Consider the following 144,179-nt stretch of genomic DNA (forward strand, 5'->3'; position numbering starts at 1 on the left):
TTAGTAATTGGGGTGCTTTTTAAATTTGCATAACTAGAATGACTTTTTTTGAGTCTTTGACCCCTAGAAGGGTAGGAAGGGCATATGAGCCCTTAAAGCCAAATGCAATTGGGTCATAATTCTTTCTTTCCTGATTTTTCCTTCCTCTTCCTTGTTATATCATCTTTATAGCAGAAAACTGTTCCTCCTCTTTCAATTTGCCTGTTATACAGAGCAAATAATTTTAAATCATTTTTTCATTCCATTATGTAAATGAAATTAAAAATATAGCAAATTGAATTGGAATTTGAACAGTGATGCTAGAGGAACTTCTATCCAAATCAAGAGAATCAGAATTATTTTTATTTAAGAATAATTTTTACCTTTCAGATCCTTACCTTGTGTAATTTATACAGTACTGGCCTCTATATCTTTGTAAAGGTTTAATTGCTCTTCAGGGGAGCAGTGTAGAGCAATTATACAAATGATACCAGATATCAACGATTTAAGTTATAAGGAAAGACTGGGAAAGTTGAGCATATTCTCAGTGGAAAAGAAGAGACTTCATGTAACCCAATTGAAGTTTTAAAAATTATGAAGAAGACTGATACAATTGATTTGAGCAGGCTCTTTACACATGCAAGACCACAGAAGTTAGACGACATGATCTAAAAATTAGAAAGTTAGGAACAAGAAAAGAAATGCTAAGGCATAACTATTTTACACAGAAGGATTAGAAGTGTATGGAATAAATTACTATAAAGGGCCCCTGAAGCAAGAAGCATCCTGGAATTCAAGAGGGAATGAGATGAATTTCTAAACAAAAGGAGCAGATAGAGGGGTGCCAGAGAAAGTATTCAAATGACAATAAGGGAGACAATAAGAAAGAAGCAAGGAGAGCATAAGACCCTTTTCCTCTTATTTCTCTGATTCTTATTGCTGATTTGGAAGTTAATTTATTATTATCTAAAATAATGCAGGACCCCTGTAGTACAAGTCAGTCAGTCATTTTTCAGAGATTATTTGAAATATTTTTATGTAATTAGGCGGTCCCTGGAATTTGGACCCTGTCATCTTTGATCATAACTTGAAAATGAACCAGTTACTGACCATAGCCTACTTAGTCATGTTGGACAATTGCATATCAAGGAACCACCTGTCAATGAGACATGGGCCTACAAACTGATCAGAAGATCTTTTCCCTACCAGAATTCCAGCTACCGCTGGCAAGTGCAAGTCATTGAAATACCCATCATTTTCCTGGGATATTGGTCTGCTTAGGAGCTGGAGTTGTCAGAGATGTCTTTTACTAATATACACAGTGAAAGCAGCAACATGAAGATTTTTCTTTCTAGTGAAAAGGCCAATTTATGAAATTCCAGTTTCCACCCACAGTTACACATTTGAGACCCCATGTGATAATTTACTGTATTCCCAGGAAGCAGCAGCAGAAATTTGAGGTTATTTTACAGATTCTGATTATATATGTTGTTTTAATTTTCCTGTCACTGTGCAAACCTATAAGAAATAGCAAAAAACTCTGAATCTGTACATACTCAGGAAGACATGATTCCATTGATTTACTTTTAGACAGGTGTATTCAGAATGACAGCTTTAATTACAGAGGAATGAATGGCTGGAAAGCACACATGCACCTAAGAAAACTTCTTGAGTTCATTGTTGACTGATACCTACGTCTACTTTTGAATCCTAATTATTTCTCAACAATATTAAATATTTAAAACCTAATTATTGCTCAGTTGCTCCATTCACTTCTAGTGTCCTCTATCAGTTCATAATTTTTATATATCATGCACATTATCATGTCAAAAAAAACCCAGCATGTGAACAATAACACACTGAAATCCTAGAGTTTGCCTAATTAATTGCCTTATAGCTTTCAGAATGCACCAAAAATGACAAAAAGCTTAGTATATATGGTAAATAGTAAGAATATCACCTTTTTTGTTTTCTTGGGATGTGGGGGATGTTTGAAAGGATTAGGTACTTTCAACTTACAGCTTGAATTTTTTTTTCTTGAAGAAAATGTACAGGTTTTTTTTCCTTTGCATTTTAAACATTAATTTCCAAGGTATCAACGGCTAATTATTCAGCAGTTTCTTTAATGTTTCAGATAGGGAATAAGTAGCCTTGGGGAGAACAGATCCTGCTTTTAAAGTCTAGCTATAGTGAAGGATTATTACTAGAAGATATCCACTGCATATAGTCATTACTATTTCTTTCTCTGTTCAAAGATGGAAAGCAGAGTGGTAAAATCAAATTTCATTAGAAAAAATAAAAACAAATCAACCAAATCTAGATGCTGCTTAATAGCCCTATGACCATAGGTTCTGGAGTAGGGAAGGATTTACTACCACCGTCGACCCCACCTCATGCTGGGCAAAGTGGAAAGGCAAATTCATTTGCTCTTTCCTACCTGTGTCACACTTCAGAGTCTTTCTTGACCCAGGTTCTCTGGTCTTGGGTGAAGTCATGAACTATCAGCTGGACAGCTGGCAGCAGCAGAGCCTAGTGTCCTCAGGGAAGGCCTTGGAACATCATCAGTCACAGCCCAATGGCAAGTACCAGAGTGATTGTAAGTAAATAATAGAACTGAAATGATATTTCAAAGAAAAAAATAACACTTTCATGTGCTTATATCATTGATTGTAACCTCCCACAAAAGTAAGCGATCCAGGTGGTCCTTTGTAACATGTGCGTGTTACAAAACTGTTAAATGAGAAATAACACACATCTAAATTCTGTCCAACAGCAATCCTATTGGATTGTTGCCATATGGGAAGAGGAATGTCAGATGACAGTGACAGCAGCCCTCCCTAGGAAATGGAATATTTTTTCACAATCCTTGTAATGGACAGCTCATGTCTTGTCCTCTCTATTGCTCGGTCAGACAGAGAAAACAGCAAGGACCATGTCCCAGCTGCAGATCCTTGGTGGAGCTGTGCCCTCTGACTCCATTTCCAAAACATAGCTTCTGGATCTCCTCTGGGGGCCACTGAATGCCATAGTCATAAGACATACTGATTACCTGGGGAGTGCCTTCCTCATTTCAAAGTTCATGAAACAATAGGAATGCTTCTCTGCAGCCTGTCTGACTGGCAGGTTTTTAGCCCACAACAGGCTACTTATTTTCACACCTTCCCATGTGAGATTAGAACAAGAGCTTTGGGTTGTGTTGGAGGACTCTAGCATAAAGAAGTTATTCATGTTGTAAAGTTTTTCATACTCCATTTTGGATGAAGTCTCTGAGCTGTGCTAGTCCTAAGGAAGTGTCTGGAGATGCTTGGAAAAGTGCTAGGTAGCAAAAGTCAAAAGTGTACAATGCCATGAGTGACATCAAAGCACAATTTAAGTCTCTGAACTGGACATACTACAGCAGGAGCTACCATAAAACCAAGTTTACTTAATTTTTTTCCTAGAATACTTCTGTGTATTCCATTTTCATATATGGTTTCCAATTTATGTCAGCATTCATTATCGTGTCACCACAAACTTGTTTGTGGTACTTTGGTTAAATATCTGTAAAGCAAGCATTATAAGTTTTACTAATCAAATATATTGGTAAAATCATATCTATATCTGGTTCATAGCAACTGTGTTCCTTACATTTGGTTTACTAATACAGACATATCCTCTGAGTTTGGGATGAGAGTTACAACAGAGCAAAAATCTCTGTCCAGAAATCTTTCCAAATTTGGACAAGGATTTGCAGGTTAGGAATTTTCAGGATTTTTATTTTCATGTTGTTCAGCTTGGACAAGACCTTTAAGACCAATAAGTCCAGCCATAAACTATTTTGCCAAGTTCACCACTAAACTAGGTCCCTAAATGACACATCTACATGACGTTTAAATACCCCTGGGGATGATGACTCTACCACTTCCTGGGCAGCCTGTCCCAATGCTTGACAACTCTTTCTGTGAAGAATTTTTTCCTAATATCCAGTCTAAATCTCCCTAGAGCAACTTGAGGCACTTTTCTCTTGACCTTTCACTATTACTTGGGAGAAGAGAGCTGGCCCTCACTCAGGCAGTTATAGAGAGAGGCAAGATCTCCTCCTATTATTCAGGCTAAACAATATATTTCTTGTAGTGAGGTGCCCAAAAGTGAATAAAAAATTCAAGGTGCAGCCTACCTAGTGCTGAATACAGAGCAACAACCATTTCACTAGTCCTGCTGTCCCCACAATTTCTAACACAATCTACAATGCCATTGATCTTCTTGGCCACCTTGGCACGCTCTGGCTCATGTTCAACTGGCTGTTGACCAGCACCCCCAGGTCCTTTCCAACAGGCAGATTTCCAGCTACTCATCACCCAGCTAGCAGCACTGCATGTGGCTGCTGTGATCCAAGTGCAGGACCTGACACTTAGCCTCACTGAACTTCCTCTGGAGAGCATTCCTACCCTTCAGCAGGGCAACACACCAACCAGCTTGGTGTCATCTACAAACTGACAGTGTCCATTTGATCCTCGTGTCCAGGTCATTAATAAAGGTCTTAAACAGGACTAGCCCAGTGTAGAGTCCTGGAGAACAGCACTGGTAACCAGCCATCAGCTGTAATTAACTCCATTCTTACCATTCTCTGCACTTTTCAATAGATGTGTGCAATTAGCTTATCTCAGGTTTCACCTTGTGGGGCTAGTGAAGACTCTTTGTTGGAGCAGATGTTGCAGAGGAATGCAGGAGGGTAGCTGGATGTCTGCAACCCTCCTGTGATCCCTGCATAGTGGAAGCAGACTGCAAGGGGTCACCAAAGGACAAACAAAAGAGGTAGGAAGGATCTTACATGGGATGCCAGGAAACAGGGCATGACTGCTCCCCTTGCTGCTCCTCAGGCCACAGTTAGGTAGATACATAGATCTAAACCTTGAATAGAAATTTTATTTTGCATTTTCCTGTGTTTTCACATTAATTCCCTCTCCCATTATAACCACTTATTAAATTGTGTAACTGTCAAAATTGCCATAATTTAACCAGCAGAGTACCTTTCTAGTCTGAGAATTAGCACATTGATACATGTTGGTCTGTTTCTCTTCAATTACCTGAGAAAGAGGAAAGTAATGACACTATAAATGTAGAAGTTGAATTTTTAGGAGTACTGGTTCACCAATCTATTGTTAAGCAGCACATGCAAGTGTTTAGTGTATGCTGAGACTAATTTTCCAAATGCAGTTTCCCTTGGGATATTTATATTCTTCCAATAAGCATAGAACTGTCCATCAAAAGTAACTTTATATACCCGCACAGCACATGCACACACACCAAATCATCGCTGCAAACTTTCCAGGGTTTCTTCTCTAAAGAGCTGCAAATATGAGTAACATTTTCTCGGCACAATGTCCTGTTAAAGTAGGTGGGTGCTCATTTCAACAGACAATTGTAACAGAAGTATTCATTTTTTTATTTCCTTTTTTTTCCTGCCTTGCGCTTTTGCAAACAGTTAAGTTAAAAATCTCTTTTCTGAGAGGTAGAAACTATTAATGCAAAGGGGAAAAAATCATTTCATAAGAGAAGCTTTAGAGTCCAGCCTATTTTGGTTTTCTTACTCAAATCATTTACTTCTAATTAGATAAGAGAACAAAAAAAAATTCCAAAGGGGAAAATACATTTTTTTCCCCCACAAATTGCTTCCATCATTTCTGAACTCTGCTAAGCATTTTTAATAGATATGTGCCCTTAGCTCATCTTTTGCATGCTAACAATTTAATCTGAATACCAATATAGACACAAAATAAACGATTGTTTCCTGCCAGAGGTATCTGCAGAAGAAATCTTGGAGTAAAACATTGTCTTTGCAGCTCATTGTGTCTCTAATTAGACTGGAAGGAGGCAGAAGCTTGCTGGTGTCAGTCTGTGTTTAGCATGCCCTGGAGCTTCAAGCTCCTGTGGGTATCAAAGTGCACTAATTAAATGAGGGGTCCACAATACCGCACTAAACATCAGAGTGAGAGAAAGAGTCCAGTGTCCTCAGTGCCTTTGAGAATCCATGGCCCACGCTAATTACCCATTGTTGAATTGACTTCCCATTCTACAAGGAATGAATGGTGCCTCTCTCCCCCCTTCCCTGTCCTCCCCCTGCCTCCCCCCGCCCTCAGATTTTACCATCTTTGCTTTGGCCGCCTAATTAATCTTATGGAAATCTCCCGAAGCCAGATTCCAGCAAGGTTGCCCCGATGTTTATAATTTGATTTGTGATGATAAAAGTGAAGACACCCGGTGATGGAACAGTGTCATTTCCAACACTCTTGAGAATCGAAGAGGCTATCAATCTTTCCCACGTGCATGGCAAACTGATATCCTAGAAAATTAACTTCAATTAATAACAGAAATCCCCAGACACTCAGGGAAGTACAGACGCTTTGAAAGAAAACCTTCAAAGATGTCTCTGGATTGTCTTTTATATGCAGACTCCTCTTTTTATATAGAAGAGATTCTCAATAAGGGAACGTGTGGTGAAGGGGGGAGTTCCCCCTCTCCCCTTTTAATCTGAGCAAGATGAGGTAACATTTTATATTTAGTTTAGGAAGAAGTTAACCAAAGGTCTGTAGGTTAAATCTGTTTTTATTTCCTCTCTGTAGGTTGAATTGGATAGAATGGGTTATGCTACACATATCACTGAAAAAAAGAAATATAAAATAAAAATGCTTTTACCATTATGCTCCACCCATTCCTCTCCCTGCCCCCCCCCAAAAAAAAAAAAAAAAAAAAAAAAAAGGAAAGTTAGGCGTTGGACTGCTTGTCATTGCCAGTTGTCTTTGCCTTGAAAGGTTTTGTGATCTAATGTTGAATGTTCTATCAAGAAAAAAAGACTTGTTAAGATTTTACATGTTCTAATAACTGCAATGACACTGATAGTAAAGACTGCTATAAAAGCCAGTCTAATTTCTGTGAAACTGTGCAATACATGAATTTAACTCTACAAATAATCTGTCATGTCTACATTTGTGAGTGGCATTTCTATATTACTATTATTTGGAATAGTTGATTAGACAACACAAATAGAAATAGAAAAATAAAAAAATAGAAATGTATGTAACACTTTTCCACCTGCAACACCAAGAAACTCCTTGCTAAACAAGCAAACTAACTTTAAAATATTATCCAATAATTTCTGGTTTGGTTTGGAGCTTTTTGTGCATATGCCATAGATACCAAATTAAAAATTCTGATTAACATTTACTTTGAGGTGATGCATAAGCAAAAATTACTACCCAGTATCTTACCTAAAGTTTCTCATCCAAGTAATTTTCAAGGTAACTTAAAATAAAGCTAAGGTACAGTCTTAGCTTAGCAGCAAGAATGGGTTAAGTTTATTGCATTTCAGGTTCTTATTATAAACGCAGTCACGTGAACGAATTCATGTTGTGCCATTTCTTGCTCTCATTACAACCTTTGTTACGAGAATGAGGTATTAGGGTTTTAATGCCTCATATATTCTGTGAATTATGTTAGTGTGCTGTACTACTTTGACCTTTTAAGTATTCTGTAATTTGATTGGCTGGTAATTCTAGTCCTTTTCCTGTTGACAGCCTCAATAACCTTTCAGACAAAAGTAATGGCAATCTGATCAAAATACAGAATATTTGAGAGTACAAAATATGTGGTATAAAGGATAGTTATAATTCTTCAGAAGAAGACAAAAATTTAATTCTTCTGGTGTTTAAAGATTGGCAAATAAATAGACAACAGAACCTGTAATGCACTCCAAGGAAAAATCTTAGGATAACACATGAAAGTGATAAGATGGGTTTTTAAGCTTACCTGGTGATAACTTTTGGTATTTTCATGGTAAGTCTACTTGATATATACATGATAAAATTTTTTAGCATATTTTTAATATTTCCATAGCAAAACAAAATTAATAAATTAAAGGTCTTCAGAATTTAGATCTATTTTTAAGTATTTTTATCACATTCACATTCGATGATTGGAGAAGTTTATTTGTCAGAAACTGTCATTTGAGTCTGGAAGTTTTTTTGAATAATACATTGTGTGCCAAAATAGCCCTCAATGAAAAACAATACTAATTAGAATGAATACACACTTACTACATTTTCCACTGTATAAAATAGAGAAAGCAAACTAATTTCACAGAACCTAGTAGACTTTAAACCACAAAAACCCAATTCTTTTCTCCAAATGAGTTATTACTCTGAATCCCAAATTTATTTTTCCCTGAAATCCTTGTTTATATAATGAATTAGGGTGTTTTGGGGTTTGTTTTTTAACCATCTGTAATAATTTCCTTTTTTTTTTAACCTGGGTTTTTTGGGTGTTTTAGTTTTCTGGGAATTTTTTGGTTGCATTTTTTTTGTTTGGTTCTTTGCTTTGTTTAGAGGATTTTTTTGTTGTTGGTTGGTTTATTTTGGGGGGTTTTTGGAGATTTTTTTTTTGTTTTTTAGCCTTTCATGGAATTTTTATGGAGAACCCACACAAACAGTAAAAAACCTTCAGGAAGGTTCCAGATTTAAAATCTTTTTAAATCTGTCTAGATGCTATGCCAAACCCAACTTGATATAATTTGAGATTGACTTGATGTAACTTTACCTGTAGGTAGGTATATTTTGCTTGTTTTGTTTTGTTTTGTTTTACCATTTCAAGTACAGGGTTGTTGTTTTGTTTTCTTTTTTTTTCATTAACAGTTGTAGCTAGTTTTTACTTTTGAACTCTGTATGAGGGTTGAAGTGGCATACAGTTTTAATGCCACTTCATGGAATTCTTTCTTTTTCAATAAAGGAAGTAAAAGAATGGATTCTTCTCTTTTCCATGAGGCCTCTTATGAGGTATGTGTAGAGAAGGAAGGATCCTTTCAGGATTTGTACATGAATGAGTTAGAAATTTCCAGCCTGCTGAATTTTTTTATTCTTCTACTCAGCAAAGAAGAACTTAGGTCAGCTCCAGGGACCACAGGTTAAAAATTTTAGGAGCATTAAAGAGTATGCCATTGATTTCTAGAGTGCACTTCTATGAAAAGAAAGACTTAGATGTAGACCACTTCCAGCATGTACCCTTAGTATGATGTGGCAGATTTCACAGAGCATAATATGAAGCCAATCATCATACAGAACAAGACACATGCATAAGTTGTTCAGTAAACTTTCAGTCTTAGTTTTGTGGAGTTGTTGGGAAGACTCTGAATAATAAGCAGAAATGCCAGTAATAGAAAATATTACACCATAGATTGAGCCTGAAAACCATCTGTAAACAACCAGGTGAAAACTGTTGTATGATTTTCAATTGAAGCTGAATTTACACAAGTTTAATTTTTTTCTGTATAATTCTGTAAATCTCTCCCACTGATGCAGGTGTTTTCTTGGAAAGAATTAGCACAGTTGTCATCATGCAGGTATCTTATGCTCTTGAAACATCCTGGATTATTTGGGGCATTCAGGACTGGCAAAAGTCACACTAGAGGTGTTCTCTGAATTTTAACAGTAGGGTGGGATTCCTTGCCTCGATGAAGAAACTGAATTGTGGTGTTCACAGAAAGATGACCTTGTGGGAGCTTGATAGCTGTCTGCTATTGCAGTCAATGGATTCAAGAGAGCAGTTCAGCTCCCCAGAGCAGGTTGCAGGGTGAGTAGAGTGTCTAATAGGCTCTACTGACTGTTTTGGCTGGGAACTCAACTCAGGTTCCAACACACAGATGTCACAAACTATTTCAGATACTTAATTTGGGACTGACATTGACAATAGTTTCATATTTCACCTAAGACCAGTTTTACAAGAATGGAAGGAGTAACTGAGCTTCGATCAGTTTTTCTTATAATCATTGCTTTCCCATAGTGATTACACTTTGACTTTCTTTCATTGATGAATTAAGTTGTTGTTTATCAGTATACAAATCTTCATATGGAGACCATTTATTCTAATCTGAAGATGTTCATGATATTACATAATTTATCAAGAAATTTTAAAAAGGATTCTAAGAATCAAAAAGTATAAGACATGATTCCTTTAAAGTTACAAACATATTCAATGACTATATTTTTTGCATTGATGGAACTGTTTCTTTCTTCTAGTCTGAAACATGAATTTTCATGTCCAAATGCAATGGTTTCCCCATTTTGTCAGCAGGAGGTCACCTCCACTGGAATTAGTCCATTTAATAAACTGAAGATTAAATAAAAAGGAATAATGTGTTGTAGTAAAAAAGCTTTATATTCAGTAAGATAACCACAGTACTGCATGTACTTCTTAAATTGCTTGTTCACGTCCTCCAGAGGTCACCTGTAAATAGTCTAGCAATAATATTCTAAACTTCAAGCTTTGTTCCCTTAATAACTACCAATTTATGTATTTTTCTGTGCTGGTATATGATAATGCAAATCAATTCCATGTAGTGGGAACTTGGCAAGAAAGTCTGGATCAATCTTTCTTCTCAAAACTGATTGTTGAAAGAACTTAGAGTCAAGTCAAGAGCTTTAGAAGTTAGTGAAGGCAGAAGAGTCAGAATAGAAAAAGTGACCAGCAAAACCAGATGATTCAAACTTATTTCCTCTGACAGAACTGCTTGCTTCATTCCTTTCTCATTTAAATTAGGAACCAATTGACTAGTGTCAAGTTGTACCAATTTAATAAAAAACCACAACAACTAATTTGACCTTTCAATTAGCTTCAAATTGGACCCTAAATTACGTAATTTATTGGTTGAGAGAAGTGATTACTTGCCTTTTCATGGACCCATCTGAAGGAAAGTTCAAGGAAAGAGGACAGAAAACAAAAATAAAAATATTCTGCATCTAATAGAAATTGAGACCTCAGCTCTGATCTTAGTTTCAAATAATAATATGGATATCAGAGACTTTATACTCAATTAGTTCAGATAAAAAATGAAGTTCCTAGACATATAAACAAGTTCTCTAAGGGTATTATTTTTCTGTGTACCCACTTGGTAACTACAAAAGTTCATACCACTGGTCCATTTGTGCATCATTAGTCCCTTTGACTCGCTTTCTGAAGGTCTGATATGTTAAAGTGCATCATTCATAGCCATGCTGAGGAACACAAGTGGGTTCCACCACACAGGAACAGGTCAGGAAGACCTAATTTTGTGAGTCTGTTGCTTTTCAAGGTGTTTGTTTCCATGTACAGAGAGCACCTTTGAATTTAAACCCATCATTTATCTATGCAGAGAAGTTACCCAGCAACTCCATACATGACACCTCCTTCATTGCCTTTCAGCAGTGAGAGAAAAACCTGAGCCTGTAGGATTAGAAACCCTTGCCCCAGCCTCTGCCACCACTCTCCTCCTAAAAATACCTGTGCACATAGGAACTGCTCCACTAGGACCAGCTCTGATCCTTTATGTTGTGGGACTAGGGACAACTAAAAACCGGTCAATATTTCTCATCTGTCCCTGCATTTACAATGCAAGAGGAAAGAAAAAAGTCTCATCAAAAGTTAGCAGATAAAACTCAGTAAAGATGGATAAATTTCTTTCCATCTACCCACACATAGCAGCACAGAAATGCCATAATGTCAGAAGTCACACACCATTTAAAAAATAAAGGAGTACATGAGTCATGACAGCTGTGACAGACATTTTCACTTGTACTGATGAAGTATTAAAAGGTTGAAAATGTGGGTGTTTGAGTGTTTAATTCATATCATTTTTTGGGGGTTTTTTAAGAGAGTTTTTTTTTTTCAAACTATTTAATACTCTAGAAATTATATTTCTCAGAGAGTGTTCAAACTGGAGTAAACAGCATCCACAGACATCTCACAAATAAGTGCATTCTTGACAGGACACATAAGGATATAATCAGAAGTAAGGCCTATAGGAGGAGAAATAAGCTACATTTTGTTAAAGAAACAAACATTTTGGTTAGAACTTCTGCTGCCAATCCTTGAAGTATCACTTTCAGGGAAAGTATTCCAAAATCAAAGATCACAAGAGCTGTAAGTTTGGGTGCTTATCATGGTCTCCAGGCATACTCATTCCTGCTTGCATCTTAATATTTATGATCCCTAAGCTCTAGTTCATGCAAATACAATTATTTTCAAAATCAGATAGTTCAGTGACCTTATTTTGATAGTTACTTTCATAGACTTCTGTATTTGAAAAAGCTTGACATTCTTTAATGCTTACCCAATTTCTGCTTCTCCATTGCAGTCCCAAAAGCATGACATTGAAAGGAAGTATTTACTTTGTCTTCTGTCAGGAAAAAAAACCTCATCTGATTGCAGCTGTAAATGAGATCAGATCTGGCAAAATAAAATCAGTTGGCAAGGCCATTTTACCTGTTAAAAATCTTTGATAAAACCTTTATTATATAAGCAAACAAAGCAGTTAAAACTTCTCAAAAGAACATTAGCCATACAAGCTGGCAGGAAGAACAATTAAACATTTTACTCCTTTTCTTATGTAGGGTACAAAAAGTTCCTCTTTTGTAGAAACTCTGAGGTTCTAACTGGGATAGAATAAAACAGTTAAAAGAGACAGTGACTTTTTCTTAAGATATTCTAGAGGTGCAAAAAGGCAAAAAGAATTTTTTGCAATCAAAATAAGTTTCACTGAAACAACTAGTCTCTGGATTTTTTTGTTCCATTGAACCATATTGTAAGTTCAACAAATATACTGTAGTATCTCAGAATAGGTCCTTGTGACCCATTTGGTTTTCAAGTATTATACTCCTGGTGAATACCCCTATTTCATATTCTCTGCATCTCATAATGGGCTACTTGGTGATTTTCTGCTTTGTCTCTCACCTATGTGAACTTATTCTTACTGCATTTTACCAAATTTTGTAGATTTTATTTTTCTGTCCTTACATTTATAATCCTTACTTGTCCTTATTAGCAACATCTTTTAATTTTGCATAATTTTCAAATATTAAGTCTTACTGTTGTTTAGAAGAATAAAAGTATTACACAGAATTAAATAACCTCTGTTTATAAAGTAAAGCTCCATGTTCTATCAAATGACTCCATTATAGTGCTCATTGTAGTGTATCAAACCTCCTGCATCTCAATTCCAAAATGAAGGCATTGACACGTCCAGAAAAAGCCAAGCAAATTCAGAACCAGGAGAGTAAACAATGAACTTACAATATCCACTATTACTATTATTATTACTATTGTCACTATAACTATTGGTTCTTCAATGCATCTTGGTGAAATACAGTCATTCCCTGCTCAAGCACCAACCACAGATTTTTACCTCCAGGCCAGTTAAGAAGAAAGAGCCATGAGGCTGCCAAGGACAAGGGGGCAGTGTCAGAGGGCTGGTTGTGCAAAGATGCAGCAGTCAGCCCCCATCCACATTCCAGACAAAGCAGCTCACAACAGAAGAAGTAATTAAACATGTGCCTGGTTTTGAGTTTAGTTACATTAATAATACATTATCACAGTACCAATTGTTGGCATATGCTTTTCAGAAAACAAGGTTATTACACATGGCTTTACAAAGAACTGAAAAGAGAAAAAAGTTTCCTTCTGAGTCTGTCAATTGATTGCAAAATATTCAGCCAATAATCTGCCTTTATATACTATGGCTGTTTTACTTAACATACTGAGATAATAAATATCTTCAGCTCAACTTGATACAAACATGACTTTACCTTTGGAAACAAAAATTAACAAAGTAAATGAAAACTATCCCACAGAAGCACAGTAGTGTTTGAACACCAATTTGACAGGTACTGTAATTTCCCTGTTTAGGGGTTCTGAGTATCATACAGGAGTATACTGCTGCAACATTGTAAGAATTCTCATAAAAGTCACCTGAAAAAGAAAAGTTTTAGTACAAAGCAAAGATGGTATTGGAAGATGGACACAGTATGATGAATGACGCTCCAAAACCATGACCTTGACTTACTTCTATTATTACTAAACCAGTAACAAACAGGAAAGAAAAGTCTGTAACAGATTCACTCTAAGCAGTCCCACGTCATCAAGACACATTTGTATGCAAGTGACTAGAATCAAAACTTGTTTAGTTCTAATCTATGCCTTCCTTACTATTTTATGTCTAGGGAAAAGATGACAGAAGTGTTCACTACAGTCTTTGCAGATCCCTCTATAATAGAAGCCATGAATGCAAAAGATGACACACATTTTATTAATCTTCTCTCAACACCTTCTTTTATAATGTATTCAGAGTTTTGCTTTTCCATATTTAAATAGTAAAAAATGATTTGGGCAGTGAAGAAGGGTTGGGGAGGGAGGGCTGCAAGCTTTTTATTCTTTCCACAGAGATTTTTCCTTCTCATTCTGCTTGATAGTGTGCCAAGAGAGAAACTCATATAAAGACACGAACATTTGCTTCTTCTGCAGCATATTTCACAACTGAGGGAATATGCCTTTGAGTAAATTAATCTTCCGAATACTCACCACTGATGGCTATCTAAATTTTTAGAGTCTAGAATATACATATATATATATATATATATATGCATCCCATTTATTATTTCCAGAAATTTGTGCCTCGTGTTAAAACTCATGTCTGAACTTGCCATGGAGAGCACAGTAACTCCACAGGCTTTGAGATTCCATAAGAGCCAGGGAAAAGATGACAGCTTCTCTCCACCAAGTCTCCTGTGGCAGAAGGCAGCAGTTTAAAAACAGCTCCCTGTGAACACAATTGGTGATCTACTTTGCAAGCTTGCATTCTCCATCCTAACACAAAATTCAAATATAAAAGTCCATCCTGATACTTACAGTCTCTTCCAGAAATCTGAAAAGTTGTCTGAGAGATTCTACTTTCCCCTTCAGAAACAAGCATCTCATTCTACAAGCAAAAGTTTGCAAGCCCTTGAAAATGAGGTCTGAAGGATCATGAGAGATCCTGTGAATTCATTCACAACAATCATGTAAACAAAAGGGGGTTTTAAAAATGAGGTATGCATTCTTTTTCAATTCAGCTGTCCTTAAAGAACCCATTATTTTACACAAGTATACATCCACAGCTTACTAATGTACACAGGAATACACAAACTCATCAACCGCTTCAAGACTCAGAAAAAAAAACAGAAATTTAGGATTTTATCTCTTTTAAAAGCTAAAAATGAATCCTTGAAGACATATGAGCAATATGCACCTAGATAGACCAATAGACTTGTTGTCTAGTTAGATAATATTCCTATTGCTTTCTTTTTTTCTTTCAGGACTGGGACAAAGGCACTGCTTAAAACAACACCAAACTTTATTGAAATGCAGAATATGGTGGCAGTTGCAACTGATCATGCTTCTATGTTTTTAAAATCTTAGATATTAAAAAATGTTGGCTCAGATTTAAAGTAACAGTTTGGGATCTTCCCATGTAAATTGTCTTTATGAAATTGGCTAAACATTGTTAAGGATTGAAAGCTTTTAAAAATTTAATTTTTTTAATGACTTGTGGGAATAAATTATGATTCCCTATGACATTTCCATATAAAGTAGTCATATGATAAAATTAATATGGTGCAAATAAGACTTGGAAAGATTTAGATTAAATTCAAAGGGAAACAAAAAGTGAATTAACATAGAAATCAGCTTCTAGCATTTCAATCCCTTGTAAATTAAGAAAGAAACAGACATTTGGGTTATTTAGGAAGCATACTCTTCTGTCTGAACTTCACTTAAAATCAGCACTTAGAGCACCTTCCAAAGTCCTTAACCATGGACATGAAAGGACTATCCTTTAAGAGACTGCAATACCGTTCAAAGAGAAAATAATGCAATTCTTTTATGAAATTATTATATCTCTGAATTGAGCACTTGGCCATTAATAATAATATGAATTTTTTGACCGACAATACCCGAAGAGAATCTGCTGGATCTGTTCAATCTTTCCCAAGTAGCTCAAAGAGCAAAAGTATTCTGAAATGCTCTTTTTTTCCCTCTCCTTTCCTCTTTCTCTTCACTCTCCCTGCCTCTTTTCATATCCCTTTTCTATTCCTTCCTTCCTTCCTTCCTTCCTTCCTTCCTTCCTTCCTTCCTTCCTTCCTTCCTTCCTTCCTTCCTTCCTTCCTTCCTTCCTTCCTTCCTTCCTCCTTCCTTCCTTCCTTCCTTCCTTCCTTCCTTCCTTCCTTCCTTCCTTCCTTCCTTCCTTCCTTCCTTCCTTCCTTCCTTCCTTCCTTCCTTCCTTCCTTCCTTCCTTCCTTCCTTCCTTCCTTCCTTCCTTCCTTCCTTCCTTCCTTCCTTCCTTCCTTCCTTCCTTCCTTCCTTCCTTCCTTCCTTCCTTCCTTCCTTCCTTCCTTCCTTCCTTCCTTCCTTCCTTCCTTCCTTCCTTCCTTCCTTCCTTCCTTCCTTCCTTCCTTCCCTCCCTTCTTCACTTTGAATGCAAAGAAAGATGCTGTGATCTTTAAATGAAATATGGTAGGAAGGATTCTGGCTGCATTTTAAAAGGCACATTTACATCAATCTAGTGCACTTTGCTCCAACACTACTTGAAGTCCTGAACAAGAGAAGAGTTGACTTTGAAATGTGGTTTAGAAATATTTTTTTACATTTTCAAGAATCAGGAAGGACTAGAACCCAAGGCTGATCACATATCCTTTAGATATATGAAGAATATATTTATACTCTTCTTTTTCCTACTGTAATTTTACTTTAGGACACTAAATTCAGAAAATAACTTCCCTGGAGCATTGAGGTGTTGGGACAACTTATGTGCACACTATGGCCACAATGTTTTCCCCAGAAGAAACATCATGCCAGCTTTCTTGCAGACACTCTCCAGATTCTTGGATTGGTCAGAGAGAAAAACTAGGCTTTAAGGTCCTGTCATATCAGCAACAGGTTTGTAAGACTTTTCCTAAAGTAATAATTTCTCTGGAATAAGGACAAGCCATTACACAGACATATCCAAAAAGATTAATGGAGATTTTGGGGCCACAAATCAGAAGACTTGCAACATATCAGGTTCATCTAATAACTCACTATTTAGAAGCAGAACAGAGCAAGACTAATTGCCTTATAATATTTAACAGTTAATACAAATAATATTCTACTACATCAAAGGTGAATTCATACAGCAGTTAAGTATACAAATGACTTCTAATAAAGTGGTAATTTTTCTGTACTGTATAAATGCAATCATATTAAACTCAAATCAGTGAAATGCTAATTCACTTTTTAATGAGTTCCTTTCCTATTTCATATTTTTAAGCAACTTTCAACTGGTTTGGTTAAGCACAGTTAATATGATGAAAAGAGTGGTTTTTAATTAACTCAGACAAAATATTCCATTGTATATATGCGAGTTTTTAAAGTAATGTAAAGTATGATTAGAATTCAGGTTTTATTCTATTTCATCTTCTTGTGAGCTTTGGAATTTGAATACAGCTATCTGAGGCTGTGGAGGAGAGGTATCTTATTCCCTCTGAAATTTGTGTTTCTGAGGAAAGCTCTTAGTTTTCCTTTTGGACATGACTGCATTATTATTGGCCAGGACCTATTCTCCATTCTAATCCATGAGAAAGCAAAATGACTGCAACTCTTAAGCCTGGTTATATCACAAAACCTAAATGGGTCATTATGAACTTCTGCAGTGACTTTCACTTTCTAAAAAGGGACCAAAGATAATTTTTGAGGCACCTTTAAGGTGCATGTCCTAATTCATAGATACTCTGAACAAAAATTGATTTCCCCAAAGCTTAGGAAAAATAACTTACACCCTTATGTACCTCCACCTGTTTGCTGTCTGCAGCCCTGACTGAAAACTGACCAGAATCAGCTAAAATCTTGCAGCTGATTTCAGTGGAATGCATGATTATATTACCATTTTCAATCTAGGAATGAGAAAAAACATTATCATTAATTCCCATTCCATAAACACAAGAATGCCTTTTTTCATATGCCATTCAGATCAGGTATCACAAGAATATCTCCTCCTGATTTGCTCTGAACTCTGGTCCTGGTCCTCTACAGGAATTGCATTGTGCAAGAGAGCAGTAGCTCACTCTTTTTTGTTAGCAGGTTACTGTTTGTTGCTAATTATCAGAAGACTCTCTACAGAGAATAAAGTTGGGGCATCAGAGAGACCTGACAGTGTGCAGACTCTTCCTGTGTTTTCTCCAGCACAGTTGAGTTTAAGAATTAGTCAAAATAAAATGTAATACTTCAGAGTGAAAACTTTTTTTTCCACATTCCTGATTTTTTTCATGCCGTTTGTGTATTAAGGTTCAGAATCACTGATTCAATTAAACTATAGATCTTATTCATATTTTGCTGCTGTTGGACCTGAATCTGAAGTCCTCCCTGGTCACCAGTAAAAGAGTTTTAATGATTTGGAGTTTAAATGAAGGTCATTATATCATATCTCACATTACATGCAGGTAATAAAATTCCTTTCCTGCTTTGATTTTAGTTGAATACAATTTTTTAAGTGAAAGTTGGTATCAGAAAGCCTTGCTTTGTCTAAATAGTAAACATGACCTGTTATTTGTCAATTTTATTGTCATTAAATGATTCTTTGTTGCCTAAACTAGACGTTGTTTCATTTTCATGCACTCAAGCAGCTGATCAAAATATTTGGAATATCTTCAAAACTTGGAATATTTTTTCTGCAAGATGAGAGTCAAGATTCCTGGTTTCTTTACACAGCAACTTAACTTTGCAAGCCAGGAAACCTCAGTATTTTCCCTGATTTTCAGCTTCCCTCCCTCCTTCAATCATCATAAAACAGTTTAAAAAACGCTTTAAAATATTAGTATTTATTTGTTTCAGATTCTCATCTAATTCTGAAAAGACAGAACTGCAGCACTACTGGCATCATGGCACCATCATTTGTATAATCCCTAAAAATCATGGTAAGAAGCTCTTTAGAAGTGGCTCTCCCTCCTCCCACAGCCAAGCATCTGTCTCCCAGGAGCACCCTGGGAGTGTTTGGGTGGCACTCTGGAGTCAGCAGGCAGGTGAGATAACGTGCTCCAGAGCATCTGCAAAGTATTTGTCAATCAGATCTTCTGTTACCTAATACTTTTAGCTAAACCTCAAGGATTGACAGCTGTGAACCTGAGCCTGCAACTTATGTTATTCCACATCCACTAGATGAATAATGATGCAGAGCTCCTTGTTTATTTGCTTATTCTGAAATCAGATCTTGTTTATTCTGTGCCCCTTTCTAGTCCTGATATATAACTAATTGTTGGCAGATGTGGCAAGTATCTAGGGCCAAGATATATTTGTTTGCACAGTCTGATTTTTGAGTCTCAACCAGTATCAGGCCATTGCAGCTGGTTTTTATCAAGGCTCTGAGCACTGTAGACAGTCCACCTGGCAAAACATGATTTGCCCATATGACCTTCACATGAAAGCTTTAAATACAGGACTTCTGCTCAAACAGCATTTAAAATATCTGGAAAAAAAACTAATTAAATTAACAAATTGAAGTGAAATGCTAATCAGTGTTTGTACATGTAAAAATTGCCCTGTGGTTCATATACAATAGGGTATGAGTTTTATTTCTAATTTTGATTTAAAATCTGAACCATATAAAAAGGCTGCTAATTGTCTGTGACAATCTTTCCTTTAGCAAGCTAGCTAGTGTCTACATTTAATCATCTCACTTGAAACAAAACAGAAAACTACCATTTGTCTAATCCTTGGAAGCAAAGGAAAAACAACAGCAGCAGAAAAATAAATCAACATGAATCCAGTTTAGCTGGCTAATATCAACACTTCTTTCTTTCCTGATGAGAATCTCACTCCTTCACTTTGCCCAGATGCTGAATTCCTCATTGTGAGCTTTTCATGTCTTTCTTCAATTTTTAAAAACAAATAAAAGATTAACATTGGAGTTAGATTGTTTACTTTTAGCTAGAAGTTCTCTGAGCCACAGTAGTATTCAAGTTTTCAACTTCTCATGTTTTTTTATCAGTGGGTAAATGTAGTTGACTTGTTAAATCCATCCAAAATATTTTAGGAAGTAACACTGTGGCAGATTGTTTATTTAAAGTGGTAGTGAAACTCTGTGTCTACATTATTGTCTTCATTAATAAAATAGAGAACCTGTATTTATTTTTCTTCTGTATTTCTTTTGTTACTCTCAAAAGCAAATCTGAGAAGAGGCATAGGCTATTTAGGATTATTTCAGCTTGCAAAGTGGAAATACTTCACACTATATGACTGAAAACTATTAAATTTATTCTGATTTTAATAGCACCTATAATTTCACTTATCATTGCCAAATTTAAAAATTAATTAAAAGATCACAAGTGAGGTTGCAAAATCATAGGAGAAAATAATAATATGGAATCAATAAAATATTTTCTCTTTTGTCTTGTACCTTAAGGTAAGACAACAGTCAGTATTTCTAAATTCACTCTGGAAAGTTTTCCCTTCCCTTCCCTTCCCTTCCCTTCCCTTCCCTTCCCTTCCCTTCCCTTCCCTTCCCTTCCCTTCCCTTCCCTTCCCTTCCCTTCCCTTCCCTTCCCTTCCCTTCCCTTCCCTTCCCTTCCCTTCCCTTCCCTTCCCTTCCCTTCCCTTCCCTTCCCTTCCCTTCCCTTCCCTTCCCTTCCCTTCCCTTCCCTTCCCTTCCCTTCCCTTCCCTTCCCTTCCCTTCCCTTCCCTTCCCTGTTTGGAAGGGAAAAATAATTGATTACTCAGGCAAAAGTAAGAAAGCAGAACTCTTGACACTGTATTCCATTCATTTCACAACACAATGTGAAAGAAATGCTGCAGAAATTCATAGGATCAGATAGAAACATAATTAGAAACAGGTTAAGAATTTAGACTCTCACTTCATTACTTCTTCACCGTTTATAATACCTGCGTTGGTTTCCTCAAGATTAGAGCACCACAAAAAAAATTTTGTTACTTTAGACTTGAGTAACTTCCTAAAGATCCCAGCAGGTAATCTGGAGTTCATCCAGGAATTATGGTTATCAGGGATGAGCCAAACCCCTGTAGATTATCACCTTGATTAGTGTCACAAAAGAAGGACAAATTACCATCTCCTGGTCTGGTAACAGCCTAACCTGTGGGAGTTGGCCACTTGTGTACCAGAAAGGACAACTAAGACAGCCAAAAAGTCATAGCTCCAAAACACTATGGAATTTGGCTTTGGAAGTTTCCATCAGACCACTCTCCAGGTGGTCTGAGATCACTCCTTCATTCTCTCCCTTCTCCACAGGGCAAGCAGAGGGCTTTGCCTGTGACTGCCCAGAGCCAGCTGGCAGCACAGACCTGTCTGCAGAGACTCAGGGTCCTGCACTGTGCCTGTGGGACATCTGCAGCTCCTCTGCTTGGCAAACTCATTGCTCCTGCCCCTGGGCTGCTCTGCACTTTAGCAGAGCAGCTCTGCACAGCATGTACTTCATCCTTCACATCCATTTACCTTGTAGGATATCTCATCCTTCCTTAAACTGAGAAAGTGCTACTGACATGGACACTTTTTAAATTAGGTGTACTTTTAAAATACAAATACTTTACTTCTAACTTCATATGTCTGAGGAAAATGGAAGAAGTGAGCTTCTAGAAGCCCAGACACACCTGGGATGTCTATGTGCATAAGCTGCCCATCCCTGGCTGGTTTAGCATGTCTGCCTAGGAGTAACATGATAGACCAGTCTCTGTTCCTAAACCACAGCATGCATCTTCACTTTTAATGGATATGCCCTTATATATTCCAGCATGGCTTAGAGAAGTTCCTCCTTCTCTGTGACTGAAAAAGATGAACTTAATTCACTCTTATGCCAGAAGAAAATAATACAAGACCTCAGTAATTAAGTGTGCGACCCACAGAATTCCTTTTTCTTTCATGTTTTTTCCACAGTCCATGAAAAATTGATGCTCTCTCAGGTAACATTCTTCTTTTTATCTACATGCAACACATTGATCTCCTTTCAGTTTGGAGTTAGCTTGTTCCTTCTACTATCATTCCTGAAGTAACAAATTATATTTTCATAAGCATGGTTAGTAATCAATATACACAAGTAACTGTCATTGATCTGAGTACAACCCTTGATCTAGAAAATCACCAATTTAAATCACAAATTTATAGCTATTTAAAAGAGATTCAGTTGGATTAGGTGGAACACCGAGAAAAATATTGCCCGGGCAATTTACCTAATCATGTTAAAACAAAGGCAAAATCATTTAATTAGAAAGAGTTTATAGAAGGAAATTTAGGCTTTTGACTACTTTGAAAAAGAGTTTTCTAAAAAGTTTATATCTTGAATTTTACATATAAATGTATAAGTACTGTTGCCAGATTTATAAACCTATAAAGAATGAGGGCTAGATTACTTATTAACATTTTTTAAATTTGTACTTAATGCTTAAAATTCCATGTATTTATGGATATAAATTTAGTATATTGCAAACTTCTATACTGAGAAGTTTGAGATTTTGTTTTAAGCTTTAGCCCCCACCACATCATGCCTCATTCTGTGTGTTCCAGCTGCAGCTATCCTGCAAATACATGAGTTCCTTAGACCTGCACAACTCAGGAAAACAGGACTTGAATATATATATTTCATAACCCTATACAGCAATACACGCTACGATAAATCACCTGCAAGTATTTAACCATATAATTCACACTCACTTTAAAGCCCCTTTGCCCTGCCAAAGATCTTTAAAGGGGCTTTAATACAGCAATGAATCAAGCCCGGTGACCAGCTGTAGTTTGGTATTTCCAAGCTTTTATCAGTTTTCACCACAGCTTTCATGTTATTTTTAGAAACTGGCTGGAATCAGGACCCAAGTCTGAAGTTTTCTGTGTTTGCAGTGACTGATTTTGGCTACATTTTCATTATGACTGCAACTAAATAAATGCCACTGATTTTTCTCAGTCATCCTTTCTGTCTTTCTCATCTCCATCAGGCTGCACACATTCTGTAGCCTGGGCTTGGTTCCAGTAGGTTAATAGTCTCCATTTCATTCACCATTTATTGGAGCCATTTTCTCCTGTTTAGCCAATAAATGGCTGCAGGTTTGGATGACACCTCTGTGATCTGTATAGAGTTACAGAGCTGAAACATCCACACACAGTATCCCTTACATGTCCTCCTGTACAAAAGAAAGATGATTTCATATTTCAGGGACCACACAAAATAAACAGCACATCTCAAGACAAAGAAGGATCTTTCTGCAAAGAGACAGAGGGAAGTTCAAGGGAACAAGCAAGTAGTTTTGCAGACTTACCACAGGAAAGGAAATGTTTTCCTTTCTCAGCATTGCAAAAAGAAAAATTCCTACATGAAGCCCAGCAACAGGGGCGTTTTGCCAGCTGGGGAATTTACAGATTCTCTCTTGAGTATTATAATAATTCATTACTAGGGAGTGGCCACTGCTGACCATAAGACAAGTAGTCTAACTGTAAACCATAAGAAAGGGAAGTGGGAGCGTGTAAGAGTCTAAGAACTATCATCTCCATGGGGCTCTCAAATTATGAAGCGGATTGATATTGCTCAAAACAAATATTTGTCTCCAGCTGAAAAACTAGAAATAGTATTTCAGGTAAAAAAAATCAAAATACTTCATCAGAAAGCTGATAATATAGGAAAATCTTTTCCTTCTCAGTTTTGAAATATTTTTTTAAATATATTTTATTGGTGGCTGATTTTTGTTTTTCTTTGTCTGTTTGCTTTGAAACAAATAAAGTAAAAGTAGGAGAAACTATTCTACATCTTCTCTATCTTTCACATGTCATTGATTCTCTAATAACAGATGCATTTTCTTCCATTTACTTTGCTTCTTATAGTCTTAAACCACAACAGACACAACAGTCCAACAGAGCAGGTTAAACTCAAGTTCTTTACTTAGGCACAGGCACAAAAATAAATGAGGCTGAACAGAGCCTACAAGTTTCAATACCAAAGCACGATATGGGAGTTGAGAGGAAAACAAGATATGCTTGGACTCCTTTTGAAAATGACATGCACGTTATGGAGATGATGCTCAATGTTTATCCAGTGCAAAAAGTCTTCCTAGGAAAGAATAGTTGAACATTTGCCCAGTATTTTTACTAATTTAGTCTCATCATATCTGAATGAACTAAATGTAACCACCAATTAATTCAAAACTCATGAGTTAACCTACCTCCAGAGATTTTCTGCAGCTTGTCAGACTTAATTGTTTAGGGATATTACTACCCAAACAACCCAGTCTTGAAGGTGTTGTCTTTCACTTTCTTCATTTCCAAGCTGTTGATAGGTGAGTTTGTCCTACTAAAAATCACCATCACGTGTTTGACCTGCCCATACTACCAGTGATTTTAATAACATTTCTTGTTTCATGGCCACCAGTGCACTTCCATTAGCAGTGGGCAGGAGGTGTGAGTGGGCAGCTGGTGGAATGGCATCCCTCTCTACAAGGTCTGGGTCAGGCTCAGGCTGTAATGTGAAGCTGAGACATGGTCATACTTCCAACAGCTAGTTATGTTGGTTGCGGTTTCACTGGTGTGAGTGGGTTATTGAAAGAAATTTTAGAAGGCAGTTTTAAGAAAGATGCTGGCCCTCAAAAGGCCTTGGCCTCTGGCTCTGTGGGAGGGTATTAACATCAGCCATCAAGATCTCCAAAGTATTACTAGGCTGCAGCCTACTTATGCAGAAGATCTAATCTCTGAGTTTCCTTGACCTTGTGATCTTTTACCTCAAGTGAAAGTCTGCATTCCATTTCAGAAATGTAAACATTATTAGTGCATATATGAAAGACCACCACTGCTCTACAATGGAAGATAAATAAATCCAGAAGAAATGCCCAAGGCCTATACTGAACTACCTGTATGTATCATTAGCAAACATGTTACCAGAAAGCAAAAATATTGTCTTTATTAGGTTATATGAAAACAAAGAATGGGGAGAGTTAAACTGAGAATATTGAAGAGTTCAAAAAGTTTTATAAAATTTAATCTAGATACTGCTTTCAAAAACCTCAGTTTCTCACTTCACATGCATAAATTCTACAGTTTTTATACATAGAAATATATATGTATTTAATCCTGTGTTTGATCTGTCCAAGATTTACAGATATTTCATACTTCTTCATTGTCTGCCAATATATTGCTACCAATGATGGTGGAACTGTGTTTATATGTATGTGCATCTGTACAGCTGTCTTTTTACTTTGTATAAATCTGATAATTGATCTATGTTTTCTACATCTTTTGTTTCTTACTCCTAAATTAATAACAGTATACAAATTTTGCTCTCAAGAAATCATGAACAAACAAACAAAATTTAGAATATTCAGTCTCCCAAAGAAGGGAGATGTCAGCATTGCATTGGTGCTTTCTTCTCATCCATACACAATTCCCATCTCCAGAGGTCTGGAGGGTTTGACAAGAGGTGGTGAAACAGGCTCTTGGCCAGAGAACCTGCTGTGCTAGCCCTGCCCTTGGCCAGAGAACCTGCTGTGCTAGCCCTGCCCCTGCCATCACAGCACTGCAGCCCTTATGGTTTGGCTGGCCTGGCCACTGCTCAGCTCAGCCCTGCTGACCAGAAAGAGAACAGTGACAGAAGTACCTGTGATTTTTCATGTGTAACAACTCTTCCTAAGGTGTCTGTAATTCTTACTTTCCTGGTAGTCATCTCCAGCTGCACTGCACTTATAAAGCCCATTGAATTTGAAGTAATGCTGTAATGACTCAGAGCCATTAAGTTAAAAATGACTGCATTTGTATATGGTACTCATCACCATGATCACATTATCCCAAATCACAGTGTGTTCTACCAGTTTGGCCAAGCATCTCTGCACTGCTTTATGGCACCAGTTTGTCATGGATTTAGAGGATCCTTTTTTCAGTTTTGCAGGGAAACACAGGGAACCATGCAGAATGCTGTAAATACTAAGGACACATACAAAATCTCCTAAGGGGGAACCCACCCACTCCAGATGTTATATACAGCATCCAGACCTTGTTCATTGCCACTTAATACATTTCTGAAGGTACCATTCTGATTGCTACCTCAATTTCTGTAAGAATTGTTTAGGTTCAAATAGCATTTGTATATTTAATTGTGTCACATATCCTTGGTGCTTTTAGATTCAAAACTAATTAGACAACATATTTCACCAGGGTATCTTTCCTCTTAACATAAAAAGCTCTGCTAATAAAATGCATCAGCTTGGGAAGCTGGGAATGGAAAGACTGTTTTGGATTGAGTTTCTAACTTTTTTCACTTGAGAAAAGTTAGCAAAATACCAGGTGAAAGATAGATTTAAGGCATAGAAAAACTGACCCAGTGGCCATCCTAGTTTATTTTACTATTTTCAGCTCTGTTGTGGAAGAGTCAAAAACAACAGTGGTGCTCTGTAAATGCAAAGTGTTGCAAGCCAGGTGAAGACAGAGCATTTCTGTTTACAAAAAGCCTTATTTCACAAGACACTTTGCTCTTCCAAGTATTCTGTGGTCACTGGCAAGAAACAAAAATGCTGCAACTCTTGCATATCATATTAATGAAGCCAAAAGCTTTGTGTGTAGGGCAGTGTGCCCTGAAATAGTTTGAAAGTTTAGCCCTGATACCCCCTGGAGTCAATTGAATCTGGGGGAAAAAAGTCAGGGCACTCTCAAGTTTTCAAACCTGGAATTTTTTCCTGAAGTAATGTTTGGAATAAATTGCTTACCATAAATGACTGTAATACTGCAGGAGTTTTCACTGATAGAGAAATGTATTTAAGACACCCTGACATAAAAAATAAATCAGCTTTGACTTCAATTATTAAGTGTTAAAAGAGAGAAAAAGTGGTGGGCTTCCTGCATTTTGAGGATAAATATGCACGAAAAAGAAAAACATCACCATGGAAACCAATGTATTGCCATAGTTTTTCATACAAAAAAATGTTACAATGGAAACTTGAGTTCATTGCAAAAACAAACAGCTTGAAACTAAGTTGAAGGTACTATTACAGTATTGTCAACCTCGTCAGCTTGGGCTCCTTTGCAGTTCATTTTCTTTTATCCATCTTCTTGTGTTTCCCATCTGGATTACAATTACAATGTCATACTTCAACCTGCTGTCTAAGGTGAAAAGTTTAATATTTTTCCAGTTCAATAAAAGAAAAACTTTAATAAAGATGAAAGGAAGATAAGTATCCAAAAATGGTTCTCTTCGCCTGTGTTCAATCATAATGACAAAAACTACTTAAATCAATTTTAAATATTAAACAAACAACAAAAAAGATTAAATTAAGGCACTAATCCTACAGGCACAGTTCTTCATGGGTTTAAACTTATAAATAACTTTACTGTTGTGACTAGTGTTTTTGTAATCAGTGAGATGTTTGTGTGACTGTTTATTAGCAGGCTCAGGACTTCAATGGATGAGAATAGAAAATACACAGAAGCTCAGAGATGCCATTAAGCCATGTAATACATGAGGAAGGAGAAAATAGGAGGAAACAGAATATTAATCTACAAAAACTGCATCCCCAAATGCTGTCAGACTATAACCTTCTGTTTGGTATATTTGCCCCACTGAAGACAGTCTCTTTGGTAAACAGAGATGATCAAGCATGTGCTAATTTGGAAGCAGTGTAAATGCCTTTCAGCATGTCTCATTTGCCAAGACTATAAGTCAATTTGCCAAAACACTTTACCACAGCTGGGCAGCACAATGTTGCTAATTCTTACTCTCTTGGAGTCAAATCAAGAACCCATTACCCACAGGCTAGTAATGCTATTCTCCCAAGGAGTCCCTTTAGTTTTAATAGAACTCATTGTGTGAATGAATAATCACAGAGGAATGTGAGCAGGAGGCTAAAAATCTGGCTGTTGGATCTCCTCTTTGCAAGCCAAGTGGACAGCCCAGGTAGGAGTGAGCTGTGGTTTTTCATGGCATTGTTCCCCAACCTATGAACCCACATGCCATGGGGCTTTTGAAATATCTTTATGATAACTTAGCTGACTTCCTATTAGTAACTATTCTATTTCTTCTGTACAGCATAGGAGTTCTTTGAATTACTATGGGCCATTATTTAAATGCATATTTAAATTCCTGTAGACAGGAGATTTTTAACCCCAATAGACTACAACTGCTCCATTAAATAGGTTTCAGAATTTCATGTCTATTTGGCTGCTGCACATGCAGAACAATCTGAGAGCAGTTATGAAAATACATTATTTTTAAAATAGGTTGTGGGTGTATCTGTGTATAAATGACCAGTTGAAAAAATATGAGTTATCTGGCATTTTCACAATAGCTCTTTAAACTTCTCTACCTTTAATGAGCTGCAAAATTTAATGTTATTCTTTTTGTTTGTTTCACAAACTGAAAAGGCATCTAATGTAACACCCTTCCCATATCTTTCATTTATGCAACACCATAACAGCTAAAACAATTTGCTTTTCTTTAGGTCAGCTGCATTTGAACTTTGGACCCTATAGGTTTACCCCAGAGACAATTCTGTCTTTGAACTCATACAGTACACCTAACCTTAATTCTGCAAACCAAGTTGTCCCATTGTAGTTAACCTGTCTAGTAAAGCAAAGAAGGTCACAGTATTGCATTCATGTTTAACTTTACTATATGGACAATGCTGGGCACTCAAGTTAACTGCATGTATATGTTTTTTTCTAGTACTCAGGTCTAAGTCTTTTTTACAGGACTGGACTCAAAATAGTTTAATCATAAAAATCGGAAACAAGGAGCTATAAATGAAAAATATGACATAAATGTACCCAGAGTGGCACAAATGGCATCATCATAGTAATCACACTAGATATTTTCAGGGAGCAAAACAATATAATTCAAATCTTTCTACTGAGGAAAGAAAAAGAGTTAACTGAATAAAGTACTTCAGAGGATTGTAACCCACTTATGTTTTCATTTAAATACACATTAAGATTTTTCTAAAAAGGCCAAAGACAGTTTTTGTAACACCACATATGGATGTCAGCAGTGTATGCAAAATGGAGAGAGAACAGTTCATTCCCATTATGTTTAGTGCCATATTTTTCTAGGTAAGATCAGCTGTAATAGTGGTATTTCATTGTGATTTTGAACCATTAATTTTCTCAATAAAAGGTGCTAGATTTTTAATAAATGGAAATCTCAGAATGCATGCATGTTCATGGTCAAGTGCCAAGTGTTATTTAAAGAAGGGTATTGTAAGTCTACTTTTATTGCTCTTCATAGACCACCAGCATCAGATAGTGTGTGGCCTATAGAGCAATTAGAGATTTACAAAGGATTCTCTGCTGGAACAGCATGCTTAGAAACAAAAGAAAATCTGATTTGTAAACAGGAAATACTCAAGGCAGGAGTCTGTGCTAAAGTTCTGTCTCTTTATAGTCCATAAAAATAGATGAAGAATTATCATATGAGAGTGGTTATTGACATTTTCTTCCGGTCACATAGCAGTGGATACAATTTCTTGATCGTAGTATTTTGTCTTGTGATGAATGCCTGGTCCTTGTGCAGCTGATGACAGCAGGAAAGTTTAATCTCACTTCCTCCCACTTCTCTCCAAGCTCCAACACTAGTCAAACCAATCTGAAGCTGAAATGCTGCTTTCCTCTGGTTGACCTGGATGGCTGTGCAAAGGAATACATGTTGCTTGTCCAAAGGCTGAACTAGGACATATCATTGACCCTGTCATCCCAAAATGTGATGTCTAGGCTCTCCCTCTTTAGCAGCTGATGCACAGCTAGAACATGACAATGGATGTCTCCTGTCCATTTTTACCTGCACAGCTTCACCAGTGGCAGGCCTGCTCCATAGCCTGGCTGCAGCATCTCTGCATCTCTTGGGAGAGCCCCTCCCCAAAACAGGGGCCATATTATTCTGGCAGCAAATTAAGCCTTTATCACAGACTCTGAAGGGCCATCAGAAACTTCTATAGACACACTTTGTCTCAAGCATTGCTGCTAATAGCAAACTTAGTCCTTATCACCAACCCCCAGCAATGCTAAAGACACAAATTTATGTCACTGGAAATATTTCCCTATTAAGTGTTCCCATCAACAGCAACAGAATGGTAAATCTATATACCAATGCCTAATTAAGAACAGTGTTTAAGGTGACATCAGAGAGCTGTACAGAGAGGAACATGGGCAACCATGCTTCCTATTACTCTTAGTTGAATAAAAGGATTTTAGTGCTTCTTGCAAACAAAGACTTGGAAATACAAACTAAAGTATCAAACATCCAGTCTATAAAGTTGAGAATCTGCTCCAATGTACATATTCTTTAAAAGCTATATTCACCCACAGGTTAAAGGACAATAGGGTCAGAATATATATCATTAAAGCACCATAGTCTGATGCATGGAATCAAGCTGAAAAATACATTTGGCTTTTAACTAATTGCTTATATTCCTCTGAATTTAAGTGAAAGTAAAAATTTAGGCAGAATTATAGCTGGTGTATATCTGTGCAGCTTCATTGACTCATCTGATTTACATCAGCTAGGAATCTGGTCCACACTATTGTATTGTCAAGGAAAATATTTCATGTTTGTTTGATTACTATACCCAATGCATTTTTCATAATATCAAAACAAATTCCTCTCCTCTCCTCTCCTCTCCTCTCCTCTCCTCTCCTCTCCTCTCCTCTCCTCTCCTCTCCTCTCCTCTCCTCTCCTCTCCTCTCCTCTCCTCTCCTCTCCTCTCCTCTCCTCTCCTCTCCTCTCCTCTCCTCTCCAAAATTTCCAGAAACACAAAATTCAACTTGTAAATAACTTTTGTCTTGGCAAGCTCTCATGCACTAACAGTTTACATATTGTTCTGATTAAGCAAGCTAAACATGGTACTAAGTATGCAGACGTGTTTCAACTCATGATGACAGCTTGTGTATGATTTACAGCACTGGCTGCTAAAGGCAATTGTTCTGGTTCAATATTCCTATTTATTTATGCCAGCATTTCGCTGTAAACAAAGCCATTTATGAATCAGATGGCTACTGACAGAGAGTGTTTTGAAAGCACAGTGCCAAGAAATGTGCAGACATATATCCACATTTTAAATTAGCATTCTGGCATTCTTTATACATTTTTTAATTGAAATGAAACTGAAGAGAGATGTTTCTGTAGCAATTCAGCAGTTCATTTTGTCTGATTCTCTTTCCTTCTTAAATTTATCTTTAAATATAAATTTAATGTCAACCCAACAGGCTGATAATATCCCAAACATGAAAACAATACAAAAGTGATGGATAAGGAGTCTCCAAAGTACAATTCATACAGGAAAATAAGCCATCTCCAAATACTTCCTTTAAGACAGAATTAATATAATGAGAATTTTGTTTCTTTTTATTCATAGTGGATGCCAGCTGTTATATTATTCTCTTACTACCTCTTCAGACCTATACATAAACTGACTGATAGTCAGGGTGTTAACACCCTTGTGAAGCAGAGTCACAAGGTTCAAAATCTTTCTTATGTGCTACAAAATTCTAGCTGTGTGACCAGAAGACAATATTCTGCTTTGCAGAGGCAGAATGAGTAGCTTCTACTAACAATGAATGTCAATGATGGACTCTGTCTCAAGCTCTCCCTAGGTATTGGATCATCAACCTTTGGTGGTTGCACATGGCCTATCTAGCATTTCCTAGGCAAAGAAATTTCTATACATATAGACTTTTCTCTTTTTTAGGCTGGTAGTTGTAAAGCTTAGCCCATTTCAATGAGAAAGTCACTGATGAATACCTGACCTGATCCTGCCAAACCAAAATAAGCAATTTTGCCAGTCTGTACAGCAGTGAGTAGGCCACCAACTTGGATCTGAAAGCACCAAGCTCTACTAAAGAATATTAAGTCTCTGGAACTGATTCCTCTGCATCAAAATACAAGTATGCTTTTCCCTATCCAGTACCATTATCATTTGAGCTTTTTAATTTGCAAACTTCTCTCACCCTTTTTTTTAGTTACAAAATGCAGACATGTCTCCAAACCACATATGTTCTCCACAGCAACTCGAGAGAAGGCCTGCCTTCTCCTGTGGGTAAAGTGAGCTTATTGTAGTATATGATGGCCTTCATCTCAGAACTCATCCTTGAACAGTGACAGTTACAGTCTTTCCCAGAAATCTCCACCAAAGCCATTGTGGGGTCTAACATTCCAAGAGACATCCTCTGAAGAAGCAACATAGAAGCCCTTGTGGGGACCAACATGTAGAAAAATATCTTCCCACACAAAGGTAACACATGATAACAGTTTGGTCAGGACTACTGTTAAAGAACATTATCTATAAACCTGACATGCTGACCAGGTATGTTTTGCCCTACCTGAATGTAAAACAAAACCTAAACCCCCAAGAAACCATAAAACCAAAACCTTGGAAATCACAGAATCGGGCTCATTGAAAGCTGTAGCTGCTACTGATAGCAGGTGAGGGCTCTGCAGAACAAGGACACTTCTAGAGATAATACAATCCTTTCTTATTTTCTTAATTTATAGTAATAGCCAAGTCAGAGTCCAGGAAAAGATGAACTAAAAATATTGAGGTCATGGGTCTATTTAATGCAGCAGTTAACAGCAATGGATTTATGATACAAAATAAGGGGCACATACTCTGGGTCATGAGCTGAAGAAAATGCTGCTCTCTATGTGTCAGCATGGCAGCTGTGTCCAGCTCCCACTGAAGATGTGGCAGCCCTTCCCCATCATTTACTAGGCTGGGATTCTTCCCCAGACAGGAAAGGATTGGGCTCACCTCTGCCACTTTGCAGTCCCTGCTCCAAAGCAGTAGTGGGTCTGCTCTGCCCCAGGAGAAGGGCCAGAACTACACAGCCTATCAGGCAGACACTTGTACTTAATGTATTTCTTATCCCTGATGCATGCCAAAGGCAGCATAGCCCAGTGGACACACTGTGAATGGGGAAAACCGGATTCTGTGTATGACCACTCAGTCTCTCTGGATTCATTCCCTCTCCCTTCACTACAAATGAATAATGAATCTGGTCTTTCTTTCCCCTTCTGTAAGCCCTAGCAGTAATGATAGCCCTCAGGCTACAATGATCCGTGTGGAACTACTGTAAATGATGGTGAAATTAACTGCATTGAATGTCTACCAGGATTTCAAAACAAAAATGACCTCCTCATGCAGAAGGAGATGAAGAAGGTTTCTTAACACTACCTTCCTCCCACATAATGGAAAGACACTTGCAGCCACTAGGCTCAAAAAACTATGCAAACTTCTCAGTCTCACAGCATTTCCATTAGTCAGGGAAGGAGGGATTTACCTCTCCACACTGAGTCAAGAATATGCTCACTGCAGGAAAGCTCCAAGTTTAGTGATCATGCTCTTCTACAAGCTAGTGGTTTTACTCTCAGTGTTGTCTTCTCTGATTTCAAAAATCTACTTCTTTCTTCACATGAGCACCTAAATTTAAACACACAAATTGGCAGCTGTATAATTCAGTTCCCCTCTGCAGTGATGAAAAAAGTGTTTCACCAGGTGCCAGCAGCTTCAGTAAAAAAAGTAGGCCAACAGCCTCACAATACATATCAGCCTGCCTGAGCCTGGTCAGCGTGTCTGGCTCTGCAAAAGCCTTCAAGTAGCAGTATCACAGTCCAGGTTCAAATCTAGTAAAAGTTTGAACATCAAAAGTACACTAAGAATTATGAGTGCATTATTTTCTACTGCTTAGCACCTATACAGTTTTATGTGCTTAGACAAAAAGAATGCCACGAGGCAATATTGGGCAGGTAGTATTCTACAGTGACTCTGGAAATTTGGGAACAGTCAGGGGGATGAAGTGGAAATTGAAAATAAGGCCCTTTAAAAACTTTGAAAGATTTTTTTGTCACTGAACAAGCAATTTGGAATCATAAAAGGAATACTGAGAGCCTCTTTGCTTTTTAAAATCCTGAGTGTGATCTCACAGGACTGTAAATAAGTAGTAACTCCAGTGAGATTTCTAGCTGCACTACAGTGAAAGTAGTATAAGTGAAATCAGAATCCAGACCTACACTAATGTTTTAACAATCCCAATAAGATAGTGTGGGGAGAATGTACTCACACTGTTACTCCACTTATCAGTTTGTTAGTAGGAAATAGACTTCACCTTGAATTCTTTCAGTATAGCCATAATGGTATGACTATGGCCCCATAACATTTCCTTACACTGCTTTCTTGCTCTGTTCACAGTATTTTTTGATACAGTATTCTGGCTTCTTTTTGTCTCCCAATTTTGGCCAGGTTGTATCATCTTAGTATTGCTAATTCAAATCTCTTTGTCTTTCCCCCCCCACTGTTGCACAGTGTCACCTTCTCTGTTTAACAGGATTCTCCTCTCCTATTCTGACTTCCTTCAGCATGTTACTGTCAGTGATTTGTTGCATTATCTTCTTCTTTACCTCCCACATTCCCCATCTTGTGCTAAGAATATTCTCTCCACCTGTCTTCCTCTACTGCCCTTGGAAATCTGAAATTTTTTCTATCCCATGGATCTTTATTTTCCCTTATAGCTGACATCAATTTGCTTTGCTATGCTTTCCTCAAATACAATTTGCCTTGATCATGGGGATGGGGCTGTGTTTGCATTTTGTTCAGTTTGCTTCATGGCCTTTGCTTTTTCATTAACATAACATTATGAGAGTTGGATATTGTTGTGCCTTATCTGTGTAGAAAGTATAAGGAAAGCAACATCAAACAAATGCAAGCATTGAAACAGTAAGAACATGGTAAACAAAGAAGTTTGATAGGGCTTTTTTTTTTTTAAATAATAAAGTTACAATAAAAAAGAATACTAGCATAGATAATATCCCACTTTTTATTAAAAGAAAAATTCATGAGAAAGAGGAAGTACTTATACACTAGAACTTTACTGTCAACTTGTGGAGGAAAATATGCCTTTCTATTTTTTCCCCCCAAAAAAGGCACAGAAATGATTGTAAAAGGGTTCAGATTTGCAATTATGGGATCTAAGTATATATACCAGATCCTAGGTGTCCTCATGAGAGTCTCAAGTTCCACGCTGCCTTTTTCTCAATAGTAAGGCCCTTTTTTACCAGGGCATATTGTCTCATCTGGTCAAATTTTCAACCTTTTGGAAGCCAAGGTGAAAGCTCAAACTTCTCTGCTAAGGTATACCCATTGTGTATTAAAATATCCAGGATGATTCATTCAGTCAACCCAACATCTACTCATCAGCAGGAGAACAAGCTAAGGAGGCACTATATCTTTCTCTAGCACACCGCTTAAAATGAGGCATTCCGATCGAAAAGGAGGAATTGTTCCTTTGAGTAAAATAATTATCGGGAGCAGCGGCGGCAAAGCTGAGACGAGAGAGACCTCTAGCGGCGGGAGCGGGGCCGGCCCGGCCGGCTCCTCCTGTCCCGCACCGCCGCACGCAGCGCTGCGAACCGAACCGAACCGAACCGCACCGCACCGAACGAACCGCAACGCTCCGCACGAACCGCACCGAACGAACCGCAACGCTCCGCACGAAACGCACCGCACGGCTGCGAACCGAACCGCATCGAACCGCACCACACTGCACCGAACGCACCGCACCGAACGAACCGAACCGCAACACTGCGAACTAAACTGCATCGCACCGAACCGCACCAAGCTGCATCGCTCGGAACTGCACCGCACCGAACCGTATCGCACCGAACTGCACCGCACCGCACCGCACTGCTGCTAACCGAACCGAACCGCATCGCACCGCCCCACACCGCACCGCCTCGCACAGCTCCCAACGGCACCGCGCACAGCTCCAAACGCACCGCACCGCACCAAACACACAGCTCCCCCTGCCCTGCCCCGCACCGCACCAAACACACAGCTCCCCCTGCCCTGCCCCGCACCGCACCAAACAAACAGCTCCCCCTGCCCCGCACCAAACACACAGCTCCCCCTGCCCCGCACCAAACGCACAGCTCCCCCCTGCCCCGCTCCGCACCGAACGCACAGCTCCCCCTGCCCTGCCCCGCACGGCACCAAACACACAGCTCCCCCTGCCCCGCACCAAACGCACAGCTCCCCCTGCCCCGCACCCAACGCACAGCTCCCCCCTGCCCCGCTCCGCACCAAACGCACAGCTCCCCCTGCCCTGCTCCGCACCAAACGCACCGCTCCCCCTGCCCCGCACCAAACACACAGCTCCCCCTGCCCCGCACCGCACCAAACACACAGCTCCCCCTGCCCCGCACCAAACACACAGCTCCCCCTGCCCCGCTCCGCACCAAACACACAGCTCCCCCTGCCCCGCACCAAACACACAGCTCCCCCTGCCCCGCACCAAACGCACAGCTCCCCCCTGCCCCGCTCCGCACCGAACGCACAGCTCCCCCTGCCCTGCCCCGCACGGCACCAAACACACAGCTCCCCCTGCCCCGCACCAAACGCACAGCTCCCCCTGCCCCGCACCAAACGCACAGCTCCCCCCTGCCCCGCTCCGCACCAAACGCACAGCTCCCCCTGCCCTGCTCCGCACCAAACGCACAGCTCCCCCTGCCCCGCACCAAACACACAGCTCCCCCTGCCCCGCACCGCACCAAACACACAGCTCCCCCTGCCCCGCACCAAACACACAGCTCCCCCTGCCCCGCTCCGCACCAAACGCACAGCTCCCCCTGCCCCGCACCAAACACACAGCTCCCCCCTGCCCCGCTCCGCACCCCGCAACTCCCCGCGCAAATGCCCCTGCCCTGCCCCGAACCGGCTCCGCGCCCCGCACCGCGCCCCCCGGAGCTCTGCCGGGCGAGGGGCTGCGGTCCTCTGCGGGAATGCCACCGGCATCCCGCTGCTGCCACGGGCTAAAGGGACAAAAGTGCCTTTCTCTCCGTTTCAGGCTTTAATTTACCGCGTTGTGCAGCAGTGCACTGAGGGACGTGGCATTAGGAATTAAAGTTGCTATAAATCCCACGTGACTTTTAAAAAATATAAAATATTTCAAGTCAGAGAAAATTTGGTTTACTGCTCCTGTTTGTTGACACCCCTGACCTACTTAAGTGAGGAATTTGGAAAACTAAAGGACTTAGTGATGCAACTCAGGTTCTTAACAATAAGAAGGCACTATCACACCTTAATAATTCCATATGTTTATATCTTGTTACTTGTTTATGAGAGGTATCTAGTTCATTTTTTCAATTTCTTGTTCTCTCTGGCAGCCCAAATGACAACTATCTCAAGGCATTTGCAGATACAGTCACTATTGAAAGTCTCGTCTCACAAAGTCTCCTTTCTGGATGTACTGATCCTGCTTCTGTCATGTCTGTAAGAACAATGTTGTGTCCCTGGGACAGCTCAACCATCAGGCCCAATGAAAAGAGTTGGTACAATTAGGCCCAAACTGTGTGAAATCTTGCAAAATCCTAATAATACCAATCAGAGCTATTTTTTTGTTTTAATAAGCAGATTCAAAATAATGCAAGGGCAGAGAGAGAGAGGGGACATGCACTGTGTATTAAGTGCAGGTTATCAAAAAGAAACTTGTCTCTGGATTATGTACAGTTTCACTTGACTGAAGCTTCATGGAAGATTAAGCTTCTTTTGTTCTCTGTGCTGTTTCACATAGATCAGTTGATGATGTGCAGAATAATTTTAACCACATATTAAACAGTGGTTAATCTAAGATAAGGAGATGAGCAAATATGAAGAGTGAATAGTGTTTTTAGTGTTAATGCTAATTGGAGAAGGAGCAAGCAGTTAATCAGAAATTTAAACTCTTTGTACAGGGTTCTCAAAAATATAGGTATAAAGAGAAGGCCTGTTTACTATCACAATGTTTACCAGCCAGTCTGCCATGTGGTAGCCATAATTTATAAAGGAATCAAGGACTCCTCTCTGATTTATGGAGAATAATAACACTGAAAGGACTGATTTCTGGAACTGCTGCAGACATGGAAAATACAATAGGCAGAAAGTGTTAAAATCCAGGACCCTGTGTCAAAGAGTTTTGAGTATTAAGCTATTTGGGTAGCATTTTTAACAGGAAAAGGAGGTGGAGCTGTGGAATTCTGCAGCATACAAAAATAACACATTGTACTCTCCTTGATTTATGGTATTTCCAAAATATTACACTTCAGATTTTTGCTGGCTTCACAGGAGACCTCTTCAGAGCCTTTTCTCTAGTAAAGATTTAATTGATCTCTTTTGAGGCTAGGAGAGATCTAACATTTTGCAGATCTATTTTTATTTTCATCTTTTGTCTTAATCCCCTTCATACACCTTTAATTTCTCCATTTGAATTAATTAAGCTGTCCTTAGATGTATGAAGATGATGTGATTTCTCGACCCCATTCATCACACAGGTTATTCACAGTTCTTTCAGGAATTTTACCAACAGTTCTCAGCAATTTGCCAAGGTAACCCACTTGCTACTTTCATGTAGGTGTTTCAGCAAGCCCACAAATAGGACAACTGAACTTTGGAATTTGCAATGAGAGCATTTATCTTTTTAATGGATTCCATTTTAATAACATAAAGTTGACTCATATCACTTTGTTTTCTAGGTGACAATAGTAAATCACTGAGAAAACAAGTACACAATGGTTTGGGTTAGCAAGGACACTAAAAAGGGAGTAAAATCTTTTTTTTTTTTTTTTTTTTTTTTAACTTTCTGTTTTCTCTTTCCTTTTGGAAGACAAAAGACCCGTTAATGGTACAGCTCATATGCTGTATTATCTCCTTTCAGCCACCTGTTTTTGTGTTCTGATCACATTTACGCTTACATGGTATATCTTCAATTTTCACTTTTATCCTTCAAATGTTTATTGCATGAAAACAAGTCTTATCAATCAGTTCCTTGAATATATTGCTTATGGCAGAAGAACTACAGAGTCTACTTGAGTGAATAACTTCATCATCTTCGCCTCATCATCTCTGATCAGATAGGTGTCTGGGCTACTTTTCCCCTGTAGGTGGACTCTCTAAATATTATTTAGAGTATTGCTGGAGGTGGTCTACTGCAGAAATTTATTTGGCACTGCAATCTTTGTGCATAAAATATGTGCTGATCTTTTAAACATGAAAAGATTCATTGCTAGTCCTGCAAAAATGTTTTAAAAAAAATGAAGAAAGATACCATTTTGGGGACGAGCAGGAAGAAAATGGTTAACCAAGAGTAATTTACCAATCATTCCAACAGAGAGGCACATGGTTTCAATTTTCTTACTGAAATTGAATTATTGGTTTAGAACAGGTTGGCAGAGTAAAACCATTTCATATGTAGCCATCCAATACTCCCTCTCTTTCTTTTTAATCTCAAAGTACATGTGGCAAGTTCAGTGATTGTTTTCTGGAATTAAGGAATCCCAAACCAAAGAATTCTCTCACTGTGCTATTTTTTCACATTTTTATTTTTCATTTTCTGTTAATGCAAACAGATAGAACTTTGCAAACTTAAAATAACAGGATTGTTTTCCTTGCTTTTTGAGTAAATTTTTCTTAAACATCTGTAAAGGCAAACAGTCTGTTATTACTACCTTCAAATGAGAGGGATTTGCAAGGGAGTATACTTTTGGGGGAAATAGGTTAACTGTGTACATCATCATTACTTGAATTGTCAAGGAAAACACCTAGAAAATATTTTTATCCTTTCTATCACTATTAAAACCACCAGGCACAAATATTCCAGTGTAAACATGAAAGAATGCCTCAGTAATCATTACATTTATGTTAGTGTTATTGCACACCTGAAAATATCTTTCAACATCATCTTTAAACATATGAAAATATCTTTAAACATTTTGTGGCATTCCCAAACCTCTGCTCCTCTGTCTCCCTGGTGTTTACATGCCTCACATGGTTGCTCCATTGCAGTGAGACATTTGTTTGCAAGGTGCATGTGGCTGTTTCTGAGGCTATTGCTGCTCACCTTCACTACAGCCTCTACAGAGCTTCATTCAAGTGAACCTGTTTTTCCTTGCACCTGAGTCCACTATTAGATTTCCTGCTAAGAAACCTGAAGAGTGACTACCAACATCTCAAATAAATGTGTCTTCATCTCAGATTCCTGTAGCTATTTTGCAAACAAGGTTATGCCAACACACAGAGTTTCCTTTTATGGGCATGTACATACCTACCAAATTCATGGTGGTCCTTGGACACTCAGAGCACCTGTCAAAATCCATGTCCTCCTCCTCTTGGCATTGTTGGTTTAGCTATGGTTTGTAACAAATTGCGTGGGGAGGCAAGCTGGAAGGTCCCGGACAAGAGGAGGAAGGACACAGTGAGAATGAACAAATAGTGACAGCTGAGAAAAGACCTCCCAGCTGGATCAACAGAATCACAGAACCACTGAATAAGCTGAGTTGGAAGTGATCCACAATGATCATTAAATCCAGCTCGTGGCCCTGCACAGGACATCCCCAAAAGTCACACTACAAGCCATAAAAAGAAAAGATGGGGCAAAGTCATTACTGCACAGGCTTTATTCCCTTACCTCCCTGACTCATCACAACAGGTCATCACAGAGATGGTGACTGAGCTTCAGAATACAAAATCAGACCTTTTTATGAAAATAAGCAAAATAGAGCAAGGAGAAAAATAAGGTCATGGCTCACAAACAATGGATTAAAAGCAGAAGAGTCACTTTTCAAATATATTTTTTTATTATTACTATTCCTTAATATCTATATGAATAGGTTTTTCTTCAGAAACTGCAGTGACTGATTAATAACTTTCACTAATTCAGTCTGGGAGCAGGAATCATCATGTCTTGGCAAACAATTGTTGGCATGAAAGAAAAACTGTACAGGTGAGGCAAAACATGTGGGAACAGACAATGGACTCTAATATGTTTTGATAATCCATATAAAACTTGGGAATTGTGGGAGTCCAGGGTTTTTTCCTGGCTCCTTTGGGGGTGCAAAAACCTCCCTGGCAGACCCCTCAGAGACCCCTGAGTGCTGCCCAGAAGCTGCAGGGGCTGGATTTGGCTCCTTGGGAGAATCTGCCCACATTGAGAGAAGAGACACAGAAAATAATGATGAGTAGAGTGTAAATTAGAATGTTAGAATGTAGATAAATAGGTTTTCTTGAATGTTTATGATAAGGGACACGTGGCTAAGATGGAGAATTTGGGGGGTGGACACCTTTTCCTCCTTCTTCTCCATGTCATCCATGTTGGGTGACACGTTGGCCTCTTGGATTGGTTGGGGTCAGGGCTGGACCATTTAATAAAATTGTATTGTATTGGTAAAATTTTGTAAACATGTAATACGTAATACAAACTATATAAGATAAGCCCTGCCTTGACCAGGCAGATTCCACCATGGATGCCAGGCTGAGCAGACCGCTGCTGGCCAGGCAAAGTGTCCCAGAGATAAGAAACAATAAACTGTCCTTGGAAAAAGAGAAAACTGTCTCCGGCAGTCTCTCTTCGGCGGCTTCGGGAAAAACCAGGTTTTGAACCACCCTTCGTGTCCCTCTGGGGTGATCTCGGGGCAGAAGAGGAGCCCCAGACTGGGACAGGGAATTACAAATACCACTGTAGAAATCAGGACTGTGAACTAATGAATTAAATGAATGAAAGCTGGAAACACATTTTGTGACCAATTAATCTATGTGGCTTGTTCTAATATATATTATTATTTTCCCAGGTAGATTTAAAAATATGAAAATATGAACAAAATTACTTTTCATAAGCATATGATAAGTACACATTCTTAATCTCATGGATAACATTTCTTATTTACTTCATTAACTCAATGAATACTTCTGAGTTCCAAAAATTATTAATTCCCAGGGTTAGAGTCTTTTAGACAAGGGGTCTGAGAACAAAAGTGAGCAAGTAAATTGAAATTAAGAGAGAAAATCAAAGAGAAGGGTCATGAACAGAAGCCATAATGCAAGTTGCTCTCCTGCAGCTGGTTGCATGAGCTGTTGTTGTCACCCTAATGCTTTATCTGACTTGGATTTGTCTCCCCCTATTTCTTTTTAGTATTAGAAAGTAATTTTTGTCTTAGCTAGAAGACTGTATTTCCAGGCAACCCTGACAACTGTTAATTTCTGTTGCTTGCTGTAGACTTCTGGAATTACTGAAAAATTCATGGATCTTTATACAGGTATATTTAAGACTTTGACTGTATTATAAACTTCCCCTGTAGTAACAGAAAACAAAATTATTCACAAATGTAAATTATTGTGTAATTTAATGAAACTCAGAAGCCTTAGTTTATATATACTTTCAAAACCTTGAAGACGTGGACCAAATATTTCTTTTTTGACAAAATGTATTTTCAGCAGTACTTTCTAAATTTAAATACACTCTATAATCAATTTTAACTGCCATGTGTGTAAATGTAAATAGAATTTCATTTCATAAAAACTGGGTTTTGGTTCATGAAAAATCCTGTTTATGAATGAGAAGATACAGACAAATTAAATGCTGAATTGGAAGCATGAGCAATTCAAAATCTGCCTTCCAGACTGACCCACAGATGCAAAGGGTCTCTGCTCTGAGACCCTTAGAGGGAAATTTGCCACTTGTCATATTACAATCACGAGTATTTCTTATTTTCCAGCTTTTACTGAACATGTTGAAGATACTTATGAGCTGTTTTGGCAGATACTTACTGATGCAGTTTAAGTCTTCTGTTAGCTATAGTCTTTAGCCATTTTAGTACACTGAGAACTAATCTCCAAGTCTGTCAGTCCCATTTTGCATTACAAATCATTTGTAGTTTTATAACTGTCATTTCCAAGGACATCTGGAAAAGATGGATTTATGAAAGGTTATCGTGCATTCTAAGGAGGCCAGGAATTAGCATGACTTTGTAAAGGTTCTTGTAAATTGAGCAGCAGCCATCACTGGCAATAAGCTGTTTTCTGCTCCAGTCAAGTATCTTTATTTAAATATTAAGGAAGAGGTGTGACCTTTGGCCTTAAAGATGACTATGATACAGCAATAGCGCAATCTATTAGCTGTCAATGAAGTATTATGGCCCTGGCTCTCTCAAGACACCTATTTGTGGACAGTGTTATAATAACCCTTCCATTAGGCATCCCCAAGGCAAATAACCTTGGCTTTAACAGAGTCAGTTTAAAATTCCTTGGAGTAACATTAAGAGAATATCTGGTTTGTGTCAGTTTGGGATCAACTAGCAGCATTAGTCCCATCCTGTAAATTGTAAGTAGCTGTGGGTTTATTAGAATTTTTTATACATGCCCACAGGTAAATATTAAATACAAAGAATGTGAAAACTCATATTGCTTTCTGCTTCCTACATGGAAAAAATATAGATTAATGGACATCTGACAGGTGGGGGCATTTTAAAACAGGATCCATTTTCTACTGTATACATTTAATTTCTTTTGTTGATGAAAATTACACAGTGCGACTAGAATTAAATTGTACTGGAAAAGAGAAAAAAAAGAAATAAAACAGTAAAAGCAAGAAAAGTAGTCTAGATAACATTCCTGTGAGTTGATATGTTCCATTATATAAATTGTTAGGTACAATAGGATTAGAGTGCTATCTGAAAAGCCAAGAAATTTTCACATGCCCTGTCTTGTCTGCCTTTGCTGCATTTTCATCTCAAAGTGTCAGTATATTTAATACTCAAAGTTCAGACCAAGACTAAGTATTTTCAAACTTATGTGGGATGTTCAAAACAAGTCTTTTCTTCATGTCTCCTTTGTTGTTTAGACAAAATAAATCTGATTATTCCCCTCCAATATCAGCTGAGCACCTTAGAAAACTACAACATTTTCCCTCCATAAATAAAATCTGCTAAGATTGTGTTTTGCACCTTGTGCAAAAGAGCATCTCTAAAGTTGCCTTTCCTCAGAGGTAACAATCAAGGTCAAACTCCATTTAAATATTTTGAAAAATTAGAAGTACATGCAAATAGTAAGAATAACCCACTAAAAATCCTATTAACATTTCAAATATTTTGGTCAGTATCCTGACTACAGTGTTTTTTCTGAATCCAGCTTTAATATCTTGTACAAATGGCCTTTGTTGCTGAAACACAAACAATTGAATGTGCTTGCAGTTCTAAAATCAGAAGCTTGTCTGGTTCTGTAAGTATAGCTTCTGTAAAACTTCATTTTCTGTTGATTTTTAGCAGTGGAATATAATTCCTTAGACAGGATTAAAAGCATTCATGTGGTGGGGAACCACATGAGCTGTCCCCCAGCAAGATTCAGTGCCTCCATGTCACCTCCCTGTCCCCAGAAGAGCTTTGATGGAGCCAAGGCAGTAATGGATCCCCTCCAGCCACAACCCCCAGGAGTCCTCTGCTCAAGGAAGGTTTACACATTGCAGAAGAAAAAAGCACCTGAATTAAAATAACTCAGTGCTAAATTGGCCAGTTCTCTCTGCTAGTTTTGAAGAGTCCCCTCACCACCTGCAGTTCTTGACCTCCTTAGAGGGTTTTACAGGAGGAAGGCGAATAAAGGAAAAAAAAAAAACTGTGGAAGCAATGGCCTGCCATGCTGTGATCCATCTTCTAATGGGTGCATTGGGATTTATCCCCTTGCCTAACAAAGGCAGGCAAGACAACTTGTACTTGTACATTGGTCAAAACTGGAAATACTCAAAACTGTCAGTGCAGATTCATGCTACAGCCAAGAATATTTGGCTCTTTTACAAGTGCCAACACTACTCTGGGCAACATGGGCTTCAGGATTAATATTTTCAGCCTGGGAGCTCTGCCTCCCCCCAGGGGACATGGCATGGTAGACAGTCCCTGCAAGACATAGAAGATCCTGAATCAGACTGGACAATTCAAAAATGTTCAGCAAGTATTTTAACCCTGACATTCTAAGAGTTAAAAGCTGTGAGTCAAAAAAGTACGGCATAGTGAAAGATGCACTCACCTTTCTTCTGACTCTGACAAGCTTATTGCAAGCCAATGTTAGGGAGCTCCACGTGGTTACAAAGCAAACAGGTAAGTTGAGGATTAGAGCAGTTGTTTTCAAGTGTTCAGTTCTCACATATTGCACACCATGAAGGCAATTTTCGCTCTCAATAAAGGGCACTTGACTTTTGGTTCATTCTCCCTTTAACACTCCTCTTACACTGATATTGGACACAAAGCCATTTTCTTTCACAAGGCAATACATGGCAGAATCTAGGATGTAATTTAAGGGGCTCTATTGATATCATAAATTACAAGAAGACTGCTGAAGCAGTTTATGAATGGCAGTAAAAATCTGAAACTGAACTACATCATTAGAATCATCCATTGCATACATGTATTATTATTTATAATACAGACCTAAGTATCCCTGTATTTTATAGACAAAGGAGATAATGCAGGACCTTGCACTAAATGGTAACAGGGCTTCCACAGCCTTCTTGATAGCAGGTGTGCTCTAATAATGGAAGAGAAAAGTGATGTTTATGAAGTTACTTCATAAAGGAGGAAAGAAGTATTGGGAAGTGTGATACTGCTGCAATGCTTTTTATAAGATCAGCTCCTCCTGCTGCTCTCTCAGAAACATCTTAGCTCCACATACCAGCAGACTGAATTTGAGGAGGACACTTAGAACCTTCATTATTTCTGTACACAAAATCTGTGTTTGCATTTGGGAGTATATACAAAGGTCTGATTCGACTGTAAATCACATCACTGCCTCTGTTTCTACTTTTAAATTCTTTGGCTGCTGCCAGCATCTAACAAAAACACTTTAACTATACAGTTAAGCAAAGAAAGAAAACAAATGAAAAGCTACCATCTCACTGAAAGTCTATGAATAGTGCCAAACCACTTGCTCTGAGTTTGCTTAAGAAATTTGTTCTCCAAAACAAAGTAATTCAAAGTCTGTCAAACTTCGGACATCTGCTTCAGGAAATGGGCTTTGAAGGGGAAGGCCCAAATAGGCACATTTTTGCAAATATTTTAGTGTGAAATTTATTTAATTCTCTGCATGGTTGTAGTAAAAACCATATTTTTCTTAACTATCCAATAACTCATTTTGAAAGTGCAAGCATGAACTGTTATTTAGAAGGAAATCCTCAGTTAAGCCAACATGCCCTTGATCCAAAATCTGGTCCCACCAACAAGGTTATCAACAACCCATGTGCATCTCCTAGCAACAATAAGAGTGCCTGAAGCCAAAAACCATCCACTTTGGGACTTCAGGGGTCTGAGGAAACCAAATATCTATTTCTTACTGGATTTCAATACACTGAGCATCTAAACTAAATAAGCTCTTCTGAAACAACAAGGCTTAAAGGGCAAATATGTTTATTTTATTTCTGTGCTTTGTAACCTTTAAGATCAAGACATGTAAAAACCCATTCTGGCCTTTAAAATAAGCACATAAATACTTGTCACCAGTAATGTTTCAGAGCTAACAACCTGTTAAACCACTGACTGGTCTGGCAGGTCCACCTGGAGCTGCAGCTGGTCGCTGAGAAGCAGGAGAAGCTGATGCTCCTCACACTTCCACCAGTCTCTAAGGGAGGAAGAGCAGTGAAGAGGGGAGGGCAGAATTTATTTTTTATCTTTCAGTATTAGGCATGGTTTGAGGAGGGAGAGAATAATGTGAGAAGTGGGCAAGAAGGGGTACTCATAACTTACCTTACTGGAAGCTGCAAATACCCTGAAATAAGCTCCCCATTCCTTTGGGAAGGTAGATGTTCTGCCAGAGCCCAGCCTAGTACTCCTCTGCCTGCTTCTCAGGTTGGTATTTGCCCTTGAGCAGAGATCTTCCTTTGGGTGTGCCAAATCCTACTTGTGGTATTTTGGGATCAAGCATATACTTCTGTTTTCCATGCTCCTTAACTTCAGTTGTCTCATGTTTTGTTTTCACTTGCCCAAAGGATTCTCTGCCCACTGGGAAAGAGCAGGTCAAATTTAATGTAATTTGGAGTGCAAATTCCCAAGTGGAGACACTGCCCCTTGGGTACTTGTTGCAGAAGTCAGTTCTCTGGTCCATACTTAAAACTGACCATGCTTTGCAGTAAGACTAAATTGCTTTGTGTCAATTTGTTTTTATAGCAAGCCAGCTGTGTATATTAACTGTTATACAGTAGAAACTATTTTCCAGAGGAAATGATGGAATGGTATTTCTGCAATTACTTTTGTTATTCCCCTTATTTTCCAAGTGGCTCTGTGGAAATACCTTTTCTCAGTTGAGGTTCCTCTCCCTAGTAATGACAGGAGGTGCACGTCACAAAAAAACTAATTGATAAAAAGATATAATATTAAGAACATTTAAGGTTGTCATGTTGTGTTTTAAAAAGAAACATTTCCTTTAACTCAACCTACTCCTGGAAGAGTATGCATAATACTTTAGCTAACAAATTTTTGCCAAATTCTGAGTATTAAACTTACACAATTTTGAATCTTGGGAACTGAAGAAAGGGCATTTACAAGTACATGCAATGTACAAACATGATTTTTGATAAAATACTTAAAAATAAAAAAACAACGAAAACTCCTGCTAAACACCATTTACAAAATCAATGTTCTCATTGGGTTTGTAGGAGGGAGTGCTCTTGGTCTGATTTTGGCTGCTCTCTTGTTCAAATCTCCTTGGGCTCAGAACTCTGGGACATCTGCAGAAGAGTTCAAGCATGTTGCCAAATCCTGGCTTGCTGTCGTGGGCCAATACCAGATTGTGTAATGTCAGTATTGTACTTATAGATTTTGAACCTGTTGGAGGTCGGCAGGGTTGAAAAGTGACCCAGCTCTAGATTTGAGGCAGGATGATTAGGAGCCCTGTCACCAGCCTTCTGAACAAGAAATCCAGATGGAAAGTGAGAGTGGGAAGAGGTGCCCTTCCCTGGAGAGATGGGACCATGGGGCCACCACCAGAGGATTGATTCATTTGAATCTTCTGGCAGTGGGACTGCTTGCAGAATGGAGTGAATGCTCTCTCTGGTACTTCAGTTTCACAGGAACATGGTCATGAAACGTCCCAGAGGTATCATTGGATGTGACTCAGGCCACATAATGCTGCATTCTAGAATTCCAGAAGCCTGAAAGCAAGTTTCTAATCCAAGAAATATGTTTTAAAAATTCAAAAATGCTTTGGGGAAGCACTACCTTTTGAATGGTTGCTCTTTTGCAAGCAAAATATCCATCTAGGAATGCCTTGATTTCAGAAAATTAATAGGTATGATATCACTTGAATTAAGGCCCTTCACAGAAAACTCTGCTTATTGCCTCCTTTCACACAGAGGAAATTTTCCAACAGTAATGTATCTGCTAATCACAGCAATCTGTCATGTGTAGCTTTCTTGACAACCTAGCATCAAAGCAAACAAACAAACAAACAAACAAACGAAAAACAACACAAAGGTTCAATAACTGAAAATTAACATCTCAAGTCCCACCTGGAAATCAAAGGGAAAAAGGTCTCAAGTCTAGATCTAGGTGCTACTGCAAGGACTTATAGGTTTTCCAAGGAGGCAAGATAATTAGATAATTTTCCAGTGAAATCTTTTGAGATTGAACCCTGATATATACTGCTGTAAAATAGGAAAGTAAATATAAGAGTAATGAAATTTTCTGGGGAAACTTCATGGCAGGTAAGGATGCCAACATCTTAAAATACATGAATTAAATGAATGTATTAAACACAATCTTAGTACTTTATTACATATGTTTAGATACAGGGATCTTATTTGGGCAGGAAAATGCATTTTGGAAAGATGGGTATTGTATGTCTCAGTGACATTTGAAAAAAAGCCTCACTGATTATTTCTATAATTTGAGGCATTTCCCTTATACAAAGTGTTGTCTTGAGCTCATAAGCATATGAATCTCTTTGACTATACTACTGTTCAATCTGCCTGTTCATAACTCAGCTTCTTATTCCATTATAATGCTTGAATGATTCACATGCAATGTTTCCAATCCACTTTTCCTATCTTGTGAAACTTTTTAACGAAATGTTAGCATTTGCAGGCACCAGATGTTTTGACATAAGGAGAAGCAATATGTAAATTTTAATCCATGGTAGGAACAATAGCCTGGAGGCACCTTCTTCTTATTACATGAATCATATACTTAACCACAATGTGGTGGATTATATCAAAATCATCACCATCCTGAATATAGAACACTTGTCTTGTGGTTGCCAATTAATGAAACAGATATATATTTAACTTGATGGGTACCAGTGATTTAACCAATAAGCCTTAGCATACTTCACTGCTGCAGTCTTTTTTATAATTAGACTTTTGATCTGATTATTATCACAATTTCATACATTTTCCTCTAATCTCCCATTGGCTGTCACCACAAATGATGGTGACATTAAATGTGTTTGTCTGTCAGTTGCAAATCTCACTACTTTTAATCAAGCAGTGTATCACATAAGCTTTTATAATTTCTGAAATAACTTCTGATTTTATTTTCTGATGTTGTTTATTTAATTATTAAGTGTCTGAGTCCTAAAGAGGATAAACATTGGCTTTCTATAAAGCAAAGTGTAGGCTCTCAGTGCCTTCACAAAGGAGCTGAGTACCTTTTATGGTCAAATCCTAAAAGCAAAGCTTCTTTCCATAGATAATCACTGAACTTTAAATAATGTTTATAATAATGTTCAATTTTAATACTGATAAGACTGTCTTAATGATTTGACAAAATAAAGAGACTGAAGAAATCTTTAGTACAAATAAAATGTTTACCTGATGTACACAAACAACGAACACTATTTTGCGTGAAATGATAAACTATTACAAAACTGTAGTTGAAATTTATATTGCTACTCAACAACTTTTACATCATTTCATGCACAGAAAGCACCAAATATCTTCTTTAGACAGCAGCACTTTTGATATTAGGAATTCAAAATAAAATCTGAATCCTTACTTACTTCCTTAAGTGAGTATCTTTTAGTGCCAAATGCTACCTAATTATCAGCTTTAAAAAATGTTTTACATCTTAAAATACAATATTCTGTTTATCCTAGATTGTCTGGGGAACATCTAGTACATTAAAAGGTTTTTGTAGAGCTTCTTAGTGATTTAACTGATATCATCATGCCTGCTAGCAATTTTGCAGCATTCTGAAAACACTTTCCATAAATCAAAGCCTTAGCAGCAGGAATAAGCAGATGGCAGGAGACCATATTAAAGAATGTATCAATTATTTTTATTAATGGGATGCTACTGGATCATGATGTATCATAATGGACTAAATGTTTAGCAGTTGTGAAGTGTTTTCTCTGTTAGATATCTCAGATGTTCTTACTGGATGTTACTATATTGCCTTTTGGTGGCATTTTTGAGGGTCTGGACAGTGAAGATCCACAAAGGACATATGAAAAGATGTTTTCACTCCTTTAATTATATTCGTACAATAAACATAAAATGCCAGCAAGTATAAAATGTAATTGTAAAAAGATTGCATATATAGTGCATAATAAAGTACATTCTCTCTGCATACAATGACTTGGAAAACAAGATACTATATGGTTAAGAATGAAAAATAGCAATTATTATAAAAATATTCTACAGTCTCATAATAGCAATATAAATGCCTTTACTTATCTAAGAGACTTAACATAATTTTAAATTACAATAATTTTACATCACCTGTTCATATATACAGTTCTATTCAATTCAGAAAGTATTATAATATTAATGTTCTTATTAGGATTAAGCAACTGAATTATATTTAGTTATTTTATTATATAAATCAACTGTGTTCCTGTTTGTTAAAATTGTTTGCACTTACTGCAGCTTCTCACACTATTCATGCTATGCACAATTAAATAATTTTGTCTTTTCTTAGTATATCCATGTAATGAATCAAGCAGGATGTAAATATTTCAACTCCCTTTCCTTTTGTGTAATTATCAGTCTGCTGTTTTGTGGATTCTGTAGGAATATGTTCCACCAGCTTTGAACAGCTGCTACTGAAAACAAGCATTAACTCCTTATTTAATACATCTTGACAAAAATAGCCAGTGCTAGTGCCCCCTGCCCTGCTTGAGGTCAAGACCTTTAAGACTTAAAATTCTTTTCTAGGCCCAAAGCCACGGGCATACTATGCATCTCTTTCATGAGATTTCATTAAACAGACATATCATATATCATTAACAAAGATATCATTTTAGCTGGAAATCACTAAAAAGTGTATTTTGCTTGCACCATAACTCAGTCCAATAAAACTTGCATTGACAAGAAAGAAGTTCTGCTTGACAGAAGTCAGGATTTGTCCCTGTAGTTCTGAAATCCCTTTCCTCTGCAGAAGTTGTCAGGACTAGGCTTGGCTCTGCCCTAGAGGTCCTCTCAGTTCCACAGCACCGTGTCCAAGACCGTGGTGGGACAGGGAGTGTTTGCTCCAGAAAGTCTGGGATGTGACTACCAGCACATGCCTCTCCTAAATACCTTCAATAGCACCTATTAATCCCCAGAATGTCCTAGTCTGGTTTTGCAGTCTGTACCACCATTTAATTTCAGGGGTGAACCTGTCATCCAGGCTATAATTATTAGCTGAAATACTAATTAGGATGACTTCTACTGGAAAAATGCAATGTTTGTGAATTACCATTGCCATAATAAACACCTAGAAGAACTCATGTATTTATTGTTTTGGCCAAGGGGGCTGGAGGTTTTGTATGAAGGAAGACAACTTGAATAAGTTTAATGAGAGATGTAACACAATGCTCTACAAGAACACTGAATATCTTAATTTTCTCATGCAAGGAGAGAGAAAAATTTTGATGCTTTAGACTGAAGCAATTGTCAAAAGAATGAAAATCAACTTTAAAAAAATTAATGGATTCACTATATTTTTTTTTTAGAACTGTTCTCATAAAAGTGATGAAATTCAGGTTGTTATTTAAAGTCAGTATAGTGCAGAAGTATGGTCTAACTCACATGTGAAAGTTCAATGGGAAAATCATGTAATACATTCATATTTCATTTCTTTTTCTCCATTATGAGCAATCTGCACTGGTGTATTTAAAACTAACATACTAGAAACTGCAGTGCAAGGACAAATGGCATTTGATATTAACCAAATAACCCTTCCTTTCATCAGATGAAATGGACAATACTCATACTACACTAGACATAATATGTGTAATAAAGGTTACTTTTAATTCATCATGTTTTGTATTCAGATGTAAATATTTAGCAATTGTCTTTGACAAAACTATGACAAAGCAGTTCCTCTTTTAATTAATCCAATTAAAATGATGGTCAGTCCAGTTATCCAGTTATCTTTGGTTAATACTTGTTTGTCTTTTTGATATGCTATAAAAAAACAAAACAAAAGACAACCAAACAAAAGAAAAACCACAAAATTAAAACGCTAAAGCAAACAAACAAATAAAAAGACAAAAGCACCAAACCAAAACAAAAGAAAATTAGCAGAACCCTGTCTTTTGTGATTTTTTTGATCCATGAAGTGTGTATGAAAGGCTCTTCTAATGGTCAGGTCTATGCTTACAGGTTACCTTACATTCAAGCAGTTTACACAAACACATGAAAGACCTTAAAATTCCTAAAATTTTAAATATTCTTGTGAGACTGGATACACCATAATCTTTCATAAGCATCTGACTGTGATGCGTTATCCAGCTGCTAATTTTCCAGTTATGGAATTATTGTGACACTGCAAGGGTTGGTCAGACATGTGGTAGGGCCTGGCAGGAGCACAAACCTCATAGTGACTCTTGGGAGGGCCCAGGTGCCAACAACAAAATAGACAATAGTAAGAAACAATTGCTCTGGATTTGGATAGTATGTTTTTAAGAACTTAAAATGTTCATGCAAAATAATCCACTTTAATCTCTTTTTACTATTTCCAAACCTGTGACACTTCTGGAGTGAGGCAGGCTCAGTGACAGCAAAATTAATACACATCTTTGAAGCATGTTTTGAATCATTACAGAACTCCTGTGGTGGTTTCAGCTGGGGTAGAATTAATTTTCTATTTTGGATTTCTGCTGGACAGAAATGTTTTTGTTGTTGCTGATCAGTGCTTACACAGCCAAGGCCTTTTCTGCTTTTCTACTGATGCACTGGTAAAGAAGTTGGGGGTGCATGGGAGGTTGGGAGGAGACACAGCCAGGACAGGAGGCCCTAACCAAGGGATATTCCACACCATATCAAATCATGCTCAGAATACAAACTGGGGTGAAGGAGGAGGAAGGAGTGGAGATTTTGGAGTTATGGCATTTGACTTCCCAAGTCACCATTACATGTGATGGGGCTCTGCTCTCCTGGAGATGGTTGGCCAACTACCTGCTCATGGGAAGCAGTGAATTAATTCCCTGTTTTGCTTCACTTGTGTGCACAGCTTTTGCTTTCTCTATTAAATTGCCTTTATCTCAACCCAAGAGCCTTCCAGATTTTACCTTTCCAATTCTCTCCCCAATCACTCTGGCTGGGCAGTGACCAAGTAGCTGCATGAGGTTTGGTTATTGCTTGGGGTTAAACAATAGTGACTCCCTAATGTGATCTTCTGGCTTTGATTGAGAAAGAGCTATGAAGAACCTGTTACAGTTTATTTTCCCATGTTTTGATGTTATAATTTGAATGGTTGCACTTAATGTTCTTCAGGAATATACATCACTCTCCAGAACTTCACTTATGTATAGAAGTGAGTTTTCTGAATGCCCCCTCCTAGCAAACTGATTATGAGAGGTAGTGCATCACATCAGTGTTTCTGAATATTCCCTTCAGTTTGACAAGTCTTCCTTTCCAGCTTTTCTGCAGGAAGTCCAAAGCCAAATATGAAATTAAATTATTGTTGATTATAGTGTATGTAACGGGAATCTTGTTATTTCTTTCTACTTCCAAATGGATCAAAAGCACATTTCCTTTTGGAAAAATCTCACGGTGCTGCCAAAGGACACTGAAAGTGTCATCCAACAGCCAAGTGTTCTATCTGAATTCCAATTCCTTCCACAACAAAAAGGACACAGTTCAAACATTCTTGGAATAGTAGCTGACATAGCACTGTCACAAGTAGTGCTTGTTTTAAATTGTGCTAACAGTAACATGGAGTGTCTGTGCTGTCTTGTATATCCACACAGTCTTTTTGCTGCAATGCTGAGCCTTTTTCTGTCTGAGTTCATTTGAATCACTTCATTATGTTAGTTTCCATTTTAATTCTGTCTCATTAAAACATATACTTTAAAGAGTGCTTTTTTTCTACATATGAAATGGGATTCCATGGAAAGCTTGATGGATCTTGTCCTTTGAAAGAGAAGCCCACATAGTTTAAACTTCATGCTTAGTTGTGTAAAAGCATTATCATCTGATTTTTTAGATGTTAAAATCTGTAACATCTCTACAGTTCCCAGCTTAAATAGTTCTCTGTTGCTTCACATTTTGTAGACTTTTTAGTTATAAAAAAATAAAGAAATTAGCAAATGGCTAAAACTCATATTTGTAGCAGAGAAAAGTGTAAGCAGATTGAAAACAGTTTGAATACAGTTTTGCGACATGGGTATTCCTTTTGTAGTAACCATTTTCATAGTATTGTAAAAAGTCATGAAGTGTTTGTAAAAATATTCCCAGTGAAGAGACATTTATGCCAATGTCTGCTGCTAACAGAGGGTGAATTTGGGTGATATGAGTTCATGTTATTTTCCTGTGAAGTAAGGGCTGATTGAAACCCTTGCTATGTAGTAATTGATTGTTATAATGTCTCTCCTTATAGGTATTTAAAATAAGCGTAAACTACGCTTACGTTCAACTCAGTCTTTTAACAAATGGTTTAGAGAAGTATGAGACCCTTTCTGCTTTTATAAATCATCTCCATCATCTGTGCTAAAGCTGCTTCTTCTGCTGCTCTCTTTTGATGCAGCTGGAGATGTGGAGGACAGGAGTGGGTCTGTTCCAAACGGTGACACTGTGTCATCCAATAAAATGTCCTCTAGCCGTTGTTCTTCTTTCAAAGCTGCGCTGAAGGACAAATCTGTGAAGTGTGAAAGTGGATCAGAAAAGGCTGTAGATCCATCACAGACATCAGAATTTTGTCCATGTACCAGAGGCATTTGCTGAGGGTAGTCTACAGAGTTCTCCTCTGGGTAAGACTGTTGCTTGATGACCTGTGCAGCTAAATCGACAGCACTGAGCGAAGACATGACTGGAAGGCCATGTGCACGTGCCTGGATCTCCAGTTCCTAATGTTCCAAACAAAAATAATTAGACAACAATTTTAAAGGAGAAAACAATCTCTTCAGAACAATTGCAGAAAGTATAAGAATCATCTGTGGAAAATTTATTATACCTGTTGCCCAGTTGTGAGATTAAAATTTTAAATATTAATTTTTTTATCTAAGAAAATTCGCCACTCAAGTCTTTTTATATCACTTTCTGTCGTTAAGCAACTATCCTACAGGAACAGAAGAGGTAGGACAGCATCTCTAAAATCATTGCATGCTGAATCTAATGAAGGTTACAGAAAAATGTTGCAACTTGATAGTTCATTATAAAACTGCTATCCAGAGAAAAAGAAGATTCTTTACTTGATAATGCTCATATTATACAGATAAATGAGTAAATCAACATATGTAAGATGGTCATTTTTTGTTCATCTACCTATCTAGCCATCCATTTCCATAGGTTTGTGTCTATATTAGAATCTTGCTTTTCAAACCATGAAGGACTATAGTTTGCCTCTTTGTGTCAAAAGCAGATATAACATAAGACACTCTTACCAGGGAGTGTAATACATTAAATAGTTTGAATGGGAAAAATAAAATACTGAGGAGAACTTTGTGTCCAGTATTGATATTTGGCTGTGGGATTTTTTGTCTTTTCTTTCTTTGTTTCTAACACATGCATAATGAAACTGTTTATACAAATACTTTATTAATTTTCCACTAGTTACTTTCTGTCAGGTATAATCATCAAAGAAATTTCCTAGAAATCTAAAGAATACCCTCCCCCACATACACAGAAATAAATAGACAATTTATTTTTAATAAACATCATTTGAGAAAAAATCATATAGATTAACAAAATTTGATGGGGGATAAGTGCTGAGAAAGCTTTGTAGTTCATGGCAACATTTATACAAACCTGAATTCGAAGTAGAAGTCTTCTGTTAGCATGCTCTAATTTCTTCTGCCTGTGTTCTAATTCTCTGGCTCTCTGTTGTTCTTTTTGTAGCCACTTGATGTACTCTACCGATGCCTTTAAAATAGTTCCTTTGTTCCAGCGCATATCACTGCAGAATGTAGAGATAACCTTTTCACAATTGTGCATGTCAGCAGAATTCATAAGAACTTACAAAATCTTTTACATTAATATGAAATAATGATTTACATGACTATTATTCACTCTTAGATATTATTGCTTCTGAATGGAAATTTTAATAGAATAGTTAAGAAGCCCTTATATAGTAAAATTAATCCCAGAATGAAAATAAGTGTCAAAAGAAAGTAATAAAGTGACTTTTTGTGGGAGAGCTAAATGCAATATCATGATTCTACCATTACAGTTTTTATATTTTTAGTGAAAATTGCTTTTATTATTAACTCTAAGATTAAAATCTATGTGCAGTATTTCTGTATTAATGAACTAGGAAATATACATTACTGAGGACTTAAGCCTAAATTTTTAAAGATCATTTTGAATATACTACTCCTTTTACCTGACTTACTAATGAGGTTGCTTTTATGCTTGTAGAGGAAAAAATGATCTGTGCTGAATGCCACTCCTCATTGATGACAGACCAGAAAAATCACACTTTCATAACCATAATGACTAGGGAATGACAAAAATCATGTTCAAAAATCTTGAAACAACATAAAAACCAAGTTAAAATCTACAGCTACATGCAGACCCCAACTCAAAATAAAAGCTTTGCAAAAAAATTAAATTACACCTGCCCATCATTCAGGAAATTGTGGTTTGTCTTTCAGCTTACAAGTAGCCTTACTAGCAACAAACACTTGTTCAAATAAAACTGTTCAAAGATTTTCATGTGTCCATTTATCAAATTGTCATACATTCCTTTAAGTAAGGTCTTGGACCAAGAATGTATTTTGCTGGAAATGTTTAATTTCTAATTAAATTCATTAATTTCAGCATTTTATGATACAGGATGGGTTCACTGTATTAAATATACAGAGGTAAGGGCTTTATCCAAACTATCTACTTTCCTGCAAGATTGCTTAGGCTGAGCAGAAGGTTGGCCAAACCTCTGGTCTCAAACACAAGCATGAGAAAGAAAAGCTGTTAAAACAAGTAAGAATCTGATGTTGGGAGGGATAAGCATATTTTCAATACCTATTCCAAAGACATATATTTACATACTGTCATTTATGGAGAGGAAAAAAAAATTGTATGCCCAGCTATTAGTGCTTTCCCTTACTCATAGAATCATGGAAATGCTGAGTTGGAAAGCAGCCATCAGGATCAGTGAGTCCAGCTCCTGGCCTTGCACAGGACAAGAGTCACCCTGTGCCTGAGAGAATTGTTCAAATACTTCTTGAACTCTGCCAGGCATGGTGCTATGACCACTTCCTTGGAGAACCTGTTACCAGTGCTCAGCTACCCACTGGGTGGCATGAGAACCTTTTCCTGATATCCAACCTAATCCTCCCTGACTGAACCTCATGTAATTTCCTTGAATCCAGTCACTGGTCACAAGAGTGAACAGATTGGTACTTGCCCCTCCATTGCCCCTCATGAGGCTAAGCACCCTCAGAGATTTCTGCAGCTATTTTTCTTCTGGAAGTATAGTTCAGAAACCAGGATTTAGTGACCCAGACCATCCAGTTTTTCCTCATGCTTTTCTAGGCATAAAACCTTATGGAGCTGATAACTTTAAGACACTAAGAAGAATACATTAAATTATTTGAGATAAAACATCACAGTGCTTAAACATACCATAGACTTCAGTTAATTTGCTAGAGATTTGGGAGCAACATTTTCTTGATCCAAGAGTGCTCTAAGTCAAATGTCAGCTGTCTCTGGACAGCACACAATCTGAGACTCCAGTATACTGGGACCTGCCCTTCTCTCAGTGCTGCAGGCCAGAAGTGCACAGCTTTGGGGATTAGAAGGTGGGGATATCAGAGAGAAAATAATTGTTTTCTACAACCCTACTGTCTACAAAACTAAAACATAATTGGGTATGTATTCTGATTTGAACTTTGCCTGGTCAAAAAAGCTGGAGCAGAGGTGGGACTGGGAGCCAAGAGCAGAATGCATCTCCCCCATAATGGATGAATCATCTCTTGGCAGTTCTTCTGCCTTCTCCTTACAGTCCCTGTACCTCTGAGCAGGTGGGAGGACAGAATTTCTTGCCAGAATCCCATGGGCTCCTTCCTGGGAGAGGACTTTCTCCTCTCAAATAGCTTACCTATGTTTAAATGTATAAACTGTAAAGGTTAAGGAAGCTTTCAGTATGAATATTTTCTGGACAAATCTTTGACCACCGTCACTGCATCAGTCTCATTGTCTTCACACCTCTTTGGAAAGTTAGATAAAATACTGAGAGGTTCCTGTTTATTATTAAATTGCACTGGAGTTTGAAAGGCAGTAAATTATCTGTTCTATACCAGACCACTCATGAATAAAGAAACTAAATAAAAGAAATAAAGTTAGCAGGACAAGAAGTTTTCAAACAGAAATTCTCTACTCCCATCTCAGATATGAGTTATACATGCTATATGGAGAAACACAATCTGCCTTGAAAAGGATTTTAGTCTTAAATAAGTATTTAAAAAAAAAACTAACACAGTTTTGGTCTGAACCTAAAGATACAGCCTATAAAATTAGAAACAAATCCGTAGCTGGAAGAATGGAAATAATTGAGGAAATGTAATAGCAGCAGAAAAAAATTGAATATATCACATATTTAGAAAATATTTTGTAGTGTTTTCACTAAAATAATCTCATGTCAGTAATAAAATTTTATTAATTCGAAATCAGAGAAAAATATTTTTGGTTGATTTTTCTGATTGACATATGAATAAGCCACATATACATAACTGTATTTGAAATATTTCTTTTATTAAATTCATTCCCATTACACTTAATTGTTACACTTAATATCACCTTGTGTTATGATTACTTTTAGTTCATGTTTCCTTGACAGCTTTAGTTTTTATTTCAACAATAATGACTTGTTTTTTCACAATTTTGAATAAATCTTCACTGAAAGATTAATTCCTGGATTTAAACTGCCAGAGAGATGGATCTGGTCAGCTTTTGTATGAGGTACATATGGACAGATATCTCTTGTGGTAATATTTACAGATCTGAGAGGCAAAACTGCAATGGAGAGCTGGGATAAAAATGCAGTGGTTACTCTTATTATTGAAGAGACTATTTAAGCTGTGTACAAGTGTGTGTGTGTCTGTGACTGTGTGCATATCCTACATATGGCTTCTACATCACTTCTCCTATGTACATATACTGGTTGGTGCCATTAAATGAAGAATATTGAAGTTGAACCTTCAAGTGTCTGAAGGCAACACAGCAAAGGAACAGCTGGCGACCTCAGAAGTCAACATGTATTTCACTTCTTGTCTCTCTTTACCAGGATCTAACAAAAATACTGAAGGAGTCTGTGCTGATTCTGCATCACAGGCCCTCTTCATCCATTCTAGCCCAGAGCACCACACAGCAGTCACAGGACAGTGCAGAGCAACAGAGGCTCTATGCAGATGTGCAGGGCTGGAAGAGCAACAATGCAGCTGGTGAGGATGAAAATTGGGCTGCTAAAGGTGAGATTCCAGCATGCCAATAGTCTGAAGTGCATCTACCTCTACATATCAGGCAAGCAGATTTGTCTATGATGGGAAGAAAAAAACAACTCAGCATTTGAAAATGGATTAACTCAAAGCACAAAAAGTGCATAAGAAGAATTCAGAAATTCTCTGATCAGTTATTTGGTTTCTGTTTTTTCTCTGAAAACAATGAATTCTAAATTCAACTACCTAAAAAGTTCTAAAAATATCACTAGGAGACTGTAGGTTTTGCTTTTTAGAGATTTGTAGGTTGTTCTTAGAGATAAAAACTGAAATGAAAACCCTACAAGCACATTTTTAGAACTTTTAAAAATTGAGGAATCACTAACAGTTGTCACTCAATTAATTAGAAGTTTCTATATAAAAACAGACAAAATACTTGCATTTTTAATGGTTTGCATCCTAAAAACTTAGATATAAACCAACATATCTTCAGATATGGCGGGAATTATTTTTTTCATTTTGATCTTTCAGTTCTATTAATTGGCTCTGCTTTTTTTTTTTTTTAATTTGACTTTTGTTTTTCTTAGTCTTAATTTTTTTTAAATGCATGCATGGCACCATCCTGTAAACGCTGAAATACATGGGAAATTTTAATCCAAGCCAAATCATTCGAGAGCAGTAAGATGTTTTGCCAGTCTGGTCATCAGAAATGGCCTTTGCAAAGGAGGATTGCTTCTTTGCTCCTGTGTGTGCTGTGGTAATTTGAAGTTTCTATCAAGTTAAAGATGTGTTAGAGAGCTTAATTAACAGACATTTACAAAAAATAACAAGAGCTGTATGGAAAAGTAAAAAGAAAAATAAAGGTAAAAAAACTGGTGTTTTATTAGCCTTTGAATCCTGTCTCCTCCTAACTTTAACATCTGAATCTCTCTACAAAACTCAAATGCCCAGAACAAAACACAACACTCTTACCAAGCAGAGTTTCCCATTTTGGAGAAATGAAACATAGAAAAGAGACTGATCTTCAGCCCATTGCCATTAATTTAACTTTTTTGAAGTCAAAGGAACTTCACTAGTTTACAGAAGTTGAACTCCTGTAGGAAGGATGGGAGTATCTGGTCATCTAAATTAGAACTAATTAATAAAATAAGTGTTTGAGACAGTGTGATAGCTACAGTTTGCCAGACACGAGCCAGTTACTAATAACAAATACATTTGCAAAGTTGAAACTGTGCTTGCAGAGCATTTCTTTCCCTGTTTCTGAGAAATTAGCTTTAAACTACAGAAATTTGCTCAAAGAAGTACTTGGAAGGACTTTGTACTTGTTTTGAGGACTTGCACAATTGCACAGTGTATCATTCTGAAAGAGGCAGCAAGTTTCCACTTTATAACAGCATGAGTGTACACAAGCTTTTCCTTTGCAAGAAATGTGCCTGTGCTGGCTGCTAGAGGGTCTGTCCACAGACATCCCAGAGGTCAGGCACAGGCAGATGCAGAAAGCAGAAAGGAGAGAGTGAGAGCAACCCACTGCTTCTGCCCAAATTCCTACAGTTCTCTTAACATTCAGTTCTGTAAAACTACTAGAATTATTGGAGGAATGGGCTTTTTCTTGTTTAGCTTTCTGGCAATTTAAGTCCAACTACCATTAAACTGTTTTTGTGTAGGCATTGCTAGACTCCATCACAGTAAGAAATCCTGTTAACCACATAAAGGGTGGATTCTGAAAGGTTGAACATAAATGGAAAGAGAGGTATAATTAAAGGAGCAGGTTAGGAGTTTTTCAGCAAAATATTAATATTTCTGGCATTTTTAAAATTCTATTTTTGAATTATTCTGTAAAACTGATTTGCATTTCTGAATCATCTAGCACTTGGATATCTAAGCATTGAAAATGAAACAAAAGAATCACAGTTCTTTGTAACTTATCTTCATTTTCCAATGCTGATGAAGTGAACTTAAAACACCCATTCATTTATGTAATGTAATCCACACTTTTCATCATTAAATTAGAAGAGAAAAAAAAAGTGAAAAGAATAGAGGTTTAATCCAGTCAAAAGAAAGTCCCTGCAGAAGCTCTGCAGGAGCCAAACAAGTTCACTGCATAACCAACAAAACAAAAGTGAAATAAAAACCCTGCACAGCACTTCTAAGAAATATAAATCACAAAAGGTTTCCAAATGGCATAAAAATGCCCTTTTCTGTTTCTGATTCTGAATGTAATCTTCTTGAAGCAAGCCATCTGGGACAGGCATGCTAACCACAATGGCTTAGTTATAGTAGTATTTGCTCCTCAATGCAGAGGCTGATTTTCTTCACTGTCATTAGTCTAAGCATCAGTAAGCTTTCGCCTTTTACAGCTAAGTTTCAACTATAAGAAGAATCTTCTAAAATCAATATGAAGCAAAAATGCTATGTGTGATAAAATTTTACAGATGAAGTATTGTAAGTGATGATAAATCTCTTTCAGAGAAGAGGGGGCAGACTAGGGACACAGTAAATTTTTATGAAGTAAAAAGCAAGAACTGAGAGAGAATAAGGATGCTGAGCTATGATTTGACAAAACAAGACCATACTAAAAGATAACAATAATTTTGACCTGCTCAGCCAACAAAAAACATGTTGAAATTAATGCATTCCCACCTAAAAATACAAATTTTTTTAAAAGTGCTTACACTTCTTTGAATTTATTTATCCTTGCACTAATCTATTGCAAGATTGTGTTGCAACCTGGTTTTTCAAAAGCCCTGCACATTTCAATGCCTTTTTTTCCTTAGCATCAATTTAAAAGCTTTTCAGTAGGCCTGCTTTTCAAAGAAGTACTGATTATCAGCCTTTTGAAGACAGCAGTCTTCAGAACGTGAGATACTTAAGTTCACCTTGTGCTTCTGTAAGCATAAACCACTCTGGGTCTGGTCACACTGCTGAACTCTGTCTTGGATTTGCAAACTAGTACAAGATAAGGCAATGATTTCAGAATCTACACTTGAAACTTTTTCATCAGGCAACAACACCAAAAACTAAGAGTGAAGTCCATCATCCACTTACTGGAGCAAAACTGCAGGTCCAGGTAAATCATTTTAAGAAGAACTTAAATGATTACTCTAGGTATTAACGTTATGATTAAGTTCACAAAGTCAACCTGAATCCAGACCAAAACATGTAAGTGATACACCTTTAAGTGTAACTGGAATTTGTACCCCATGCCCATCTCTAATTGCAGTATAGCCAGTTTCTATTTTTGCTTTATAGCTGCAAACCAACAGTGCCATCCACTGTTTTTCTGAGAAATCTTTCAATTACTTACCCAAATGGTATTGAATACTGAAAGATACACAGCAAAATTAAAATATTACTATAACTTTCTGTCTGCAATGGATCACATGGCCCAAACCTTATTTAAGTACTTTAAGCACTTTTTAAAAATTCAGCTTTAACAACTCATTTCATATTAATAATAAATAATATGCTCATTTATCCAATCTTTGGTGGATGCTACAGAAGCAGCAGAGTTTGTGAATTCTCTAAAATGGATGCAGTATGTTAACTTTCTCTCTGGTGGCTTCACTTCAAGTAAAGCCAACCTTCTACTTGTGTAAGTCTCACACAGCTTTGTATTGTTGCAGAAATCCTTAATGTAATCAAAAGTTTCTTAGTGCTAAAGTTAAAAAAGCTGAAATATCAATAGATTTTTTTCATTTGAAGTATCATGCACATCTGTATTGACATGCAAATGATAAAGACAAAATCTGTATATTCAATTTTATGCAAGTCACAATCATGTCAGTGCATTGTCTTAAGTCTTCCCTGAGTGACAAGAGAAATTTAAGGCTAAAGTTCTGCATTAAAAATCACTCTGAATTGTTATTGTTAATCCTGCAATTGGCTTTTCTACAAGGTAGCTCTTTTCTTGTTGATGACAAATACAAGCTTTAAGGGAATGCACATATAGTTCAAGCAATATGCATTTTGTGTTTCTGTAAGTATATGCATTAGTATAAAATGATATTATTATGGCAATTATAGCAATTATAACTTTTATCTTTGCTTTTTAGGACCGGTGTTTTTGCTGCATTCAGTTGAGGACTTTGGAAAAATGCTCAGTCTACAGACTCTTAAATTGATTGTTTTTCCTCTTAATCAAAGGGCAGACAGTGACAACATAAATTTTGTGTTATCCCACTAGAGGGCCATGGCAAGAGCTGAAAGCATCACTTCTTCCTTCTCCAGAGGCACCACACAATTGTGCTTGGGGACAGAAAGATGGACTTTCTGTTGTTTGGTTTATCTTTTCTTTTTTGGTTCTTGCTTGTTTGTTTTTTTTCCCTTGAAGTGGCAGTCTCTCTTAAACACCCTGAAATTGCTTTTATGTTATTAAGCTTTCACACAAGTTTTTCCAACAAGCACAAAACATCTGTCAAAGGTTTGTTACTTCAACAGCCTAATCTAAGCCAATGGCCTGGTATGGAAGATTTTTTATCCTATTACTCAATCCTATAGCTGGTGTACACAACTGTCTCATTTTTGCTGTATTAATACTATAAAAATTATTATAGGAAAGAGAGTTGAACTCACGGATCATTAGACTTGGGGATGAGTGTGCCAAGCTCCTTGATTCGATAATTAATATTATACCTTCTTCTTCTTTCAACTGTTGAAAAGAAACAGTTACTATTTTTATGGTGAAATCTTTTAAGAGAAATTCAACATAAAGCATCTTAATTAGTTAAAAACATGTTAGTCAATATAAAGAAAAAATCTTCCTCAAATAGAAGTCCCAAAATGAGCTCCTACTCATCTCTGACTTACTCTCAGGACACAAGCTATCATTAATGCAATCTGTATCTTACCTTAACTGTAGGTTTTCCCCTCATTTACAGTTAGATTTCTAGAGAATGAAATAGTCACACGTTATCTAAATATGAGTTAACTTTTATTTTTCTTGACGTTTATATATTCTTTCTCCATCATGCTCCCACAGAGCAAAGATTTCAGCTTAGTGGAGTCTTGCTGGTGACTTCAACAGGGATACAAGACAATTTATCCAGAAATTGATATTTTGGCAGAACTTCTGTTACAGATCACAAGGTAACAGCTTCACTGTCCCTTATTTACAATTGCCAGCATTAAAACCCACAGAGAGTTCATAACTATAACCATATCCCCTCACTGAAACAGAACAAGATTATGTCCCAAAACTACTTAATCTGTTTCCTTTGGTGATGGACAGCACAAAAACATTTATGACGATTGTTTTAAATGTAGAGAAAATGAAAAAAAAAAAACCACCATGGTTTAAACAATGAAATATATTTTCTGGATTTAAATTTAAAGACAAGCTATGTAGACTATCTTAGTTCACTTCATAATTTAGTTAGAATATAAAAGAGGAAATACACTTCTTAAAATTAGTACCCTGTCTGTGTGCTCTCAATTCACTTTACCAGCATTGTACTGGTATCGAGACTGGTGTGCATGATCCTACAGAAACTTTACATTTTTCTAGTGAATAGGTCTTTGAGGAATTACTTGTATGTAATTTTGACAAAGTGTATTCAGTGAGAATGTAGTCCCATTCGGGTACTGCTGGGTGTCAGAAACCAGCAGTCTCTATTTTTCTTCTACTGATGTGAGCTCACACTTTTGTCCACTGCCTCCACTCTAACTTAATCTAATCTCACTGAGTAAGCAAGATTCAGCTTTTCTCCATTACTAACACCACACTCAGCTCCTTCTCTTGTCCTTTGCATCTTGGAAGACCTTACCTTGGGCTCAATATGCTAGTGCTACAGTACTCTGTCTGACCAGCCCTGGCCATTCTAGAACATGGGCAGAATGGATACATGCCCTGTGTTTGGAGATGCTCACTTTAAATCTAATGGCCTAATTTTGAGTATAAATACAAAACACTCAGTAGAGCTAAGTTACAAGTGTTCAGCCAAGGCCATCCTGGTGGGTCTTCCAAGGCTGACTTCAATCTTCTCATATGAGTATGTCACTTTCAGCCTCAGCCCAACCACCTGGATCACTTTTAGTCCTCTTCTTCCTGTATATGGAATGGTTTGCTTCCTGATTTTGCTCTCTTAGGTTTGTGCAGCAGTCAGTAACTTCCACCCTTGCAGATTGAAGTTCTGGGAACAACCTGAGTGTTATCATTTACACTGATGAAGTGCTCTACCTCGATGGGATTTATTATCTTGTCCTGCTTTTACAGAAACAGGAATTTCACTCAACAAATTAAAGCATCTCAGGCTTTTTGGTGATTCACATATTCAGAAGACAAGGTTATAATCTTCATGACTGTACTGCTTAGTGAACCCCTGCATGGCATTGGAATGAATGTGCTGGATTGTGTAGGAGAGCCCAGTGTACAAAAGCACATAGCAACTGAAAAATTTAAAATATGTATTTCAGTTGTGTTGGCAAATTAATGACATGGCAAAAAAAAAAAAAAAGAAGAATGTGCTTTTACTACAATGTCCTATGGCATAATAGCTGTTGTTTAGTTAATATTCACACTGTGGAAAACTCTGTAAGATATTAATCAAAAAGTAGTCAACTAAGCATTAGCTATAAAAGGCAAAGAAAAAATTATCCTTACAAGTGAACACTTAACAAAATTCTTTTTTCCTTATATTTTTTCATTTTTTTCTGAAAAGAAACTTCCAGTGGTTGTGTCAATGAGTTAGGAGGGAAGATTTGTAAGCTTGGAAGCATGTTGCAATAGAACTTTCCTGATGTAGATCTGTAACCTTTCCAGAAATATCCTGAGTTATCAGTAATATTTCAATAATCAATTTACACATAAGCAAATTTTTCAAACTTCATGTGCAGGATTATGAGATAACATTCTTTGTTTGGAAGCCAAAAAAAAAAGCAAATTAAAAAACATCAAGTACATTTTTAAACTCTGTCTGTTGCATGAAGGGATTCCACTTCTTAAATCTAAATCCCTTTTCCTGGTTCCATGTAATCTACTATCTTTCAAAATGAACTTTTTTCCTTTTCCAGTGGCTTTATTACTTCTTGTTATTAGAACATGCAAGAAAATTTTTGTGAAATGTAGACCTTAATTCAACCTGAAAATCGAAAGTTTATATAATTCCAATCAACTTTCAAAAACTGTTTTTTCAGAACCTCACTAAGAAGCCTGATCCTCATAATAGAGTAAATCACACTCTTAAGCCTTTATATGCAATACATTATTATGTCCAAGCCTTCAGATAGTAGAGCTACGTCCAGTGATCCTTTGAGCTCTGTAGTAAACACCTGGAGCCAAGCCAAAAGCAGATGCTGCCTGTTCACAGCAGTATCTTCACGACCTTGAGTTTGGTTGAGGAAAGTTCTCAGACATTTCTTCTGTGATCAAGGACCATGACAAGCCAAAGCAAACAATGGAGGCAATAGTAAGAGCTTCTTTTCCCCCTTGTAGCTCCAGATAATTCCTACCCACCCTCTTTCTTAGTGCAGCAAAACTCTCCATTTCTGCCCTAACAAGACAGACAGCAGCTGCACTGGCATTGCAGAGATTATGTGCTAGCAACATGTCCAGAACTCTTCATGATCTGTCTGTAATTCACAAAAAAATTTACAGACAGATATAAGGATGTGGTCTGGAAATTCTATGTAGCAGAAGATTGTCCACAGTGATTGCTAGCTCATTGGGCCAATGGATGTATATTTTCAGGTATGTAGTTTCATGCAAGTGAAGCCAAATATCTCCCTTTGATTACTGCAATAGCCAGAGAAACAAGATAGAAGTAAGAGAATAAAGATGTAAATAGTGGCTATTAACTAATTACCAATTTAGGTTTAAATTCATAGAATCATAGAATATCTCAATTTGGAAGTGATTCATTAGGATCATTGAATTAAACTTTCATACTATTTCTGTTGGAAGAACTGGAAAGGAGAACTTGAAAATTGTAATTGATTAATTCAACACTTTCCAAAAAGAATCCTGAAGGCTTTTTGTTTCAAATTATGCTTTAGGGAGGAAAAATTGTGTCATTTTATAGGCAATCTTCTTCCAGTAATGAAACTGATGTTGTTTTCTATTCTATATAAATTATAATTTTTTTTATTTTTGTAAGGCTAATATTTAGACACTGAACTATGAATTTCACTAAGACTTCTAAGACTGTTCCTCTAGAACCAACATGCCTGTCATCTGCACAAAGCTGCTCTGTTGTCCATAAAGGAAACAGATGACAGGGGTATGGGGCTTGTGTGGCACAGTCAGAACATTGGTGAGTCTCACACAGTCCTGCACTGATCTCCTTTGGTGAAATACAATTTCAATAACTTTAAGAGCTTAGTAGCCACTTAGAAGTTGTTCTGATATCCTATGTAATTTTTTTTCTTTCCCTGTCACCCATAAAGAGATACAGCCTCTTGCTTTGGTACTTCAGTAAATAAGGTGAAAAGACTGGATTTTCACTGCTGTTTTTCTCATAGCCTGCCTCTTTCTTGCCTGCTTTGCACTGTAATTCTTAGAGAAAACATCAAGCAAAGTGTGCTACTGGGAAAAAATAATGGCAGGAGATTATATGGAAATAAATTAATTGCAATATGCAAAGTATTTTGAAAGACAAAAGTTCAGAGACAGAAATTAATTTCATGAAAGCTTAATGGTTGACTGTGTTTTCAGTCTGAGTTCAATTTGATTAGTCTGTTGAGATGCTGGTCTAAAAGAAAAACAGAGATGTGGTAGCTAATGTATAATAGATCTGCATTCTCCATACATTCCCTTTAATGAGATGGAAGATGAACATATACTTACTGAGATTGTGGTTATCCTTTTTTTGTCTCTCCTTTGCCATTGCTCTTGTATCTGCTTCTGACAGAAAGTAACATTTATTAAAATAGTCCTCAAGATGCAATTCGAGTACTTCATTCATTTTTTGAAAATGCCTTCTTGTCTCAAAGACCAGACTACCAGTCCTTTTACTGCATTACTATTTTTATTCTTAAAACAGATCATAGGTAAATCTTTATGTTACCAGTACTAAATTTTAAGCAGGTCTGGCAGGTAGCTCAACTTTTTTTTATGGCACTTTTAAAAAATTTAAGAATGTAGAAATGCCATGGAGGGGTATTTTTCTCCAATTTCCTGTATTTTATATCTGGATAAAACTTACAGTACACTAAGGTGAATATGGATTTTCAATATCCCATAATGCAAGAGTTAATCAGATTTGTAAGATATTGAATGAACTCACTGTTTCCTCCGAGTGACATTAATAAACTGTACATGATTTTTAGCATTCTTTGGATTAATTGAATGTAACTTTTAAAGTTTTTAATCCACTAATATAGCTTTACCTTGAATAGCCTTTTTGTAAAGTTTTAAAAGAACTATTTGTTCTACCCTCAAACAAATTTAATGGATGATAACTTATTTACATTTTTTGGTCAGGAGCCAACATGTGAAAGAATATACTTTTTTCTAAAATATTAAAGTTTTTTAGAAGCATCATGATCATAAAAATGGGGCAAACATAGTTTCTGAATTGCTAAAGAGAACAACAGAAAGAAAACATTTCTCCTTGATCTTTGCTCTTTTCCTTAATGAAACCTCAAACTGAAAATTCTCAGGAATTTAATTACTTTTTCATGGGTAAGGTCTATTCAAATTTTAAGACACACACCATCACATATGCAATTATATACTAAAATCTCAGAGTTCTTTTACCTGTGAGCTCCCTTTTTACTGGTAGATTAGCTGGGCAAGAAGCATTTGTGAGACCCATATTAGCTGGTGCCATTCCCTGGTCACTGTTATATATATCCAAAATGCTGCTAGATAGCTTGAGGGGTAGGGAAGGAAAGAAGAATAAGGAGAAAAAAATTAAAATAAATAAAAGACTTAAAAGTTTTTTTAAAAAAACACATGCAAGGAGCAAATATCTTTGGATATGAGTCTGTAGATGTACATAAAGGGAAGGTTTCCTGTTGCACAACATTAACCTAAATTGAAAGCAAAGGGTCACTGTCTGCTATTTTTCTTCAGATGCCATTTGTGTGGACTTCAGATCTACAGTGATGGCAAGATATGAGCCATAGTGTCTGTTTTTCAATTGTTTCTACTTTATATTTTCTAAATCCAGGGTTGCCACAACTGTGCTTCAAACATGCATTAGGTTGAAAGTCAACTTTACCATGCTGATTTTAACCATACTCCTCAGTGTGATTTTTTAACCACAACTCTAAACTCTAAATTGGTACTTCATATGGGGCCTGGTCTAGCAATATAGAGATTCAGGGACCTAGTTCTATGCAATAGTTAAAATTAGAATGTACAGAACATCAGACAATATGCATTGAGGAAAAGAACTGTACTGTTGTCAGGATAGAACAGATAATATAATGGTTTTAACATATATAACATATAGCCATGAACACCAGTATCCTTATTCCCTTAAAAAATATAATGTTATTTAAATAAGCCCATAGAATGCACTCCAAGAAAAGTAAGGCTGAAGTACATGGATTCCCATTACTTGAAAAACTTTACATGTATGAAAGAACTGAAAAATATATAAAAGTTTACTGAAGAACAATTCAGGTTTTGCTCAGTTTCTGTGACCCTATGATTAACCTTTCACCATTGGCCCTTTGCAGTAAAAGAAAAACTTTTTTGTTTGTTTTATCATGCATATAAAATTTGTGCTGTGATTTTTGGGGTTTTTTTGTGGCCAACACTCAAGGACTCAGACATTGAGTTTGGGTCCACATGGCCAAAATGACAGAAAATAAATGCAAAAGTAAACAAAAGGACACCAAAAACCCAAAAAGATTAAAAAGTGGGTGAAAAAAAATGTGGATGCAACCACTGACTTGAGACAGAAAAGCATGAAAGGAAATTAGGAGTTATTTAAGAAATATTTTCCATATACAAGAAAATGTGTTGTAACAGATTTGCCCATCACCTATGGATCCTGAAACAACCTGGAATTTTCCAGGCAAATCAAGACAGCAACCATTGGTCTGCTGGGAATCAACTTTTTTCAGACTCATGTAATTTCTCTTTCTGTAGAGACTGTTAGTTTTACCACAAGTTACTTTGAATGGAGACAATTTTCCCAATTACTTGCTCAGTGTGAAATTGTTCCATGGCAGCACTTCCTATACTTTATGTTAAAAATGAAATTTTAAATTAGTTTTTTTTTTTTAATAATGATTTTATTAAATTAACTAATAACTTTACTAGATCATTTCATAATCTAGTTTGAGTTAAATTCTCCTAGTTCTGTTACAGACAGTGAAATGAAACAATCAAAATTCCCATCGAACACACATAAATAATGTGCTCCTTTTTAAACTTGAGCTTTATTACTTGGGAAAACTGTAAATTCTTGAATACCATTACAAGTCAGTTTTGAAAATCTGCTTATACGTTTGATCTCTCAATGAAAATACTTTTTAAAAGAATGTTTGGAATTCAGATGAGTATTACTCAGAACAAGCTATGTTTAATATGCAGGATTTGAATGCTAAGAGCATTCTCATGTTAAGTACCTTTGTTTCATTCGAGGGGTAAACTGACAAGTATTACAGAATTCACTGCAGCATTTTCTTTGTTCCAGTGGTAGGATAACTACATAAAAAGAGTGAGCTCATATTAGCTCTAGTCATATTTAATGACTTGCTACATTCATGTAAATTAATTTGGTTTATTGAAATGATCTGAAAACAGAATGACATAAAAAACTGAGATTCATTGTGACTCCTACACTTCTACACATCCAGATTCCAGTGAACTTTGGCAAGGCTGTTCTATGATTTAGGCCACTGTTTTTGTAAAATGCTAGGACATAGTAACTACTGAAAATAATATAATCTAATAAATAACCTAACAAATGAGAAATACATACTTGTAATTCTTTACATATTTCACACAGTTAAGTACGTAAGTTCAGCATTTTGCATGAAACTGGTGGCCATCTTCAATTTAGTAGATTATCAATGCCATTAATGAAAAAAACAGGCTTGTGCACCACAGTTTGACCCAAACATGAGATACTTAATTGATTGCTTCAAATATTTAAACATCAATTCACATTTATCCTTCGAAGATGGTTAAATTTCTATAGTCTATTCAAAAAGGTATGAATTTAAATGGCAATGTCCAAATCCAAGAAGAAATTTCATGAATGGCCAATTTAGCTGGCAAGGAAAAATACCAACACATCCCAAAGTTCAAAATTGTGGGACAGTTCAAAAAAAGCACGAATAAATTCACCTTAAAACCACAGGTAGACATTTCAGCTGAATTCAATTACACAGCTGGTGAAGGCAATTCCATATAACTGCAGGACAATCCCCTTCCTTGCCCAGCTGTTCACATAAGCGTTACTCCAGAAAGGATGGGCAGGGAAGAAGAGACAGTGGGGTAACTCTGTATTTTAGGGCATGTTTTGATTAATGATGCAGATGATAAAGTTGAATGTTTATGGGTAAGAATCTGGGGGTGGGCCAGCAAGGCAGATTTCCTTGCTGGACTTTTGTTATAGACCACCCAACCAGGATGAAGAGGCAGCTGAAATATTCTGCAAGCACCTGAGAGAAGCCTTGTGTTTGCTGGCCCTTGTTCCTGAGGGGGACTTCAACTTACCAGACATTGTCTGGAAGTACAACAGCCTAGAGGAAACAGTGCAGAACACCCCTGGAGTGTGTAACAGGGAAATTCCTGACAGCTGGTGAGCAAACCAACTAGGGAAGGTGGCCAATGGACCTGCTGTTTGTAAACAGACAAGCACTTGTATAGATGTGACAATTGGAGGCCACCTTGGGCACAAGTGATCATGAAACAATAAAGTTTTTGAGTCTTGGGGAAGTAAGGGGAGGGGTCAGCAAAGCTTGGATTTTCACAGGGCAGACTTTGGCCTATTTAGGACAATGGTTAAGAGAACCTGGGAGGCAGGCCTGAAGGGGAAAGGAGTCCAGGAAGGCTGGACCAGGAAGGAAAGGCTGAAGGTGCTGGAGCAAGACATCTTCATGTGTGAAAAAATGAGCCAATGAAGAAGACTGGCCTGGCTAAGCAGACAGCTTTGGCTGGAACTGAGGGAGAAAAAAAACATAGTGGGAGAAGAGGCAGGCAACTCAAGAGGACAGCAATGATATTGTGAGGATATGCAGGGAAAAAATTAAAAGGCCCAAAATCTAATTGGAAATTAATCTGACCACTGCTGTAAAAGATAATGAAAAATGTTTCTATAAACAAAAGTAAGGAGAATCTCTCTTTTTGTACTGGATGTGGGAGAAAACACAACAACAGAGGATGAGGAAAAGGCTGAAGTACTCAATGCCTTTTTTGCCTCAGTCTTTAAGAGTAGTGCTGCTTGTTCCTTGAGTACCCAGCCACCTGACCTGGGAGACAGAGCAGAATGAAGATCCACAATCCAAGGGAAATGGTCAGTGACCTGCTCTAGCTCTTGGGCACACACAGGTTCCTGAGGGCCCTGAGGGAGCTGGCAGAACCCACTGATCCATCTTGGGTCATTTACCAGGAGTCCTGACTGACTGAGGAGGTCACTGTTACTGGAACAAATGCAACACCCATCTACAAGGTGGGCTGGAAGGAGGGTGGAACTACTACAGGCCTGACATCTTGACCCAGGTGACAGGAAATGTTATGGAAAGTTAGTATCTGTCTCTCTTCTGTGAATTTAGTAGAAATTTCAATGAAATTGCGATGGCCACCATGACAGATAAGTGGCTGTGTGGATAATGGCGCTGGTGGTCTCCCTTTGACACACTGTCCTCATTCACAGTTAGCACAAAAAATCTGCCATGGATTAGTGTGCAAGGAATAATTCTTAGCCAGGATGCAGGACCAGGAGAAGAAATAGAGAGTGATTAATGTGACCTGTCCAAATTAACTGAATGATCTCTGTCTCTTACTCCTGACTGTGAAGAAAGTTTGGGATGAATGTTGCAGGCCTCACATGTGCACCTTCTCAGGAAACCTCACTGGGCTCCTGATGTGAAATTTCCAAATAAACTCTTACTTTAAAAATCACATAGGAAAGACTTCCTTTAAAATTAATAGTTTTTCTTATTACCAGGGACTTTTATAAAATACAATCAAAAAATGTGTCAAAGTATTTTGTTGAAACTCTCTACCTGAATTTGCTCTGCATTGATATAAAGGATAGAAAATTCCAAGGAATTTCTTTGCTAATGTTACTGAACACTGAGAGCAATCTTATATTAGAAATTGGCCAATTTTGATACAACATGAGGAAACACATATTTTGTGTGACGAAGCAGAAAGTTCTTTTAGAAATGTAGATGTCTGTAAGCAACTAATTTTCAAATTATAAAATCAAAATATATAGCACAATATATTACAGAAATGGTGAGTCAAAATACAGGTTGCTGTTTGGATGTACCAAAGCTCCATAAACTGTAATGCAAGTTATTGCTTATTGTGTCATTTAAGTAGGGAAAGTTTTTGCTGTACTGAAGCTTCAAATAACTTTTCCAGGCCTACATTAATATATGTATATATATACACTATATATATATATATATATACACACATAATTTTACAAAAATTCAACATGATGTTACTAAAGGTACAAATCACTTAAAATGGCACAATTATACAGTATGTGTACGATGATGATCTTAAAATTCTATAACACTCTGAAACTAGATTCATCCTAAAACAATTTTAAAATCCAGCTGATTCCACCATATCAAAAGCATGCTCTTGTTTTCAGTTTAGATGTGGAAACAGACATTTGGGTATGAAAATTCCTAGGTACCAGCAAATCATTTATCTTGCAGGTGTCATATTGGAAATCCTTGTAAATCACATATTTTCCAAACCTTACATTCATGGTACTTATGTATAGGTATCCAGGAATTGAGATGCAAGCTGCTCATAAGGAATGAGAACAGAAATATTTAAAATAGCAGAATATAATATGTCATCTTTCCCACTTCTGAAATACAGCCAGATTTGGACAAAATATCAGCAACTTTTAGCACAGCAATGGTTAACTGGGAATAACCAGTGACAATGTAGTACAGGAAGAGAATAATACAATTTCTAATTAAAACTGCAAGAGCATTAAAGAAGGCAGACTGTAATTAATGAAGTTAGCATTTGGCAAGGACACTGGGGTTAACATTCTTCCTTTTGTATAAAGTGTCATGGGATCTTCAATGCCTGTGTGCAAAGACTGGAACATGAGAATTTCCATTCATGGGTCTCAGTCCTGAAAGATACTCAACTTTAAAGCTTAGACCAATTATAAAAGCAAACTTCAGCTAGACTACCTGTGTGAATACACCTTACAGGCTTCTGTGACCCTGTGCTTGCTGACAGTGTCCAAGGGAAGTACTGTGGAGGGATCATCGAGAGAAAATTGCTTTGCTCAGTACTTGGGTCTGAACTGCTGTGCAGGCAGGATTGTGTAGCAAATACTAAGGTTTTATCAACAGCATGCATGACTAGCAATGGACAGCTGTGATCACAATTTGCAGTCTCTAATACCAAGTTTGGGGGATTTATAAAGGAAATTATATAGTATTCCAAACCTTATTGCATGATACCTGTTGGTAAATATCATGTAATTTTAAAGCAGACCTAAACCAATAGAATTTCCATATTTCCAAGAGAAGGATTCTGATTGCAGTATTAAAATGTATAAATAGAGGTTGTCTGTGCCTATTCACTTGTAGTCCCTAAAAACACAACAGTGTTCATTTGCATGATCACATATTATTTAAGTATTTTTCCATTTTGGCTAATCTTTGCATGATGTGTTTGCCTTACAGTAACATTCAAGTTTTTAAGGATCATGGTTGTATCACAATCAGTGTTGCACAGCTAGAAAATAACAGCCCAATTCTTTTCCAAAGTCAGCTAGAGTTTTCCTAATTTAAGAATTCTGCCGAAAATGTTAATTCCCAGTCTGGAGTAGAAAGAATTTCCTGGACATTGAGTTCATTAAACCTATCATTACATAATCTAGTTCATGAGCCAATAATACTCTGTCTAAAATCGTTTAGGTTTCACATCCCCAATATTTTTATTTGGAGTATGTTAAAAAAGTTCAATGATTGCAAGTTATTGTCAAAAAGCTTGCATTTTATTGCTATTTGTTGACAAAATTTATTTTGTTTTGTGTTCCTTTAATGCATATGCCATTGTTCAACATCTCCAGGTGACTCCTGGGAGTGAACACAGCTCCCTTAAGACTTTGCTTTGCTAAGTTGGACAGTCCATGATTCTTTAGTCAGACTTCCTATGCAATATGTTCTAACAAGGGCATCTCTGTACTTTTTCTGCTTTGAATTAGTTTTTGTGAAGGGTGGACACCTTTTTTTACCCATAGCATTCCAGGAGTTTTGTGCCTGGTGAATCCCACACTGGGTGTTTCCTCATGTCTCTTGGAAATCAGTCTCATGATGGATACTAAGATGATATTTTTTGCCTTTACATAGTCCCATCATTTTGATGGCTTATAGTTATCCTCTGAACAACTAATGTAACTAGATCTTTTTCTGTCATCTCCAGTTAATGAGTTCTCAGCTTACTGCAGACATTCCTGTTATTAGTATTTAAATGAATGACCTTCCACTCAGTACTATTACATTCCTTCCATTTAGACCATTTTGTCATCACAGTCATATAATTCTTCCTCTATGATATCCTCATCCTTCTTTGTATTTGCAAAATTTTTTACTTTTGCTACCTCAGTAAATTTCATCAGCATAAATATATTTTTTGAACCAAGATCACTAATGAAAATATTAAGTAAACCGAGATCAAGGATTGGTTATTGGTGCACTTCATTGATATATTTTTATTTTAAATAAAAATCTTTATTGTCTCTTTAGATGTAGTTGAACCTGTACTGCTTTTTACTAAAATGTGCTCATACACAAAGGTTGTCAACAGCAAACCTTGGATCCTTGGCTAGCTAAAAAAAGATTAATTCCCATAGGAAACAGATCTCCATATACCCAAAAGATGTCACTACTCTAGGATGATGGAGGGTGTGTATATCTTTAAAAAGCAGACACCTAACGTGTTCTAGTTGTCTAAAATGGCTCAAACCTAGGATATCAAGAGCTTTTTGTCAAAGGTATCTGGACTGTCCTGACAGGTCAGAACAGTTCCTCAGGTAGCTGCTACCCCTTGAGGAACCTGCAACAGCAACAGGATCTACTGTGCTGTTATCCAGCTACCATTTCTCCCTGGGCATTACTTCCTCACAGTCACACTGACAAGCCCAGGTGTGATTAGAAAGGTCAAGATTTTCCAGAGAAGACAGAGGTCAGGACCAGACTGGCTCTACCACACATCATTCTGCCTGGCTCAGAAGTGCTCATGAAAGAGGCAAGTGGGAAGCATGTTGCAGGAATAGCCCTGCTAGCAGAAACTTCCTTTGCTACCGTTTTTTCTGGGTTAGTAACTACAAACAACCCACAAGTGTGCCTGTTTCCTGCAGTAACAATGTATGGCATGTTTCCCCAGCAGCTGCTGTGCCATGCAGACCACTCTGAGGAAGGGAAAATTGGAACCCTAGGGAAAATTGGTTTCGGTTCATGGTAAAAGTTGGTACTTGTTCAGACAGCATCTAAAACAAAAGATTAATGCAATATTTTATCTCTTCCCACCCCTAAATATATCCCACTTAAATCATGTTTTCACAAGCTTAATTGATAGCAACACTTCAACAGTTTTGTAAAGTGAGGCTGCTTCTCCTTATTAGCCAAAAATATTTTAGCACCCATCTATTTCAATGTGCTTCTTGCTTATTCAATTACAGAAAAAATAACCCCACAAAAAAAAAAAAAAACAAACAAACAAAAAAAAACAAAAGTAGGAATTTTGCAAAAATCTCAGAATCTGAAATTGCGCCCACAGTTCATTTTACATATCTTGTAAAAGTTTGTGTTTGTGTTACCAAACATAAAACACAGTTAATTGCTTGTAATGCCTTTACAATTTATTCATGACATATAAACAGAACTTCTTTTCAATCTCTTAAATTCTTAAATTTTTGATTGACATCAAAATGTGCACTAAATTCGGCCAAATAGTGAGTTGATCAATAAATGTATATCAACACATATCAACAAATCCATTTTCTAAATAACAATACCTGGTATAATGGGTGTTTGCAGGTTTTGACAAGGGGAAAACTGGGGCAGCTCTTGTATCTTCAATGTGTGTTTTAATAAATTGTGACTTTTCATCTTTTCGAATTTATTGCAGACAGGGTGCATAATCTTGTCAATACAAATACTTGTGCTTGAAAGACTAGGGTTCAGCTTTCTTTTTCAATTGCTGTGCTGCTTGAAGAAAGTTAAACATAAGCTGTGTTATCCTTTTTATTTTTAAGGATATGTTTGCACTATCAATTGCCAAAGAAGTTGTATTATACTGTTTTCAGAATCTAGAAGACCCCATTTACAGGTAAATTTTCTTGTTCCTTTTGTAATTGCAATACAAAATACTTATATTTGAGTACATATGGTCTTTAGCAATAACAATTCAAAAATGTTCCAGTATCTCTTTTTATTTTGTAAAGAGAGTAGAAAATACTGTCCTTCTCAGATTTGTTTTCATCTGAACAAATTGTATCTCCTTCTATATTTATCTTTAACATGCTTCATAATTACACAACCCTCACCCAGGGACTTAATGTTCAGATATATCAGATATTATATATTATGCATGAAAACTGGTTCATTTTTTATCTTCCAATAATGATCATCAAGATGGTTCATTATTCATCTGAGAAAAATGAACTCTCTTCACATTCCAGTCATAGTACATTTCTGCCCTGATCATATACATAGAAGTCCATTGTCTAGATAAATGTCTGATCAAATATGACTAAGTAAAGGAATTTTCTGGAGAAACAACTCTTTGCAAGACTTATATGCTCTTTGAATTACCACCTTTTAAGTGTATGTTTTTAGCTCTTTCTGTCTTTTCTGGTCACAAAATTAAGAGAGAGTTCAGAAGTAAGTGATGTTCTGGTAATGTCATCATCCAACTTGCAGCTGGAAATCAAGTCATGAGAGTACTGCCCACTAACCCCCAGGTTCTGAAACCTAAAAATAGCAATTAAATGGAAATGTTTGCTATTTTACTATTATTTCACAAGAAACACCAGCTAATGTACTAATTCTTGGTTCCACCTCACTTCAATTTTGTTTGATACAGCATCTAAATACGTACATCAAATAATTCAAATTCTTCCTCTAAAAACAATTAATAAATGTCAGCACAAAAAAAAAGTGGAAAAATTGAGGCTGAGAAGTGAAAAACAGATTTATTTATATCATCTACTCTATATACTGTTTTATGTTATGTCCTCTGAGATGTCATCTAACACCTAAGTCTCTGAACACATTACAGTAAGACTTCTATGTTCTAGTGGATTCACATGGGTGTACCATGCAGAACTTAATTTTTCATTGAAAATCTTTTCTGTAGTGTTTGATTTCAGATAAATTCACAAATGCATATGTAAATATAAATATGTATCAATTTAAATATAGTGTAAATAGCTACTACATAAAGTACTTTACATATATATTAAAGGTCATTGAAGGCCTAGGCTGATGGAAAAGGAAGTGCTCAGATAATCAGTTGTACTTTCAGAAGTTTATTTATTAAAATGGACTACAAGAAATCTTTGTTTTTCACAAGCTACTTTTGTCTTGTGAAAAACAAGACAAAAGTAAAAACTTTGACTGCTCCTGAAGAACAAAGCAGCCACTGTTGTTGTCTCTGAACTCACAAGTCTTTTATTCTACCTATGTAAATGCCATTGACAGAAATTCATGAAGTTTCTCTCCAGAAGGAATCATAACCTGTATGCTGCAGACATCAGTGAGATTAATATTATCTTTTTTATGGCCTGTCATGTCCTAAGGACTTCAAGTCTTGCATTGCTGTATACAGACAACAGAAGGTGCAGCAGAGGCTTTGGGATAAAAAAAAAATCTTCTTGGTGGCCCCAAATAGCAGGAATTTGCTGGCAGATCCTGCTGCACAGGGCTTGGAATTAATAAGGTATGAATACTGAGAGAATTAAAGACTTGTTTTAACTATCCTTTTCTCTTACTACTGTTAAACAAATGTTAAGATCCAAGATAAAGACCATGTCTGTAAAAGGTACTTGCATACAAACAACTCTATATTTTTGAGTAATACTTTCATTTTTGTCTATTTACCTTTTAGAAAGAGAAAAATAGAGAGGAAAAAAGAAATTTTCCCTTAGTTTCAAAGTTATGGTAACTTTACTTCAGTTGCATGAAGTTTGAGTCTTTTACTCCCTTTAGCCAGAGTGTTCTACCCCCAAACCAGTAGACATTAGTTTGTTAGTAGACATTGGTTTGTTAGTGTGCTGGAGACAGAGCTGAACCTTTTGGCAATTTTGCACAGATTCTGAATGATGCAGCTATGTAAAAGTAGACCATAATTCTTCTCCTGACCCAAATTAATTCATGTTCTGTTCTATGAACACCTTTTCTACAGCATGAGGTAAACTGTGCAGGCAAGAGGGCTCTACACTGCCCATTTCCACCTAAAACTACTAAACTATGTAAAATACCAAAAGCAAACCTTCATCTGACATTCCTATGACATTCAAAACAGTAGTGGCAGTGATAACAAAAGTTACTCCCAGCTTCAGGAAACAGGCCTCAGGAGTTCTGATAGATAGTTTCATAGATAGGGTTTTTTGCAACTTTTGTGAAAGACACATTTTCCTACCTAACACTTTTATAGTATTGAAGGAAGAGAAAGAAAATATTTGCTCACCAGTTTTATTTTTGAGGCGTCTATTATTTCCTCAATAGCTACTGACTGTTCCTTCTCCTTCATTTTTCTTTTTTGTTAAACTTGTAAATGATACCAGAGACTGCTAGACAGAAGTTTATATACTAAGGTGAACTTTGATTCTTCCTTGGACTTTAAGACTAATCTAGTGTAGAATGTGATTGACAAAGCATTTTCATTGATGTTATGCAGCTTTTCTGAGTTAGCCAACCTAAGCAAATGAGGTTGTTAATGTTTACACTGGCCCTTTCTCTAAAATGGTTTTGAACTTTAGCAGATGTTATCAACTTATAAGTGTTGCCAAATTACATCAGTATTCACTAAATAAAAAAATACTCATGATTATGCAGCAGGGGGCTGCCTAGATCAGCATTGCTAAATGCACCTCTAATGGAAAGCTGGGTTTACTTCATGGCTGAATAATTGCAGCACTTATTGAATAAAGTACTTTGGAGCATACCTACTTGAATTTCTTCCTTCTGGATGGTTTCTGAGAATGGGACAGACAGCAGCTTTTGCAATCCATCCAGATGGTCACAATCAATATTTAACAAATAATTAATACAAATACAAATTATTAGCATCATGATGAGAAGCTGTGACCTCAAAGACCTTGTAATAGCAGTGAGATTTTGCAGAGTGAACTATGCTTTTACTAATATACAGTATCTCCCTAAAATCAAATCTGGATTTAACAGATTTAATCAGAACTTTATGCTATCTGTAGTTAATAGAATCATAAAAATTAAAGAAGAAAAACATCTATCTGCCCTGTCCTGATCTAACTTCTACTCCATACCTGTACAACACAAGATTTTTTTCCAAATGCCAAAGGAACAAAACAAATACAAGCAAGCCATGCAGCAACTGAGGATTTTTCCCCACAAGCTCTTTTCCTGCAAGAGTGGCAGAAGTGAAGCAATCCCACTGACTTGACTCCCAAGCAGACTGGAAATAGACAGTAGCTCCCAATCTTGGTACAACAGTGAACTATGAGTGTATGAAGTCATGAAAGTGGAGCAGTGAAGCCTCAGAAGATCCCTGAAGAGGTGACCATTGCAAGGCATCACCTTTATCACCTAGAGTATTGCCACCTCTGCCCTCTCCAGCTGTTTCCCCAGCTCACAGCTGGCACAGCCCCTGGCTTCCAGCATGCCCAGGTGCTTTGGCTTCTTTTCTCTGGTAGTGGTTTAATTCTTTTTTTCTCAACACTCTTGCTGCTAAGGTCATTCAAGGGGATATTTAAGAAAAAAAAAAAAAAAAAACTTAAATATTACAAATAAATCCTAGTTTCATAGAATGTTAATGGGTTGGTATGACCTTAAAGATCATCTAGTCCCAACCCTCCCTGCCATGGGCAGTGACACCTCCCACCAAACCAGGTTGCTTGAGGCCTTAACACTGCTGGGTTTGGGCATTCACAACTTCCCTGGAAACCTGTTCCAGTGTCTCACCACTCTCACAGTAAATAATTTCTTCCTACATCAACATGGAAACATTTTTTTCTTGGCTTTATTTGGTACTGGACATAGAAAAAAAAAATTAATGAAAAGGTTTTCCATGAAGAAGCTTTCAATTTTTTCCCAAGCAATCTGATAGCTACTGCTCCATTTAGTTTAGACATTCAGTATTGACTACTCCAGCAACATGGAGCTGAACTGATTCAACAAACCACAACTGAAGGTCTCCTGGTAACTTTTTGAATTCCAATTTCATGGTAGAGCTCTGCCTGAAGCATTTCTCTGCAACTACTTCTTAGCTCTCAATGCTGTCTCCATCTAACTGCTACAGACCCTCTCTCCCCAGGCTTCTTCAAAAATAGTGCTGAAAGCTCATGTTTTCTTGTGCACCAGAAAAAAAAGACAATTTAGAATCCTTGAAAATGTTGACAAGATTAAATTATTTTTCTTGCTGGTCCCACCCAGGCTTGCACAGGAAAGGCCTGTGCCATTGCAGAATGTTAACTTCTCACCTCATTCTCATTCCAAGCCAGTCAATCTCCTAATGCTTTTGACATAAGTTTTAGTGGACTGCATGTCGAGTAGAGAGCATTATCTCAGTTGTACAGTTTGGACTTATTTGGACTGCAACAGTTATTTCTGAATGGAAGTACTGGTAAACTGCCAATCTCCACTGTAACTGCCAGATTACTGGGTTTACTGGTGAGTCCTAGGGCTCTATATGTACATTATCAAAACAAAACAACATTTATTACAAAGAAGGTCACATCATAACATCATATGCTGTTAAATCACACCCTGAAAAGCACAAAGATCCTATTTTTAACTTCTCTTTCCTCTCTTCACTGTGACTAATTCTGTCCACATCTGCTTTAATATTTTTCTTAAATTCCTCTCTTTGCTGATATTAAAAGTAATGTAGAGCAGAGCTTTCTACTACCTGCCCTAAACTATTAATGATAGTGTAATATATGCATTGTATTAGCAGACCTAAACATTTAAACTTCCTATGTTCTGAACATTTGGAAGTACTGATATACCTTATATTCACTACAGAATGTTAAATAGACTGCAAGGATTTTGAATAAGAATGAACTTTTTATAAAAATGAAAAGTATTTAATTTTCAAATGTCTGTCACTATATCTGCCCTACATGACAGTAGTTCACTTCTAAAACTCACTCATGTATTATTTGTTTAATTTTTAAAATGATTCTTATACAGTCAGGAACACACCTGTTGTTCTTAGTACGATGCTTAGATAAAAAAATATTTTCTTATAAAATAAGTACTCTGCTATCTGTTAAAAGCTTCGTAAAACTAAATTTTTACAAGGAAAAATAAATTTTACATGGTGTCATCTTCAAGAGTCTTTTTTTATTAAATCTTACTTTCTTCATAATGAACTATCAATTGTCATTAAATTATAGTTCATAAGAATAGTTATGCCTTTATTTCAGTTAGGCTTTATGAACAAATATGTAATTTGGTTTACAAATTCTTTCAGAAGAATCAAGACCTCCTGCATGTAGGGAGGACCTAGTCTTTCATTTTAACTGACCTTCTAAAAAATGTTATAAAAAGTAGGTTTCTGCCATTAGGGTACTCTGAAGAGCAGTAGAAACACAGCCAGAAAATTCCCTAGTTTGAGTAATTCTTAAGTGACCACCCAAAACCAGACAGTTTCATGAAATTATAAATTTGGATCCAAACACAACGAAAGCCAGATAATCCACTCCTCAGAAACTGCAATTATTTTAATGAGAGATGGAGGAATGTTCTTATGTTCACTTCTCTGGTTCCACTAATACATAACTGTAATTCATTAATTCAGGGTCAGACAATGAGCCTTTGAGCAATTATTCACATGAGTAGTCTCACAGAATTCAATGTCTTCATTTAATGTGCCATTAAAATGCTACATGGGTGCATTTAACCAAAGCAAACATTAGTTCACTGCAACACACAACAGGTTGCACCATAGAAAATGGAAAGATTACTCAGCCACTATCCAATGAGAATACTGAAACAGGAAAATGGCATCATGAATTTGTTTTTTTCAAGAAAAGATTTTACTGAAAAAACACCTGAGCCTTTTACCAGATTCTGAAAACCAAGTCAGTCTATTTGAGAATCTCAGCAGCTACCCTGCATAGTTTGCAAAGTCAAAACAATCCCAAGCATGGAAAGTCTAAGAAGAAATTCTAGAAATACTTAGGCATGCTGGAGAATTTTAAAGAGAAAGCCAATGCAAAATCAACCAGATAGAGAGGCAACTCAATCTCCCCTGCAATCTCACTTTGTGTGAGCCACCACAGCACTGCGCCTTGTGCAGGTGTCAGAGCTACTAGGGGTCCTTGCTGAAGTACAGGACAAGCCCAACACAACTTTTCAGGGAAATTAGATGTTCTCTCATTCTTGATCATGCCTTCTAGTCCAATACTCTTATAATACATACATGCTAGGCTCAGATAAAGAAATTTCATTATGTTTAATGTAATAATGAAAAACTGGATATAAAAAAAATAATTTCTACCTCCTTCTCTATCTTTCTCTATTGCACAGCTTATGACCAACATTTTGCTGACTGATTTAGGATGTTGCCTGAAAGATGACATGCTGGCTTACCTAGCAGCCTGCTGATTTCCTCAGCACAAATGAAAATCCAAATATCATTACTTGTCCCAGAGGCATTTCAAGAGTCCCAAGTCTTTGCAAGTATAATACCATCAAGGTCTAAAAGACATTGCATATTTCCTTCCTCATCAAGAGTAAGGTATTCAATAAGTTTTAGAGGCAGATGTCCTTCAAGGCTGAAAACAAAGGCTAATGAACCTGGAATTAACATAGATTAACATCATCCAGTTTTAAAAGGTTTTGAGGGAGTATGACTTCAACCCAAAACCTAGAATTCATGCCTCTCATCACATCCCACACTATCACACCTGAAATTATCCTCCCCTGCCTCACACTAATTTGAGTCAAAATATTCATTCATTCCCCAGGGACCATTTCTTTGCTATGCTCTGTACTGAGATATGTGTAAATCAGTCCAGCTGCATTAGTTCTGTAGCTGTCATGTAAATATCAGGTGTTCATGAAAATTTTAATTGGCATTAATGGTAGACTGTATAGGGGACAACATAGAAGAGAACAGGTCATGTCTCATAAGGTATTTTTGGAGCCAGGGAAGTTATTTAAGTCAGAAAAAGATGTTCCTCCAGAGGGCGATAAAGATCAAGCACTTGATTATTCTGAAGTAAACTTGGTAGATTGTCAAAACCTGTGAAAATCCTCCTGCCTTCCTCAGGGTGAAGTTCCCCTTTATTAGTGTACAGTTTAAAGCCCTGAGGACAAAACGCCCTGAGGACAAACAGTTCTGGACATTAGCTAGGTTAGAGAGGACAACATAATCCTTCTGTAAAGTGCATTACAGTTATTGATGTGTATTACTTTCATAAATAATAACACTATGTGTTGTTGTGTCCAGAAATGCTCTATCCTTCCTCTTCAAATATGTAACATATATGGAAATATAAATAACCTTTTTTAGTCTTCTCACGTTTATTCACAAAGAGGCATCAAAAAACTGAAGTTTGTTATATTAATTATTGTGAAGAAGTCACGTTCCTCTTATTTGTCCTTGAAATTATTCAACTAAATGCAACTTGTCTGTATGAAAATCTAGAACTAGACACTTGCTTCAGGATAAGACACTGGAGAAACCACTGTATTATAGAAACTATTACCTGGGAAAGTTTTGTTTGTTTTTTTTTTTTTTAGTTGAAGTAGAATATTTTAAGCAAGGCTTTAAAAGGCTTTCTAGGGTCCAGGGACTTTTAATCCTTATTATTTTTAGCACTGCACAAAAATGAATGACTCCAGTGGGTTATACACCAGACATTTTTCTGGGCTAGAGCCCCAAATGATATTCAGACCACTTGAAACAATTGTGTCTCACCACACTGCTGCCCCTTTCTGAACATTTATAGACAAAAAGGCAATTAGCTGGAGAGAAAGGAGAACAGTCCACTCATACTCTTCCTTAGTCTCTGAACTGTGATGTGCTTGAATCACTCAAAGAAGTTTTTTAGTATAAAAAGCAAGAGGAAATTCAACAAAATACTTACAGTTCTTTGCATTAGTAAAGGAGTTTCAGAACAACCTATCCCTTCATCATTAAAATTTGATTCCATATTGATTATGTCTTCAATAACTTCTTCCATCTGATAAAATAATATTTTAAGACAAATCACTACAAATAACAATGGAAAAAAAGTTATATTTAAAATACAGAGGAATTAATCTTGAATAACTATATCTTATCTCAATAAAACTAAATTTCAGAATTTTATATCTTAAAATTCAAACAATTTAAACATTTCTATACAATATTCACATTTTTTTACTTCTTGTGAAAACAGTTATGGTTTAGCAAAGTACGTCATTCTCTTTAACACCACCTATTTTAACCCCTTATTGCAGCACCACGATGAGATGGCATGAGTGCATGGTTGAGCTGTAACTGTGACCTGTCATCTTGATCAAATGTGTCATATCCACAGTGCATTGCTGCATTGGTGCAGGAAGACCAAAAGGAACCTGTGGTTCTGCAACTGTGAGACACTCAAGGTTTGGTGTTACACGCTGCTCTCTTTGGCAGGTGGAGTTTTTTTTTGTTTAGCAGTACACTGGATACTCTTCCAGACAGCCTTCTGGTCTCACTTTTGATATAATCTGAGCCAAAAAATATTGAGGCAGATGGAATAGCTCAATGATTACTTGGGATGAAGCTATGAATACTTTGAAAGCCTATAGAGATGATAGATAGATAGATAGATAGATAGATAGATAGATAGATAGATAGATAGATAGATAGATAGATATACAGATATACAGGTATACAGATGAATTTGGACAAAGTACAACATGAGTTTTCAATTATAATTATGGTCTGGTTCCATTCACAATATAATTTTGGCAGAGATCTCATGGTAAGCGTGTCACTTTTAACTCCACTGTCTGCAGCTCTTGGGAGCTGAAGGAATTGTAGATGCTCCTGTGCAATGAAAGGATCACACAGACATGGGACCTTTCAACACAGTCTTTTAGGCCCCATGGCCCAGCACAGCTCATACATTCCTCTCCCTCTCTAAAACCAGAGAAGTACTGTGCCAGGAGTTGTGCCCAGACTTATCTAGCAAAGCACCATCAGGGCCAAATGGATACCAGGAAATGCTGGCAATTAAACAATGTGAAGGAGTGAAGTTTGCTGCACCAACCTGGGTGTTGGCTCTATATTATCTAGTGTAACTATAGCCTCCTGTCAACCACAAGGCACACCCACATTGAGAAATTACACTGGGACAGTCATCCCCCTGAGTCTGAGATGAGATTATTCAAATCATTGCAAAGCTGCCTGGATCTTGCCAGTGCCAGCTATCACCCTGCCAGTTTTCACCAGGTGCTCCCTTGCTCCCCAGGACAGAGCCTGGTACAAGGACAGGCTCCTGATCAGACCCAAAAAACTGAGAGCAGTTCCAGCACACTTCACTCTGCCAGCATGGAGATGGCCACATATGTGTCCACAAAAATAATTTAAAATAGCATTTTAAAGTAGCTCCAGTAATCCATAAACCTGACTTAAATTGTCAGTTGTCAATGCAGAAGGGAGAGGCCCCAGATGAACTCTCCAGGAAGCTTTATGGGCTCCTCATGCTTAGCTATGTAACATCCAAATGCTTGAATGAGTCATGGTGTATTTGTAGGATTTTTCTGTTCTATTAAAGTCCAAGACATGATACAGCATCTCAATTTCTCATTTCTGTAGGAATTCCCCTTACACCTAATAAACAGTCTATTTTGAAATCTATTGAAGTTTTAAAAGCCATAATGACCTACATCTCACACTGGCTATGAATCTGATATTGTATTACAGCTGCACCTCTATTAAAATCGATGGTGCCACTAAAGTTAGCATATCTTTGCCAATTTACTCAAGATAACCCATATAAAAATATAGCAGCTAACTGAAAAATGAATGGCTGATGTTTTCAGTTCTATATTGAAGGTAACCAGTATTTAACTTTTTTATGCAGCTAGGTTAATACCTTTAGACAGAAACAACTCCCATCTGGAAAAATTATGTTTTTCTTTGCGAAGTGAATATTCAGAAAATGCACATATGTTGCATGTATAAAAAGAAGCATTTTATCTGGCAACATCTAAAAGTCTTGATCCTGCAGTAAGCTATTCACAGGCACACAAGGGAATAACCCACATAATTCAAAAGGATACAGAAAGCAAGTGCCATAACCAAAGGCCCCTTGACAGTTAAGAAAGTCATCTCTTGCCCACTTGTGCGAGGTGGGTGATGCAGCACGGTGGGGGAAGCAAAGCCCAGCTGCCCTTCCCCTCGCCCAGCTCCTCCCTACCGCATTTTCGTGTTGGGCCCCCAGGGCCAGCAGCTTGGTGACAGGGCTCTCGGGGGCGCCAGCGCTGCTCCCGGGAGCCATGTGGCCGCTCCGCAGGATGGAGGGCACTGCCAGGGGCTGGATTGTGTGGGAGTGGGACAGCGACAGCGTCTGGCTGGACAGCTTGGTGTCGAGGGTCAGGTACTGCTTCACCTGGTGCCTCTGGCTCTGCTGTATGTGGTATCTGGACTGGTTTTCCAAGTGTGTTTGTACCTGGGAAGGAATGGAAACAGTTGCTGAAATTTCAAGTTGCTTGTATCAGTATTTATACATATGCTCACCTGAAAATACTTCCAAACAATAGATTCAGCTTTAATAACACTTAGATAGAATTATTAATGTTTTTTCAATTTTACAAACTTACACATTTTTTAATTTGTTTACCATTTTCCCCTTACACAGCAGAACACTCTGAATAATGATAAAGAAAAGTAGAATTAGAAAAAAATAACCATGATCCTGAGAAAAGATCAGAAATACATTACACATTTTTCTCAATTAAAAGTGATCTCTCTTGAGATCACTGCAATCAAATCTACATGCATATATGTACCGAAAATTAATATTGACTCTTTTGTACATGAAAGAGTAAATAAATGCACCAAGAGAAATATCATCCAACCAATTCTAAATATCAGCAGCAGCAGACATTCATTCACACCTCAATCCACATTTGTCTCACCTTGTAATAAGTACAGTCACTACAATGAGGCATTGCTGTACTTTTGGAAGAGTCAAAGGTATAGTTCTGAATGACTGTCACTATCCACAAACTGTGCAGACTACTTGAAGTGCCTCTTGAGGACAGATCCCTTTTTAGTGGATTGGGCTTTATAAACTGAGTGGTCATGCCAAAATGGCTGATTGAGTAAGACTGGGCCATCCTTTGACTACAGAGATTGACAGTTGCTACTTCAAACAGATCCCATTTCAGATCAATGTCACATTCCAGCAATTTAACCACCAGAGGAGCACTGCATACACAGACCTAACTGTCATTTCAGCCCTGTGGCTCTCTCCTCTTCCTATGGCATGACTGGTCACAAATGTCTTGTAATAAATTTTTCTCAAGTGGTCTCTGTGTAAGCATGATTAATATTTGTTAAGTAATAGCAAGACTTGCTTTGAAGACTTTTTTCTCAAAAAAAATTTAGTTGTTTAAGCAAACTTCTTTTTGTTTCCCCTAAAATATATAAGCACAGATAGATAGCCATAAAAGCAATTTGTATTTGAAGTTATATTTTTGTACAATATTGCAGTACCTACTTTATCTTAATCATTAAGTATAATTTTAATTATGTTTCTTTAAACTAATTTTCTGTTCATATAAAAAGACTAAGCCATGCAGTAATTAATATAAGATTAATTATTTTTATGAAAGCCCTAAAGTTATTAAATAATATTCCATCAAATATCAATATAAAATCTTAAATACACTGTTTGGATTTTCCCCTGGTTTCTGTTAGAAAGGTATGCATGATATATAAGATTGCAAAAATTGCATGTGTATTTGGGATTTACTTACATCATTATTTGCCTTTACTTCAATTTTTGTCTTAGTGCATAATGCACTGATAGTTTAAGCTCTGATTTATCATGTATAAGGATACATGCAAAATCATACCAAATAATTCAGATACTTATGCACCTATTTAGTCCTTCATGCTTAAACTTTGCTGTAAATTGGATACTCAAGCATTTTCTTAAATGATAATCCAGTGAAATCTATTGCATGTCAGTTTAATCATAGTATTATTTCTGGGCAAAATCAAATCTATTAAGGGAAAATAAATATGGTCCATTGGACAGCTGGAGCAGGGATTCTCTGTGTGCCCTCACTTTCTTTGCTCTTTCAGGAGCATCCATGGACAATTCCTGATTGTGCTGGACTGTACCCTCACTGACTGAATCCATACAAACTCACCACCACCCAGAGCCTTGCAGTGCCTAAACTGATGAAGATCTTTTTCCAGCAGTGCAGAACTCTGCAATCAACAGCTTTAAAAACACAGATTATTTATGAGTCATAAATGGGAGTGGGATCAATAACTGTTTCATTTACTGCTTTTCACCCCTATTAAATTTCATCTTATAGGAAGCTGTTGGACCCTTTGTAATGAGCAATGAATTTCTGCCTTTAGAATTTCTACAAGCCTGCCTGAAGCACAAAATCAAGAATATTGAAAACCTTCAAGTTAAATGAGAAACACAAGAAAGTTGCAGTGTCCAAAATCTATACTACCTTGTTTTAAATTTGTTTTTAATAAGGAGTTTTTATAGATCTACAAGAAAATTTGAAGAGTTTTGTGGAGAAGTCAATGGTTTGCTTTTTTTTTCCTCTGGGCCCCATATTGCCAGTGGCAGACCAAAATATCTGTGCATCCTGTTTTCTTAGTGAACCACCACAGAGCCATCACACCGGGCAAAGGGAAGATCTGTGAAAGACATTCAGCTAACTGCTGATTAGGTTAAAAATAGTTTATCAGATGTGCTTATTTCTTATTTACTATGATAATCTTTCAGTGATTATATCCTGTCCTGAACTTACACAGGCAGAAAAAGAATTAAAGCTTTTCTGACAGAATCTATATTGCTGTGGTTTCGAAAACCTCTCTACTTCTTTACTGTGCCAGTTACAGTCATTACAAAACAGAATCTTTGAGGTTAAAAATGGATCTATGCCCTGATTTTCATCTTTGTATATTCTAAATAAGTCTTAGTACTCACTGCTAAAGTAAAGCACTTTTTAAAATCAAACCACAATGTCAAGACAAAGAATGGGAAACCTATTTTTATAATCATATTGTTAATGTACCATAAAAGTGGGGTGGGGGGAAGGGAAATTCATACTTGAGAAAGGAATATTGAAATTGCAAGTCAGGCTCTCTAAACACAGAACTTATTTTCAAAACTGTGCATGTAATATGTGTGAACTAGGAGTAAAAGCTCAAATCTTCATAATTCTGTAAAACCAGATAGTCCAGTGTCTCATTCCAAGTATGACTGATTTATTGTCCTTTGTGATGCTGCATGACTTCTGTTATCTTTTATCAGTGGTGAGAAGGTAAGTTTCAACACAGACTTTCTGAATATTGCAGATGACTTTAACTCTTTTAAGTAAGTATTGCCAAAATTTAAAATGTTAAACTTTGGCTTGATTTTGAGCTTCATTTTAATGATGCACAAGGAGCAGTTAAGCACTGGCACACATTGCCCCAAGAGGCTGTGTAATCTCCATCCTTGGAGATTTTCAACACTCTTCTCTACAAGGCCTTGAGAACTGAAGAAGCAAAGGAAATCTGAAAACAGAGAGGGAAATTTGAATTGATTGGCTACATACAGAAATTCTGAATAGCCATTATGAAGTCTGGTGAGGAAAAATAAGGATAATGTTAGGTTAGAAGTTCAGTGAAATAAATGCAAAAAGCAGAAGATCCAAAAGACCAGTTCCATATAAAGTAATTTCACAAGTAAAATAACCAAGATCAACATGCACTTAGCTGCATAGATATCTTAATCATATGAATGTTTTAGATCCACAAAACACAATGCTTCTCAAAAAAAAAAAAAAAAAAAAAAAAAAAAGGGAAAAAGAAAGATTTTCCAGAGTAGAAGAATTTTTATTTTCCCAATAATCCTAGTATAGTATCCTCCAGTAGTGCTGGGAGACTGGTTTTTAAATTCAGAATCTTTTGAGGAATTCCCATAATCTGTGACAATATTTTATGAGAGCCTATGTGGAATTTTAGATTCAGATGTTGATGCTGATGCACCTTTTACTGCCACAATAGTCTGAATATAGGGTTACTTTATTTTTCCTTTTGTCTCTATGGTTTAATGAATATTTAATCCTTTGTTTAAAGCAGAAAAGCATGAAGGAAGATCCTGAAACAGCTTTCAGGATAGCATATCCAATAATCTGGCACACCTGTGGAACCTGGATTCTCATCTCTGAGAGAAATTAAGCAGTGTGATTTGATAAAGATATAAAGATATCTTCTAGCTCTCAGCAGAGCATTTTCTAGTAAATGTCTCCCTGCCATCCTATTGTTTTGTGAGATTGATGACCTTGCTTGTTGGTATATCTGATTTCTAGGAATCTCTAGCAAAATATTTTGCTGAGCACTCAGTGACCACCTTGTGATCCAGAGCCTGACTCAGTCAAACCTCAGACACCACCCAGGATTTAGTGTTGTTCTACTGGTACATCTGCTCTAGTCTCTAGTACAGTTGCTTGTCTGGCCCTTCCTGCCAAGTGCTCCTGATATCCCATGTGCAAAGTGTAACAAGGTGATGAATTTGTGCAGATGAAGTGCTGGTTCTCCTCCCAAACATTCTCTTGCAGTAGTTTTAGACATGCACTTTAAATGCTAATTGTCCCAGATTGTTTGAGGAATGAAGGACAGCATGAAATCTAAGAGCTGACAGATTATCAAATCCCTTCTAGGCACTGTTTTTGTTTAATATCTGGTTTTCCTAAACACAGTGTCTACTCAAAAAAGAAGCTTCAATCATGAAGGGGATCAAAAGCATCCAACATAAATACAAGTACTATAACTCCACCAGTTACACAAAGCTGAAACAGAAATTAAAACTTTGAGATGTATTTTGTTATCCAGAAAAATATCCCAATGCTCAGGAAACTGACTATTTCTATTTTATATCTTGCTGACAAGCCAGTTCTGGGAAAAAGAACATAACAGCCTTTCAGAGTTACAAATGCATATTCAGACTTCTTCAATTGCTCTTTCTAATTTGAGCATGCATCATCATGTTGTAACATTGCAGCACAGTTGTGTAACATCTTTTCTCATATTCACACTAAGTTTGCTTTCATTTCTAATATGTTGCACAATGGCATAGCTAGACTTTCAGTAGTTTATTTACATAAACAGTAATTTCACAATTTGCTGGTGGAATTTTTCTTCTGCTAGTAAAAGAATATATTGCACATCAAAATTAAGAAAAAATACCTATTTTAGGGGACCTAAAGAAGGAATGAACAATGCCACTGATGCCCCATTCAGCAGCAGTGCTTCATCTTTCTTAGTGTTCCACTAAGAGCAAGCAACTGACATCTGTATTCCCAGGCTGCTCAGCCCAACATCATTCCCAAGAGAAATGATAGGAAAACTGAAAAGAGATTCAATTAATAAATTATTAAAAGATAGGAATATAATTAATGCTAGTCAACATAGTTCTGTGCAAAATAAGCCTTGTCAAACAAATCTACTTCTGCTCTTTGATGAGATTTTAAGTTAGGTTGCCAAAGGTAACGATGTAGGTATAATACACTTCAACTTTTGTGTGCCTTTTGACTTAGTATCACTCAATATTCTAATTAAAAATATAGCACTGCACAGTATCAATAAAACGTGTTTTAACTGGATTAAGCATTGGCTAGCGAGCATGCATAAAAAAGTGATCTGCAAAGACTTGGAATCAAAAAGAGGGACTGTTCAGTCCTGTATTACTCAATTTTACCATCAGTGATTTGGGACTAATGAAAAATAAACTGAAAAGCATATAAATATGCTTAGTCCAGTGTTTCCAGTCAGAGTAATACAAATCTGCATATACTGGAGGAAGAAACACAAGATTTTACATTGAAGTAAACACCTCAAGCAATGAGTCTAAGGAATTTGGGGTCATAACAAGCCAGCAACTCAGCAGGAGTGTCCCACTGATGCTAGAGGAAGAAAGAAAAATGTCATAAAGAAGGCAGTGAATAGTACCCTGGCTTTACTCTGCTTTTATTTATGGCTCAGGAGAGCCTAAAAATATTTCTACCCTAAATATTTTTGGAACACTGTTGAAAAGTAGAAAGTATGTAGAAAAGAACTATGATAGTAATTGAAGACTGAGAAAAGGGTATTTCAATGGAAGTTTAAAAAAAGCCAATTATGTTCTTGTTGACAGCTTGTGAAAAAAATTGTGAAATCCATGGGACATGCTGAATGTGAAAGGGAGCACAAAAAGCATGTTAAGAGCCCCTAGCCAGAAGTTGAAGTGAGATATAGCAGAAATTGTGTGCATAAACAGTGAAGCACTCAAAAGGAAGTGCTCTAACTACTGTTTTCTTCAAAGAAAGGATGGATGACTTTCTGGGAGAGACAATATCCAAATCCAAGATACACTTTTACCAAACATATTCTTGGACTCAAACCTGAGTACTAAGGTGATAACTGAATGCAATACAAAAGGCTGTGATTTTAGAGAAATTAGGATAAGGGGGCTAATAACTCTTGCTGTGTTTAGATTTTATGGGGTTTTGGACCTGAGAGGTGGCTATTTTAATGGCAACTTTTTATGTAAATTGACTCTAAATTTAATAAATTCTTAAATCTGTAAAACAATGTGCTTAAAGATGATCAGAGTATACTGGACAGAACTCAGCAGACTTCACTAAAGTTTGCCATTTATGCTGGGTATTAATTTGTTTCAGTGCTTTTAATAGCTTTTGAAGAAAAATTTTTCACCCTGATAAGACTGCATCATTTATCATCAATCCCGAACACAACACCTCTCTGCAATGAGTGATGGGACTTCATGTTCTTTTCAGCCACTGTACTAGAAAATAAGCATTTAATTATCCCCTCTTAATTATTAAAATGTTCTGTAAGTGCCCAGAAATTTTAATTCTATTTTAAGATAAGAAACACAGTCACAACACAGACTATTTTTGCTTTGTATCTGAGGACTTTCAAATGTATTTTAAGGGTTAGGGAAAAAAAGCATTTTTAGTTATGAAATAATCCTTTTTAACATCTATTACAAATGAATATCTGTTGTTTGTTTCTCCTGCTCTTTTTATTAAACTTTTTGAGGAAAGGCTATTTGTAAAATTATTTCATAATAAAATGAAAATTTAATTTAACTTAGGAATTATACACTTCTGTTCTATCCTAAAGACTATCACCAAATACTGTAGCTGTTACTTTAATGTTTAGTTTATAAAAGCATGTGTGATTATGCCAATTAATTACTTAAGCTAAACACAGTAATTAATTTTTAAATGAGAATATTTTTCCTATAGGAACTTTGATCTGACTAGATGAGACCTTCCATTAATATGCATGAAGAAAGAATACAAAAACATCTAGTCGGCAAAGTTATTGCTGTGTTTAGTTGATGCCTTACAGTAGCTTTCAAGTTAAGAAAAAATTCTCATGTGACTCTAATGCACTATTTTTCATCTTACTTAACCTTTGACATCATATTCATCATGAACTTGTGAATTCTTTCAAGGATGAAGGGACTAAAGAAGAAACATTTAGAATTTCATTGACAAATACCATGTTTTCAACAAGGACTACTTATTGTGTATTTTGGTATCTCAACGTCTAAAAATAGCTGATAAATGTGGGGTAGGGTGGGAGTAATTGGAAATTCTCCATCCCATATCCAAGTATTATGAAAAGAGGAATGTGGGAGCAAAACAACTGCAAAACAGCCTTTTCAGAAAATCAGTGCTGGGTAAGAAAACTTTCTTTGCACAGCATAGGTAGCAGAACAGTGTTTCTCTCAGGAGGAGAAAGGCAGCAGAGCTCTCAGTGCTGTGGCTAATAGAAGCTAGATCTTACAGCTCACCATTTCCTGACAAATCCCCGTGCAGGCACTGGGATTTTGATAACATTTCCCCATTGTGGTATTCTCTATCACTCACTGAACATTGATGGAGCTCAGTCCTTTCAGGCATTCCTCTGTGCTAACCTCCTTGTGCAATCAGAAATGAGTTGGGGACGCCAACTACCTGCACTGAGCAACTACAGAGACACTATCAAAGGGAGCACTTCCATTTGCACCCGTGTACCTGAGATACTCTTGGCTTCTTAATTGAACTCCTGCAGTTAAGATACACACAGCTCTGATGGCTCCTTATCCATCACCAGCTTGACTTCTGAAGAAAGGATCCCTAAGGTCTTAAGGCCAGCTTGTCATGTTTTAAAATAACAATGAGTCTCGATGACTTTGTGGTCTTCACTGGTAGAAAAGGATCAAGTTTTTAACATTGCACTATAAAAACATCTTATAAAGTTAAGCAAAGCAAACTACAGGAAGTATTTTTACAAAACCATCCCTTTGATTTAACTTGGGATTTAAGCTGAAAATCTAAACTGCGAATGAAACTAACCCCTACAGGTAATAGGCCACACAAGCATAACAATGGCTCACAATCAAATTAAGAAACCCCAGCTAATATCCTTACTTTGACTCTGCACAGTGACCCTGTCCATGCTCTCACTGATTCATGAAACCTGTGAATATAATAAATCTTTCCAGTTCCTCTTTATTGCTGGTGTTATTACAGGATAGTGAAAATGACTCTTGCATTTCAATAATGTAAAGAAACTTTTTGTGTGTCTAGCTACATTTAAGAGCTAGGTCCTGATACCTTTATTTAACTACTTGTTTCTGCCTCCAGAAGTTATTCAAATTAGGTCAGCTACTAAACTGCTATTAAATGGAGATGAGTGTACCACAAACAGATTCAAGGAAAATCAGTTTTGAATATAGAAAGCACAATCATCTCCTTTTGAATTAAAAATGTTAGTGTCAGTGAATTCCCATCAGTGTGGGTTGTTCAGTCCTTGCAGGAGAAACAATATAGCAACATTAAAAGTTGTGTATTTGTCAACTCCAATGACTAGCACATACCCATAGACATTACAGTTATAGCAGCATGGGAAATCTGTAGCCAGAATAATGTGTTTTATTCAGCAGTTCCAGATTTTCTGGTAAGTGTCATACATCTAAAAGAATTCTACTTCAAAATATAGGACTCATGTAACACAGTCTAATAGACAATAAGGAAAAATCTTGCAGACACAAAAGCTTATATTTTAATTTCAGCATTTTTAGCCATTTAACTTTCAATGAAAGCATTCAGAGAAGACAAAAAAATGACTGTATTATGAATACTCATATAGTCTATTTTGTTATCCATCTGTAAAGTCTGTAATATATGTCTGACATTGGAGAAATGGTATGTGTAACAACAATTTCAAAATACTTTGGACTTTCTTTGATTTCTATTTTTTTTTTCATGTGGCAACTATATTTTTTTTCAATTTTGTCTCACGTTAAAGGTTAAGACAACTCAGAAAGAAGTCAGCCTTAAAAAATATGAAGAGAGATCATGAAGTAACAATTTTGTCACTGTTTGCTGTACACTTTCTCTGGCTCCCCAGGTGAGCAGACACTATCTTTTGAGATTAAGTGATGGCAGTAGTATCCCTCTTGCTCAGGTACCTCCAGCAAAACAGTCCTTGAAGCTAGGTCTAAAAGGTGTACTTTCCTGGTACATGAAGATATGGACATCAACTGTAACGTGGCAGAAAAGTACTGATGGTAAAACTGTTAAGAGTGGGAAACAGTAGTTTCGCATTTGAGTGTGTATCTGAGGGAGGGATTTGTATTTTTGTCCTTACTTCCTCATTCCATTGCTTTGGCAGTGTGAGATGAAGAATATTCCAAAGCCTGAACACAGTAAACCTACCTCTGGTGTGCTGGTCTCCCACAAAAATGGAGTTTAATAATTTTCGTGATTTTGGATAAAATCACTGGGTTTGCCTGTTTCTATATGAAAGATTCATGATTGCATGCCAAAGGGACTGCATCAACATCCTCAACAAAATAGAAGCCTGTTGGTTGAAAAGCATGGTCAGTTTGTTAAAAGTGGTAACAATTTCACCACCAGATGACAGCACTGCTTGTTACTACCCCTTTTTTATATGTTTCAATCTTCTCTCTCATTTTGAAAACAAACTGTAAAGAAATATGCACCCCCCAGCCTATGCACTGCAAGAACAGAAGAAATAAAACCAGTGCCATGAGGTGGTTTGGTGAGACAGTCACATCAGGGAAGCTAATCTGTAGGACAGGATATTTTAAGCCTGTGAAGGGTTATAGCTTCTGTAAAGGCACAGACAAAACTAGCTTTCTCAGAACTGGGAAATATGCTTTCTATTCCCATTTCCTCAGTCTCGGAATGATAAAGAGGGCAAGGGGGTAAGCTTTCAAAGTAGGAGTCTTAGGTTCAGCTTCACAACACGATTTTTGTGAAGTCAAGGCAGCAACAGCATTTTGAGCCAGCTTAGGATCTGGCCACAGAGTGTGCTTTCATACAAAGAGAGCAGATTGGGTTAGCTGACAGCAGTAGGTGATGTTTCTGTCAAAAACAGGAATGGCACTTCAAGGACAGCTATATGAGAAAAAAGTAGAAAAAAAATAATTCATATCAGCTGGTAAAAGCATTTTTTAAAATTCTACCTGGCCTATTTTGTGTCCAAATATGTTTTCTGGCTGTAAGTAGCAGTGAGTTTGAGTGTGTTCCTGCCCCAAGGATGCTGCTGACATGGGGTCAGCAAATATTACCTTCATTACCTGAACATCAGCCAGAAATCTGTGTACTCTTCTAGCAATACCCTTCCACCTATGAGAGTAGTAGCAGTGATTTACAATGCATTAAGCATGTGGCCCTTGAAATACTTTAATAACTTCAAAGAATTTGTGTTTGTCACTATTATTAAAAATAAGAGTGAAATAAAGAGCCTAGCCGTAAGTTAAAATTATTACCAGAAGTGATCATGAATATAAATGTTCGCTTAAAACTTTGTATTTGATTTTGAGAAATATTTTCTGAACTATATTTTTGTATGTTTGAGTCAGAAAACATGTATTTCAGACCAACACTGATGACCATCTGCTGAAGACAAGGCAAGCAAAAAATTTATTCAGGGACCACTTATAGTATGCAAAGCTCCAAACACTTAAGTTTTGCTGTACTCTACAGTTGACAGGAAAGCTCACAAAAATAGCATAATTGGTACTTTCAGTACTGAACTGAGAAAGCAGACTTGCCTTTTGATGTGAATTTAAACTAATCTAGCTCACAATATGTTCCATTCAGCACTAACTCAATTAGTTAAAAAAAATAAAAAAGATAAAATGTTAATACCATTGCTAATATGCAACAAACCAAAATTCAGCCTTTACATTCTGAAATCAGCTTTAAACAAAAACAAACTTAGAACCAGAACTGCTGTAAAAACACCATAAATAGAATGAAAAGTCAGTCTAGCAGAAGCAAGAACATGTGCTTCAATGTTAGAGTTGTACTCTACATCATTTCCATCTCAATTTAGGTACAAAAAAACCTTTTTACACTCAATAGACACTATAGAATAGAAGTTGGAGGAGTGATATTAGGCTAAGCTCAAACTACTTAACAGTTTCCAACTAATAGCCACTAAATATAAACGTTAATTAACAAAAGATGATTGATTTTACTGGGATTAATCAAGAGAAACTCCCACTTAGTTTAAATGAGACTTCTGTGTGAATATGGAATTAAAGCTTACTACTGGTAAGCCATTATTAAGAGCATTATTTATAAGCTGTATTGCATAGAACAAGTCTTTCAAATTAAACGATCCTAATGTGGAAAGGAATGTACAATTTAAAAAAAAAGTTGTTAGAGTTGCCTAGAAAAATTATTGTGGTATCTATGTATACGTGTGAAATATTTTTATTTGAAAGAAAGAATATTTAATAACAATAGCTATTTTAAAGAGTCCTTAGTAATTTTGCCACAGAACTTTGAGCAGGAAAACTTCACATTGTTTGCACTGAAACAAAATGGTGTGCTGTGAATGTTAATGCTAAGATTTAGTAAGTGAGTTTATTAGTATTAACAAATTTATTTAATTAACAAGTCTGTTAATTAGCATTTTGCTGCATAATCAGTAGGCCATGTCTCTGTGGTCTGGCTTAAGAAGCTGGCAGATAAAACTGTGATTCCATCACACACGCAAAATAAAGTATGAATCAATTAGCCTGATTTTCTTCAGGAAGCTAAAAGCACAGAAATATTGATTGGCCAGCATCATCACCTACCTGCTCTGCCTGTACTTCTATCAGTTTTACCACCTCTGTACAACAGCATCACCCCAGAGCCTGGGTACCCAAACACAGAACAGCAAACAAGAAAGGGCTAGTACAAATCTGGCCATGAATAATGTATGTCCATGTATATCCAGTCAGTTTGAGGGGAAGAAAAGAGAAACAGTTCATAAGGGCATTTCCTTAACTCTGGCTGGAATTTCAGTGAAAAAAGAAATGGTACAGAACTTTTAAGGAAAGAAACTTTCTATCTGTGTCTTAAATGCAGTATTAACTGAAGAATAGGTGCAAGTAGAAATCAATAGCATAAGAGTATGGCCATATTTGCAGTTTCCTTCAATCTTTTTTGTCATTCTGTCATCACTGTTGCCATTCAAAAGCCCACAAAGACTAAATGCTTTGTGACAGAACTCTTCCTATTGTAGTCTTTTGTTATTATTTTAATCTGGAATGAGATAATTATCTTGAGCATCAAACACTAGGGTTATTGTCAACCCAGTTCACAATCAGAGATTATTCAGCATTGTCTCAAAGTAGTTTAACAACAAAGTTTGCTGAGATTTACTCAGGCTCATCCCATTTTCGTTAGCTGGATGCAGAGCATACACCTAAGACAGTTAAATGTTGGTAATACTCCTATTTTTCTCACTCAAGTCTAGATTTTATCCTTACATTAGTGCCCCCAGGACCGTCCCACTGAATTAACAATGGGTAAGTGCTTGTCAGAGAGAGGAAGGCTTTCTTACAGAAAACTAACACAAAGTACAGCATAGCTAAACATGGCTTCAGACTATAACTGTGCTGGTCTCTGAGATTTTATTCCCTTTTACTCCTCCTTCGACCACCCATGAGTACACAGCCCACAGTTAGTTAGGATGATCTCTTTATCAGGTAGAAATATCCTTCTCTAAAGATTACAAAATCCCACTACTTGAAGTGCAAAATTGCTGCTGCCCCTCCTCATGGCTGGATTTCCAGCAGAAGAATTTAGCTTGCCTCATTAATCCATGAGTCTCCAGCCCAGCTAATTCAACTTACATTTGCAATTCTTGAAGCAAGATTTTCGTGTAGACTGCTGAAGTTTCATATTCACTTCCAAAAATACATTTTAAATGATTGTAGATGTTCTCTCCTCAAAAACATTTATAGTGCAGTTCAGTGGAAACTTACATTTAACAAGGTAAATGAAAAGGTCCTTTTCAGTTATGTCAGCAAACTCCTTTTCCCCTGTAAGATCACTGTAAACCTTGAATGAGAAACTAAGCATAGTAGTATCAACAAAGAATAGTCAAGTCACCTGAGATTTGCAGATGGCATTATCCTCCTATTTACTGGAGAGCTTTGAGGCAACGTTCAGAGCAGCTGGAAGAGGAGGATATGCTGACTCAGGATGAGTAGCCACAAAACAAGAACTGGGTTTAATATAATTGCAAAAGAGGAGACACTATGACCAATTACAAAGGGAAAATTTAGACCATTTAGATAAAGCTGATAATGTAAACAGAAAAGAAATAGGCCTTGATAAAAAGCTATTAAAATACAAAACAATAGAAAAAAACATTAAGATCACTTTCTACTTAGAAGGTATTTTGGGTCTCCCTCTGTTCCTAACCATAGTACTTGAGGGCAAAAATAAAGCCCTTGAAAAGAAAATAAGTGGAATAAAACAAATGTCCTGGCTACAGCTGAGATAATTTTCTTCTCAGTAGCTGGTAAAGTGCTGCGTTTTGGATTAGCTATGAGAATAATATTGATAATACACAGATGTTTTAGTTGTTGCTAAGTAATAGCTACTGTAAGTCAGGGACTTTTCAGCCATTGAGGAGCTGCACAAGAAGCTGGGAGGGAGCATGACCAGGAAAGATGGCGTGAAATTGCCAAAAGAATATTCCACATCACAAAATATCATTCCCAGTATATAAACTGGGGAGATCTATCTGCAGAGGAGAGCCAGTTGTGGCTCAGTGACAGCATCATTCAGCAGGTGGTGAGCAACTCTATTTTGCACAACTTTTCTTGGGTTTTATCTCCTGCTCTCCCTCTCCTTTCTATTACCATTATTAGAAGTAGCATTAGTGTTGTTGTTGTTGTTGTGGTTATTATCTCTTATTTGCTTCAATTATTAAACTTTCTTTATGTCAACTGATGAGTTGTGTTTTCTTTCCTTTCTAATTTTCCTCCCCTTCCCATCACTGGGTGGCAGGGGAAGGGGAAGTGAGCAAGCAGCTGTGTGGCATTTAGTTGCCTGCTGGGGTTAAACCACAGCAACTGTAAAGGAAAAGAAAGATTAGTCTGTCATCATAATGAAAACTAAACAGCCTTCAAAGAGTAAAAGAAAAACTGGAGAAGAGAAGACTTCTGTGTATTCGTACAGAACAAAGGGTCCTGATGTTAGACATGAAGCTCAAGACACCACAGGAGTATACCAGCCAGAAAGTTCTTTGCCAGCATGAGCTGGGAATCATACAAAAGACTACCAGCAAAGCAAGAAACAGTCATACTCTCTGCAGGGGTTTTGATCATCTTATGGATCCAAACAATATGTCATTGTTTGTTGCTAAGGTTTTCTTCAAGGTGGGAAATTTTGGACAGACAGAGGATGGGCAGGCAAATAATTGAAAGCTTTTATTGCTTCATTAAAGCAAATTTCAACCTATCTCACAAACAAGAAGTCAGTATCAGAGGCATGGTTTCACTGTTAAGAGGATGCACACAGAAACTTATTTGAAATAGATTTTATGTCAAAATGTGAAAGGTGTATGCCCACTGTGTAAAAACTACTGTGCACTGGAGGAGAATAATGTCTCATGGAAGAGAAATTCTGGGCAGCAACTAATTTTTTACTAACTATACTTCAAATACTGAGCAGCAAGGGATCTGGGTATATTTTTTTTTTGGGCTGAGGACTCATTAAGAGTCATAGAAAATTCCAGTTAACATTTTAATCTTGATTCCTGTTTACAGATCTCAGTTTCAATGTATGGGATGTCCAGTAGTCCTAGGATTTAGACTTCAGTGAAGAGAAATATGTACTAGAAGAAAGGTGAACATGAGTATTAATTTCCTAAACCTACTTTTAAAGTCCACCATTTGGGAGGTCTGATATAAGGCACTCTGTGATTCCCTTGATGTGACAGATAGAGAAAAAGTCTGCACAGAAGCAAGACAAGTTAAAATGATTCATGGTGCCTGTGGCTGCTGTACAGTAAAATTTTTAGTCATTTTACTGTAGGCTTCAGATCTGTCTCTGAAGATAATGTGGGGAGAGTAAGCAAAAGAGAAAGGCTGGTAGGAAGAGAACTGCAGCAAGAAGTGTTCTACACAGGAAATAGAAGTCTACATATAATCCTTCATGTATAGAGATTGTTTACAGCATGATCAATGACACAAGTTACAGATTCTGTTTTATAGTAAAATTAATCAGTATTAAAATAGAGTATATAGAGTATTGCAGATGAGAAATGACAGGGGGAGGCTAGGGGTTCCCTACTAGTGATCAACAAATTTTGAAGTACTCCTCTGTCTGAATTCAAGAGTTTTAGCAACACAGACAACACAGAAGGTGGATACAAAAGCCGTAAGTGATTTGTAGAAGCATAAGAAATACATTTATTTCATAAATATTAATTCTCAGTTATTCCTTCAATTTTTCTGTTCTTCTAGAACTTTTTATAATTGCATCATTTTTTATTCCACAGATAAATAGTAGGGGTTTTTTTACCTACTTATTTCCAGTTTCCAAATTTCCTTGTTAAGTAGCACCTTACTTTATTTCCATCCATCTCATTGGAGGTAGGATAGTCAAAGTATTTGCTTCAGTTTATCATTGCTTATAGGTACAAGGTGTCCTTATCCTTGCTAATGCCTTTCTAGGCCCTGATCCTTCAACTGCCTAAAGTTTTCCATTGTAACCTGTGAAGGGCTTTCACTGATTTCAGGGAAAATAGTCATAATTACTGTAGGACTGGAGCTTTAATCCAGTCCAGAGCATCCTGCATTACAGAGCTATGAAAAAAGTCTTTGAGAAGTGTACCATGCTTCAGTTGTGTGAAAAAGAAGCAATATTCTATCCCTATTTACGTTGCTGAGAATTGTTCATGAAACTTTGAATAGCAAAACAATATGTATGCCTTGGAAGAAGTAAGACAACTAACTGGCATTTCTTGGCTTAAGTTAACATTTTTTAATCACCAGACCATGATGTGGCTCCACTACACTAGGTTCTTCTTGAATGCAGCAAAACAGTCATGCCATTCACAGGAAAATCACTCTTTCCACAGTACTTGCCAGTAATTTAAATTACGGTGGATTGGCACTCAAGAGTGCTTTGTATTCCCTGCCCTTGGTACGTTTTCCCTATAAGGCCTTGAGCAAAATTTTGAATCTATTTTCCTTGATAAATTTGAATAACAGTATCTATTTATCAGTATTAATGTATATTTTTCATCTTGGAAAATTCTGAGGGCAGCAATTATTTCAGTCCCCCTGGGACAATGTCATCACCTTTTCACTAAGATCTTGAATTTAGACATTTCTTCTTTGTCTTCTACTACTATTACTACTACTACCAACACCACCAATAATAATAATACCTTACTTATTTTCAGAAAAAAAAAAAAAAAAAAACAGATTAGCAACATTAGTTTTCAAAATACAAGGTAAGTCTTTGAGACTAAATATAAAAATTTTGTTTTTTCTCTTGCATAATTGCCTACAAATCCCTGTTAAGAAATTGGTAGTTTATAGACAAGAATAGACAGGCAAATACTTTCCTGCCATCATAAGATTTATTCTTTCAGTTTATTAGAAAATTAATTGTTATGTTACAAGAAAATTCATGGCAACCAAGACTATTTTTTCCTTTTGTAACTAATGGAACATTATCATATTTTCTCTAAAATATTTACAATATTTTCATCTATAAGGGCTTCAAAAGAATATATAAAACTCTACATATAGCTTCTCATTTTGTCCTTTTATTGATAGAACTTGATGTTTCTATCCTTAACTAGAAATGTCTTGTCTGCTCACGTTTATGCAAAACAGATTTTTTGGAAGAGAAGAAAAAAAAGAGGTACTGTAACATCAGAAGGAAACATCAAAGGACTAGTGGCAACATCTTAAGGCTTTTATCAAAGTAGTGAGGGAATGCATTAAAGCAACAATATATGTAGCGTACAAATGATGGGTCTATCAAATTCAACAGTATGTCTGATGAATATAGAGGACACATTTTTACACACAGTCTTTGTTTTAAAAGAAAAAGTTTGTCAGTGGTTTTTCTTTCAAAACTATGAGAAGAAAAAAATATTTATACATGGGTCTTTAGGTTGTGTCCTTTAATGCAGCTGCAGTGGAGCCACAGGCAGCCAAGCCCACTTATACGTGATAACAAGTTACACTTTTTATATTTTTCAAAGTCTGTGTCTTCAACACACGCACAAAATGTTTGGGCTTTTTAATCCCTTTCACTTTTGAATCTATATGAGAGCTGTGTAAGAAACTACTGGGACTTGGCCTATTGAATAAGAAGTTTAGATAGTTCTAGCAGCTACTAACTAACTAATTAACTCTATACTACTTACGTAGAACAAGTCTGTTATGAAATGGTGGAGCATGTCCACAAAATACCTTTCTGTCAATTGTTTCCCAAAAAATGTTTCAAGACTCTCTAATCTGGCTTCACTTATTAGGGAAATGTTGTTCTTTTATTCCTACTTTACCCTAAAACTTAAATTTAAAAGCTTTGTTCATACAAGCATCACCACCATGTGATAAATTCCACAACTAAATTACAGCCTCACCTTGACCCTTAACCTCTGTGTGGAGCACAGCTGCCTGTTGTGTTCAAATTCATGTGTTTTGCAGCCTACTGTAGAAAAAATTATGTTAAGAATCTACCCCAGGGGGATATGGCTCTGCTACCAATCCTTGCAGTAGTAGTCAGCATCAAGCCCCAGATAAACCTAGCACCCACCACAGCTTTTAGTCACAGGGAGTCCATCAAATGCTTCTAATATTTCTCTAATAATCTCTGCCATTACTATTCTAAAATTCTTAGTGCATTAATGGACAATAAACTTTCACAAGTTTTACAGCTAAAATACTAAGGAAGTTAGTTTCTACACAGCTAATTCAGACACAGTTAAGATTAAAGCCTAGGTCTATGTGCTTGTGTGTATATACACACTTGTGTGTATCTGTGTATGAATATATGTATTTTAAAAGCCTAATCTTAGTCACAGTGTCAAGAGTTTGGGAGTAAGACTGCCCTTCATAGCAGCAATAGCAGCAAGACAATACATGGAGGCAGGAGAACAAATAATTTCCCTAATAAGACACTTGGCACTTGTCCATTTAGTTCACATCCCCTGTAAAAAAGTGTTCTAGGTCCACTTCTGGCAAATTATTCTTCCTGGATCACCATTACTGCAGTTATGTTTTATAGTTTATGTTTTATCCTTGAATACCAGTCAAGAAGAACCAGGAACAGCTAACAAATATTCAGCATCACTAAACTCCATCTGGGTGTCTGTTTGACCTCCCACTGATGTGCCATGAGTGTGTTGCTCTGGGTTGAGTGCTATAGGGATGCTAAGCAGTTGATTTCTATTTATTTGCAGCTCTTACAACATATTATGTGGATTTGTAGTCTGAAAGTTCACAGGCAGATGCTAGTCAATGTGGAGGTGAAAAGCAGTGGGTTAAATTTCGTATAGGGGCTTGGAAATCACAAACCTCAACTGCTGAAGTTTTATTGCAAAGTGTAGAATTACTAAACAATCCGATGATTCATCTTCACTGTGTCATTTTTATTTCCTTGCAATAAGGGCACTCTCATTATTATAGGGTGTGACAGAGTTAGGATGTATTGGAGGCTGGCAGCAGTGCCTGTATAACCAGATACCAGATGGCTTTTCTGGAGTAAGAGGCTAAAATTCAGGAATTAGTTATTATTCTTGAAAGCATAACTAAAGTTCATGGGGGAAATCAGGATATTTGCTTATATGCATCAGATATCCATGTTGTGATGAATGCTCACAACAGAAGGGATTTATGGACCTTCCTTTCTCATACTTCTTCTGTGAGGCCAGTAAAAGATTATTTTTTTGCACATCATAACTCATCAGAAGTTCTCTACCCATTTATACCAGTTCAAAATATCAGCAGGCAAGATCTGTCCATTAGAGCTTATTATTGTTTATGTATTGCCTTACAGAAGCACAAAGCTGTAGGGGAGCACATGAAAAGATTGAAATGTGGTTCCAACCCATCACACCACTTGTACCTACTTTCAGGCAGCTTGGTACCTGCCACCTCCTTGATCCATGCAGCTGCACTCCTCAGTAGCCATGTTACTCCTAAAATCCTGTGATATGTCAGAAACCCTTCACACTACACATTTTGTGAGCTTGGAAGAGAATTTCAGGCTCTGTCCCACATTGCAGGCTGCTCAGGAGGCATAATCAGCCTATGGTTATAACCACCATGGGGTGGCAATAATACAATGTGCCAGATTTCCTGCTTTTTTGAATACACTGGAATATTTGGGGCTCCTATATTGAAATTCTGATTTTGGAACAAATTCTGAAACTTGTTTCTGTAATGCTGGTAAAAGTCCAATATGTAAAATAACCTCTTTGTTAAAACTGAGGAATTCAAAAGGGATGAGAAATTAAACAAACAACCATTTCTGTCACAGCTAATGAAATAATGTAAACTTTTTATGAATATTCAAAGCTGTTTTGTTAATAAAAATAAGAAGGCATTATAATAGACCCCACAGAAAGGCTGGCACCAACTGTTCAACTTTTCTAACAGAAAAAAATAACTGTGTGCAAATTGTTTTGCTCATGAAAGTGAAACAGATGTAGGAAGAGGTCAGACACCACAACATTTGTATCTCCCCTCAGGCTCCACCTGGAACACCAGTTATTCAATTACTGGGGCTGACCTCAACAATCACCCCAACCTTTTGCAGCTTTGCACAGTAGGGTTACATGGATAATACTTAACACATATAGACAATATTTCAAAACTACAGCACATTTGTAGACCTGCATCTTCCAATGTAGGAACATTGAAACCATCATACTCTATAAGGTTGAGATAAAAAAAAACCTAATATTATCCATTTACCAGCTAGTTTAGGTTCAAAATTTTATGTGAAGTTTTACACTCCCAAAACAAGTATATCAACAATTTTGTGGTTTCTAAATGTTTCTAAGAGATATGGTAAATATATAAAGAACACAAGAATTCCTACTTAATTGTGGCTTGCTCTCTTCTAGAAGAAAAAGTGGATAAGCTGCTGTTCATGAAAAAAGCTGTCTCTGGCAGACCTACTTTCCCTGCAAAGAGTGGTTTTCATTTTTAGATGAGGGAATTCTGAATTTGCATGCATAAATGGATGTAGTTGTCTTACAGCTGACCAGGATGTGCCTAACTTGAAGACATCTGCTACTCCTTTCCCTCACCATCCTCCCTTCCAAATGAGAGCTCAGAGCACAGAGCAAAGACAGACAGGCATTTACACCATTCAAATATTTCATTTAAATTTTTTATTCCAACTTAAAATTAGTAGTGGTAAAATAGGAAGTTCTAAATAAGAGTTCTCTGAACTCGTTTTACTTTAATGTTCCTTAACATTCAGTTATGAATATTCTACACTTGCACAAATTCTGCATATCTGTAGGCATATTAAGTAAAGCTCAAAAATTTGAATAACAATATTTATATATTTTTAATTTCCTTGATGCTTTTCCTTGTATTGTTTGACAAAAATTATCAAAACAATAATGGTGCACACAGACTTTCAGTAGCTGCTAAATATGTATATATTTGAATCTATCTTCTTGAATTTAATTTAATAATTTTTTTGGTATTTTACAGACATGAAATCTTTACTGTCCTCACTGACACACAGGGTTTTTTTGGCACTTTCTGGCACAGTTTGCTAACATAAAAATGTAACATAGCTTAAAATAAAATCCAATTGAAATAGTATAAATTCAGAAATGGCAATGTGGAGAAAAATAACGAACCAATGCAATTAATTTGAAAGATCTTTAAACATAAAGTCCTTTGAAAAAAACTGATAGAAAAATGTTTTTGCATAAAAAATAGCTTAAACAATATTCAAACAAATAGAAAATAAATTGTTTCAATTATTTTCTGACATAAGTAATTATGGTAATTCCAAAAATTGAATTTATAAGAGTCAAGTTTTATCATTATGTATGAAGAAGTTACATTATTAAATATAACAGGAAATCTACAGTTTGACTTTAACCCTGTAGAAAGGCTTTTTATCATTTAAATATGATTTGAAGGAGGGGGAGGTTCTCCTGCATGTTTCTGCGTTCTATTTAATCTTTAATTTAACCCTTTGAGCATTTTGCAGAATGAACAGGATTCATGTGCATCAAAGAAAAAGCTAATTTGGATTAATTTGGTTTAAAAAGCAGGAGTATTTTAATGTGGTATCATGTTAGTAACTATAAAGATAAGTTAAATTCTTGTTGGTGTTTATAACTGGTGGACATCTATTTTCAAAGACTTCACTATAAAGCAAGAGAAGATGCATACCTGATCAAACATTTGTAGGCACTAAGGTAACACATAACTCCCTTTATATGTGGGTGCACAGGCTCTCTCCAAATTATTTACTCCTGGGAGGACAACACAGTATATTGCTTCTGTCTTTTCTCAGGGCTTACTTTCAGAAAGAATAACTTTTTTTTCCAGCTTTGAACAGCTCATGGGTCCCCATGAGCAGCAATCAGATCATCCACCCTGAGGGGGAGCAGAAAGCACCCCAGAGACATTAGACAGGCACATGGCACAATCTCAGTTGCCTGCAGTTCCCTAAAGGGAACAGGAAAATCTCATTGTGTACCAGCTCCACCCACCTCAAGACATTACTACTCGAGGGAGTCTTAAGCAGCCAGATACCAGGAATTATGGTACCCCAAAGGTCCTGCAACATTTCTGGAAGCAGAACTTGAAAATTCCTCATGCTACAGTAGAAAGGTTTTGTTTTGTCATCATTAAATATATTAATGCTGTTGAGCTGCAGATGCTTTCAATTATATGGTTCTGGAGATATATGAGTAAGGTAAATGACCATCCTTATTTTGTATGCTGGTCACTTTGACTGAGTTCATGACTTATTATAACTCATTTCATTAAATACTCAGATATGGTAGCTGAGTATCTGAACCTCTTTAATTAAAGTTTCTATGGCATCATAATTTATACAACAAAATTTTGAGCTATCTTTACTGAAGTTCTGTCAGAAAGACAGCCTAGTATTAGAAACTAAAACTGAACAGAGTCCATCCTTAGTTTGAGTTAACAGTGGACTATAAGAATAAGTAGTCTGAGTCATGCCATTGTTGCTCAAAGTCATTATACTTCAGTCTCCTATTTTTAGTCATTTTTTAAAAATAGATGTCAAGGCCAGAGACTGAAGATTTAGGAATGCTGAGATGAAAAAGAAGATGGACTTCTTTTATTTTAAGATTCACTTTTGAACAGGGAGGCAACATGTACTTGATTCCACAGGTTAAATTTTGTGTAAGTAAACATCTGAACTACAGATATTTTAAAATTTTATTAATATCTTTCTTTGTTTTTATTTCTTGTGCTGCATCATTCCTAGTTGTTGTCTTCTAAGTCTGTCATCTCATCCATGTTTCTTTCAGTTGTTGAACTGCCTGGTTTTCAAACTCTCCCCATGTTATTTCTGCATTCCCTCCTTTTATTTCCCCATGTGAAGCACATCTCATGTTGAATATTGTCAATATAGTCTGTTTTGATGGCTTATATTTACATTTGCTTACCGTTTATGATGCTGCTAAAGCAACTGCATTTCTGCAGAAAACAGTAGAAATTATAAAAGAATATTTCACAGTTCTCAGACATATTGATTACATTTATGGAATTTGTGAAGAGAGATGGAAGTTATGTTGTCAACAGAAAGAAAGTTATGAAAAGAAAAAGTGAAAATTAATATCAAAGATATTTCCACATTTTTAATCCATAAACTATGTGTTAAAGGTCCTGAATTTCCATTTACAGCACTGTCATGATCTGTTCATATAATAATCAGTAAAAAACAAATTTTCCTGTTTTTTTGATCAGTTCCAAATCAGTACAACAGAGAGCATATGTAGTAAAATCTGTTGCTGAATTGATTCACAGTGGAATTTTGTTTGGCTCACTGCTTCCCTTAAACAGTCTCTGAAATTAGTTGTAAAACAAACTGAACTTTTCTTTTTCTTTTTTTTTTTTTTTTTTGAAGGTCTGATTATCTTGCAAAATATCCTGCACTTCCTTTTCCAGAATAGGCTGAAAATTCTGACAAGACTCATCTCATCTTATGCTTTGTTCTCTCTTTCACCATCCCAAACTTTCAGCTATTGCTTAAGACCATGTCTTCAGAGGAGTATAAAAAATCAATAATGTACACTCAATTAAAATTGATCCAAGATATATGGTGAATAACTTTATCTTAGGACAGCAAGGGTGTATTCCCATGCAATGACTGAGGAACTGGATCCTTCTGGCAGATGAAGTGCCTATAACACAGCTTGTGTAACCATTTAGAGTTAATAAATCTCTAAGTTTTATCTCAGTTTGGTTGGATTTACTTTAATTGTACAGAATCACTCTTCATTTTTAAGTCATAATTCACTGAATACCCAAAAAAAGGGAAAATTATTTTGCACTACAATATATCACTTAATCCCCTAAAGACTTTGCACATCCAGCCATTGCAGGGAGCTGAAGAGGGGGATCCCACTTATGGAAAAGCTTGATTCAACAGCTGGACTGAACACCCTCTGAAGAAGTGAGGCTTTGAAACATCATGTGAAACTGAGAAAAACTATAAGTACTTCCTACAAGACATCTAGCCTGAGACTTCAGAAGCAGCTTTCCTTATCCTAACTTGATTTTTCCTGAAATAAACATCAAACCAACAGGTTTTGAACACACCTATATAGTCTCTCCAAGATGAAAAGTTAACAGATCCCAAGGGGTATGGCTGCTCGATCAGCAGATGATTTTGTGCTTCACTCTGCTGGGCTTTGCAAGTTCTCCTTTGCTGAGCTGTGGTGTAATCATCACTTGCAGAAAAGAGTTTGTTCAGTTCCCAGCCCTGTGCTGACAACAGGCTGCAGCCCTGTGCTTTCACAGCTCAGCAGAATCTGTCCCATTGGAACAAGGCCAGTGGCAGGCAGATGTAACCACAGTATTGGCAAGCTCTGCTTGCCTATCATCTAGATGGGCAACAGTGGTACAGTTCCAAGGTGCCTCCCAAAATAAAAGAATGACTGTGAAACAAATCCTGGTCCCCTGCTCACTTGCTCCTCACTTACTGCTTCAAGGTAGTTTCACAGACAACCCTCCAATGCCTTTTTGCCACAGGATCCTCACAGTGTTCCTGCAGCTTTTGGTGCAGGGGAAAAGAGCTGCTTGGGAAAGCTCACAGCCTCATGTACTGGCAGTACAACTCCATCAAAGTGAAGCAGCTTAGAGTGGCAGATTAAATCAAAACAAACCAGGACAACAAACAGCTTAAGGGAAACTTCACCTTTTACCAACCCGGTTTAGAAACTTCTGATTTGCACCTTTGTTTTCTTAAATATAATACATTTACAATTATGTACACCCTCATGCCTGCATTCACCCAACATAACCAGTTACCCTGGGGAAAATACAGAAGAGTGTCTCTAGTAAGCAAGTGTCATTCCTCACAGCTCCTGGTCACATTTATCATCTCCTACTCAGCAGAGGTGTTGGGCATTCCTGACTTTGGGAACAGGTGGCAGGTCAACATGAAGAGAAAATAATGGCTTCAAATATAACATAGTTACCTTTTTTTTTTTTTTTTTTTTTTTTTTTTTTTTTTTTTTTTTTTTGCTATGTTTCTCTCATACAATTTCATTTCAGTTCCAGAATGCAAGTTTTGTATTTTAAAATAAATTGGGGAGTAGTGTCCTGGTTATGTCTAAAACAGGCAGGTGAATTGCTCTGTCTTAGATCTTGCTTCTACACAATGTCAAGTGGCTCAGCCCACATGTCAATCTTTTAGAATGACACAGATAAGATGAGCCAACTAAAAGCAGCTTTACTATATTATTTGAGATAAATAACTGCAGAATTTTTAAGTTAATCTTGATTTAAAATTAGGCATCTAAATTAGTACTCAGTCCTGTCAGTTGCCACAGTAATGCCAGAATGCCTTTATGTATAGCTCTCCAAAATCAGTTGCTCTGCTCAGCATTTCAGGGAGATTACTGACTTTGATGAGAAAGTATTCATTCAGGATATTATTGTGAGAGCCACAAAATTACTAAAGAATGCTACTCTCCACTGATCTTATTGCAGACCATGCTCCTAAATCACTTCCAGGCTTTGAAAATTCATTTACATTTTGGACATCCAGATTTAAAAGGTTTGGCCATGGCTGTGGAGCAAAAATACCAAGTATCATTAAATTCTTTAGATACCAAATTGTAATTAGAGGTTAGGGGGACAGAGGGGCATTATTAGGGTTTTTTTTTTTTTTTTTTTTAGATCAGTGGGTTTTGTTTTTTTTTTCCCTTGGGGACAAATTTCCTATATTTAAAATCAAGTTGTTTATGGTGGAGAGTTTAGTTGTAAATGAATATAGCTATCTATACATCATCTATAAACATGGACTTTACATCTGTACATACAATCTTTAAAGTCACTATAGCTCTAAAAATTATTTAGTAATTAAATATAAAATGGATCAGTGAATGCAGAAACTGCACAATGAAAAAGTGTGCTGTCATGCAAATACTATTTGAATAGTCTTACTCTGAATTAATCAGCAAAACTTCCACTGAACTCCACAGAAGCTCTGAGTAAATAAGCAGTAAAAATCATGCACTCTTTTCTGTAATGCAGCAAGTTTAATTTTATAGAACAGTGAAATCAAACCTTCTTGTCTCCTCAGAAAGCAGTTTATTAAGTTAATGGTCTAACTTAAACTCCATTAGCTATGGTGCAACACTATGCCTATAGAAGTACAATAGTTTAATTGTAATGTGGTCCAAATACAGAAGGCATTGAAATATCTTTTTAACCAACCAGCTCCTGCCACAAAAATACACTGCAGCTTCAATGGTAGTAAAGATGCAAGCATTAAAATTGATTTTTAATGACTGCACTGCTGAGCCCTGTTGTGCAGCTGCTGCTCTCACACACACACACTCGCTCGACCGGCGGGTGCTGCCTGCCAGGCTTGGAGGGATTGTTGGGCTCTCCCCAGAGCTGCCACCACCACTGTGAGGTCCTGCATCCTCACCTGCAGTCCTGAACCCAGATTAATTCCTGCAGCTGGTTTTGCCCAACACCAAATAGGACAATCCCTAGCAGCTGCCTCTCCCAGTACTCACCCTGGCTCCTCAGCCATAGCACGGGTGGAAGACATGGCCATGCAGCTGGAGGTCAGTAATGCCAAGAGAAGCAAGCACAGGGGTTTCACAGCTCCTGCTTCCCTTCCTGTGAAGGGTGGGGACAAAGTGTGCTTCTTAAGGAACTACTAGAAATTTGCTTCTTTATTTGACTTTCGAAGGCTGTTATAGACAGGGCAAAGTTTGCATTAACACCACATTCTTCCTACAAACAAACCAGGTTTTTGAAGTGAGGTGGAAGTTGTAGGTATTACTTTAACAGTTTAAAATTCTCAAAAATATATTAGAAAACCTGTCCCAGAAGCTATAGCATAATAATATTCATAGTATATACATATCTAGACAAAATTAATACAAGATGAGATGTCACTTTCATCACAGCAGGGAGACTCAGGAAAAGAACTTGAATATGGATCAAGGTTTTCTGTGTTTAATAGAGAAACTCAGGTCTATGTGGTGTTGAAGACGTTTGCCTCAAATTGAGACTAAAAAAATTCTATGATCAAGATAGTGTCATATAATGCAATTAATTCCTCCAAATTACAAATTACTAGAAATCACACTAAGACCCCCAGGTTTGTTGTTTTTTTTTTTTTAATTATTCTTGCAGTAGTTGTTATATATTAGAGCCTTAAGAGAGGCACTTCTGCCTCTTTAAAGCCTGGTTTTAACACTGCTGTAAGTGCTATGGGAATATTTGAATTGTCACATTCAAATACTTTCAAACGTGGGAGTTTCATCCACAAGTCTTGTTCAGGGAACATGCATTTTTTCTCACACTGTGTTATTCTCTGTGTAATATTAAAGGATTCACCTAACCCTTCATGAGAGGCAAGTAATGGAGGACACTAGTAATGAAAAATGAGCTACACTACAATAAGCATGGCATTTTCCTGGTTTAATTGCTCTTTCCTTACATGAAAGCTACAAAAATACCTTGAAAATTCTTACAAGCAGTTTTTATTGGATAACACAAGACCAAATGCAAGGAGGATGAGATTTGAACAGCAGTTCATAATTTTTAGCAACAACACTGGGAGAAATTAATAGTGCTTCTGATATCACTAAAGAAGGAAGAGATCCAATATACCAGAAGTTGTTCAGGGACACAAAACTTCAGGCAGATAAAACACTTGGACACTGAAACAGAACTTCTTTCTTAAGTGCTGTAGATGTCATTGCTATCCTCACAGCATTGCAAAATTTAATATCAGGACATGCACTTGCCTTTCCCTGAACTCTGTTCTTAAGAAGGACAGCCTAGCTCCCCACAGGGCACTTGAAAATCTTAGATGGATTCAAAGGTCTACAAACTAGACAACATTCACAGAAGCTTTTTTGGGTTTTTTTTCATGAGAAAAACACATTTGAATCTCCAGCCAGAAAAAATTCTGGCAAGTGATATTAAAACCAGCATGGAAGAGACAAGGAGACAAAGGGCACAAAAAAATGAAGGCCTGGCCCTAGGGGAGAGAGGAGAGATGGGCTAGTCACACTCTGCTTGATTGGGCAAGGCATGTTAGCAGACATAATATCTAAAACATTCTCCTCAATTGTTCCTTGTTTCTGTGTTCCACCTTAGTAATTTCCATGAGAAGTGGCTGGTCAGGACTCTTTTTTCAGCATCCTTCTGCCCTTCCACATCCTGCCATCCTTTTCCCTGAGATTCAGACATGATTTCTTACTCTTTTTTATATGCAACACACTTTGGAAGGAGGTACAAACATTGATTACACAGGTCAGCTCCCTTCCAAAGCTACGAAAATTTATTTTAATCACTGTTAGAGAAATAATTAAATTTAAATGCCATTATTGTAATATTTTCCTGCTATATAAACCTTTTACCTAATAATCTCAGAGGGCTTTGTCATGGTCAATATTGTTATCTTCGGAGGACTCGGTAATAAATTTGGTATATGAAACTTTAGGAATAAAGCTTAGAAACACAGGTTGTACTCTGTGAGTCTAGCTACTGCTATCCTATGATTTCCCCTTTATAGTAACTAAAACTTTGAGAAAAAAATATTATTTTCTCTCCCAGACCAATTCAGTCCATATTTAGCTAATAGTCCCTGTAAGGCACTGTGCAGTGCATATCAGGCCAAATGAAACCATATCAAGTTATGATAAAAAAATTACAGCAAAGAAGAAGCTGGATTTTGCAAAGTTACAGCCTTTGAGATTTTCCAGCACACATCAGCCAAATGAAGACTGTGTTTCAGAAAGTCAGGATCTCAGTCAAAGACACCTGAGGTTGCACTGAAATGCCTTTTCTTTCAGGGAGCAGTGGTTTGAACGGAAGCTCAGCTCTTCCCTGACCGCAGGCCAGCATGAATCCAGCCCCTGGGTCCCTTCCTATGGGAACACTAGGCAGAGAGACCCTTTTCAAAGAAGGTCAGCCTTTGAAACATGAACTGACCTTCAGCAACTAAGACTCCCTTCTCTTTTGCAGGCTTTGTGCACTCTCTATTAGAAAGCAATGCAATGAGTTACATTTTAATTCTCATCTGCTAAACGTCCTTAAAAGTCTGAAGTTGTTCCTGTTCTCACTAAAAGACAGGAACTGTGCATGTTTGAGAGACACAACTGTCCCTCAGCTCCTCTTCCTCTGCATTTCCAATTTACAGTTAGTTCTGCTACCAAACCAAATCCATTTTTAGTGCAAAAGAGTGATTTTGATAATCAGAAGTAGAAGGTATCAGCTCCCTGTATATTTCAGGGAAACTCTGTGGTCCAAAAGGATCCAGGCTGCTCCACAGTCATGTATAGCTTTCTGCCATTTCCCTAGGGTGCAGTTACTTGAAGGAGAGGAGAGCAGGGAACAGGCTTCTCCTGTTGTCACTTCCATCAGAGAGAATAGCAGAGGATACCTGATGGAAAGGGTGCCCTCAAGGGGGTCCAGGTCCCACAGTCCAGCCTAGGATCCAGAATTGTATCCAGCTGCTACAGTCAAAACTCCCACCCTAAATAAAGATACTCTTTCTTTCCTAGTCTCATAAAGGAGAGCTGTTTAATTAAGACTCACATCATAAACATATTGTGATATCCAAAGTGAGAATAGCACTTTTCTCTGTAAGAGCATCTCCTTTTTTATGGAGGCTGATAGGTGAGAAAATGGAAAAGTTTTACATTTCATTTAAAATTGAGCGACTGAGCTTTCTAAATCAATATTGGTGCCCTCAAATCTCAGACAAAAAAAAAGTCTGTCAAAGGAAGAGAATGACTGAACTCATCATTCTAGCCATCAAAGTTATTTTGATCAAGTCTGTGTGTATTTTTAATAATGATTTTCCTTCTCCCCCAAAGTCCTGTTATTCACTTGAAGGCAAAATTATACAAAAAGAAGAGCTACTTTCTGAAAAAAGTGTAAGAACCTCTGAGACAAGATCAATCAGTATTTTGTCAACTCAGGATCTTGAATAATGTGTGTGACAGAAGGCACTTGGAGCATGGGTCTTCACAATACAAGTAGTTTTTAAATATTTATTTTAACATATAACAGTGGCAAGACTAAAAAATCAGAGTTTACTCTTGCTTTGCCATCCTTAAAAGTTATTATTGTGAAGATATATATATTCATGGCATTCATATCCTAGTGTGAGCAAATGGAAAAGACTTCCTCAGTGCTATGAAAAGCCTCAGAAAGAACTACATTTTGAACTTAATCCTGAAATACTCTCAAAGTGTTTGATATATCATCTAAGTCGTGCTGAGATTTTCACAAGAAACCTCTGCCAAAACCACTCGGAATCACAAGGAGCAGAGAGCAAACATTCTGACTAACAGCTTTGTCACACCAGGCTTGGAGCACTGATCCCAGTGCTAAGCAGCGCTTTAAAACAAACATTTAAATTTTTTAAAAGTTCTAAGAAATGTTGCTCAGAATTTATGAAAAGAAAACTATTCAGTTTAGAATACATGCTAATAAAGCCTTTCCAAAGCTGCAGTACTTTTGCCTACAGCACAAACCAAGCTATTGAAGAGGCACATGTTCTGATGGAGGAACCTGTGCAATAGAAGACAACAACAAAGAACAACTACACACAGATCAGTGACATCATAATCTCAAACAGTACAACTGCACTGGAAGGGTTGAGACACCACAAAATTGAATTTAGAGCTGCATTTATACACAGGAAATCCATATGTGTACTTGAATATTTAATATATAATTGCTATTCTCTGAAATATGACTAAAATGAAAATGAAATATCACAAGTTGTATCAGAAAATTTTCATCTAACTTTATTAGTACTCAATATTCTACTATATGATTTCACAATCATAAAACAGTCCTCTTGAAATGAAATTCTGCATAAAGTTCGCTCAAGCTCTTTCAGATCAACAGTGGCATAATGGAGATCAGAATCTGATCTGTAAGACTTAGAAAATAGTTGCATCAGCAGCTAGCTCCTCACAGACTGTCAAAGGAAATGGAAAGCTTTTATATTGCTATGTATGAGAATAAGGAGCACAGCTTGCTGTTTAAAACATTTACACCATTTTGTGAATTTGCTATGAACCTAAATTCAAAATAACATCAGTAACCAAGAAGAAAAATAAATTTACACCTATTTGTGCTTATAAATTTAAACCACTTCTCACATTTCCCAATTACTAGACCAAAAAGGGCAGTTTTTAACTATTGTGCCATACAGATTTTAACCATCAATGCAATTGTATTTGCTACTATAGTTAGAAAATAACATTTACTAGGGAGAAATGACCATGGCAAAATGACAGCAGAGAAAAAATACACATCATTCACTCTTTGAAGATGACTGCTCTAATATCCTGCTTCTTCTTCTTCTTCTGTTCTTTATCAAAAGCCATTCTAATTAATTAAGTACCTCCTCAACAGTTATATTAACATTTTACAACAGCATTTACACTAGAAACAAACGGAACAGTGGAGATTCCGTTTCTGATTTCCGAAAAAAAAAAAAAACCAAAAAAACAAAAAAACCTCTCATTCAAAATAACAATTTTTCCCATTACTGCAATGCCAGCAAAACAGGGAGAGAAAAGTCTCTAAACTGTCACCATTACTATGCAAATAATGTCATGTACATGTGACACATGATGTCAGGAATTCTATTTAATTTCTTACAGCTGAAGGAACAGAAAATAGATGCTGCTACTATAATAGCATTTGAAGCAGTTATACATACCTGCCCATACCAACTGTATTCCAGCATTGTAACCTCAGTGAGCACCAAGTCTCAGAAAACTCAGAGCAAATTCGTGAATACCAACTGTTTCATGTAAGACAAAGCCTATGACTATGCTGCTACTTTCCCTTTCAAGGGAGTGTGCTACACTCTACAACTTTTGCTCAGCCACCAGCACTGCTACAATCATAGCTTTGTTGAAGTGTTGTGCTCTTGCAGCTAAAACCTGTTGATAATGAACCTGAACCCATTATTTTGAGTCAATGAATTGAAAGAAATAGGGCAAAGAATGAAAGCCACAGGGCCAATTACCAGCATTCTTTGATGTATTACTTGCTAGCACCCACCAAATCACTTTGTGTCTTTGTCTTGATCCCCTCTGTTATTCATTAATTATTCTGGAAGGGTTAGAGTTCAGATAGCTAATTGCACAGACAGTCTTACTTGGTGGGGATTCTCCCTACACTGACACTTTCCCCAGCTGTGCCCAGCCACCTTGCATTATGCCAATTAATCCAATTCTTGGCATTTTTGTACAGTCCTCCAGGTTCCTTTAAAGCTTTGCCTAAAATGTTTTTCTCAGGCTTGTAAATAGAAACTGAAGAAGGTTTGTGAACTGGACAGATAGTGTTTACAACTGTCTTGTTTATTCTTTGTGGAGGTCGCTGGCCCTAATGACTCTGTTCACTCCCCTGTCACTTTATTTACAAGCTTGGTGTCTAGTACTCTGTTTAATTTGTAGAAATAAGAAATATTTTTCATTATTTCACTTTAATTTTTTTTTCCCTGCGCTTACCCACTCTTAACTTTTGTCAGAAGTGGTCTTTGTTAAATTGAGAGATAGATATCACTTTACATATTAAGAGACAATTTCTTGGAGAATAGTCTTCTAGTTAACAATAGGAAAATACCTAATTTCTTTTTTGATCTTAGTACTAGCAATATGTCCACGCACAATTTTTTTTAACAAAGAAGGAATGAATTTTAATAATGAGAATACAAAAAGAAAGGGAAATAAAAGCTTCTGTTCTGTGAGGTGAAAACTCAGACTCCTGTTTACAAACTTAGAACTATTGATGGGCTTCTAATTCTAGAAAACTCAACTTAAGACTTTGTATTCTCACCCAAAATGGGAAAGATTATGTCTGTTTCCTCAGTTTGGGCACTCATTATGTGTTTGATATTCCTCTGCCACAGATACCCACATTTCTGCTCCTACAACTCTAGAACATTAGTAAGTTGGGACTATAGTTTGGGGGCAAAAATTAGAAGGGACATAGTTAGGACCAAGCCTATTCACAATTAGATATACCCTATTTTTTAGGTGCTACACTACAGGCAGTTTTAGGTCCTCATAGACACTTCCATATGTCTGGGAACTGTGTAGTCAATGGCTTTACCTGAAAAGTTAGAATGTAAAGACATAAAACTAGGTCTTCAAAAAGTACTGTGAGATCAAGTATTCAGAGGCAAAAAGTCCTTTAAGAAAGCAGACACTGAAATAACCAGGAAAGAGCAGCCACAGAGAATACCCTCTAATTACTTTTAGTTCTTTTAGCAGTACCTAAGTAATTATCCAACTAGGTAATTACTCTTTTTCAGAGACACCAGTTAACTAATAAAATTGGACTGGAGACCTTAAAGAGCATACTAAAATTTTATCCCAGAAATATCACCCTCAAATTACCCTGAACAGATAATACAATGAGTTAAATGTGAATGTTGAAGTCCAAGGTAGGAAGGAAAACTAAGATTTTGTAATAAATCTGTTTTTAAAAAAATTACCAGTGTTTTAGCACTCCAGGTGATCTGCCTGCTAATCTCCATTTGCAGATAAGAGAAATCCAATATCCTTCAAGCAACCAGGTCAAAAGAACAGTTCAATAACTACAGGAGTCTTACATTAGAATCTGTAAAACACCCAAGAGCATAGGTTAGTTGAGGAAGATTAAAGAAAGAAAGTTTGTTTATGGATTTCATTTTTCTGCCACAAGAATCTAAATAAGCTGAAGATGGTGCTTCTTTCCCTGTACAAAGCCCAAAGAGAAAGTTTATTTATCACAGTTCTGTGTGACAAGTTATACTTTGCATATATATTCAGAACCACTCAAGCTCCATCTTTGGGTGAACAATGTGCAAAATATTTCTGTTGGTCTAAACAAATTACAATCTCTGACCATGCTCCATAGACTGCCCAGTTGAGTGGACTAATGCAAATCTCATCGTCCATTAATTCAGACTTAAATGTGTTCCACTTAAACTTGGTTTTCATTAGCTCTTTTAGCATCAAAACTAGAAAACAACGAGGTCTGTGAGGTAATTTATTTTTCATAGTTGTGTCCATGCAGAAATTATTTCCCACTCCATGACTTGACTTTTTCCTCATTAAATACAGCCTGAACATAAGGTTTTGTCTCATTAATATGTGATTCGGGTAAAGCAGTTGTAAATCCATTTCTCTTCAAAGAACTGTAATTTTTAACACCTGAAAATTAAGATAGTGTATACAAATAGGAGAATGCTATCTAACTCTAAAGCAGAAGAGTACTTTACATGAATAGTGCAGGGATGAGCTTGTGATACTATAGTCAAAAATTCAAGAGACTAAGGCATTCCCAAATAATCACTCCTCAAAAGAGAGATTTATGCTAATTCCATAAATCACCAAATTTGGTTTTGTAAAATTCGGCCTCCAAATTCTGAATCCTTTGAGAAAGTTGAGTATACCACATGAATGGGGGATCCACCATATATTGTGTTTCCAGCAGCTGTGCTGAGGAGCATTTCCACCTGGCAGAGGACAGTAGGAAGACTTCTGGTGCTCTGAGACCTTACCTCAGAATGCTGCCCACAAAAGAACAGACACTATTCCAGCTGCTCTCTCCCAGTAATTTCCCCTCTGTCACTTGAAAAACATGTCTGGCACAGTTAGTTACAGCGCTGTTAAATTGAGGCAGCATTTGCAGGGGCATCTGACCACACTAGTTGACACCTCACTCAGCTGGAACCCATCACAGCATTTAAAGCAGAGATGAAATAACCCATTCTGGGCAAGACAGTGCAGAATTTGCAGTTTCAGCGCAAAGATTATTTCTATATGTCAGTTTTCTAAATTTCTAAGTATTTATTTTCTACACTGAAGTAGATAATTATTTAATTTTTTTTGTATAGAGTCCTAATTTTTGAGGTAGATTTCATTTTTGCAGAAATATTTCAGGACTTTCCAGAACCCCCAACTCCACTAATTTAAGTGATCCCCTGAACCAAGAATGGTTCTTTATTTCAAATAATTGAGAACTTTTGTTTCAGATATAGCTCCAACTATCTTTTTCAAGCAGAAAAGTTAAATATCAACAGCAGAATTTAAACAAACATACAACTTCAGTATGTGCATTGAATGGTTACTGCTATCCTTGCCACTTTTTTTCTATACTGCTGGATTTGACATTGAAACTTTCACAGTTTAAGATGTGCTTTCTGTCAATAAAGTCTTTTAAAGCTGCAAGGCCCTTAAGGAAGTGATTCACCATGTCTGTATAATGTTTCACTCACTGGGGCACTGATCTGGTGGAACAAACCAGAATTATCCAATAACTTCTGACTACAACCTGTTTCAGTCACAACAGAGGCTTCTGAAAATGCTCTGTTGCTGAGGTCAATATCAGCTCCTTACAACTTCCACGGGAGCAGCAAAGGTCTGTCAGAAGTCCCATATCATGTGTGGTAGCTAAGCTTGGAAATCTTCTAGATTCCTTTCTCTATGTCCAAACCTGTATGAAATGTAAAATATTTTCTCCCTGAATAATCAAGAGGAAAAGGAACTCATATTTTTACAGCTTACAGATTAATATTCAACTTCTACATCAGAACACTAATAAAAGGCCACCAAGAACCACGACATAAGATAAACTTGCACTAGATGTGGAATACAGCACGGAACATAAGTAGGGGTTGATTGCTTGCAAGAACAATTGATTTGAGCTTGAAAAAGAGCACAAACAGCAACAAAACTGCTTAGAGAAAAAGCAGCTGTTCCTAGCTAGATTCTCAGCTGTATGAAAAATGCATTGCCCTGGCAAACTTAAACCTGAGTATCTGAACCCTGTAAGAACTGAACATCAATAAGCTAAAAAAACACCTGTTTTTCCAAAGTGGAAACAAGTTAAATCTCTTGCCAGTAATGTGATAAATAAAATACAAAATGGGTTCTATCAAACTACTTTCTAATTTCATTTAAAATGCCATAGTCCAAGGCCAGATGTGTACTAAATACAGCAAGATTAATTCTGAAATTAGTCACGCTAATTCATCTTTCTATTTTCACTAATGCAATTCAGAAATTTAGTTGTTTTTTTTTTTTTTCCCTGGGAATTGCATTTTATTTCAGATCCCCTCTCTTTTCTAGCAAGCAGGATATAATTTTAAACAGTAGACAAAGGCTATTGTTCTCATTTGAAATTATTGGTATCGATTAAGATCTTTGCCTGAATAATAAGTACAGGAATGATGATGATGATGATGATGATCATCATCATCATCATCATCATCAATATTATACATTTTCCATTAACTTTTGTGCACTGAACAGGAGTTCACTGAAGTGGATAAGGGACCTCAAGTATTCAGATGAAAAGGGTGTCCATTTTCAGATGTGGAACATTGTAAGCTTAGCAAAAAAACACAAAACCTGGTTCAAAATCCAACACACCAGTCAAAAGCATTGATTTGTTATACTACCTTTAAAACCTGAGGTGAAAAAATAGACACAGAGGGTCAGCCTCAAAATGAGTGTGAGCTAGAGAAGTATGATAAATAGAATATTGCAGTAGTGTCTCTTATAATGAGAATTTTACATAAACACAGCATAATTTGAATGTTCCGTATGAACAGCTCTTCCATGAATAATGAAATCAATACTCTGCTGTTTCCTGCAGATTTCTGTTATATTTCCCTGGAAGCTTTCTCTCCCAAGACTCCAAGTTACCCAGTTTTGGATTGTTTTTCATGATCACTACCATGCACCTTCCAAGAGGTGATCACATCTCCTGCCAGGGAAGGGAGCTTTCAGCATATGGGCTCCTGAGCCCACAGAACCCCGAGCATCCCCACTCATCTGCTGGCCTTGCTCTTTACTCTCAGGACTCATTAAAAGCTATATTTTTCCAGTTTATGCTGTTTCCCCTATCTGCCTGTGGATTTCCATGGCTTCTCAAGGCGGTTCTATTGAAACTGGACTGCAGGATCAAAAACATTGAGATGGAAGGAAAGGAAGGTTTATGATGAGCAAACTGATGGCAGCTTCCATCAAAACATGCCACATTTCTTTAGGAAGCTATGCTAAAATGATCAAATATTTCTGCCTTGGGAGGGCAAGAGATGTGACTCTGAAACTGAACTTCCTGGAGCACTGCTTCACTCTGAGGCATATTCAAAAGATTTTTATTTATTAAATACAAAACAACCTAAGGAACCACTCACCCTGTTAGAGATAACAAGGAAATCTAGAATTCATCAGTATACCCCCTTATTAAAACAAAAACCAAATATAGTTATTGAATCTGAGTTTTCAGGAATTTTAGGAGATTTTACCCAAAATCCAAAACTCTCATCTGTTTTCAGAGAAGTTACAAAGTCACAATGGTATCCTTTAAATCCCAGAAATACTACAAGACCTCACATCTACAACAATATGAAGATGAGACAATGCAGAAGGAATAATGTTCTTGCTCTTTCAACAAATATTATTTTTTTTAAATACCCTATTTTCTCTTAATGTGAAGAACTCTTATGAAACAACTCTCCAATTTTAATATTGACTCAAAGGTAAAAAACAGATATGATAGGGAATATAACTTCATTGGTCTTAATATGCAATAAATAGCACATATTGAAGGTAGAAAAGGATTTAGACAAGGGCATGTACAGGAGAAAAATCTGTTGCAGTGAAAATCATATTAAAAGTACTGGAGGGGAAAAAGAAACATAAAACCTTCTGAAAATCAGACCTGAATCAGTCTACACTAAAGTAGATTTCAAACAGGTGAACAGAAGCTCCAATCTTTCTTTTAAGTTTCTCAAGTCTTAGGACTTTCTCAAATTATACCATCAGTGTCTTGTATGATCAAATTCCTGAATAATATGTAATAATTGAAATTGCAGTGACTTGCATACTGAAAGACATTGAATTAAAAATGCATATTGTATTTGCTGAAGTCATGAAGAGCACCATTTAATGTTTCACCTGGGCACATTCCCTTTCCAGTGACTATTTCAGAAATATTTTCTAAAAGAACTAGCACACATTATGAACTTAAGAGTCACAAAGTAATCCAGTGAACAGAATCACTGCAAACAGCCAACACTGGCAGCACGGAAGCTGCACAAAAGAATACACTTATATTTAGAGGAACACCATCTTCCAACTGTGAAAAAAAGTAATTATAGGAAAATAAAATTGGTTGTGTACTTCAGATTAAGCAGATTAATATTGTTGACACTTTGGAGAGTTTAGGTACTACTGATGAAAAGTAAAAAATATATATTCACTTGTTTGCCATATAATTCAGCACTCACTAATTAACTGAAATCAGGGAGACTGCATTTCCTAGCCATAAAGGCATTTTTGGGAATATCAGTTTAATGTGCCTCATCAAAGCACCTGATCTAGTGCAAATGCAATAAACAGCATCTCAACCACCTCAACAGCAATCATAGGCTGCTTGTCTGTTTGATTACCAGGTGCTTATTTCTGTAATGAAATTGTTGATCCATTATGAACAAAAGAGATAAGACTCTTAGGGAGCAGGCATTGGGAGCACTGGTTCAGTGCTCATAGCCATATTTTTGGTGTCATGTTCAGTGGAGTGACAATGGACCACTCCTCACAGCTTTGGACCTTTACATACACTTCCACACATACCCATACAATGTCTTTTCAGCAGGTATGTCTATGCTTACAGGGAGTCATAGGTATATTTATATATTAAGTATACCAAATTATCAGGGGAAAAGGGGTCGAAAAGACCCTACTCCTCAGAGATTCTCTTATTATTTTTGAGAATAAAATCCAGTTAAGCCTCATTTCCTCCAAGTCTGTATTCCATGGATATGGTTTTTAATATTTTTTTTTTAATCAACAGGCATAATGCAGGAAAAGATGTTTCTATCTGCAGCAGATCATTTTTAGAAGCAATACTGCTGCTATCACAAGAGTGGCCCATTAACTGGAGCACGGCAGTGAGGAAATCACTTCTGAAATGTCATCAGCAGTTCTTTTGGTAGAAATTGTGCTTAAAATAATCCTGTACACACTGAGCCCTGACTTTCAAATTTCAAATAACCGTGTAGAAAAGGTTCATGGATTTGTTTGGGTGTTTTTCATTTTACAAGTATCCAATTTTATACAAAAAGAGACAGGGCTCTGAAGAGCTGGATTCTCCTCAAGTTTTATTGCCTATGATCCAAAATAATACCTTCTACAGCATGTTTTTTTAATAATGTTTCAAGTAGAGATCAGTGGGGTGTCTGGTAAGACCAAGTCTCTTGAAAGTATCACTGGCTGGAATGATTTTAAAATGTTTTCACAGTTATTTTTCTGCCTAAAAACAGAATGATTCTTCATGCAACCCTAAAAATTCTGGTTTTGTAGTCTGAAAGTAAAGATCAATAAAGTCAAAAAGCCACCAGTGGGTTTTGAAATTGGTCCCAGGTCTTTTGGCTTGCAGGTGGCAATCCTTAGCCAGCCTGCAGGGAAGTGATATTTGTTTCACTGCAGAACCACTGCAGAAAATTTACATTGTGGATCCTCCAGAAAGTTAGCATTCAGCATCTAATATGAAATATTTTGTGTTAGATATCAGAAAATATCACATTACCAATTCATCTTGTGCTACTTCTACCAGTGGCCAGTGTAAGATGAGCACAGTGTCAGGCAGGTGATAAAGTTTTCTATATCACTATCCTAAAAAATGCTTTGGCATCTCGCAGTCATTAGTAGAGCAGTATTTGTTGTAATCCTGCTGTGAAAGAATGAAATGCACATTACTGACTTGAAGGGAAGAAAAGACTTCATGCTTCACTTGGCTATAAGAGAAGTGGACTCAGTCTCTAGAGGAAGATCATCTGGGTTGCAAGAAGAATAGCTCAGTGGTTACCTGTTACTCAAAGGCATTAAAGATTCAGGTGCAATTTCCTACCTGAACTTGAGTCCCTGGATATTTTAAGCATTCATCACAAGTGGCATTCATCTCTAAGAGGTAGTTTCCTAGTCTACATTATGGAAAAGTCTGTCTTTTGGACAATAGCAAGAGAATCTCCAGAAAGTGAATCACTTTCAGATACCCCAGGGAGACTTCCTATAAAAGCAAGATTTCTATTTTTTTTTCATTCCTCTGGACATGCCCCTCTCTTATGGTTCATCACAGAAAGAGACTTGGGCAACTAACTTGAATTAGATGCCTATTATTTACATGACTAAAAAGCTGGATCCATGTAGGCATTTGTGGAAGCTAAACATTATACTATGAGGAAATTAATTTATGCCTCTGCATCTTAAATTTTTACCTGCAGCATGTGACACCTTCCTCAGAGTCAGACTGTGGGGCATGAAACCTTACAATTTATATGATACTGTCAAAATGTCAGTGGAGGCCAGAAAATTGCTTAACATAGATACATAGAAAAGGATACTGAAGTCAAGGACCGCCAGCCCTCAAAAGGTATAAACTGAATGCTTGTATTCAAATCTTGATGGCATTTTTACTAACTGAAGAAAAAAATCTAGAGAGGGAAGTAATTTTGGAACTGCCTCTTTCAATATTAAAAGGACAGGACACAGGTCAATTATTAATAGTCCAGATATGAACAAAAAGTGGAGATGGTTCTTTAGAAATATATCTATGTTTTATAAGAGCACTAATGAGTTATAAGCTTATATTTATCATGTAATTCCAACCCAGTATTAGTTTCATAACCTTTTGCCAGATTAAAAAAAAACAAAAAAACAAAACAAAACACCAAAACCTTTTGTTTGCTTTAAAAAGCAATTGAGTTTTCTTCTGCATAAGGAATTGACTGGAACTGCAGTTATGTCAATGCTCCTCACAAAGTTACCAGACCTTCATGGAGCTGCTTTTAGCCTGAGCTTGCAAGGTCTTTGAATGTAACAAACTCTGAAGTAAATTAATATAAAATATTAATGGGAAAAAATGAAAATAAATAAAGTTTTGAATATCTGTGCATTTTTTCTGAAATCACAGTACACAGAATAAGTGTTTAGAATCAAATATCTCACTTTGGAACCAGATTTTCTACCATTGCTGATATACATTTTGGTCAAATGACCAGATTAGACTATCTTCAACATTCATATGATGGAAAATACTTTCAGTAGAAAAAATAATTGATTGTTTTCACAAATTTTAATGTTTTAATTTGTCTTCTCTAATGAGATGGCAAAGAGAGTGCTGGAAATGCAGTATTTCAAGCTGTGTCCACTTTGCTCTGCTGTTTTCAGTGTTGTTCTTCCTAATTTTTATCTCTTCTTTGCTTTCTTTCCATGTTTTGACCTCTTTGCTTGTTTACTCTGACTTCCAACATTGCCTCTTATCATTTTTCTTCCTCTCAAGCACCATTTTTCCCCATGGTTTTTGTGATATTTCAACAAGATACAGTTCTGAAATGACTCCTTCATTCTGGTCTCCATGCAGTTTGATCACAAAGGATTGATTATAGCAGTCCCAAGGGTATAATAGTGAACATGCTCTATCGGTATGATTAAAGACTGAGCCTGTAATCCCCAATGCATAAATCTCAGAAAAATAGACAAAATAAAACTTTGAGAAACTAGTGTTCCAAATACTGTTTAGTCAGGGTAGAAATTATTTCTAAAGCCACCAATTCAATGGTCATTTTTCTTCTAATTTCTTTGACCTTTGAAAGAATTCACCATTTTTGTCTTTGAACAAATGTACAAATAAATGTGCTTGATTAGGCATCTAATATCAAAGATACCTTTGGCCTATGTGGCCTTTGTCCATATTTTATGTCATAAGCAGTAAATCCATCATTGTATGCATATCTTATAAGATATTCTGCCTTAGAAGAACAGTTTAAAAAGTACTTAAACTGAAAACATCATCTAAAACTACAGTTACCTGCAAAAGGCTAAATGGAAGATTTGGAACAAAATAGCTCCTGGGTTAGAACCTTGTATGCTGTATTAGCCTTGAGCAAAATTTTACAGTGCAGGTACTTAACCTACAAGGAAAATTGCATAATGGGAATACTGAGAGACCAGTGGCTATTACCAGGACTACTGGGCTCCAGTATAACACTTAATTTACATTTCTTACAAAGCAATTTTTGTCAATCTTGCTGCATGAATGAAAAATCTCATCCCATAGTCTCCAATTGACTACCCTCATAAACTCATAAAAAGGTCTTTTAACCACTGCTGTGATTTTCAAGTGGAAATAATAAAATGGCAAGAGTTAAATATTAATATTCAGTTCTTGCACTGTGCCTTTCTTTGATACCAATTACAACTTGAACTTCACCTAACTCAAAAAGACTGCAGACTTCTCTCAATTAGCAGTAATAGGATTAATACATAGCTTTGGAATTGAAGATTTAAATAGAAAAAAAAAAACTTGGCAAATGTACACTACATGCACCAAATTAATCTCAAAATAAATATGCAGCCTTGGGTGAAATAAGTGGAATGTGGAATGCTGGAGATGTGGGAGTTATTGTGGTTTTTCTGTTTTCTTGACAACCTCTGCAGGAAGCATTGCTTTGAAAACTATCATGGCTGTAGAATAACAGTACCTTTTCTTCCCTATGTTTATGGACACTGGAAAGTTGCTGCCATTCACAGCAGGTGTTCTCCTTTGCAGAGCACCAAAGCTATTTCTGTTTCTTGCTCTTTTCTCCATTACCAATTTCTACAGTTCTCAGCTTTGTGAGTTTTAAGCAATCTCACAGATTCAAATTATGGCATTCAAATAGCTGTCTCCTGAAAAAGGACAAAATATGTGTTAGGTGGACAAAAGTGTCTCTATACTACAGAAGTGAGCAGCAGGCAACTGAATTTATAGAAGATAATTCTTGTGTTTCTTTACTCATGTTGAGTTGTTTGTGGTTTATTTTGTATTTGCATTTGATTGGCAATGACTTATTTCATTCTCCCTGCATTTTGAGTAACTACCTGAACATTGTATGATTCAATGGCCCAAGCTGAAGATGACTCCATTTTAAGGTGTACATTTGACTTCTGAAAAAAAATTGTACTACCCTAAAATGCCCTGTCAGTTCAAAAAATGTTGACATCTGTTATAAAGAGTTGTTTATATTCTTTTCTTAGAGGAAAATATGAGATAGTTAATCTTGTTTTCCTGATCAAAGCTCATACAGCAGAACATTTGAAGTGTAACTAAACCAATACAGAACCAGCTGTGAGTCAGGACAGATGGAAGTGACAAGTTTAGTTTTTTATTTCCTTCCAACTAACAGAGAAATCAAGACCAAGGTTGACCACAGGTTTCTATTGACAATAAACATGTGCTTCATTTCTGGAAAAATGCACTTCAGGAAATACCAGAGAATGACAAAGGGCCCCTTTTCAAAACAGGAAGATGCTACAGAGATTTGAAATGAGCATCAATTATAGCACATTTCAAAAGTTTAGCCCTAGAATAAAGACTGATAACAAAAAAAAGAAAAAGAAGGGTAGTGCCTTCCTGGGTAAAGTTGATCACCATGGAAGTTTGCTCTATGTTTAAGTTCACTAAGAAAAACTTTTCCTAGGTGTGGATATAGCAGCAATCATTATGAGTAAAGAGAGTGTAGTCAAGTTAACAACAGAAATCAACAAGTGTTTAGAAGAAGGCAGACAATAAAAGAAGTTGAAACACCATGATGGGGAAAGTATGAAATCTCTTAAATCCTATTGGTGTCTGTCTCTCTTGTTTTGCTGGACTTGCAGGCAATCACAGAAAAATCACAACATCTTGACACTACTGCAATCATATCTCTGTTTGATTTCAACTACATAGAGGCTAACTAGAACTCCCATTAATTTCAATATGTTTGCCTCTTACTCCAACAAAAGAAGTTAACCCAAAATCAATTATCTATACATTTTAAGGATTCAATCTTTCCTTTATAGCTCCAACTTTTAATTTCCCCTCTCTGAAAGAAAATATTACTTTCCCAAGTTTTGAAGTGCTGGTCTCCACAAGTTCTATACCTTTGCTCAGAAAGAAATAATGTGTGGAAGATAATTAAATTATAATATAGCTTTTAATTAACCTAATCTTTTCTGGTACTGCTAGAAAATAGACAGGATCATCCACATCATGGTAAAAACATAGTGAATTTTGGAAGATGGTTGGAAATATTCTTGAAAGAATATATGAAATGTATTGTCACTATTGCAGGGCTGGTAAATTGCAGCTGAGATAAGTAAAATTCTCCCTCTACTCAGATGGATCACGACATAGCCCAGAAGTCTCCAGCATAGCGAAAAAAATAAAAGATTCACCTAGAGCTTGATCTAAAATGTCCCTAATTTCCCTTTATAAAGCAGAGAATCACCTAACAACCTTTTCCAGATACAGAAATGGCCAATACATGAAAAATATGGACTGTAGATGTTGATCAGGACAGAATTGAAACCAATAAAACACACTTTGGTGAGGAGCAGAGAAGGAAGGGATGAACATGCAGGCTCTAGCCATTTAGAGATGGTTGTCATTCTTTATGAAGATTAAGGACTTTGCATTCCTATATTAATCCAAAGGCCAGCCATTGTGCAAGCTGCCAGAGTATAGACTTCCAGACACTGCACTTTTGATCAGAGCCTTGAGCAAAAAGAAATCCCATTCCTACACTGTATTTTTCTGGCTTTACTCTGTTAACATTGCATGACAGATATGACTGGCAAAACTGACTTCAAATTTCTCTAGGAAACATTTGAGAGCAAAAAGAACAGCAATGAGCACAGTAGAAAACTCATGCAGCCAGTGTCCAATTTACTTGTATATTTAAAGAATATAACCATATTAATACTTTTCAAACTAAGAAAACTCTTATAGTGAAAGGTAAGAGTCATGGACATATGATTTACTTAAGAAGATCTACACGTGTTTCAGAGCAAATGAAGTAAGGCTCACAAAATAGTGCATGAGGGGTTTTTTTTTATTTTAAATATCTTCGTATTGTTGAAAAGAAAACAAATAATCATGATTTTTCTAGGGAGATAAAGGAAACCATAAACACTACAGAGAATTTTAGCCTAACATCCAGTGATTTGTGTAATTTTTTTATAAAATTCAGAGTTGACTGAAGTCATACATAGATCAACCATTGTTAAATGATAACTTTTTCCCATTTATGTCTGGGTCTGGCCTGTGCCGTCAGATTCTCACTGCTATGACTAATATAAAATTCAGACACAATTTCCAGTTAAAAAGGAAACTTTTCCTGCCATGTCTTCTTCCCTTATTTTTTAACTCAGTGACAATTCTGATATCCAAAGTGCCAACTAATTGCCTTGACAATTAAATGGTATTGCCACAGCACAGCCTTTATGCATTTGTCCTAATAAATGTCAGATGAAGCTCAACCACTCACTTCAGCAGATGCTAATTTAAACTGAATACTACCAGCTATTCAGAAAGAGAGTTTTTGCTTTAAATAAGATTAATCTCAGAAATTAAGCATGGGATTCCCTCCTATAAAAAAGGCCATTTGTTATTCCTTAAATCTGAATTACTGGTTTAACAAACACTTGTATAAGAAACATTAATGTTATCTGTTATGTAATTACTAATGCAGTGTATAATACTTAATATCTGAACAGTCAGGTCTCTTCAAAATTCAATTACTATAGCCCTTGTCATAGAGACTAGCACTGCTCTTTCAAAGCTCCTTTTTTCCCTAGTGACCCTTCAGCTTGACTGCTTCTTCCTTGGCTGCCATTTGTCAGTTCAGGAATAGTATGGCTGTCAAGTGAAGTGTAGGTTTATTTTGGAATCCTAACTCCCATCATGGTCCTCAGCTTTCCACTGAAGTCAGCAGGAAGATGGGAATCCTGTTATGTTTTTAATCCTGGGCCAGCATTTCAAAAAATGCTGATCTTCTCTGTGAGTTTGTGGAGCTTCTCTTTGCTGCAGGTGACAAGAAACTGAGTCTCCTTTCATTAACACTGGAAAAACCTGAACACCCTCAAGGTAGAAAGAGCAGTATTTGCACCATTGTTCTCTACTTTACAACTGTAAAGTCTTTGCTAATTCTGTCTGAGACCTGTTCATATTCTTCATGGGGAAAAAAAGGCTTATGCCTTGCAAATGGGTTCCTCCCCTATTTGCACCACCCATTTTGAAATACTCATTGAGTAGCAAATGGTTGTCTAAAGAAAAGTTTTACTGGAGGACCCTCTCAAGCTGTAATTCTATTCATTAGGAATGATGGTGGATGCTGAGCCTGGAAGTCAGGAAAGGATTCATATTTTTGTCATTGGAGCCTTTGACAGCCAGAAGAATTCAGCTGTTTTCAAAATGCTGAGTATGAGTTACAGCACACTGTAACACCCAAGCCTCATGAGGGGCAGCACTCACAGGCACAGGCTAGAATTGTGCCAGGGACTGTCCTAACAGTGCCACTGCCTGGACTGTCCTAGAGATAGGTAAATGTGCAATTGTGGATGGACAACTCACTGCTAATCAGGGTTCTGAGCTGAGAATACATGGGAAGAAATTGGGACATCCTGTGATTAAACCATGACTGGTTCAATAGTTATGTCTGTCTTCCACACTTTGCATCCTTCATATCAAGAATCAGAACAGACTTTGAAAGAACCACTCTTAAAGTAGACAGCTTCAAGTCTTTAAAAGATTGTTAGTAATTCTAATTTTGAGACAAAAATCAAATTTTGATTCAGCATTAATGTTCTCTTCAACTACTGAAGGCATTGGACCTACTGAACTTACTCTCTGAGTTGCAGTGACATCAATGATTTCCATACCACAGGAACTATCATTCAGAAGTAGGTTAATGCTCAGATATGTAGAGGTGTGTGCAATAGACATAGCAAAAACAAAAATGTCTAAAAAATAAAAAATACTATGAGGTATATGGGAGAAAGAATAGAGACTGTGGACTTTAGACACTGTAAGGTTAAAAAGATGGATTGTGTGGAGTTTGAAAAAGAGAAAAAAGAAAAGAAGAGATATTATGAAATTCTACAAAATAATGAGTGATCCTGAGGATCTTACACAGATCTCTCTATTTATTTCCCACTTACTCATCTCTTTTAGTCTCCATTCTGCTCCTTCCCTTTCTAGATCTTCCAGAATGTATTTTGCTCTTTTTTCCAATTCCCTTTCCCCTCCTATTTGTTCACATAATTTTCTACCCTTCCTCTTTTCTATATACTACTTCTCATAATAGAAATAGTAATACAAAATCTAAGTATTTTCTTAATATGAATAAATGCATTTTAGAAAATAAAAATAGAAATAATGTAGTGCATAGAGCTAAAAAGTAACATATTTTAAGTGACTGTCATGAAATAAGCTGGAGACAGACAGCCCAGTGCTAGAAACTGCTTCAGCAAAAAGTCTAGATGTAAAGCACAGCAACCTCAATTAGTTTACTTGTGGTAATTTAACACAAAATAAAGTTGTGACCCTGAAGCATTATCTTATAAGATAAATCAAAGTCTTAACAATAACATAGGTTTTATAATAAAAATAAGTTTGGAGAATTCTATAGTTTCTCTGAAGCAAAAAACATAGAGGATGAATTTATTTTACTGTTTTTATGACAAAATAGAGATGCTTACATCCGAGCTAATTATCTAGACTTTTTTTCACTCAACAGGGAGAAAAATATCACTTTGAGCAATGCATCTTACTTTGAAGTACATGCCTAGGATAACCCAGAAAAAATGGATCTGCTTGCCCTATGGTAATAAAAATTGTTAAGGTAGCTTGTTCAGATGTTCACCAGTTTCAGAGGTAGGAGAGAGCCCAGTCAAGGTATTCTGAAACAGATTATTAAGGTTTATGGACAGCTGATCTATTCTATCTTAAATATTCTGTGTGCTGGTTCTACATCATTTACACAGCAGTTTGGGCCTGGAGCAAAGCCCTATAATGGTATTAGAGAGCCTATGGAGGTAGATGGGATACATACATGGATCTGAAATGGTTCTTCTTGGACACAGGCTTTTAAATTATGTATTTTTTTTTTCAGGAGTAGTAAGATAATGCCAATCTGTCCTCACTTTCATACTGTCTCCTAATCTGTCAAAAATACTTATGTTCCAATCCACAAAAAAACTCATATCATCTTAAGAAAGGGTTTGCATTATTGCATGAAGTGCAGGAGTAGCTGCAATCAAGAGAGAACATCTGAAAAAGAAACTGGAAAGATGCCAGTATAGCAGACACTGGGTAAATGAGACTCCCTACTTGGGAGACATAAGGCAGGCAGCACAGGACATTAAAGGTATTTGTGACTTTCAGAATACTTTTAAAAAGCCATGACTTCCCTCCTAGCAATGTCTGGGCTAGACCTGTTCTGTCCTTAAATACAAAAGTTGCCTGCAGAAAGGTTTCCAAAGAGAAAGTATTAAGTCCCAACAGCCTAAAACAACTATTTCCAAAAGAAATATATCCATTTATAGACAGACATGTTTGTGAGAAGCTTGAAGATAAGTGTCCCAGGTCACTGAAACAGTATTATTCTTCCTAGCCACTCATTGAGAAAAAATAGTAGAGTGAGGATTTTAAAGTGATTAACAGGCAGACTCTTACAGAGCTTTTTCCTATATATATAAGAGTAAAACATTACTCTTATTTAATTACTCATTACTCAGGTGCCTGAAATCAGCTTCCTATCACTGTCTGCAGCATACCTTTGCTGTGTGTATTGGAGAGCATGTTCTCAGTGTTCTGTTACCTCTTAACTATTGAGGGAGTTTTCTGCAGGTTGCCTTTAAATTCTATTTTGCAGTAGTTAAACAGATAATATTCCCAAAATCTTACATGGTGATTTAGAACTTTTTTATATTTTAATGATTCACTGGTCTTTGGGTAGTCCTCACGTTCCTACCAGCTTCCTACTGGATCTGTGGTGGTATGAATTGACACAGAACCCAGTAATGATTAGGTCAGCCCCACAGCTAAATCAGTATCCCTAGTCCTACTCAATGATTATTATTTATTAATATGCATTTTTGTGTTGCTATGATTTTCTGTTAGAAAGATGAGATTTTTTTCATGTAGTGAAAAAAGGCATTGGTCTCATTTTTACATTTTATTGTAAAGAGCTTTATAAATATATAAGTTGTTACTTTGTTGGATTGGTTAGTTTATTATTAGGTTTACATGTTGGCTAGTGGAAATTTTTTTATATTGTTTGTATATTTTTGTTTCATGGTTTAGGATCTTTTATATAGATGTAATTGTTAAAATTTTAGAATTTTTTTCTTAGGGGAAATAGCTGTTTTCTACTGCCATAGGATTCCACTTCTAGGAAAGGCTGACAGATTTTCTTATGGGTACAGTTGGTTAGGTTAAAGTCTGGTTTGTGAAGCCTTACAGGCCTGCTGTTCAGCTACCACGTTTTTGATACAGAAATTTGGTTTATTATTTTGCTGCAATATTGCTCATTTCCAAGTGATCAAGATAATTGACAAAGTTCCAGGTTTCCAGCATAAAGAACCTCAAGCAGAACAAAGAAAATGGCCTCAAGTTTCTCCAAGGGAGATTTAGATTGGGCATAATGACAAATTTCTTTGCAGAAAGAGCACTAGAACAGACTGCCCAGGGAAGTGGCAAAGTCACCATTCCTGGAGGTACCTAGAAAAGGTGCAGATGTGACACTAAGGCACAGGGCTTAGTGGTGGCTTTGGCAGTGTTAGGTTAACAGTGGACTTGATGTTCTTTAAGGTCTTTTCCAATCTAAACTGTTCCATTCTATTCCATTTTATTCTATCTTGTTAGTTTGTTTTAACTGATTGCTTGAAGAAAAGAAGGCACTAAAATTTCCACCAAAACTAATATTTGACAAAAAATACTCCTAGAGAAAACAGATTTTCCATCAAAGGGTGTTCCTAGTCTGTATTTAAGGGGAACTTTCACTAATGTAGTGGGACACTCCTGAGGAAAGGGCAGCAGGGTGTAAACTTTGCCCAGTGACTGATGGATGGCATTTCTCATAGCAAATTGCCTTTCAACTTATCAGGCATTCATTCAAGAGCACAAGTCACTTTTGAGTCACAAATGGCATCTTACTTTCATCTGTGTTTTCTTTCAAAACCTTCAATCATGATGTTTGCTAAAGCCAAAGCTTCTTACTTATAGATCTTACTCTTATAGATCTTGCAAATACTGCAGAGGAAAATCTGGTGGCTCTTTTACTGCCTTGGGTATTTCTATAGGTTAACCTGCCTTCCTGGAGAGGACAGCTAACTTCCCTTGATCAACACAGAAATTAAGCTAAATAAAAATGTCGCAAAGAGAGGTGTCAGTCCTCAAACTCTTCCTTGGGCCTTTGCTACTGTTTTTTTCAAGTACCAAACTAGCCCTTTCTTGCTACTTCCCAAATCCTTGATCTCAAAGACAGCATTCTCAATGGCATTCTTTGGCAAATCTTCACTCAAGATGGATTGCCCATTAGTGCTTGCTCTGGACAATGAAAAACTGTTTAAGGTTTTTTTATCACTTGACTGCCATACAAACATGCTTCATCTGTAAACACAAGAACTTCTAGGGAAAGAAAATTTGAGACTTACCAAAAGTTACCAGTCTCCATCCTTACCTGCTGTTAACCCCAAGATCTCACTTTACATGTTATTGCTCCTCAGAGATTTGTAATTCCTCCATTCTTCTCAACAAATCCCTTTTCTCCTTCCAAACAGCCACTAAAGACTTTGTTGATAATCCTCCAGTAGAAAATTTACTCAGTAGTTAGTCTTACTACAGGGCAATGACAGTGAGCCCTTAAGAGTGTACTGGTACACCAGAAAGGTGACAAGGAATCATGTCTAGAAGTCAACTTATCTATAGGTATGTAACTTAAAACACTGCTACTGAATTATGGATTGGACAGAATTTCTTGTCTAAATCCTGAAACCTGATATGAAAAATACCTCTGGTCTCCTCATCTTCTTTGAGTTCTTTTGGAGGTGTTGCTTCCTGTCTGCCCTGATTTAGGAATATTTCTGACTTTCTCCTTTTTTTGTCTTTGAGCCTTGCTCTCTAGTAATTATGTGACTTTCCACATTTTTTTTTATTTTTTACTTCTTTATCTATTTCTCTTCTCTTATTTGTTTCCTCAACATTTTTCCTTCCTGTTTCCCTATCTCCTATTTCTTTCACCATTCTTCTCTCCTATTTCTTTAATTTTCCTCAACCTCCTTTTCACCATCTTTTCCCACTTTATTTGCATTGTGATTTCTGACCTGCAAAGAAATGCTATACCCAAAGGCTCTGCAGCACCCTTTGATCACCCTCTAGCCTCTGCAAGCAAGCTCCTCCAGCAGTTCCATGTGCTCCAGTTAACCCAGAGACTCCAAGGAGGTTGAGAGGGACTTGTGTTGCAGCAGGAGCCAGGGGAGGTTTAGTGCTGCCCTGAAAGGTGAAGCAGAGAAGGTCAGTTTGCCAAAGCAGAGAGATTGGCAAGAAGACAGTGCCAGCCACATGCTGCCTCATTCATGTTCCCCCAATTAAAGCAGCCTGTAGGGAAAGTAGCGTGGCACTGTAGTGCTCTGGTGTACTGACCCCTCCGAGTGCTTGTTAGTGCTCACCATACTCAGCATTTCCTCTCCCTGATTGATAGGACGATATGTGTGTGTATGGCAGAGAGCAGATTCATTACAGCACATTAGCCAGACAGGCAGACAAATGCCCACAGGGGCAGAAAAGCTGTAAGGAATAAATAAAAACTTTATTATTTTTCTAAAACTTTTTTTTCCCCAGGCTACAGTGAGGAATACTGGAGGAACGGGAGAGTGGAGAGAGCCCAGAAGAGAAAGGGAGTGGTGAGAACTGGAAGGAAAGTTTATTAGCAGTCAAAGAAAGTTTTAAAATATTCATTGTTGAATTCAGAGTTTGAATCTCTATTTATATTTTTGTTTTTGTTCCCACTGCTAACTAGGAAAAAAAGCTTCAGTGCATCAGATACCAAGTTATCAGAACATTCCTGATGTAACATGTCTGAAATGTCTGAAACCTGGCTGCTCCACTTACTGAAATGCATAATTCCTCAGTTTTAAAAATGAAAAACAAACTAGTACCAGCCTTTATCAACAGCTGCCACCATGTGGTATTTTAAATACCACAGTTACTTCCAAATAGAAAGAAATATGGTGGCATCATTTATTCTGTTCAGTGGAGGGTTTTTAGCCTCCACCCAGTAGCTCACAGCTGATAAGAGGTGATGTGGCTGCAGGGCAGCTCTGCAGCCCTGCATACCCTCTGCTAAGGCCAAGGAGCAGATAGCCTGAGCAAAATTGTCCTAGACACCACAGCCACTGTACCAAACCACTTGCCCATCACCAATCCTTGGAGATGGGGGACCAGAGCAATCCAGAACTGCCCCAGGCTGTCAACAACACTACAGGAAAAAAGTGTTTTTTCTGAATGGCTGGTGCCAAAACCTTTTCTGCCAGGCACAGATTTACCAGCTTGCTGCATCTCTTTAGCTCTGTCATGACATGTTGTCTGCTGTGACACAGAGCAAGAAAGCAAACATGGAGCTGCTGGACTCTGCTCTCACTGCCCTCTGGCTGGATCTTAGCCTGTCTGCTGCCTGGATATACATTGTGGTGTTGAAAGAAAACTCCAGAGACATTTCACTATCCAAAAGGAAGATAGAGTGTAAATTGTCATCCCTGGACCATGAGAGAGTTGATCCAAAGATTAATGATTTAAAGAACATATTTTGAGGCAGCACAGGGACAAGACCTAGTCACTTTAATACCTTGGTATTAGCTTGCTTGAGCCCTACTTATTTTTTAGAATGTGTTAATTCCATGAGGTTCATCCACACCTCTCTCCTGATTTTATTTAGGTGCACTCCAAAACGAGCTAAATGTGTTACAATTAAGAATAGCTTTTGGCAGATAACACAGCATTCTGAAATCTGCTTTGTAAATATCTGCAGGTAATATAGGTACCTCTGGGTCTGCTGGAGCTTTGTCTGATGAAAAGTGTGCTCCCATTGGAAAAAATCCATTGAACACAGGATACTGAGAAACTGGCATATGACACTGTGAATAATGTGCATGGGCTTCTTCTCGAGGGTGCTTGTCTGGCCACTTTTGATCCTGTAGCTTTCCTCTGAGCTGAAACTGTAGTCCAGTAAGTGCCTGCAGCATTGCTTTCTTTCTTCCCTTCCCACTATTCGCAGAGCTGAAAAAATCACTACAAAACACACACACAAAATAGAACCAGCAATTTAATTTCTTGAACAATGTACATCTACTATTACATAAAAACAAAACAAAACTTCAGTTTAAACCTTAATTAACATTATGTTTATAGGGCACCCATAAGAACACAATCCCTAACATAGTACTCAGAAAAAAAATCTAAAAGAAAAAAAAAAAGAAGAAGAAGGGAAAAAATATGAGAAGAAACAGTTGGCATTCAGTTAACAATCATGTTTGGAGGTTTGTGACTGACTTTGTTATTCCAAGGGAAGCCAGGTACCAGGCTCTTGGGATTAGGTACAAAGGCAAGAAAAAAGTGGACACGTATGAATCTCAAAGGTGACTGCTGGGTTAATAAAACAGTCTGTTTTCTGTTCACCCAGTCTTCCTCTCTTCCTCTCAGTGTGCAAGTACATTAAAATATGTCAAAAGGAAAGCCATTTGCTGGGGAAAAATAATACAGCTAAAAGTCAAAATTTCCAGCTGGTGTGTTGCCTTGGTGTGTGCAAGTGCGCTAACAAAGTGACCCACACATCTCACTGGATGAAAGTTGGTATCCTCATTAAAGTAGAAACAAACACTTGAAAACAGGAACAACTGCCAGTTAAAAAAAAAGGACCACAATTGAAATGAGAAGCCTTCATTTTTCCCTACTCTGTTTCCTACTTGCTCTATAGCAGATACCATATATATATTTAAGTAACTGCTTAAAAATAATGAAAGTAAAACTGATTTTGTATGCAGTAACCATTCCCATTTGCTGGAGGAATTGCATTGCTAACAACCATCCACATTATCATCGTGTTTTTAGAAGAAGAAATATTTTCACAGTCCAGTTTCTAAACTGCCACATCCAACACAACGCCTGGTTCCTGCAAAGAGTCACCCTTTCAACAGTGAGTAGCTCTGGGGAAAAAAATCTTATATCAGAATTGTTCACACTGGAAAATGATTGTAGGATCAACCTCCAACCCTTTAAAATAAAAGCACGTTTATAGTGGCATATACTGCCTTTGCCCCAGGAAGCACAATGAGACTTGAGCAGAGTGAACATTTTATGTAATATGAACAGCATGAGACATTAGATCTTCCTTGGCCCAGGCCCTGACAGAAAGCACTTTTAAATAAATAGAAAGCAAAATGAGGAAAGTGGTATACCACAGTGTGAACAGCCTTTTGTTTATTGATGACATGATTTTCCCTGGGGGTGAAAAGAAAAGAAAAGAAAAAAAGGAGTAAAGAGGTATTCCAAAATCTCTAATGACCCCAGCAGAGTTTATTATTATGAACCACAGAATCCCTTCATGGGTGAGGTTGGAAATACCTCTGGGGATCACCCAGTCCAACTGCCCTGCTCAAAGCAGGATCAGCCACAGTGTGTTTCTCAGGGCCGTGTTGAATTTTAAATATCATCAAGGACAGAGATTACATAGCCTCCCCAAGCAAACTATTCCAGTGTTTAATCATGTAGGCACTAGAAAAATAATTTTCTTATGAGGATTTGAAATTTTGCCCATTTCAGTTTGTGCCTATTTCCTCTTGGCCTATGATTGGGCACCAAGACCCTGGCTTCACTTTTTTCCTCCCCATCCAGTAGATGTACAGACATGAAGGTTATCCTGGCTGAGCAATGACCCTCTCATAGCTCACAAGTTCCAACCCTTCAGCATCTCTGTGGCCCCTTGCTGACTCTGGTACATCCATGTCCTTTCAAATGGGGCTGCTCAGCCCTGGACCCAGCTCTCCAGCTGTACCTCTCCAGTGCTGAGGAAAAGGATCACCCTTAAAGCAGTTATGCAGTGTGCACCCAAGGAGAGGTTGTTGAATTTTCTTGTTGAAATGTTTTCTTGGTGTGCTGTGGGCTCATAGCCCACCAGACTCTCCTGGGCCTTCTCTGCAAAGCTGCTTCCCAGACAGCCACAGACAGAACAAGGATCTGGCTTTTTCTTTCAGTGCACCTTCAGTTAAGGCTCTGATGTTACATACATCACAAAACTACAGCATGGCTTCTCACAGCAGCCTCTTCTAATAGATACAAGTAAGAGAGAAAGCTGAGGAACAGTCTAGCTAACAAATCTGTGCTGATTCAAAAATAAAATAAAATACTGTATCACCTAACTGCTGATATCATTCCTGAGCCAGAGAATTCTTTCGTACTCAGGCTTTGATCCCTTGTGCCCCCATTATTTACCAGCCCTTACACGTACGTGCATAGTCAGCTCCAGACTAAAGCTCAGCAAAAACTGAAGACTTCCCATGTGCCCATAGAAAGTCACCTTGCTCTTGTGCCAGAGCATCAGGCTGCCTTAACCATGGGACTAGCTGGTGCTGCTTCCCAGCTGTGTGAACAGCTTCTCTTCCTTACCTCCCTGGCCCTCTCTCCTATTTTGGAGAGATTACATCAATGGGAATACCTGTAAAGTTCTGAAATATGAAAAATGAGAAGCTGGCTGTACCTGCCCCTTCCTGGTCACCACAGTCTTATCATGTCTTGCATACTAAAAACCTAATCTTGCAGTCCTTTTGCAAACTAAACTCCCCATTGACTGATATGTCTTTGTATTAAAAAATTTACTGGATATGCAGAGCAGCAGTTCTGAACAAAGGAATTTAGTCATTTTTTCTTTTAGTTTCCTCTTCCAAAAATGCCCTAAGGCAGTCATCTATTTCAGTCAATGGAAGGCTGGAAATGTTCAATCAAAAAAAAATCTATTTTTGCTCAACAGAAACATAAAAGACATCTAAAAGCCACAAATATAATTTTTGTACACATTGAATGCCAGATGTCTTCACGTTTCATTGACCTATTTTAACTCTTTATTTGCCTAATTTTTGCCTGGATCTACTTTTGACAATGAAAGAATATGTGTTTATTAAGGAATACACACTTATCATCTTTTAGTTATATTATTAAGGAAAGAGGAGGACAGTTATATACACAAACATTAAGTTTAAAAGACATGCAGAAACTTCAAGCATGCTTCCATTTATAAAATATTCATTTATCTGAGCAATTTTACAATTTAATTTTTTTTAAAGTTACAATAATACTTTTAAACTGAAATCCAACTTAACTTACATGGTTTGCACAATATCTTACAAGTAGCCTAACAAAGTA

The 144,179-nt window shown here is 36.9% G+C and overlaps 1 protein-coding gene and 2 long non-coding RNA genes across 5 annotated transcripts; all 3 read right to left on the minus strand.

The window, feature by feature from the left end:
- Positions 1-6,180: 6,180 nt before the first annotated feature.
- Positions 6,181-39,962, minus strand: LOC306801561. Its single transcript, XR_013774128.1, has 3 exons — positions 39,849-39,962; positions 12,095-12,246; positions 6,181-6,301 (listed from the first exon to the last, which is right to left on the minus strand). It is a non-coding gene; the product is annotated as an uncharacterized lncRNA (long non-coding RNA).
- Positions 39,963-51,759: 11,797 nt separating this feature from the next.
- On the minus strand, positions 51,760-52,615 carry LOC306801562. The gene is made up of 2 exons (XR_013774129.1): positions 52,494-52,615; positions 51,760-52,343 (listed from the first exon to the last, which is right to left on the minus strand). It is a non-coding gene; the product is annotated as an uncharacterized lncRNA (long non-coding RNA).
- A 5-nt stretch (positions 52,616-52,620) lies between these two features.
- TFEC (transcription factor EC) lies at positions 52,621-114,545 on the minus strand. Of its 3 annotated transcripts, none has more exons than XM_079304721.1 (8): positions 114,431-114,545; positions 88,056-88,307; positions 85,752-85,847; positions 69,035-69,149; positions 68,123-68,176; positions 63,916-63,991; positions 55,718-55,865; positions 52,621-54,816 (listed from the first exon to the last, which is right to left on the minus strand). In XM_079304721.1, the coding sequence occupies exons 2-8, from the start codon at positions 88,134-88,136 to the stop codon at positions 54,436-54,438; spliced, it is 951 nt and encodes a 316-aa protein (XP_079160847.1). In that variant the 5' UTR covers positions 88,137-88,307; positions 114,431-114,545; the 3' UTR covers positions 52,621-54,435. The 3 variants fall into 3 exon arrangements, with proteins under 3 accessions (XP_079160847.1, XP_079160846.1, XP_079160848.1); XM_079304720.1 differs by having other exon boundaries at positions 68,123-68,179; XM_079304722.1 differs by lacking the exon at positions 85,752-85,847 and having other exon boundaries at positions 68,123-68,179.
- Positions 114,546-144,179: the final 29,634 nt, after the last annotated feature.

This window comes from Erithacus rubecula (genome assembly GCF_903797595.1).
Source record: "Erithacus rubecula genome assembly, chromosome: 4".
Classification (NCBI taxonomy): Eukaryota; Metazoa; Chordata; class Aves; order Passeriformes; family Muscicapidae; genus Erithacus; species Erithacus rubecula.

Coding starts and splice junctions, on each gene's coding strand:
- TFEC (XM_079304720.1), bottom strand. CDS start 88,136: ATGGCTCCCGGGAGCAGCGCTGGCGCCCCCGAGAGCCCTGTCACCAAG. Junction 85,848..88,055: donor GGGCCCAACACGAAAATGCG/GTAGGGAGGAGC, acceptor TTATTTTATCAG/ATGGAAGAAGTTATTGAAGA. Junction 54,817..55,717: donor GACTTCTACTTCGAATTCAG/GTTTGTATAAAT, acceptor TTGGAACATTAG/GAACTGGAGATCCAGGCACG.